Source organism: Oncorhynchus tshawytscha, linkage group LG04 (assembly GCF_018296145.1).
Source record: "Oncorhynchus tshawytscha isolate Ot180627B linkage group LG04, Otsh_v2.0, whole genome shotgun sequence".
Lineage (NCBI taxonomy): Eukaryota > Metazoa > Chordata > Actinopteri > Salmoniformes > Salmonidae > Oncorhynchus > Oncorhynchus tshawytscha.
In genome coordinates, this window is record NC_056432.1 from 31,468,200 (window position 1) to 31,612,378 (window position 144,179).

The 144,179-nt window shown below is 40.9% G+C and overlaps 2 protein-coding genes across 4 annotated transcripts; one reads left to right on the forward strand and one right to left on the reverse strand.

Moving 5' to 3' along the window:
• Window positions 1–18,167: 18,167 nt before the first annotated feature.
• Window positions 18,168–51,277, reverse strand: LOC112248520 (LIM domain kinase 2). 2 transcript variants are annotated; one of them, XM_024417621.2, is made up of 17 exons: window positions 50,974–51,277; window positions 42,409–42,430; window positions 40,821–40,917; window positions 34,737–34,872; window positions 29,540–29,649; window positions 28,879–29,067; window positions 28,345–28,450; window positions 27,570–27,784; window positions 27,244–27,430; window positions 24,435–24,521; window positions 23,439–23,570; window positions 22,615–22,671; window positions 20,324–20,389; window positions 19,380–19,557; window positions 19,206–19,261; window positions 18,844–19,001; window positions 18,168–18,587 (listed from the first exon to the last, which is right to left on the reverse strand). In XM_024417621.2, exons 1-17 carry the CDS (start codon window positions 51,052–51,054, stop codon window positions 18,383–18,385), a joined length of 2,082 nt encoding a protein of 693 aa, XP_024273389.1. In that variant the 5' UTR covers window positions 51,055–51,277; the 3' UTR covers window positions 18,168–18,382. The 2 variants fall into 2 exon arrangements, with proteins under 2 accessions (XP_024273389.1, XP_024273390.1); XM_024417622.2 differs by lacking the exon at window positions 42,409–42,430 and having other exon boundaries at window positions 50,974–51,276.
• Window positions 51,278–55,037: 3,760 nt separating this feature from the next.
• si:ch211-225b11.1 (uncharacterized protein LOC561694 homolog) lies at window positions 55,038–111,242 on the forward strand. Of its 2 annotated transcripts, none has more exons than XM_024417633.2 (13): window positions 55,038–55,144; window positions 60,123–60,257; window positions 88,294–88,504; window positions 90,641–90,773; window positions 95,500–95,634; window positions 96,116–96,219; window positions 98,347–98,471; window positions 102,721–102,833; window positions 103,208–103,348; window positions 107,160–107,259; window positions 108,520–108,620; window positions 108,833–109,003; window positions 110,575–111,242. In XM_024417633.2, the coding sequence occupies exons 1-13, from the start codon at window positions 55,141–55,143 to the stop codon at window positions 110,689–110,691; spliced, it is 1,590 nt and encodes a 529-aa protein (XP_024273401.1). In that variant the 5' UTR covers window positions 55,038–55,140; the 3' UTR covers window positions 110,692–111,242. The 2 variants fall into 2 exon arrangements, with proteins under 2 accessions (XP_024273401.1, XP_024273399.1); XM_024417631.2 differs by lacking the exon at window positions 55,038–55,144 and adding an exon at window positions 56,253–57,026.
• Window positions 111,243–144,179: the final 32,937 nt, after the last annotated feature.

The window sequence follows — 144,179 nt, forward strand, 5'->3', positions numbered from 1 at the left end:
CCCCCATAGTCATTTTCTTCACCTACAGTATAAATGGTAATACTGTAGCAGAGTGACGTTTTTGAAACCGCTGATCTGTAGGGTGACTTCAGACTAAGTGGGACACCTTGCTCTTCAGACATGCAACACATGATACATTTCTGAAATCCTCAAGATGTTTCCTGATCACAAACAACTAATATCGATATCGTATTCCCAGGAGTCATAAAAATACGTCAACCATATTTTCAGTTTGCATTTGGTAGACTGGGACAGCAGGTTAGATGAACTGGTACATCATTATTATAGTCCTAATAGTAATCAAATGACGAATCATGTGAAAGAAGATATTTCAGAAATGTATTGTTGGGCTAATTATGTTGGATAGATGTCTGAAGAGGTTACAGACGACGGCAATGCAGTGTTGTAGTACTCGAGACTACATACAGTGTATTCAGACCCTTTGACTTCTACATTTGACATCACAGCCTTATTCTAAAATGGATGAAATGTTTTCCCCCTCAATCTACACACAATACCTCAACAAGCAAAAACGGGTTTAGAAATGTTTGCTACATTTAAAAAAAACTGAAATATCACATTGACATAAGTATTCAGACCCTTTACTCAATACTTTCCTTAAGTATTTTTTAAATCTATTATAGACATGTTTGCGCATTGGCAAACCAATAGGCCTTCAGTGTGACAGGTTCGTGATTCTGAACCGTTATAGCAGCGCACTCGTAGTTGTGCACTTTTGTGAAACACAAAGGGCAAGTGATGTAGTGGAGTGTATGCGCAAGTATAAACCGTATACCCACTTTTTTTGGTCGGTGGGCATTGTGTATATTCTACTCCTTAATCCCTACTGATGCGTATCAAAGTAGTGTAGTGGAGGTATATGATGTATCAATTATATGGTACAATAGTGTCACGACTTCCGCCGAAGTCGGTCTCTCTCCTTGTTCGGGCGGCGTTCGCTGGTCGACGTCTCCCGCCTTCTCGCCATCGCCGATCCACTTTTCATTTTCCATTTGTTTTGTCTTACACACCTGGTTTCGATTCCCCAATTACTTGTTCATTATTTAACCCTCTGTTCCCCCATGTTTGTTTGTGAGTAATTGTTTGTATGTAGTACGGTCATTTTATGTGGGCGCTCTTTTTTGTATTGCATTTGTTGAGTAAAGTACGTTTATTTACTCATATCTGCTGTCCTGCGCCTGACTTCTCTACACCAGCTACACACAGACCTCATTACAAATAGAGAGATCATGCACAAAGTAGCCTATGCAAGCACGTGAAACATATTCACACGCACGCCGAACACCGCCAAGTTTAAACGGAATGTTATCTGCTGGCGGCAAGTGTGCAACTCAACTGGTTTAGGCACGAAGCAGCTCACCTAAGACTGACCGTACACAGACGAATTGGTAGCCGGTAGGGTAGGAAAGACGTTTCAACATATCTACCAGCAAATGTTAACTAAGGCAACAATGGGTATGCAACCCAGGTCTTGAAAAGGTTTAGTCCGAAGTGTTGGTTAGTAGGCTATTTCTAATGCGCAATTGTCATGTTCTGTTTGCATCAGGGGCGCAGGCCTGGGATTACAGAGGTGCACCCACTGGGGAGCCAGGCCCTAAACTGTCCACTGCAATAAAAAACAAAGTTTCACCAAAAGTAGGCATATCATTCCAATCCCGATGAAAAAACAATGGTTGTTTACCGTAATGGATGGCTTTAGGAGCATTGCTTGGAGAGCAACTGCCAGACCGTGCGCCTTTTCTGTCAATTTTAGAAAGCAGAGTGCCATTTGCTTTGCCGGTCAGTTGTATAGGCAGTGCGCGGAATGCTTTGAATTTGATGTCGGTATTTGATATTTGGCTTGTAAACCTTGTAATATGATAGCCAGCGGTTAATTTAATGACCATTCGAAACCAAAAGCTGTTTTATTGTTATTAAAATATTGGTTGTGATAGCTGTAAACCAAGTTGATATTTTCATTTATTCGTCCAATAGGCTAGTGCAATTATGTAGGCCTAATGGTATGAAAACAAACAACTTGCTATTTAGAGCATTTCCACAAAATACATGTCTTGTTTTTGGCTTCAAATACAATACCAATTGTAGGCTGTAACACACGTGACAGAATGATAATTGAGATAATGCAAATAATGAATGATTACCTAGTTGGGTTAAAAAAAAGTGCTTCTTGCTGTAGGCCTAAATCATCCTCTGCCTGCATCCCTACCTGTAACCTACCTGCCTCTGCTATAATGCATGTCCACCTCTCACTCTATCAGTCTTGCTTGTCTATCTTCCTGAATTACAATTATATATATATATCAGACAGAGACAAGCTGGCCGGAGGATAAACTGTCGCTGGCCGCCTCTACGTTGGCTACTGTAGCAATATTAATATTATCGGAGCAGTCTTGTTGATACAAAAGGTTTCAATGTTCTCCGATCCGCCTCGTTCGTTAATACAACGTTTCATTATTCTCAGAAACACCTTGTTGATGAAATGCTTCAATATTCGCAGAACGTTTCCCTTCCCTGGCGAACATGCAAATACAAAAATGAGCTAGCTGGGCACACACATTACAAGGAACATTTCTGAATGCAGAGCAACAATTTTGGTGGTAAGCACACGAGACAATGACACTGTCATAGTACACTGTATGCGCGTTCCACAAGGGTGACTTCATATAGCCTATAGCAGGGGGTCTGCAGCCTTTTTCATATGTGCGACAATTTACAATTGATCCTACAATTTCTAAGGATCTGTGTGCCACTTATTATTTTCAAATAAACATTGTAGGCTTCTCAACTGTGCCCAGAAAATGTCTAACTGCCCACAAACTGAATAGCCTAATTCTACCTGGCTAATAGACAGAGACGCTGTCCATTCAGCCACACCCCACGGAGCCCCACTATGCCTACCTGTGAGGCGCTGTCCATTCAGCGGTGCTGAATAAAATAAAGATTTTTCTTTATTCCTTGGTTGAGTTTGTTTGTGTTTATTCATCCTTATCGATTGTAGGCCTAAGTAATTCCTTTGATGTGTGCCTTTTATGTCTATGCATGTGTAGGATTTACAGTATCTGGCATAGTTTTCATTCGCAGTCAGCTGTTTTATGCTCCAGTTACTTTCTCATTGATGTCGGTATTTGAATTCGGCCTTGATAGCGTGTATTACACATCTATTTCATGTTGCACTGTATGCACTGTCCACAAGTGGGCTAAATGAGTCAGTGTAGTTTATGCATAATTCGGTTGAGTAATACACTGTTCAAGCCATTCCACAGACCGTTAAACCTAATATAAACCTAATATTGAGGTGTTAATGTCTGGCAGACATTTTTGTTTGTTTTTGCTATTCTCCAAATAGCATTTGCCGGTACATAGTATGCACATTTACATCACAATTTGGCAGTGCACTATTTCTGACAGTTTTATAACCTTTATCAAAACGTTAAAAAGCTATGTCACTGATCTTACTGTGAGCTTCCTGATTGAAGCTTGCTCTGCCCCCCTTTATGACGTCCCACCAATGAAGTGATGTGATTTTTGATAATGTGACTTCTCTGCAAGGGCTTTATAGTTGAGATTTTCTCTTGTCAGACCAATAAATAAATGGTCAGGATTAAGCCGTCCTAGTTCATATGTTCCACTCTTTCTGAATTCCCCCTATAGATATTTTCCTAATATTTGAAACTTGTTTTATTGAGTTTTTACCAAAAATTGCATTTAATAGCCTGTTATATTCTGAAATTATCGCAGTATAGCTGCCGGCTGTGCTACGTAAAGCTTGGGGCCGTTTCCACAGACAGGGCTTAGATTAAACCAGGAGTAGGCCTTAATGTGTACTAGTTAAACTAGGACATTTAAGTAGCTTTCATGAACGTGGCTTAAATTTGGCTTAGTTAGTTGGAGACTATGGAGTCCTGGAGTAAGGTAAGTAAACCTAAATGAGAACCTAATCAGGTTTAACCCAGGTGTTAAGTGTGAGCACATGTTGTTGGTCTAATGGGGCTCATAAAAACCCAGAATGGAATAGAAAACACAATTACTGGTGTGAATTTTGAGACAAAACAGAGGCAAAAATAATTAGTTAAAAAAACTTTAGTGAGTATGAAAAAATGCTACTAAAACAAATTTTGTCAAACCATCCAGTTATTGAAAGTAAAAACCATACTACTGCTACTGAGAAAAAGAAAAAGAGTGGTTGGGCTGCAATTTGCAGTGAATTCAATACAAATGAAAATGTAACCACAAGAAGAGTACAACAACTTCAGGTAAGAAATCTTCATTATTATCAGTATTTCACATTTTTCATATTCATATTTTTGTGACATCACTTATATTGAATGATATCTGCCTTTATAGACTCCATGGAAGAACCTTAAACTGGCTTTAAAAAGAGAGAATGCAGAGATCAGAAGAGAGTGATTTACTACTGGTGGTGGACCACCAAAAAAAGGCAAGACTAATGAATTGAGTGACTTCCTGTCTGGAATAATAAAGCGCCAGCAACCTCTGGATGGTATACCAGACGATGACCAACCTCTGGATGGTATACCAGACCATGACCAACCTCTGGATGGTATATCAGACCATGACCAACCTCTGGCTGGTATACCAGATGATGACCAACCTCTGGATGGTATACCAGACCATGACCAACCTCTGGATGGTATACCAGACCATGACCAACCTCTGGCTGGTATACCAGATGATGACCAACCTCTGGATGGTATACCAGACGATGACCAACCTCTGGCTGGTATACCAGACCATGACCAACCTCTGGCTGGTATACCAGACCATGACCAACCTCTGGCTGGTATACCAGACGATGACCAACCTCTGGCTGGTATACCAGACCATGACCAACCTCTGGCTGGTATACCAGACCATGACCAACCTCTGGCTGGTATACCAGACCATGACCAACCTCTGGCTGGTATACCAGACCATGACCAACCTCTGGCTGGTATACCAGACCATGACCAACCTCTGGCTGGTATACCAGACCATGACCATTTGGACAGTTCAGATGAAGAACTGAGCACAAATGGTACATATACCAAAGAAAGTAAATTGGTTACTTGCTTTGGTAAATATATTCCACTGTCTGTGTCAATCATTATTCTTCTTTCATTCTAAGGACCATATGAGTTTATTTGTGCTTCTAACAGTGTTATTTTTCCAGAGGAAAGGAATCTGAACAGGGTGGAAGAGCTAGTGCACAGTGAGTGTGTACCCTCCACATCTGCTATAACATCCCTGAGAGAAGATGCTGCCACCACCTTTCAGCGGAGAACAAACAAGATGACCATGCATGAAAAGTTAGCCAGAGAATTTCATGAGCATAAAATAAAAATAAAATTAGAAATATCTGAAGGAAGAACATGAAATAAAAATGAGAATTCTACAGGTTGAATTGGATATGAAGTTGGAAGAGAAAGGTATAATCCCCAAAAAGATACAGAAATGAGACAATAGTGATGTCCAGCCATGGTGATCAATATGATATGTTAAAATTAAATGTTTTGTCATTTGGATATTCACGGGTGAGAGTATTTTAATCATTTTAAACCAGCCTTGGTTTATTCAATCAAATTTGCTGCACACTATTTGCATTTTGTACAGAACAAACATTATCAAAGCAAAAATAAGCCATAATGAATTCATTCCACATTTAAATGCATCTCATCTAGTTGTGCTGCAATGTGAAAGCAACTTTGTGTGCAAGTCCTCATTGGCCATTGCCATTGCCTCCCCCACCCATGGCCACATCTGCTTGATCCTGATCTTCCATGGGAGGAGTAGTTGTGCAGCACAGCTGTAGCAATGATCACCTTGCAGCATCTTCTTGGCTTGAAGCTAAGTGTATTGCATAAACACTGGAATTGATTTTTCCATACTCCAAACATATAGTGCCTTGCGAAAGTATTCGGCCCTCTTGAACTTTGCGACCTTTTGCCACATTTCAGGCTTCAAACATAATGATATAAAACTGTATTTTTTTGTGAAGAATCAACAACAAGTGGGACACAATCACAATCATCACAATCAATAATTTTGCATGCCCAATTTTTCAGTTTTTGATTTGTTAAAAAAGTTTGAAATATCCAATAAATGTCGTTCCACTTCATGATTGTGTCCCACTCGTTGTTGATTCTTCACAAAAAAATACAGTTTTATATCTTTATGTTTGAAGCCTGAAATGTGGCAAAAGGTCGCAAAGTTCAAGGGGGCCGAATACTTTCGCAAGGCACTGTATGCTCGACCATCCCTCTCGTGCGGATATGAGCTCGGTTGTATCTTTGCTGCTTAGCTGTTGTGGGATTTATGTATGGAGTAAATAAAAAGTTACTCTGACCATATCCAGTGTCACCAAGTAATAGTAGACTATGTTGTCCTCTCCGAAACTGAGCACACAATGACGAGTTGAGAAAAATCCTTGAAATCATGAGTTGCACCTTTCCAACGGGCAACAATGTTTGAAAACTTTAAATTAGGAGTGCATACACCCTGAACATTGATGGAAAAGCAGTTCTTACGGTTCCTGTACACCTCAGCATCAGGAGTTGTTGGACACTTGATGGGAACATGATATCCATCTATACAGCCAATCACTCCTGGGATGTGCCCATATTCATAGAATTGCACTCTATAGTGGGCTTGGCCAGCAGCAGCAGGAAACTTGATGTAAAGATTCCTCAGTTCACAAATGGCCCTGCAGACCTTGGAAACTATTCTACACACAGTTGCTTCACTGGCACCACACAAATCACCAGTTTCACAATGAAAGATTCCAGATGCCAAAAACCTAAAGGTGATCAGAACTTGGAGAGATTTGGGTAAAGGCCTTCCTCTTTGAGAGAGAGGAAAGTCTAGGCTGAAGCAAAGATATTATCCCCAATGCATTTTCTTTGTACATACGAAAGCGGTCTCGAAAAGCTATTTCATCAAATTAATTCAATCGATTACTCCTATCCACAAGTACTCATCTGGCTGGCCTCTGTAGAGCATGTTGGACTTCATTTAGATATTCCAAATAGTTCATGCTCCCTCACAAACAGTACTAAGCAAAAGTTAAATCTGCCTCTTTGAAGGATTCATTTAAGCTTCAATTCAGTCTTAGAGTAGCTCTAATCCTCCCTCTTGCAATCGGCTTTGTTTAATCCAGAACAGGCTAAATCTACCACTATTTTAAGATAAATCTGTGCAAGTCACTTTGAGTTAAGCCAGCTCAAACATGCATTTTAGTCTGGGACTAGGCTTAAACCTTGTCTGTGAAAAGGTTCAGAACAGAAAAACGGAAAGGTGGTGCCGAAAAAATTAGAGACCAAAAAAAGTGCTTGACACCGCCGCTGCTAAATGTGTGAAAATAATCGACTTATTTGCTAAAAATTCTGGTTCTGCTGGTCCGAGTGGTGTGTCTGTGAGAAATTACAGGTCAGATGCTGTGGTGCAGCTCAGGTAGGAAGAAAACAGACACGCACACTGACACAGATCATGTATTTTGGCCGTATATTGTATGAAATATATTTCATACTTATTATAGTAGGCTAATTAGGAAGGGAGATTCAGTGGAACATTTAGACACTAGGCTACTTGCAATATAGCCTAACAAGTTGTTAGATTGGCTTTTATAACACATAGGTCAGGCAATAGCCATCTACTAGACATTTAATCAGTGCCTTTTACTTAACATAAGTCAATATGTTTTACAATAAAGGGGACTGTCAATTTAGGGCCTGTCTGTGTATTTGACTTGTTTTATCAAATTTTTTATTTGCTTCTGTATCCCAGTGTAACGGTTCTCTTGTGGTGAAGGAGAGTCGGACCAAAATGCAGCGTGTAGATTGCGATCCATGTTTAATCAAACAAACGTAACACGAATACACACAAAACAATAAACGTAACGAAAACCGAAACAGCCTATACTTGTGTCAACTAACACAGCGACAGGAACAAAGACACTAAGGACAATCACCCACACCAAACTAAAAAAATATGGCTGCCTAAATATGGTTCCCAATCAGAGACAACGATAAACACCTGCCTCTGATTGAGAACCACTTCAGACAGCCATAGACTTATCTAGAACACCCCACTAGCTACAATCCCCCATATATACACACCACATACAAAAACCCATGCCACACCCTGGCCTGACCAAATAAATAAAGATAAACACAAAATACTTCGACCAGTGCGTGACACCCAGTCTATTCAGCCCAGCTAGTGGGTTTTTGAGCTGTAGAAACAAGTGACTTTGGTGTCAGATTACATTTACATAGTCCTGCCTATCTCCCGCTTATTTCATTCACTGATAGGCCCGTCACTACTTGGCAGGAAGATTCACATATGCACGCTACACTGTCAAACGAAGCACAACACTGGAAATCTATTCGCATCCCCATAAACTAGTCCAGGCATTGTTCTTTGACAAGCACAAAAAGTTGTATATGAATTCTATAGAAGAAAACAGAGAGGGTGAGAGAGAGACTGCCAGTTCCTAAACGTAGCCATTGGCTGTGTTATACAGCCAAAACATTAAGGAAGGGTCTGTCTCTTTCTCTCCTTCTCTCACTCTGTTTTCTTCTATTGAATTATATGTAAGCCTAATATGTAAACACTTAGCTAAGTGGGCAGGGGGGTGGGAACACTTGACATGCATTCATTTGAAATATGTATTTAGGCTGTTATAAGGTATTATAAAACTGGTTGTTTGGATCCTGGATGCTGATTGGACAAGCAGTGTTACAAGCTGTGTTGTATTGGCAGTCACAGACATACCTATGCCTGTTAACAGTTCCATCTGGTAGTGATCACTGCGTCTCCATAAGAATATCATGTTCATGTTGCTTCCAAATCATCTCTTATATTTATCTCAACTTGCACTTTATTTCCCCTTGCTTCCAGTCTAGCATTTAGTTTTGTACAGTGGGGGTTAATAAACTCAGCAAAAAAAGAAACGTCCTTTCACTGCCAACTGCATTTGTTTTCAGCAAACTTAACATGTGTAAATATTTCTATGAACATAAGATTCAACAACTGAGACATAAACGGAACAAGTTCCACAGACATGTGGCTAACATAAATGGAATAATATGTTCTTGAAATGGGGGGGGGTCAAAATCCAAAGTAACAGTATCTGGTGTGGCCACCAGCTGCATTAAGTACTGCAGGGCAACTCCTCCTCATGGAGGCACCTGCAAGTTCCCGGACATTTCTGGGGGAATGGCCCTAGCCCTCACCCTTGAGATCCGGGCTCTTCTCTGCCCATGGCAGAACACTGACATTCCTGTCTTGCAGGAAATCACGCACAGAACGAGGAGTATGGCTGGTGGAATTGTCATGCTGGAGTATTACATGAGGGAGGAGGATGTCTTCCCTGTAACGTACAGCTTTGAGATTGCTTGCAATGACAACAAGCTCAGTCCATTGATGCTGTGACACACCACCCCAGACCATGACGGACCCTACACCTCCAAGTCGATTCCGCTCCAGAGTACAGGCCTCGGTATAACGCTCATTCCTTCAACAATAAACGCAAATCTGACCATCACCCCTAGTGAGACAAAACCGCGACTCGCCAGTGAAAAGCACTTTTTGCCATTCCTGTCTGGTCCAGCGACTGTGGGTTTGTGCCCATAGGTGACGTTGTTGCCGGTGATGTCTGGTGAGGACCTGCCTTACAACAGGCCTGCAAGCCCTCGGTCCAGCCTCTCTCAGCCTATTGTGGACAGTCTGAGCACTGATGGTGGGATTGTGCGTTCCTGGTGAAACTCGGGCAGTTGTTGTTGCCTTCCTGTACCTGTCCCACAGGTGTGATGTTCAGATGTACCGATCCTGTGCAGGTGTTGTTACACGTGGTCTGCCACTGCGAGGGTGATCAGCTGTCCAACCTGTCTCCCTGTTGCGTGTCTAAGGCGTCTCACAGTACGGACTTTGCAATTTATTGCCCTGGCCACATCTGCATACCTCATGCCTCCTTGCAGCATGCCTTAGGAACATTCACGCAGATGAGCAGGGACCCTGGGCATCTTTCTTTTGGTGTTTTTCAGTCAGTAGAAAAGCCTCTTTAGTGTCTTAAGGTTTCATAATGTGACCTTAATTGCCTTCCGTCTGTAGGCTGTTACTGTCTTAACGACCGTTCCACAGGTGCATGTTCATTAATTGTTTATGGTTCATTGAACAAACATGGGAAACAGTGTTTAAACCCTTTCAATGAAGATCTGTGAAGTAATTTGGATTTTTACAAATTATCTTTGAAAGACAGGGTCCTGAAAAAGGGACATTTTTTGTTGTTGCTGAGTTTATATGTAAGAAAGCCTGTCCCATTAAGAACTCAGTGATAACGTCACATCTATCACAAGCTGGCACAGTGTTAAGTTCATTACCAAGTGCAGTTTGCGACCTATTGCTGTGAACACAAATCTCAGTTTTTGGACATAATTTCCTTTCTGACCAAAAACTGAAATATCTGTATGCCATTCTCCCATTCTTCTTTGCAGATCCTCTCAAGCTCTGTCAGATTGGATGGAGAGTGTCACTGCACAGCTATTTTCAGCTCTCTCCAGAGATGTTCGATCGGGTTTAAGTCCGGGCTCTGGCGGGGCCATTCAATGCCATTCAGACACTTGTCCCAAAGCCACTCCTGCGTTGTCTTGGCTGTGTGCTTAGGGTCGTTGTCCTGTTGAAAGGTGAACCTTCGCTTCATCAGACCACATAATCTTGTTTCTCATGGTCCTTCAGGTCCCTTTTGGCAAACTCCAAATGGGCTGTCATGTGCCTTTTACTGAGGGGTGGCTTCCATGTGGCCGCTCTACTATAAAGGCCTGATTGGTGGAGTGCTGCAGAAATGGTTGTCGATCTGAAAGGTTCTCCCATCTCCACAGAGGAACTCTGGAGAGTTTTCTCAGTTTGGCCGGGCGGCCAGCTTTCGGAAGAGTCTTGTTGGTTCCAAACTTCATCCATTTAAGAATAATGGAGACCACTGTGTTCTTGGGGACCTTCAATGCTGCAGCCATTCTTTGGTACACTTCCCCGCTCTACGGACAATTATGTCGACCTCGTGGCTTGGTTTTTTCTCCGACATGCACGATCAACTGTGGGACCTTATATAGACAGGTGTGTGCCTTTCCAAATCATGTCCAATCAATTGAATTTACCACAGGTGGACTCCAGTCAAGGTGTAGAAACCTCAAGGATTATCAATGGAAACAGGATGCACCGGAGCTCAATTTCAAGTCTCATAGCAAAGGGTCTGAATACTTATGTAAATAGTTGTTTTTATTTTTAATACATTTGCAAAAATGTCTAAAAACTTGATTTCGCTTTGTAGTTATGGGGTATTGTGTGTAGATTGCTGAGGAAAAAATATAATTATTTTAGAATAAGGCTGTAAATTAAATATTTTTAGAAAAAGTCAAGGGGCCGGAGTACTTTCCAAATGCACTGTATATACAAAAGTACAAAGTGAGGAACATACAGAAATGGTTTGTCGAGATCGGTGTGGGAGAACTTGACTGGCATGCACAAAACCCTGACCTCAACCCCATCAAACACCTTAGGGATGACTTGGAACACCGACTGCAAGCCAGGCCTAATCACCCAAAATCAGTGCCAAACCTCACTAACGCTCTTGTGGCTGAATGGAAGCAAGTGCCCTGCAGCAATGTTCCAACATCTAGTGGAAAGCTTTCCCAGAAGAGTGGAGGCTGTTATAGCAGCAAAGGGGGGACCACTTCATATTAATGCCCATGATTTTGGAATGAGATGTTCGATGAGCAGATGTCCAGATACTCTGGTCATGTAGTGTGTATGTATTTGTTTTAACATTAGGCTATAGCCTACAAAGAGCTATACCTCGTAGTCATAGGCCTATTAGTCTATAGGCCTACTGCAAATTGTTTTTTCCCCCTCAACTGGCCGAATGGCGGAGCTAACCTTCAGGAAGTTGGTTCATTTTCTTTAACATCATTGTGAGAGCAGCACAAAGTGCACTCAAATCTCTTAAAATGAGATCTCATCAATATCTGTTGCCTGTCCCTTATAGTCATACTCATCACTTATTATTGTTAATAACACCTCATTTCTAATGAGATTTTAGGATATTGATAAGGGAATTATGCTTAAAGGTAATGATTAAAGAATCCCACCCTGAAACGTAACTAATTAGTGATTATTAGTTTATGTAGCATGTATAATGAATGATTAAAGTACTAAACGTAAGTCCAATAAGGTTTGGTAGAGAAATGTGTGTGTGTGTGTGTCTAAGAAAATACAGAACAATTCAACGGTGTTTGACCCAATCTGGCTAGAACTCTGAGAAACTTATGGTAGGACATGGAGTCCTTTTCAAGGTTCCTCTAATTTCGGGGGAATGGAACTGTCGGCTTGGTAGTGATAAACAGTGGTGAGAACTCACTACTGTTTGTGTGTATGTATGTGTGTAGAATATCTACTGTTTGTGTGGAGGTATGTGCGTAAGTAGGGAGCAAGTTATAAAATGAATGTCTTTGTATCATGGACATCAGAGCGCTCTCATGAATAAACTACAACAAAGTCTTTGCCTAATTCTTATTAACCCTAGCTTACAACCTAGGGGGAATTGGTCAAAGCTTATTGATCGTTAGTTATCATTGGGATTGAAAATTCTCTTGACAGATGGTTAGCTGAAGCTTTTTTTGTGTGTGTCAAAACTCAACAGAGCGCGCCACGAGGCAGAATATACAGTATGCCTTGAATGAAACCAAAATACAAGAAAGGCCAATAGTTGGTTAACACCATCTGCTCTAATACACTCATGAAACAGTCATTCAAGAAGATCTAAATGCATGTTCCCATGAAATAGAACGTTCTATTTATACGATACGTTTGGGCATAGGCAGAGGTTGCATTATATGCATATTCTACACTGAACAAAAATATAATTGCAACATGCAACAATTTCAAAGATTTTACTGAGTTTACAGTTCATATAATGAAATCATTGCGACATGGGGACGTGCGTTATCATGCTGGAACATGAGGTGATGGCAGCGGATGAATGTCACGATAATGGGCTCAGATCTCGTAACAGTATCTCTGTGCATTCAAATTGTCATAGATAAAATGCAATTTTGATCGTTATACGTGGCTTATTTATTTTTAATTTCACCTTTATTTAACCAGGTAGGCCAGTTGAGAACAAGTTCTCATTTACAACTGCGACCTGGCCAAGATAAAGCAACACAGAGTTACACATGGGATAAACAAACGTACAATCAATAACAACAGAAAAATCTATATACAGTGTGTGCAAATGTAGTAAGATTAGGGAGGTAAGGCAATAAATAGGCCATAGTGATGAAATAATCACAATTTAGCATTAACACTGGAGTGATAGATGTGCAGAAGATGAATGTGCAAGTAGAGATACTGGGATGCAAAGGAGCGGAAAAAAAATAACAATATGGGGATGAAGTAGTTGGGTGGGCTATTTACAGATGGGCTGTGTACAGGTGCAATGATCGATAAGCTGCTCTGACAGCTGATGCTTAAAGTTAGTGAGGGAGATATAAGACTCCAGCTTCAGTGATTTTTGCAATTCGTTCCAGTCATTGGCAGCAGAGACCTGGAAGGAACAGCGGCCAAAGGAGGAGTTGACTTTGGGGATGACCAGTGAAATATACCTGTTGGAGTGCGTGCTACGGGTGTGTGCTGCTATGGGGACCAGTGAGCTGAGATAAGGCGGTGCTTTACCTAGCAAAGACTTATAGATGATGGTGCTTTACCTAGCAAAGACTTATAGATGACCTGGAGCCAGTGGGTTTGGCGACGAATTTGAAGCGAGAGCCAGCCAACGAGGGCATACAGGTCGAAGTGGTGTGTAATATATGGGGCTTTGGTGACAAAACGAATGGCACTGTGATAGACGACATCCAGTTTGCTGAGTAGAGTGATGGAGGCTATTTTGTAAATGACATCCCTGAAGTCAAGGATTGGTAGGATTGTCAGTTTTAGGGAATGTTTGGCAGCATGAGTGAAGGAGGCTTTGTTGCAAAATAGGAAGCCGATTCTAGGTTTAATTTTGGATTGGAGATGCTTACTGCGAGTCTGGAAGGAGAGTTTACAGTCTAACCAGACACCTAGGTATTTGTAGTTGTCCACATATTCTAAGTCAGAACCGAGTAGTGATGCTAGACGGGCGGGCGGGTAGCGATCAGTTGAAGAGCGTGCATTTAGTTTTACTTGCATTTAAGAGAAGTTGGAGGCCATGGAAGGAGTGTTGTATGGCATTGACGCTTGTCTGGAGGTTTGTTAACACAGTGTCCAAAGGGCCAGAAGTAAACAGAATGGTGTTGTCTGTGTAGAGGTGGATCAGAGAAACACCAGCAGCAAGAACAACATCATTGATGTATACAGAGAAAATAGTCAGCCCGAGAATTGAACCTTGTGGCACCCCCATAGAGACTGCCAGAGGTCCGGACAACAGGCCCTCCGATTTGACACACTGAACTCTGAGAAGTAGTTGGTGAACCAGGAGAGGCAGTCATTTGAGAAACCAAGGCTGTGAAGTCTGCCGATAAGAATGTGGTGATTGACAGTCGAAAGCCTTGGCCAGGTCGATGAAGACGGCTGCACAATATGGTCTTTGTCGATAGCGGTTATATTGTTTAGGACCTTGAGCGTGGCTGAGGCGCACCCATGACCAGCTCGGAAACCTGATTGCATAGCAGAGAAGGTACGGTGGGATTTGAAATGGTCGGTGTTCTGTTTGTTAACTTGGCTTTCGAAGACTTATGTCTGCCCACAACAAACCCCACCCCCACCACCATTGGGCACTCTGTTCACAACGTTGACATCAGCAAACCACTCGGCCACATGACGCCACTGCCTGAAACAGTTGAAACCAGGAATCATCCTGTGAAGAGCACATTTCTCCATTGTGCCAGTGACCATTCCCACTGATGTTTGTTACAAAGCTAAACTGCAGTCCGGTCAAGACACTGGTGAGAACAACGACAGTTTGTGCAGAAATTCTTGGGTTGTGCAAACCAGTTTCATTAGCTGTACGGGTGGCTGGTCTCAGACCATCCTACAAGTGAAGAAGCTGGAGGTCCTGGGCTGGTGTGGTTACATGTGATCTGTGGTTGTGAAGCCGGTTGGACGTACTGCCAAATTCTCCTAAAATGTTAATTTCTCTTATAGTAGAGAAATGAACATTCAATTCTCTGGCAAGTGTGGACATTTCTGCAGTCAGCATGCCAAATGCACGCTCCCTCAACTTGAGACATCTGTGGTATTGCGTTGTGTGACAAAACTGCACATTTTAGAGTGGCCTTTTGTCCCCCAGCACAAGGTGCACCTGTGTAATGATCATGCTGTTTAATCAGCTTCTTGATATGCCACACCTGTCAGATGGATGGATTATCTTGGCAAATGACAATGACATTATTTCACTAACAGGGATGTAAACAAATTTGTGCAAAAACATTTCAAGAAATAAGCTTTTTGTGCATATGAAACACTTCTGGGATCTTTTATTTCATCTCATGAAACATGGGACCAACACTTTACATGTTGCGTGTATATTTTTGTTCAGTATATAATGAAAGGCTTATTCAACTTTTCAACTGCCGTTCCTTCACCTAAAACAAAATTGCACTACACATTCTTGTACCACGGAAAATGTTAAACTTGTAAAAACTGTAGGTACAGATATTTTGTTTTGTCTCATGGGTTTCATAACCACGTCTAAAAACAATTCAATAATGATGAGACGGAAGACAGAAATGAAGTTCAAACATTTATATAGAACGTGATTATCTCAACACATACATCCCCAATGATGCTCTGCTGCACAATCCCAATTCACCACAATTCTCTCAATTTAAAACGTAATTTAGCTGAAACCTGCTATTCCTGTTAAGAGAATGAGTCATGCTCACTGGGAATTAAATTAGACTATTAGAGACGCAAAGTTACACAAAACCACCCTCTAGTGGTCATCTACCTCCATTTACAAGGGGAGGGGAGGATTTCAGTGTGTGCCACTGAAGTAAATAATGTTGTTTGTAAAGTTAGCACCATAGGCAAAAAAAAACTGCTTTCAAAATGGTATTGTTTAATTCATTAAATTAATTCAACACTATGGTGATATAAATGATAGTGGTTACAATTTGTACAAGTCAGTACCATAGAAAGATTATGCTATCAAACAAACCTCAAAGTTTATTAAATCTTCATATTGTACAAAATGTCTGAACAAAATATATAAACCCTTGATTCTCAGATAGATTCATATATATACATTTCTTACAGCAAACTTCACAAAAACAAATAAATCCAGTTTTTTTTATTTATACAAGTCACTTTTTAGTAAGTTGTACAATGCCTTTGAGAGCAGAGCTCCATTTACTACACATGTTCAGTGTCTAATCAGCAGCTGAGATTCTGACGCACATACAGAGCTGTGTTGAGTAGTCATTAAAGCCAAGTGCAGTCCAAATTCTGTTTTTCCTGTGTTCTGAATAATTGTCCTACAGCTGCTGAAATGAACACGTGATGAGTATCATTTCCTGATAGTTGCTGGTTGAAAATACAATCTACACAGAACCTTCTAATCAGCAGGTTTGCATGGGTGAGAGTTTCAGCTTTCCATGGTGACATCATGCAGTAAATTCGTTAAATGAGTTCCAAACCTCTGCCAATAACAGCTAGTTTTCCTCTCCCCACTCAGACCACTCCCAGACAGTTCTAGCAAAATTCTTGCTTGAGAAATAGTTTTGCTAAAAAGCTATTTTTGCCCATTTTTAATGGAATTATATTACAGTAAGGTACTTAATTGTTACCCAGAAATGATTTGATATTGATATAAAAACGGCTGCATTGGGCCTTTAACATCAAGCACCAGGTACCGGTCTGGTTCTGAAAGTGTGCTAGCTTAGCTACATGTGAAAACAACCGTATTAATTTCATTCTATAAACTCCAAATCAGTCAATAGCTCTAAAAATCCCCAAATCACAATTCAATTTAAAATCTGTCCATGACTGCAAATGAACAGATAAACAAAGTCATATGTAGTTAATAAAGTGGAATGAAAACATTTAGCGAATGGTAAGAAAATCTATACACAACCATTACCACACTCTACAGTAACTTGAAGTCAGTAGATGCCCCATAAACCCTCCACTGAGAAAGGCATCAGCATGCTTCAGCTTGGCTGGCTAGTCGAAGTTGGCTAGGTGAACCAAGTGTGCTCGCATACTCCCTTAAAAGACCTTCGCTTGAAAAACAAGAAAAAAAGCGGCAATAGTACCGTTTGTCCATTTTGAGACGCAGTAGCCAGTATACACTTCATCAAAGTAATCAGAATGAATCTAAGGTAACTCAAGAAATCTGTCATTCATTTGGATGTTTTTGCTTAGAGATCTTAGTTGCACAATTTTACATCTAACTAAGATGTTTGGAGCTGTATTTCTTAATGACAAAATTGTCATGAAAACGCGTTGTCTCTCATTGAATGACAACAAAGACTTTATTGAAGAATCCCTACCTTTGACCAATCACATCTGAACACCTGAAAAAAAAAAAAACTCACCGAATGTCACAAAATGTCAAAATATATATATGCACAAACTCTTCCGAAATGTTTTGGCTGGAAAGCATGTGGACGCCTTAAGACTAAAGGATGAGTGCACATGATTACACTTAACGGTTGTAGAGTGGATCTGATTCCATCCGTTTGAAAGTTCTCTCTAAGATCAAGGACCTCAGAGAGTCACACTTCAAGGTGAAGCACTGTTCAACAACTATTTTTCTGGTCGGTGAGCTCATAACATTCATTTGACACAGCTCCACATATTTCTCTGACTGATGTGACTTGGCCTCCTCAGAGAGTGTTTGTTTTGTCCTTAGACATGTCCTCCTGATGGTTAACAAACTTCACTCCAAACTCCCTGCCTTGCGTTAACTCTGAGCCAGTCATCAATCAAGCCAGTCTGTCACACATCTCTGTTTTCTCTGCTGCTGCCTGCCTGCTGAAGGAGTCTTCTCATGGGCTGGGTCTCATCTCTACATTCCACACTCAGCAAACTTCAACTTCAGACCAACCACAAAAAAACAACCCAGTGAAAAACACAACTATGGTGATATAAATGAACACAACAGCTTTCACGTGGGGATTAAATGCTGTGGAGAGATCACTCTCAATATGATTCCTCATTTTATAGAGACAGTGCACCACATAACATGTTCTGGTAGTATGGTAAAAATAGATGTGTACCCTGCATGTCCTGGTGTTTGGGTTTTTTGTCCAGCTAGCTCAGGGTATCCAGTTGGCACAAGTTAGGTCCGTCTTCCCCACTCCTCATCCAGTGCAGCAGTCCGGAAGGTGGGCTAGGTGCTGTTGTCAGCCAGGCTGGGATCCTCAGCAGGGGCTGGCGTTGGGGGTGTGGACTGGGACGGAGAGGAGCTGTCTTTGGGGGGGTGGAGTCGACACAGTCTCTGGTGCAGCTCTTCCAGTTCGGCTGGCAGAGGGATGCCCATCTCCTGGTTGAGGTACAGGGCTTCGAAACAGTCCTCCAGCTTCTGGGAGGCAGGCCTGGGGAGGGAGTGGGGGGAGACACGGGGGGGTTAGAGGTTACAACCAGGAATGTAGCTAGGCAGGCAGGTCAGGATGAGGGAGTGTCCCTGGGAAGGCAGCCTGAGCCTTTGAGCCTTCAATTACAGAATGTTTTGTAAACATGCCTACTATAGCTGTTGTCACTAGCATACAAATGTAATCTAGATAATACAACAGATTCAACTGTAATACATTACTCAGAGTGAAAAGCCATAAGATACTGTATAAAACGCACCGGTTTTCGGGGATGAGGTCACAACAAGCCACAGCCAATGCAAAGAAAGCTTGTGGGCAGTCATCAGGAAGGAACTTCTCCATGAACTTGTCTACATTGAGGCCAAAGTCATAGGTCCTTGGAAGGCACTCTGGGTCAGCATTCACCTGCCCAATAATCTACAACAGAGACAGAGTTAAGAATGGATCCACACTCCAGATTACAGTATCTGACTAACACTGGACAAATCAAACTGATGAAAATGATACTGAAGCTATATTAGCCTAACTTTGAAGCACAAAATGTATCCTTCAATTCAACATACAGCTCATAGCCTAATACTGTCAATATAAAAAGCAAGACTTTAAAAATGGCATTCTTACCTCACAAAGCACAATTCCAAAGGAGAAAATGTCCACCTTTTCATCATAGCGTTTACCTGAGGATGACAAAATAGAAAGTTAATTAACAGACCAGCATAGAGTGAATAAAGACGTGTTGAAGTGACTGATCCGTGTGATCCACAGCTCCACGCTGGGTCCTCCTACTCTGCTCACCGTTCAGCATCTCTGGAGCCATCCAGTAGGGGTTCCCCACCACTGTGTAGCGCTTCTTACGATCAATGCGCCTGAACACTCTTTTCTTATTGGCCAGTTTCTCTGGGGGAGGGTGCTTGACCTTCTCCTCCACCATGAGCCGGGATAGGCCGAAGTCTGCCACCACCACTGTGTTGTCCTGAGGGAGGACAGGGGTCAGAAGTCAGAGGCCAAGAGCATATGAAGTGGCAATGTAATAGTGGTAGGTGTTTTGTTCATACCTCAATCAATATGGGTCAACAATAAAATAAGATTGTTCAATGGATTTTGCTTGTTGGGTGTAAAGTCATTGACAAATAAAAAAAATAAATCACAATGCAATATGACCAGAAATGTGTATCAAATTTAAACAATGAGTTGTCTTCCTGTACATAACGTCACTGAACTGAGACAATTATACAGATGCCACCTCAATGGAAATAACAGACAAGACTCATTACACCTCATTGAGTGTTGCCATACAGTGAAAGATCTGTGAAGATCTATATAAGCCTGTACTTTACTACTTACACAACATGTTGTTGTAAATTGTGTTCGGCTGCTACAATAGAACCTAGCTCTACCGGACCCTGGCCTGTATCGACAAGACCGCACTGGCTCAGTAACAGACTCCTGTCACAACAACAAAACATGCTCTAGAACACCCTGCCCCCAGGCTCATCAGAAACAAGAACCTACGGTACGCCCAAATACGCCCAAGGTACATCTAGCTTTAACTGTTTAGGAACACTTTGGTATAAGAGAGAAACAATGACTTCATGATTCATTTGAGATAATGAGTCTGGATTAGTATCTTTATGGTGTCTCTGTAAATTAAAATCAGGAAAATTGAAAGGGATCACTGCTCCTCTATACATCTATTTCCGAGTTTGCATGCAATGTACAATTCAGGACAGATCACCTACCAGTTTCACCAGGCAGTTGTCAGAGTTAAGATCTCTATGGATGATGCTCATTGAATGCAAGTAGGCCTGAAATAAAGAAAAAATATGAGTCAAACAAACCAATCATCCACAAAGGGAAGCAAACACGCCATATTAGAGACAGAAACCTAATCATTTGACAATTCCTTAAGTGGGAAAATATAAATGTGTTTTTGTTGCCCCACATAGTTGTGTTTCTGTGGTGGAACTGTGGAAAAGGAAATAAAATTAGGATTACTGTCAGCATTGAGCTGGTCTCCAGGGAAACATGCAGGCCCATGCCTGCCACTGTTGGCTAAGACAGACCGTAAGGTCTCTGGAGCATATGATTGGTCACTGCCCAGCCCCAACCACTCCAGTATGACCCATGAGCAAGGGCAATCCCTGCCTCAAGTAGGCAGATTTTAAAATATTGATGTCACAAATGTATCATTTGCACAGTTCTTTATTAAAATATGTAATTATTTATCACCTTGTGTAAAGGTGGGATATACACTACCGTTCAAAAGTTTGGGGTCACTTAGAAATGTCCTTGTATTTCAAGGACAAGCTATTTTTTTTGTCCATTAAAAGAACATCAAATTGATCATAAATACAGTGTAGACATTGTTAATGTTGTAAATGACTATTGTTGCTGGAAACGGCTGATTTTTAATGGAATATCTACATAGGCGTACAAAGGCCCATTATCAGCAACCATCGCTCCTTTGTTCCAATGGCACGTTGTGTAAACTAATCCAGGTTTATCATTTTAAAAGGCTAATTGATCATTAGAAAACCCCTTTGCAATTATGTTAGCACAAATGGACAAAATGTTTAGCTTTTCATTCAAAAACAATGACATTTCGAATTGAACCCAAACCTTTGAACGGATATGTATAGTATTTTGCAACAAAACATGATTATTTGTCTCTGAAACGAAACCGTCAAAGGCTAGATTTCAAACAAATACAGTGCCTTCAGAAAATATTCACACCCCCTGACTTTTTGATGTGCTGCAGCTGCATTTAAATTGTATTAAATTAACGGGCCTCCTGGGTGGCGGTGGTTAAGGTGTGCCACCAGAGACTCTGGGTTCGCGCCCAGGCTCTGTCGTAACCGGCCACGACCGGAAGGTCCGTGGGGCGACGCACAATTGGCCTAGCGTCGCCCGGGTTAGGGTGGTTTTGGCCGGTAGGGATATCCTTGTCTCATCGCGAACCAGCGACTCGTGTGGCGGGCCGGGCACAGTGCACGCTAACCAAGGTTGCCAGGTGCACGGTGTTTCCTCCGACACATTGGTGCGGCTGGCTTCCGGGTTGGATTGTGTTGGGTTGTGTATCGGAGGACGCATGGCTTTCGACCTTCGTCTCTCCCGAGCCCGTACGGGAGTTGTAGCGATGAGACAAGATAGTAGCTACTAACAATTGGATACCACGAAATTGGGGAGAAAAAGGGGATCAAATTCAATTTTTTAAAATTAAAATAAATAAACAAATAAATAAATAAAAAGTATTAAATTGAAATGTTGCGTCATTGGCCTACACACGACACCTTAAGCCATATGGAATTATGTTAAGACATTCTTTTATAAAAAAAGAAATAGATTGTAATAGATTATATTATAATACATTTAAACTCCGTTACAGTTTAAAGACTGATCAGAGAAAACTGAGGCTGGATCAACAACATTGTAGTTACTCCACAATACTACCCTAAATGACAGAGTGAAAAGAAGGAAGCATGTAGGACAGGGATCATCAACTAGATTCAGCCACGGGACAATTTTTGTTCTTGAGCGGATGGTCAAGGGCGTGTGAATACTTATGTAAATGAGATATTTCTGTATTTAATTTACAATAAATTTGCCAAAATTCCTAAAACATGTTTACACTGTCATTATGGGGTGTTGTGGGGGGGAGGAAAGAAAATTAATTTAATACATTTTGAATTTAGGCTCTAACAACAACATGTGGAATAGGTCAAGGGGTATGAATACTTTCTGAAGGCACTGTACATGTCTGTTATTTAACAACCTCATTCCATGATTAGATGGGGGGGGACTACACTTTCATAACTTCTTTAAACATTAAAAGCTAGTTTACAAACATTTCTGTAAATGGATACATAGCATTTTGGAATTAAACACTTCAGGTACTGTACCTTTAAATGCATTGTGTTAAACTACCACCATACATATTGTAGGCTAGTCCAGCTGAACAAAAAGCAGCCAGTGTCTATATGGACAGTGTTTTACCGCCAATGGTAAATATCCCTGGAAGGCACCAACTCACCATTCCAGAAGCAATACCTTTAGCGAAGCTGACCCTCTGCTCCCATGGAAACTGGTCCTATAACAACCCAGAGAAGAAAGAGCTAAATGAATAGGTCTGCTGGTTGACATGCCAGCCAGCCCACCACTGAGCCAACAGCCTTTAGCTGAGGTCAGTGAGTCCCAGTCCCACACAGCACAGGCCCATAAAAGGAAAAGTTTGAATTTTTAACAACCAAATCAATTTTTTTATGTAAATGGCATTTTAGGGTCCAAACATCTTTTTTTTGCAATATCACTTGTTTTTGAGAAACTTACCCCAAACAGTGACTCACTTCCTCACCCTCGTTGTGCAGTATAGGGGCCCTGAAATACGTCCTACAAGAAACAGCAAAACTCTCAGTATAGTGATGCAGGTCTTGAATATAATGTTGCGGATAAAGTTAGGAATGACACAATTTCATGTGTATAACATCTAAAAGACCCGTATCAATATACTGAGAGCTTTGCTGTTTCCAAAAGGACGTATTTGGGTGTTTTTGGAGCCCATATACACATTTTTTACAGGCCCCTATACCGCACAACAAGAATGAGGAAGTGATTCGCTGTTTGGGGTAAGTAAATAAAAAATAAAAAGGTCACCAAATCACCAAAATCACCAAAAAGGTGTCTTAACCCGTCTATAACATACCATTTACATAAATTTAGATTTATTTAGATTTGTTGTAAAAAATTACTTCTCCTTTGGAAAACACTAACAGCAGACCCAAGGCCAACATTAATGCTATTTTGGAGGAGTGGGAGAGCATAAAGAGAGTGAAGTGAATTTAACTAGTTGAAACACACCATGTCTCTAATGAAATCCTTCAGTGTGCCTCCCTCGATAAACTCGGTTATTAAATTAAGCCTCTTGTCCTTGTATAGCACGCCGATGAACTTCAACACGTGGGGATGTTCCAGACTCCTCATCACTTTAACCTGGGGAGAGAGAAAGAAAGAGGTATGTTTTCAAGATATGTAACTTTCAAAAATACAGAAATCATCCCCATATGACACATTTTGCATGATGCAAAATGCATCATACTGGGAGGATTTCTGTATTTTGAAAGTTACATATCTTGAAAACTTGATTGCTGACAAGCAAAACATTTTGGGACCATGTCAACAATGGACTAATGAAACAAATACCAAAATATAGTTTTTGGGTGGAGTTTTCCTTTAAAGCCCCCACCATGCAGTCTTTGTCATTTTATTTTCACTGTATGTCTATTAAATTCACTGGGTGTGTTTATTTAACGAATAACCTCCGAAATATATTTTTTTCATTTATTTCCCTGAGCCTCCTTTGGCCCTTGAAATGCTCAGTCGGATCATGTGGGCAACAGGAAAGAAATGTCAAGATATTTACATACACATCTCTGATTGGCTGATAGGATGGTCTAGAGCCCACCCCCTTACCCATATGTACAGGCATTGGTCTATTATAAGCAGATCAAATTGTGACGACATGTGGGTCAAAAGTTCCATCCCACCAGATCATAATGAAACTGCAATTTTTTTCTTCTTCCAAACAGCTCTTACACAAGGGCATTATCATAATTTTCACAATTACATTGTGTTTATCACCACAGTTATCAGTTTCCACATTGGAGATATTTTATCTTTGCAAAAAAAAAATCAAGCTTATTTTTTCCCTCTGAGAACTGGAGCAAATGCATACAAAAATAATAAGGTTGGCCTAAAGGAATCCATCTATGAAGCAAATACAGGGACATTTGGCAAGCTCTCATTTGTGGGTATAATAAATCACGGCCCAATGTATAACCAGATTAGTCTACTGACCTCCTTTAGAAAGGTCTTCTGGGTCTCCTCATCACAGCGAATCAGCTCCTTCATCACCATCACCTCACCAGTGGCTTTGTGGGTCACCTGTTAAAATGGAGAAAAACAAAACACTGACATCTGTGTAGATGTGAGAGAGTCATTTGTTTACTTGGATCCCTATTAGGTTTTGTGGAAGCAGTAGCTACTCCTAGGGTCCACAAAAATGAAACATGACAATAAATCACATACACTGACAGACATGGACATTCACACAAATTTAAAATACAAACAAAGCAACAAAACAAAACAAAAAAAACAAATGTGTGTGTTAGAGTGTGTGTGTAGAATAAGGCTTTAATGTAACAAAATGTGGAAAAAGTCAAGGGGTCTGAATACTTTCTAAATGCACTGTATCTTCTGTTAGAGGAGCTTCCAATGGAGAACACTCTGGGTTCTATTAGAGAACTCTCCAACCATGCTATGGCTTTCCCTGCCATCCCAAGTGAGTTTCTTCAATAACAATTTATGATCATTAACATCAAAGGCTGCACTGAAATCTAACAACAGAGCTCCAACTATACATTTCTTTTAACTAGGGCCAACTATCAATAACTTTTAACTACATTTATTTTAACTAGACCCCATTTAGTCGACTGGCCGATTGTTTGGTCGATAGGCTGTTGATTGAGATTTGTTTAGTCGAGCAGTCACAAAAAGACAAAATCATGGCATACCTGTCTCAGTGGATGAATCCATTGCGGAGGCCACGGGAATGGAACATCACTTAAGACAGGCATGCGTGCCGCGAGGGTATTTATTTGCCTTGGCACACCAAGCAAATTTAGAAAATAAGTGAAATTGCATTGGTTTTCCATAATTGGCTACTCCTTTGAACCTGACACCGTTTGTGAGAGTATTCCTTAGGCCTAGAGTATGTGTGAAGATAATGTGTAGGCCTATAATTTAAAATGTTGAGTCAAGAAGGGGAGTGTGGCTTCCAGATTGAACTATCCTGCCAATTCATGTACATTCAATGTTTCATAACATGTTTGCGTCTATCAATTCACGAAGGCCTACAGGCTACCTAGCCTGCGCGTAAAATGTATAAAATGTACCCATTTGGGTATTTCTGATTCTCAGCTGTATGTAAAGTATGTTTTTCTACACCTCAAAACAGCAAGTAAACAAAGTCTATTTTACATCAATTTAGAATGACAATAGTTCCTCAATTTATTTGAAAAATCTTTCCAGCTCTCTCCCTTTCAATCACAGACAAGCCTCAGCGTGAAAGGGAGAAATGTCATACCCAGTGTAAACTTCATAAAATACCTGATTACTTCTTATACGTTGTGCAAATACTGCTCTCTGTCCAGAGGTCACTGGCATGGGAAACTGAGTGCCCAGAATAGTTTATACAATGTTGCAAGTTTGCTAGCGCGAGTTGCCGGTACCCAGGTGCTAGTTATTATTTTATTTATTTTTTGTGAATTTTACCCCCTTTTCTCCCCAATTTCATGGTATCCAATTGTTTTAGTAGCTACTATCTTGTCTCATCGCTACAACTCCCGTACGGGCTCGGGAGAGACGAAGGTTGATAGTCATGCGTCCTCCGATACACAACCCAACCAAGCCACACTGCTTCTTAACACAGCACCATCCAACCCGGAAGCCAGCCGCACCAATGTGTCGGAGGAAACACCATGCACCTGGCAACCTTGGATAGCGCGCACCAGCCACAGGAGTGGTGCGCCATGAGACAAGGATTTCCCTACTGGCCAAACCCTCCCTAACCCGGACAACACTAGGTAAATTGTGCGTGTCGCCCCACGGACCTCCCAGTCGGGTTCGCGCCCAGACAGAGCCTGGGCGCAAACCCAGTCTCTGGTGGCGCAGCTGGCACTGCAGCACCCTGGCACTGCAGCACCCTTAACTACTGCGCCACGCGGGAGGCCCTACCCAGGTGATAGTTGATAGTTGTTTCACTTTCATTGCAGACAGGCAGGCTGAGTAGAGAGATTAATGTGATTGAAGAACATGAACAAACCTGCATGCGTAGCCAATTTGATTAAGTGGCTATTTATTTATTTCTATGAGGATATTTTATACCTGCAATATTTGTATTGTTTTTTAAATTGGTTTCACCTCATTGTCAAAATAACAAAAACACGTTATTATAACTGAAATTAAACGGTCCACAAAAACTTGCATATGAAAATCATAACTGGCACGCAGATCAGAGACAATTGTGAGGGGGGGCTCTTGATCTCTGGCTCCCTCAAGTCATTTGTGTCTTAATCATTTCATCAAACAGTGTGCTTAAAGCATCAGACAAGCGCAGTGCATAGTTGATTTTATTAAAACACACAGGGTGTGAATGTATGGAAAAATGCACATTTCAAAATGTAGACCAATCGATTGAGTCGAAAGAACAGATGACTCAATTGACAAATACTTTTTTTAGGTTGAGACAGCTTTATGTTTAACCAATCAGCTGTTATCAGAGTCAGTGCAGTACACGTTGAGTGCCCTTCTCTATAAGCATGCTGAAATTCAGTAGTTAACTTGTTCTCTGAAAAATAGCATTGTATTTGGTCAAACAATTCTCTCCATCAGTTTACTAAGAACAGGCATCCAACTGATTGGGCGGCTGTTAGAGGCAGCAAAGGGTGCTTTACTATTTTTAGGCAGTGGAATTACTTTAGCTTCCTTCTACACCTGTGGACACATGCACTCCTTTAGGCTTTGGTTAAAGTTATAGCAAATAGGTATGGAAATACAGATTGAGATGTGTGTGGAAAAGATGTTGATTTTTGAGTGAAAAGCTGACCTTGATAGCCTGGCCAAAGAAGCCCTTGCCCAGCACCTCTCCATGGATGAGGTCACAGGGGCGGAAGATGCGATGAGAGCAGCTGCTGGAGGAGCGCAGGGATTCAGAGCGCCCGATGTCCCGGGTCAAGATAGGGTGTTCCTTAGGGGAGGCTGGCCCAGGGGACTTACAGATGCTGTTGCTACGCCTTCCATTAACAGAGAGGAACAAAGGTCAGTAAGACATTGATCAGGTTCTACTGGAACAAATAAATAACTTTGTATCTCTCAATTTTTGCCCCAATGCTTAGACTCCCTCTCTCCCAAGGTTGGCTGGTTAAGCTGTACCTTAGAGACCTCCTCTTTAGGGTGGCATCATCCACCAGATCTGTCCTCTCCAGGACACTGTCAGAGGGCGAAGACAGGCGCAAACGGGAGGTGGCGGGGACCCCCAAGCGGTTGTGCGAGGACCCCAGTCTGAGCCTTTCCAACCGCTGCCTGACTGGATCATACTCTATGAGCAGATGCAGCGTCTGACTGGTCCGATGAATGAGGTCCTCCACCTGAAATATAAATCAATCAGAATACATAATCTGCTAGGCCAAAGTACTCTCTGACATAGTAACATGAACAAGCAACACTAATGAGAGAGGTATTGGTATAAGGCCTATACAGAACACAGGATAGAATTAGAACTAGGCAGGGTTCCAATGAGAAAAGGATCCTGATTCCTGACGACGCGAAGAGCTATCAAATTGACTTAAACTACATGACTTGAATGAAGCCAAATAATTTAAATTGGAATGCAAACAGGAATGGTGGGAACTAAAATGTAATTAGTGAATGCACCATTGGAATGAACATGGTTGAGTGAGGTGTGTTGTGAGATTGTGTGTTGGAGTCCTTTCAGATGCCATCCTCTCCCAGCTAAAGAATGTTTAAATGAAGGCAGAATGAATGGAATGCAAAGATCACATGTTCCGAAATCTATTTTAGAGTAACAGTAACAAATACTTATGTAATAGTCACATTTTATACACCACTGGGTCACAACTGAATAGTCTGAATAGTTTCAATGTTTTATTATTCAGTGTACTGTCAAAAGCTGGATCCTGCAACTCACCTCTTCCTCCATCAGTGTTCCCACTGGAAGACCGTTGATCTCCAGGATCCGGTCACCAACATGGATGGCATTCCGAACCTCCGGGCTGATATGCATTCCTCTGACCCTGAGAGAAATACAGCACATAGCCATGTCAGTCTGGAGCACCAGTATCAGAATGAAATATGACTCCATATAGGACTGTCAACGGAGAGCTGGTTCTGTTGACCAATCAGCAGTGAGCACCTGGACAATACAGAGGTGGGTGTGTCCGTCTGTCCACAACATCTCGTACATCTATCAGCTAATGAGAGACTCCTTTGCCTGACCTAGATCAAAACTATAATAAACACCAAAGTAAAGAGATGCGGGGTTTAACTATTAAATCCAGATTACATAATCGTATTAGTAATGTACACACATCAGGACTAATGCCCTGTTATTTCAGCAAACCTATAATCCGTTTCAGAACACGACTCACCCTGCCCCACTCAGGCCTAGATAGTGACGGGTGTACAGATTCACTAGTTGTGTGTGACAGTTAAATCCACTCACTCTTTGACTTGAACGCTAGTGGAGCCGCTGGCAACGTCTCTTAGGACAGAGACAGAGAAGCCCCTCTTGCTGTTGGTGGCAGAGGGCATGGAGATGAGGGTGACCGTGTGGGGCAGAGAGTCCAGGGCCGAGTCGGCCGAACGCTTCTCCAACACGGGTGCCAGGACTACCTGCTTATAGCACTTCCCACTACACCGAGAGGAGGAGAGAGGAGAGAAGAAACAAGGAATAAGGGGTATTGTTGTGGATAATTATGTTTTTTAAGTTCTTACCAGTGCTTAAAAGTATTCAAAAGTGTTCATCAGTGTTTAAACATCAAATTATTCTACTTTCTTCCAACTTCCATCTGAGGTCTTTTCTGCAAAATAATTTCCCTTTGGGGAACAATAATGTTTTATTGGATAAAAATATGAAGAGAAGGAGAGAGCAGGAAGGAGGGGTATGCAGAGAGTCAGACTATAGAGGGGACTCTACAGTGTGACAGACGCACCAGATTCCTAAAAGATCAATCAGAAAGAGTGATGTTGACGGTTTGCAATAACAAACATCACATTCCCTAGTTGCCTCTATCAACATCTGACTTAACACCATACTTACAAACAGAATCTAAACAAATAAAACCGACAACTCTGTGAGCAGTAGATAGTAAAACAACCCTCACCAGTACAGCTTGGATCGCTCCACCAAGGCGTAGGTGTCTCTGTCCTCAATGACCACCTTGCAGCTCAGACATACAAAGCATTCTGGGTGATACTTGTATTCTCCAGCCACCTGGAAGAACAGATAAAGGTGAGTTTGTCTCCTGGCTTTGATCTTTCCCATGGTGTTCCAGGTCCAAGCAGAGAATTCTTCAGGGTGATCCTGCTGTACTGAGCTGTGTTGTACACTGTGTGGTGTTCTGTATTGTCCCGTGTTGTGTGCTAGATGGTGTTGTGTGTGTGTTGTCCTCTCTTTGTGGCAGTAACAGCTGCTCCACTCTCAGCCTGTCTGGAATCTGCTATGATGTCATCTACCTCCCAGCTCCCAAGCCCTGCCTTTTCCAATCACAGCACACCTCTTGCTGACACTCTCACCCTCGCTAACTTTCCTCACACCCTCGCTTACTCATTCCCTTTTTATCTACAACTTACACACTCCCAATCTGTTGGTCCTGCACTCATGCTAAATTAAACAACTTATCCACTATAGCTGTGAATTTCCAGGGACCACACGATACGATATGCATTGTGCTTATATACATTTCACAATTTTCATGATTCAAAATGTATTGCGATTCAATGTTCCAAACATATTGCTCACTATGTCTCTGCTGCAGAGGGACAATCGAGAGTCATAATAAAAGCGAGTTTTGATAAGTCATGGGGTAAAAAAAAGTGCTGAAAACATGTTACCTCAGCATTTAAGAAGAATGAGGCCAAGCTATAGGAGAAATACTGAAGTTTTAGCACAGGTACAGCCGACTAGCTAACGTCAACTACCTAGCAAAAACTACCTTTGAGGGGAGAATCAATATAATATCGTCAAAAACAAAATTTAAAAATGGCAAAACTCTACTGTATTGATTTTTTTTTTTTATACCCGATCCCCAGTATCCACCCTCTAAAGCAAGGGGCAAGTACAAACAGGGCCTGTGCCATAGCAGAGGTTCCTGAGGTTATACAGTGCATTCGGAAAGTATTCAGACCCCTTTATTTTTTCCACATTTTGCTACGTTGCGGCCTAAAATGGATTAAATAAATAAAACATCCTCATCAATCTACACACAACCCCCCATAATGACGAAGCACAAACAGGTTTTTAGAAATCTTTGCAAATGTATGACAAATAACAAACAGAAATACCTTATTTACATAAGTATTCAGACCCTTTGCTATGAGACTCGAAATTGAGCTCTGGTGCATCCTGTTTCCATTGATCATCCTTGAGATGTTTCTACAACTTGATTGGAGTCCACCTGTGGTAAATTCAATTGATTGGACATGATTTGGAAAGGCAAAGTCCCTGTCTATTTAAGGTCCCACAGTTGACAGTGCATGTCAGAGCAAAAACCAAACTATGAGGTGGAAGGAATTGTCCATAGCGCTCCGAGACAAGAATGTGTCGAGGCACAGATCTGGGAAGGGTACCAAAACATTTCTGCAGCATTGAAGGTCCAAGAACACAGTGGCCTCCATCATTCTTAAATGGAAGAAGTTTGGAACAACCAAGACTCTTCCTAGATGTGGCTACCGGCCAAACTGAGCAATTGGGGGAGAAGGTCCTTGGTCAGGGAGGTGCCAAAGAACCCGATGGTCACTCTGTCAGAGCTCCAGAGTTCCTCTGTGGAGATGGGAGAACCTTCCAGAAGGACAACCATCTCTGCAGCACTCCACCTATCAGGCCTTTATGGTAGAATGGCCAGACGGAAGCCACTCCTCAGTAAAAGGCACATGAAAGCCCGCTTGGAGTTTGCCAAAAGGTGGTGGTGGCAGCATCCTGCTGTGGAGATGTTTTTTGGAGGCAGGGACTGGGAGACTAGTCAGGATCGAGGGAAGGATGAACGGTGCAAAATACAGAGAGATCCTTGATGAAGTCCTGAGCACTCCGGAGCAGCTTCTCAGAAAGGTGCGAAGGTTCACCTTCCAACAGGACAATGACCCAAAACACACAGCCAAGACAATGCAGGAGTTGCTTCGGGACAAGTCTCTGAATATCCATGAGTGGCCAGCCAGAGCGCGGACTTGTCTCTCCAGAGATGTTCGATGGGGTTCCTGAAAATAGCTGTGCAGCAACTCTCCTCATCCAACCTAAGTGCTTGAGAGGATCTGCAGAAGAATGGGAGAAACTCCCCAAATACAGGTGTGCCAAGCATGTAGTGTCATACCCAAGAAGACTTGGGGCTGTAAACGCTGCCAAAGGTGCTTCAATGAAGTACTGAGTAAAGGGTCTGAATACTTATGTAAATATGATCCGTTTTTACATTTTTAATACGTTTACAAACATTTCTAAAAACCTGTTTTTGCTTTGTCATTATAGCATATTTTGTGTAGATTGGGGGGGGACAATTGAATCCATATTAGAATAAGCCTGTAACATAACAAAAAACGTGGAAAAAGTCAAGGGGTCTGAATATTTCCCAAATGCACTGTAGCGTTTGGCCAGTGACTGAAAGATCGCTCGTTCGAATACCCAAGTCGACAAGGTGAAAAATCTGTTGATGTGCCCTTATACAAGGCACTTATCCCTAATTTGCTCCAGGGGCACTGTGCTACTATGGCTGACCCTGTAAAATAACATTTCACTGCAATTTTCTGGTGTATGTGACAATAAAACCTCAACCGCTCCCCCAATTCTTTCTTTTTAAGGCTGGGCAGGCAGCTGGAAAACCTAAATATGAGGCCTGGAGAGTGTGGGGAGATAATCTACAGTATTAAGACTTCCATGGGAGTCTTACGACTGTTGTGCCAAGACGCAAGCTCTTCCCCAGATGAATTCAAACAGGGAATAACGTATAAGGAATGTGAAGATATTAATGAAAACCTGTAGTCTTTGAAGTAGGATAACCTTTTCCATTACCCCCCTGCTGTTCATTGTATGCTGCTATGAGTAAGACTGTTGGGAAAGGATATTGTTGCCGTTGCAGGCAGCAGTGAGATTAGGCTGGGTGATGTAAGCCATGTGTGCATCTGTGGCTGTGCCTCCCACCCTCCAGGCTGGAGCATTACCACACTGACCCCAGTCAGAAACAGCCTTAAGGAGCCACAGCTAGACACACATGGCTGTGTCATAGTCCATAGGTGGCTGTGTGTGTGCAGGCTCTCTCAGAGGGGAGGCTAGGCTAGTGTGCGTTTGTGTGTGTGTTTGACCAACATGACTCCAGAGGAAATGTCTCTTACACAACACACTTGAGTTCATTTTCCCATCTCATCCAAATAAAAGGGAACAAAAACGGATCTTACAACATGTCAGATTTACAACGTGTCAGAACTGTGAAACGTGTTTTACAGTAAGCAAAACTGAAGAAAACAAATGTCATGCCACGATCTCCTAATTAGGAGAACTGAATGCAGTTTTGTGCCGTAACCTGCCCATCAAACACACAACGGTCATAAGTAGCTGCCTGCTCCATACTGCTCTCCTCTCCTGAAAGACCCAACATCCATACGATTTTACGCCGTGTTGGTTCGGCTGCTATCTAAGAGAAGCCTGCCAATTCAACTCTGCCAGAAATACTTGGCACCTCGCTTTCAGAGCCAATGTGGCCAAGAACAAATAGAAAGGCCCATTGTGTGTTTTGCTTACTGGCAAACTTCTTGCTCTAAAAAAAGAATAATTTTGGGACCCCCCTTTAATCCAGTTGAAGAGAAAGCATCCTTATGTGACCAGCAATTGTTTGTGCCAGCAGCAGTTTAATTTAGACCTGATTTAAATTGGGCCAATAACACTGTTAAAATGAAGTTCCACAGCACTCTAACCCCATGCATGAGGCATGGGCATTCCATAGCACTGATGAAACAACAAGAAAGCTAACCAATATCCAGCCTTCAGTGACTCTTCCATATCATAACCATGAGCTCATGGTCTAATCCTGGAAGATAAACATAGATTTGACAAACGCAGTCGACCATAACCATTCTAACCTTCCCTTAATAACAGATAGTCGATCTTTCAAAAACCATCCCCAATAAACAGTGTGGTGGTCTGGTGGTGCAGTGTGCGTAGTATCCATTGCCTTTCCACCGCAGTGGACCGAATCAGGTGATGGACTGGCTCCAAAATCACTCCATGTTCTCAGTTTTCACCCCAAAGATTGTGCTGGAGGAAGTGAACTGTGGAGACTGTACAGAGACCAGAGCAGGGCCATGATGGGAGACCTAACTAATACACACATTGTGATGGGGAACCTAACTTCCAGATTCAGAAAGAAGGTTCAGGTCCAGTCGGCTATCTTTCAAAGCAACCAGGGTGCAAAGTATGGCTGCTCTGTGTGGGTGATTACTTGTTGAGCCATAGCCCAGCCCCCATGACCTCTTCTGTACATAAGTATTGACCTCAATCACCAAGGAGATGTTTGTTACAACACAGATGAGGGTACAGGGGTAAAGCTGACAGTTCCATCATGTGTGTACATAGAGGAAAAACAGATCCTATTAGTCCACAACCCCCTGAACTCACATCAAAAGAACAGTGATTCACTGTGAACTGGTGTTATTTGAGTATGGCCCTACACATCTAACCTCTGAATATAATGGTAACCTTGACAGTGAATTATTATTCAAATATTATATTAAAATGTACAGCTTTGTCATTGCCTGGACACAACCCTTAGCCGTGGTATATTGGCCATATACCACAAACCCCAGAGGTGCCTTATTGCTATTATAAACTGGTTACCAACGTAATTAGAGCAGTAAAAATAAAAGCTGTGTCATACCCGTGGTATACGGTCTGATATACCACGGCTGTCAGCCAAATCAGCATTCAGGGCTCGAACCACCCAGTTTATAATTAAGCAATAAGGCACAAGGGGGTGTGGCATATGGCCAATATACCACGGCTAAGGGCTGTTCTTAAGCACAACGCATTGCGGAGTGCCTGGATACAGCCCTTAGCCATGGTACATTGGCCATATACCACACCCCCTTGTGCCTTATTGCTATTATAAACTGGTTACCAACGTAATAAAATGTTTTGTCATACCCGGGGTATATGGTCTGACATACCAGGGCTGGAACCACACAGTTAATAACGGTTCTTTGCCAACACTGTCCTCTTCATGTTCCATGAGATCCAAGTGAACCAAGCTAGAAGCCTACTACATCATAATACCTGATACTCTGGATCCTGGGCCAATCTTGATTTTCCACAGGGCAACTTACCATGGCAGGTCCAATCATGAGCAGAGAACAGCCGTGACACAGCTCCCCAAACTTCTCCCAGTAGTGTTTACGGCAGTACAGCTTGCCATTCTTCTCATAGTACCAGTTGGTCAGGTGGTCACAGCATTCCGAGCACCTGTGGATGGGAAAACACACTTCATGACCTCTGCAGGAAATGAAGGGAGTAGAGTGGACAGACAAATCCTTTCAGTGGAGACCATATCAAGCGTAAAGCAATCTGTTTCAAGGCCATTCAAAGGAGACTCACTACAAAGCCTGGGTGCATCATTTCAAAGACAAGTTGACAATCTCAAAGGCTTGTGTTAGATTCCTGAAAGATTCCAATTGAGCAGAGAGTCCTCTCTCAAACAATGAAGGAGTCTGTGAGCGTTCACGTATTGACTGAGCTGAGAGATTTGACATACACATATAGAAACAAATAAACAAGACAAAGCTAGAGCAGAAATACCTTGCAAAAGACCCTGAAAGAAAACAGCATTTGACAAAGACAAATATGCTTAGTGTGCGATCGAAGTCAGGTAACATTGGAAATAGTTTAACCAAAGCCCAAACAGTTAACCAGACTTGTCTGTAAACTTTCCCTCAACCAACAAAGTGAGTGTGGAGGTGAAAGTATGCATTAAAGTATGCTTTAATGAGAGGAACTGGCACATTAGACACAGTGCAGCAGAAGCCATTCATCGTGTGAGAAATTACACTGGTGAACATAATACTTTCCACTCCCATGTTGCACTGGAGTGCAGCGGTTGCTTCAGGCCTTTCTTTAGAAGGACGGTATGTACTCGTCTCTGATCGTTAGGTACGATGAAGAAGTAGGCTACCTTGTTCCTGAGACATGTCACGTCTCATTGGTGTGCTCCAGCACAAGGTGGACAACACTGAGAACAGGGTGACTAGTGACTACACACAGTGTCTACCGGAGGGATGTGGTTTCAGAGAAGAATGAAGCGATAAGCAGTAGACGGTGGGAAACAATGGTCATTAACCTGGTACTAAATACCAGCAACCAACATCAAACACTGCCCTCAGCCACATTCCAGCATCTTAATGTGTTCCAGATGTTTCTGGAGAGGCTGCAGCACCTTTCTGACAGAAACCCTGACAACCATCTACAGCCCGGTGAAGGGGTATCAACTTAAATTGTGGTTAATACAATGATTAGACCAATTATCCTGCCATGCCACTAGTCAAGAGCGGATTGATCCACATCCTTGACTGGAGTGAAACTTGGCAAATCAAGCAGAAAACTATGGCTCGGACTTGGTCACGAAACGTTCAGAGTTAGGAATGCTGAAGTTGCAGAGAGAGCACCTTCAGGCTATCAGCGCACCTTCCGAAAGTTTCACGGGTTATGCAAAATGGTGGCACCAGGTTAAGCTGTGTCAGGCACACAATCAATTCTACACCTCTGTCAAAGAGATGAAGCCACTAAACTGGCAACCCACTTACACAGACAGCTCCCTGTGAAGAAGAGGTTGCCAGTTCTGCATACTGACTGATATTCATATGGCAACAGACAAACACTGAGGTAACAGTCTTAACAAATATGCCAACCACCTGCCGGTCTGGGGATTTGCTGTAGTTTTGCCCACTGCTGGCCTGGGTCTGTGGATCATAGTGATCTCTGAACCCTGCAGTAGAGCTAATCCCAATTGATCAGCCTTTGGAGAGACAATCCACTCCTGGAGATTAGGTAAATCAATTCCCTTTTACAATGGTTCATTCTTTAACACAATGTTTATTACTGGGTAAACCTTACAGAGGTGGTTAATAGCTTCTGGTACATTGTGTGAGGAAATGCAGCCCACACACAGAAATGAAAGCAATAATAGGTAAGCAGGAAAAGAGTGAAAAGGAGGTTTCCGGGCCTTCCTGTGCACAGAGGGATTATGTGGAAAAGCAGAGGTGGTCTGAAAGGCTGTCCAGATAAAGATCAACATTCTGACAGAATGTTGACGAGACAATACGCCCCGGTTACAAAACGAGACTAAACAAGTGACAAAAAAAGGAACTGCATTTTAAAAACACTAGTCTTTTTCCTCCTCTATACTCTCCTCTGTGAGCAACAGTTTAGTCTGCTAGCCAATCTGTGGTCAGTAGTAGTGTCCTACCTGCATATTGCCTGTGTACTCATGGCTGTCTGTTTGCTAGGCATGCACTGTATGTGAGTATGTGAGCAGCCCCTCTGCAATCATTGTGAGTGTTTTTAGAACAGTCACGGAAACAAACAGAAACAGAAGGCAACGCCGAACTACACTGACAAACACGCACGCGACAAGTGTGAAGAATGTGGTGCCTTGACAGACGAGTCTCACAGGGGCTCCAGGTATGCTGCAGGGAAAACAACTTTCACTGTAAAACTGAACAAAGTAACCTTGGCTGGTCCCTGTTGAGTCACTGTGTCCTCCCTCCCTGTCATTCCAAAACAACCCAATACCTCATGACAAACATTGGTTTTGTCAATCCCAGTGTAGGGGATGACAGATAACTGAAGATTACACAGTCATGTCCCTGAAGAAATAATCGTTGTTTTGGTCTTTAGACTATCTGACCATACAAACACCTCAATCTGCAGAGTAAACAACACGGGTGCCATTTCTTATCCAAAAAGGGGAAAAAAAGAAGAGAAAAATCTGTCTCAGGTGAGAGGAAGGACTGGTCCTCCAACAATGCTATGAACAAACACCAATGGGCAAACATTACTTATTCCATTTCCTCAATTCCACTATACCTGTGGAAGGCCAACTTTAATGCCTTTTGTCATAGTGTACTAGAGTCCATACTTAAGTTTTCTATGATGAAAACTGACACTAAGCACTAGGCCTATGGGGAAGCAGTGTCGTAGTAATGCAAACAAGAAACACTAGTTCAAGATGCCATAACACGGAACTTAACCCGAAACCTCTCAAACTTTATCATATGTATTAATGGACTGCATGTACAACTTTCAATGTTAGCCAACTAAGATCCGATTTAATAACAGCATATCAAGAACACAATAGCACACATTGCAATCATGGTTGGTATTGGTCAATGCAGGTCTGGCTGTTATCAAGGGACTCATGAGTAACCAAACCAAAGCAAACCAGCCAGAGCAGTGGCCACCAGATCATTGGCTAAGTGAAAGCACATTTTCATTTCAGAAGGCAACCAATGTGAACAGAGAGTAAAAGTTCAAGTCAAACACATCAACGTTACATTATTGGACCCCACAGACAATTAACAAGGGGAAAGTACTATCATTATGACTTGAGCCAGAAGGCTTCAACTCTTTTAGAGGACTAACATCGACTCATAAAGGACAGTCCTTTGGGACAACCCAAAATCCAGTTTTCCCTGGGAAAAACAAAGGACTCTGTGCAGTGTCGGGAGCAGCTGGCCCACGACTCTGAATCGCTGTCTAGGAATGCGGCAGCGGGGCACACACACTGTCTAGTCTAGTCTTTACCTATACATTCGTCTGGATGTCAGCTTTACTGGAACAGGGATAACGTCAGCCTTTCACAATGCTGCACAACTTGGGGGAGGTGCAGGACTGTGTGCACAATAGAACGGAGCAGGGGGTAACATGGAAAAGGAAACTACTGTAGTTGCTTTAAAGTTAGACAATGTCCCACACAGAGAGTGAAAGGAATTGTGTACTCCATGGACAAAATTTGTGTACAACATTTTACAAAAACAGGACTTTTGTCATCTCAAAGTACCAGAAAATGGGCAGAGTTGGGGCCAGGGGGTCTGACTGCTGAGGGCTAAACTCCAGCACACTTGGCTGGGCGTCAGTACGGTAGTCTGGCTCGATGGCGGTTTTTCCCAAAGCAGATGCTCCATCTAAAGTGTTAATTTCATAGAAAATGACTGAGGTGGTCTTGGGCAGGAACAGAGAAGGAGGAGGGGGAGAGAGAGACAAAGGGGCAATTCCACGGTAACAGAATGACGCAGAGACTGATTTTTCTATTTAAAAGGTTTGGACATCACAGCACAGCAGAGTACATAACAGTAGAGTAAAGTATCGTTCAGTACAGTAAAATATACAGTACTCTAGTGTGCTCTACTGTACTAAACTCTACAGTATTGTACTGACCGATACGCCACTCTTCACTGTACAGTACTATACTCTACTTTTCTTTACAAACTTGGGAAACAGTAGTCTATGCCTGGTTAAAATTTGGACCGACCAAATTTCAACTTCTCAACGTCCATGGACGTCTGGTGTCGGTCAGAGCTCAGCAGGTGAGAGGGCTGGTTACAGTAAATGGAAAGAGAGGAGGCTCATGGGTAGGTGTCAGTGATATTAACGAGAGAGAGGGCAGAGGGAGAGAGAGTTACCGATTTAGTAACAGAACGACTCATTTTAAATCATAAACCAAATTGTATCAGTAAAATCAATAACTAATTAGTAGGTCTACCTTGTTACTTCTGTGAACTTCCATTATCCTCCCTTTTCATGAAGGAGAGAAATGTGAAATTTGACTTTCTGCTAGATGTTCTCTTAGACCCCTTTTCCATATGTTAGACCAGAAATCAAATTCTTTACATAATCAAGATTTTTAGTATGGAAAATGGTTGAACAATGTATATGCCTTAGAGTCTTAGCTTTTATTATTCACCAAATTGGATGAACTTCGCATGTTAAGTTCTCATGGGGCTTTTTACATGGAAATGCCCAGACACAGACTGACAGCGAGAGAGTGAGAATTGCACAGCTGTATCAAGGACTTGGCTTTTGAACTGACACAAGGTTCCGTGGTTCTATAAAAGAGCCATTATAGAAATAGAGAAAGAGACCCAAATCCTGGGTTATGTAAGGACACTGTTGCTGAAAAGCTTTGTTTGAAATTTGAGTGCTTGGGCTAAGGAACACTCACAGATTTCAAGCCCCTTCTACCCAAGGGAGACTACTGAAATGATATGACGTGAATTTGGCGTCCTCTTAGGCTTTATTCCTAATTAATGTATTATATTCAGGGGGAATTCAGAGCTCTAGAAAAACAGCTCTACTTTATTCAGTTCCATTCAACTATTCATCAGTTCTATTCTTTCATTCGTGTTACGTCACGTTGTGTGCTGGATGGGCACAGTGAGTGTCAGAAATATAATCAGGAGAGGGAGTGTATGAACAGAGCTACTGTGACTCTGCCCTCAATCCCAACTTTCCATTCCACAAAAACGCTGTGGGGCGAATCATCATCTAGACCATGACTCTTGGACTGCTTATCTAACTGAAGCACCATCATCATATCTATACATTCTCTTCTGGGAAAACAAAACCTGAGTGATTCTATTTCACAAAGAGAGCTTTGGGAGCTAAAAATTGTTTTTATTTGAGCGTCTGTACATAGGTCCTACCATATTGACCTCTGTTCAGCCCAAGCCTAGAGGGTTATCACTGGGGGCCAGTGACCGGAGAATGCCAGACAGTCTCAATCCTGACAATGACTAAGCCACAGGACGAAGAGAAACTGCCAGGGCCAAAGTCCACAAGGTCAGAGAGAGAGGTGGTGGGATCCTCTGTGTCCCTGTGACTCATGCAAATTCATGTGCGAGTAATGCCTCATGTCTATTATTTTCCACCTTTAAAAAGGCAAAAGGATAACAAATATCTACCACCTTAAAGTTGTTAACTTGTTGTACTAACTTCTAATTACAATGGTTTGAAGAAAAAAAAGTAGAATGGTGGTATCAGCAAATGGGATTTGAGTGATTAGATTTTCAATAAGTACTGTAATGGAGTTCTGCGTTACTGTAGAATAGTTTGAACACTGAACAGAGACATTCCTGCCGAAAATGATGATGAAACATTTCACAGGACAGGTAGAATTCTGTAGGACTACCCACAAGTCCATTTCTAAACATGTGCATACAGTTTCACCCCAAAGAATCCCTGAAATTGTCAAAAGCTGTATGTTGACCAGCAAAACAGTCCATTGTTGACGTCAATGCTGCTTATTTAATGTCAAAACAGTTCTAATGCATAGTGCAAACAGCACGTGATTCCTACAATAAATTGTCAATGAAATAAAACAGTGAATATAACTGAAATCCACATTTAAAAGTATGACTTACTGAAAACAGGTATTGTGCCAAGTTCCTTGCAGAACCTTCACATTGAATGCATCTTGAATCACTCCTCCGCAACCCGCACAGTGGCGTCCATGTGTACCTGTAGGGTTCAAGGATTTCATTAAAGGAAAAGCATACTCCATCCATTCATAAAAGTCATATCACAGTAGCAACGAATTTCTGAATATGTTTTGTTGACTGAACAAAGGTGTGGCTCATACATGTGAGTCATGATGTTGATGTTAGCCATTTCCCCTCAGGGAAATAATTGTCAGGGGCCCTTAGATCCTCAAAAAGTTCTACAGCTGCACCATTGAGAGCATCTTGACTGGCTGCATCACCGCTTGGTATGGCAACTGCTGCAAGGCACTACAGAGGGTACTGCGTACGGCACAGTACATCACTGGGGCAGCGCTCCCTGCCATCCAGGACCTCTATACCAGGTGGTTTCAGAGGAAGGCCTTTAAAAATTGTCAAAGACTCTAGCCAACCAAGTCATAGACTGTTTTGCTACTACACAGCAAGCGGTACTGATGAAGTCTGGAACCAAAAGGACCCCTGAACCCCCAAGCAATAAAACTTAAATAGTTAGCCAAATAGTCCGTGTAGCTATCCGCATTGACCATTTTAGCACTATTTTGACTCATCACATACGCTGCTGCTACTGTTAATTATCTATCCTGTTGCCTAGTCACTTCACCCCTACCTACGCTACATGGCCAAAAGTATGTGGACACCTGCTTGTCGAACATCTCATTCCAAAATCATGGACATTAATATGGAGTTGATCTCCCATTTGCTGCTATAACAGCTACCACTCTTCTGGGAAGGCTTGACACTAGATGTTGGAACATTGCTGCGGGTACTTGTTTGAATTCAGCCAAAATACCATTAATGAGGTCGGGCACTTATGTCAGGCGATTAGGCCTGGCTCGCAGTCGGCATTCTAATTCATCCCAAAGGTGTTCGATGGGGTTGAGGTCAGGGCTTTGTGCAGGCCAGTCAAGGCCAGAAATTGGACAAACTGACTAGTTGGAAAGGTGACATTCTATGAAGGTGCCACGTTTAAAGTTACTGAGCTCTTCATTTACGGCCATTCTACTGCCAGTGTTTGTCTATTGAGATTGCATGGGTGTGTGCTTGATTTCATACACCTGTCAGCAACGGGTGTGGCTGAAATAGCCAAATTCACTAATTTGAAGGTTGGTCCACATACTTTTGACCACGTAGTATATATATGTACAGTTGAAGTCAGAAGTTTACATACACTTAGGTTGGAGTCATTAAAACTCATTTTTCAACCACTCCACAATTTCTTGTTCACAAACTACATTTTTGGCAAGTCATTTAGGACATCTACTTTGTGCATGACAAGTAATTTTCCCAACAGACAATTTTGTTTACAGACATGTTATTTCACTGTATCACAATTCCAGTGGGTCAGAAGTTTACGTGCACTAAGTTGACTGTGCCTTTAAACAGCTTGGAAAATTCCAGAAAATTATGTCATGGCTTTAGAAGCTTCTGATAGGCTAATTGACATAATTTGTGTCAGTTGGAGGTGTACCCGTGGATGTATTTCAAGGCCTACCTTCAAACTCAGTGCCTCTTTGCTTGACATCATGGGAAAATCGAGAAGAAAAATCAGCCAAGACCTCAGAAAAAAAAGGTAGACCTCAACAAGTCTGGTTCATCATTGGGAGCAATTTCCAAATGCCTGAAGTTACCACGTTCATCTGTACAAACAATAGTATGCAAGTATAAACACCATGTGACCACCCAGCAGTCATACCGCTCAGGAAGGAGACGTGTCACCTAGAGATGAACATACTGTGGTGCAAAAAGTGTAAATCAATCCCAGAACAACAGCAAAGGACATTGTGAAGATGCTGGAAGAAACAGGTACAAAAGTATCTACAGTGGGGCAAAAAAGTATTTGGTCAGCCACCAATTGTGCAAGTTCTCCCACTTAAAAAGATGAGGCCTGTAATTTTCATCATAGATACACTTCAACTATGACAGACAAAATGAGAAGAAAAATCCAGAAAAACACATTGTATGATTTTTAATGAATTTATTTGCAAATTATGGTGGAAAATAAGTATTTGGTCACCTACAAACAAGCAAGATTTCTGGCTCTCACAGACCTGTAACTTCTTCTTTAAGAGGCTCCTCTGTCCTCCACTTGTTACCTGTATTAATGGCACCTATTAGAACTTGTTATCAGTATAAAAGACACCTGTCCACAACCTCAAACAGTCACACTCCAAACTCCACTATGGCCAAGACCAAAGAGCTGTCAAAGGACACCAGAAACAAAATTGTAGACCTGCACCAGGCTGGGAAGACAATCTGCAATAGGTAAGCAGCTTGGTTTGAAGAAATCAACTGTGGGAGCAATTATTAGGAAATGGAAGACATACAAGACCACTGATATTCTCCCTCGATCTGATGCTCCAAGCAAGATCTCACCCCGTGGGGTCAAAATGATCACAAGAACGGTGAGCAAAAATCCCAGAACCACACGGGGGGACCTAGTGAATGACCTGCAGAGAGCTGGGACCAAAGCAACAAAGCCTAACACCAGTAACACACTAAGCCGCCAGGGACTCAAATCCTGCAGTGCCAGACGTGTCCCCCTGCTTAAGCCAGTACATGTCCAGGCCCGTCTGAAGTTTGCTAGAGAGCATTTGGATGATCCAGAAGAAGATTTGGGAGAATGTCATATGGTCAGATGAAAACAAAATATAACTTTTTGGTAAAAAAATCAACTCGTTGTGTTTGGAGGACAAAGAATGCTGAGTTGCATCCAAAGAACACCATACCTACTGTGAAGCATGGGGGTGGAAACATCATGCTTTGGGGCTGTTTTTCTGCAAAGGGACCAGGACGACTGATCCGTGTAAAGGAAAGAATGGGGCCATGTATGGTGAGATTTTGAGTGAAAACCTCCTTCCATCAGCAAGGGCATTGAAGATGAAACGTGGCTGGGTCTTTCAGCATGACAATGATCCCAAACACACCGCCCGGGCAACGAAGGAGTGGCTTCGTAAGAAGCATTTCAAGGTCCTGGAGTGGCCTAGCCAGTTTCCAGATCTCAACCCCATAGAAAATCTTTGGAGGGAGTTGAAAGTCCGTGTTGCCCAGCAACAGCCCCAAAACATCACTGCTCTAGAGGAGATCTGCATGGAGGAATGGGCCAAAATACCAGCAACAGTGTGTGAAAACCTTGTGAAGACTTACAGAAAACATTTGACCTCTGTCATTGCCAACAAAGGGTATATAACAAAGTATTGAGAAACTTTTGTTATTGACCAAATACTTATTTTCCACCATAATTTGCAAATAAATTCATTAAAAATCCTACAATTATTATTTTTTTCATTTTGTCTGTCATAGTTGAAGTGTGCCTATAATGAAAATTACAGGCCTCTCATCTTTTTAAGTGGGAGAACTTGCACAATTGGTGGCTGACTAAATACTTTTTTGCCCCACTGTATATCCACAGTAAAATGAGTCCTATATCGACATAACCTGAAAGGCCGCTCAGCAAGGAAGAAGCCACTGCTCCAAAATCACCATAAAAAAAGCCAGACTACGGATTGCGGCAGGGTAGCCTAGTGGTTAGAGCGTTGGGCCAGTAACCGGAAGGTTGCAAGTTCAAATCCTCCGAGCTGACAAGGTACAAATCTGTCATTCTGCCCCTGAACAGGCAGTTAAACCCACTGTTCCTTGGCCGTCAATGAAAATAAGAATGTGTTAACTGACTTGCCTAGTTAAATAAAAGGTATAAAAATAAATAAAACTGCAAAAATCGGCAACCAAAAATACCAATTTCCGATTGTTATGAAAACTTGAAAATCGGCCCTAATTAAAAATCGGCCATTCCGATTAATTCGGTCTAACTCTAATCCTAACTGACATAAGACAGGGAATTTTTACTAGGATTAAAATGGCAGGAATTGTGAAAAACTGAGTTTAAATGTATTTGGCTAAGGTGTATGTAAACTTCAGACTTCAACTGCACATACCACCCTCAATAACCTCGTACCCTTGCACATCGACTCGTACTGGTACCCGTGTTTATAGCCAAGCTATCGGTACTCATTGTGTATTTATTTATCATGCTATTATTTCTCTCTGCATTGTTGGGAAGGGCCTGTAAGTAAGCATCTCACTTAGTCCACACCTGTTGTTTACGAAGCATGTGACAAATAAAATTGTATCTACTCTTTTTGCATAGTCACATTTTTCTTAAGGAAATAAGAAGATAGGGAAATACCTGCAATTCTGAGTGATTGCAAATACCATGGTTATAGGGGTACTGTTTTTTTTTTTTTTGCTGTGTTATTCTAATCCACTATGTACAGTGCCTCCAGAAAGTATTCACAGCACTTGACTCTTTCCACATTTTGTTGTGTTAGACTGAATTTAAAATTGATTAAATGTTAGTTTTGTGTCAATGGCCTGCCTACACACACACACACACACACACACACACACACACATAACGTCAAAGTGGAATGATTATTTTAGATTTTTTTTACAAAGCTGAAATGTCGAGTCAATAAGGATTCAACTCCTTTGCTATGGCAAGCCTAAATAAGTTCAGGAGTAAACATTTGCTTAACAAGTCATAAAAAGTTGCCTGGACTCACTCTTTGTGCAATAATAGTGTTTAACATGATTTTTTGTATGACTACCTCATCTCTGTACCCCACGCATACAATTAATCTGTATGGTCCCTCATTCAAGCAGTGAATTTCAATAAAAGGCCAGGGAGGTTTTCCAATGCCTTGCAAAGAAGGGCCCCTATTGGTAAAAATAAAAATGCATACATTGAATATCCCTTTGAGCATGGTGAACTTATTAATTACACTTTGGATAGTGTATCAATACACCCAGTTACTACGAAGATACAGGTGTCCTTCCCAACTCAGTTGCCGGAGAGGAAGGAAACAGTTCAGGGATTTCACCATGAGGCCAATGGTGACTTTAAAACATTTAAAATAGTTTAATGGCTGTGATATGAGAAAACTGATAATGGATCAACAACATTGTAGTTACTCCACAATACTAACCTAAATGACAGAGTGAAAAGAAGGAAGCATGTAGAGCAGGGATCATCAACTAGATTCAACCGTGTGCCTATTTTCTTCTTGAGCGGATGGTCAGGGGGCTGGAACATATTTACAAATCATTTGTAGACTGGAAATTGACTGCAAGAAGTCCAAACATTTATAATATGACATTTATTTTAAAATTTCTTACATTTGTTTACGATCACGTCTCTCTCTTATGCGTGGGAATACTTGGGAACAGAATCCCTAAATTAAAATCACTTGGAGCTGATTTCCTGGTGTTTTTACAGTCTTATGTTCATTTTGGGGAGATAAACGCCGAAAATAAGGTCTGTGGTAAACACAGGCTTAGGAGATCTTATAAGTTTTGTTCTAGGAGATAATCATCATCAGCTGAAGTAAAATGTTCATAATTTTGAAGCATTTATGTAAACAAAACAAGCACATAAAGGCTTCATAAAGGTAATGTTAGGCTTAGGAGATCTCTTCAGTAAGTTGTGTTAACATCAGACCTCATTAATTTCCCCCATAGGATTGGCTGAACGAACCAGGGGTAACACGTTTCTGGTTTTTAGGACAAGCTTGGATGAAATCATTACACTTATTCTGTTGCAAAGCTTCATCCGTTGCAAAAACCGTTTACGCATTAAAACTCATTGCTGCAATCCCGATATCGGGATAAGTGTCATCAACAACTGCTGAATAGCATAGCGCTACATACAATAAATATTTATATTCATGAAATCACAAGTGCAATATAGGAAAACACAGCTTGGCCTTTTGTTAATCCACCTGTCGTGTAAATATGCTTTACAGCGAAAGCAATCCAAGCGTTTGTGTAAGTTTATTGATCGCACGATAAAACATAAAGTACACTTAGCATCAGGTAGCTCGGTCACGAAAATCAGAAAAGCAATCAAATTAATTGTTTACCTTTGATGATCTTCGGATGTTTTCACTCACGAGACTCCCAGTTACACAACAAAGGTTCCTTTTGTTCCATAAATATTATTTTTAGATCCAAAATACCTCCGTTTGTTTGTCACGTTATGTTCAGAAATCCACAGGAAAGTGGTCACGACAACGCAGACAAATTCCAAATAGTTTCCATAATGTCCACAGAAACATGTCAAACGTTTTTTATAATCAATCCTCAGGTTGTTTTTAAAATATATAAAATCGATAATACACTGCTCAAAAAAAAGGGAACACTTAAACAACACAATGTAACTCCAAGTCAATCACACTTCTGTGAAATCAAACTGTCCACTTAGGAAGTAACACTGATTGACAATACATTTCACATACTGTTGTGCAAATGGGATAGACAACAGGTGGAAATTATAGGCAATTAGCAAGACACCCCCAATAAAGGAGTGATTCTGCAGGTGGTGACCACAGACCACTTCTCAGTTCCTATGCTTCCTGGCTGATGTTTTGGTCACTTTTGAATGCTGGCGGTGCTTTCACTCTAGTGGTAGCATGAGACGGAGTCTACAACCCACACAAGTGGCTCAGGTAGTGCAGCTCATCCAGGATGGAACATCAATGCGAGCTGTGGCAAGAAGGTTTGCCGTGTCTGGCAGCGTAGTGTCCCGAGCATGGAGGCACTACCAGGAGACAGGCCAGTACATCAGGAGGCGTGGAGGCCGTAGGAGGCCAACAACCCCGCAGCAGGACCGCTACCTCCGCCTTTGTGCATGGAGGAGCAGGAGGAGCACTGCCAGAGCCCTGCAAAATGACCTCCAGCAGGCCACAAATGTGCATGTGTCTGCTCAAACGGTCAGAAACAGACTCCATGAGGGTGGTATGAGGGCCCGACGTCCACAGGTGGGGGTTGTGCTTACAGCCCAACAACGTGCAGGACGTTTTGCATTTGCCAGAGAACACCAAGATTGGCAAATTCGCCACTGGCGCCCTGTGCTCTTCACAGATGAAAGCAGGTTGACACTGAGCACGTGACAGACGTGACAGTCTGGAGACGCCGTGGAGAACGTTCTGCTGCCTGCAACATCCTCCAGCATGAGCGGTTTGGCGGTGGGTCAGTCATGGTGTGGGGTGGCATTTCTTTGGGGGGCCGCACAGCCCTCCATGTGCTCGCCAGAGGTAGCCTGACTGCCATTAGGTACCGAGATGAGATCCTCAGACCCCTTGAGAGCATATGCTGGTGCAGTTGGCCCTGGGTTCCTCCTAATGCGAGACAATGCTAGACCTCATGTGGCTGGAGTGTGTCAGCAGTTCCTGCAAGAGGAAGGCATTGATGCTATGGACTGGCCCGCCCGTTCCCCAGACCTGAATCCAATTGAGCACATCTGGGACATCATGTCTCGCTCCATCCCCCAACACCATGTTGCACCACAGACTGTCCAGGACTCATCAGGAGCATGCCCAGGCGTTGTAGGGAGGTCATACAGGCACGTGGAGGCCACACACACTACTGAGCCTCATTTTGACTTGTTTTAAGGACATTACATCAAAGTTGTATCAGCCTGTAGTGTGGTTTTCCACTTTCATTTTGAGTGTCACTCCAAATCCAGACCTCCATGGGTTGATACATTTGATTTCCATTGATAATTTGTGTGATTTTGTTGTCAGGACATTCAACTATGTAAAGAAAAAAAGTATTTAATAAGAATATTTCATTCATTCAGATCTAGGATGTGTTATTTTAGTGTTCCCTTTATTTTTTTGAGCAGTGTATATCAACTGCAAATGTCTTTCACAGTAGGAGAGTGAAAAGCAATACCTATCCAAACGCTGTTGCGCAAGCAAAACTCACGTGACGTGATGTTATCGGTCTGGCTCATTTTTCAAAATAAAAGCCTGAAACTATGTCTGAAGACTATTGACACCTTGAGGAAGTGATAGGAAAAGGAACCTGGTTCATATGCCTTTAAATGGAGCAATGGGAGGCTATGGAGCATGGAGTTTTCAAAATAGAAGCCACTTCCTGCTTTGATTTTCCTCAGGGTTTCGCCTGCAATATCAGTTCTGTTATACTCACAGACAATATTTTGACAGTTTTGGAAACTTCAGAGTGTTTTCTATCCAATACTAATAATAATATGCATATATTAGCAACTGAGACTGAGGAGCTGGCCGTTTACAATGGGCACCTTTTCATCCAAGCTACTCAATACTGCCCCTGCAGCCACAAAAAGTTTTTAAAAATGTTTTAAATCGAATTTAGCAGATGCTCTTATCCAGAGCGACTTACCATGGCGCTTGCAATGCCAGGGTTGTGAGTGGATACATTGTCATACTTTTTCATACTGGTCCCCCATGGGAATCAAACCCACCACCCTGGCGTTGCAAGTGCCATGCTCTACCAACCGAGCCACACGGGACCTACTCCAAATGTAAAACGCAAACAAGAGTTTCTATTGGACAAATTCAGGTAGGTCCCTCCCTGTTTCCTCTGTTTGCTTCTTAAAAATGTTTCTGTAATGAATACACCCCTAGCAAGCTCTATGCAATGAATATGGTGTGAAAACTGGGGGATTTAGAATTGAGTGGGCATGTTCGAGCAGCTCACTTTTGTCAAGTCGGTGACCTTTAAAAGTATGTTGCATTATGGGGATGAAAATTGTCTGACTTGCGCCTAAATGTCGACTGCATGAACTTTACAACAACCATGTGATCAATGGTCATGAAGCCGACTGCAATTTTCTGCAGTTGCCCCTCACCAGCTGCAACTTGCAGCCATCACCTGCATTGTGGGAGGCAATAACTGTCAACCAATCATTAAAGTGTTTTTGTTTGACCCACGCGAACAGGACGTTACTGAAACAGGAAACAACTTTGCCGCAATGTATACGTACAAATGATTGATATTTGAGTCCCTCTCTCCCTAATTGACAGTACAATGTACACACATATTTATAGTGTGTGATATGGGGTTTGGAGACATGTTTATTTCAACATTACAAAGAAAAGATTAATCAACAATGGCAACACTGCCATGTTGCACTGAGCCTTGCTGTTGATAAACCAATCAGTGTCCGACTTTCGGCTGTCACAGATCTACATACCTCAACTCCAATCCTCGACTTTCATCTGAAGTAGGTTGCTTCCAATTAGGTATATAAAACATGTATTGGCCATTGAGATACTTTGAAGCCACCGGTTGGCAATTATGGCACTCCCCAGTAGGAGCAGTACTCCATAGGAATTATACAGTATTTCAATGAAATGCTTCAAGGACAAATGACATTAATTTAAGTTGTTGTTGACAGTAACATTAGTAATCTCAAAAAAATATTATTTAAGTAAAATGTTTACATATTTTGTATTTTTAGCTCACATAATATCATTTAAAAGTATGCATTATGGTGTCTAATAGAATAAATGTGGCAAAAACAAATGTAGATATTAATAAATGGATTTCTATAGATTCCAAAATATTTTTTACAATGGTGGGGGAGTGCCAAGGTGGAGGCAAGGTGGCTTCAACACAGCACCCCCATCATTAATTCTAGTGTATATGTAAATTCTAGGTTGCTTCAGCTTTACCACTCAAACAAGCCCAATGAATCCAAGAAGCTAAATTCAAGTTTGAGTAAAATCTTATTTCTTCATATTTCAACAGTTTACAGCAGGTATAAAACGTGCAGCAAAATTCTAGCTCCCTCAATGCAGTAGCCTACATTAATCAATAACAGTAAAGTACAAAATAACAAGTAATAGGGGTAGTATGCACAGTAATAGTTGACTATATTTACAAATATAAAGTGGGTAGTGAATTGGACTCGCAGTAGAATACATAGTATAAGTCAACATAATCAGCTGAACTTTGATGGCAGAGTCATTGCCGTAGTTAGAAAGTAACTATGTATGTCACAATGATCAGATACATTGCAGCAAGTTCTCATTTGACATAAACACTATCTGCTCGAAAATTGACCAAGTCCAGAAAATTGTGCGTCCCCCCTACTGGATGTAACTTGGGCTTCCCTTTACACACCAAATATTTTTGATATATTACAGCAATATATATTTTTTAATCCACATTGCTATCCACATGTAGGCTAAGCAAATTAACAATTTAATGGGGAAAAAAAGTTTAGACCGCTCACCTTCCAGTTCCTCCATATAGCTAATTTCTGTGTGTCGTCGATTTTTCTTCTTCTCAGAAAGTTCTCATCGTGATCCAGCATGAGTTACAATGGGGTGTTTTCATTCTACACATCCAAAAATCTTAAAATCCAGTTCTAGGGAAATTGTCCGCTAAATCCCGTCACATTTTCCAAGGAAGGTTAATATCCCAGCTCAGTTTTGCAGTAGCCTAACTTTGTTAGCAGGATAAATGACGTCATGCAGTTGAAATTCCTGTACGGAGACCGGAAGGAATCAAACAGCAACACCTGGAACAGGAGAAAATAATTGGAGAGCCCACAGGCCAATATCCACTACTGCACTGAAACGGGAGCACCATCTACTGTCAAAAAGTAGGGATCTCACTTTATTTCTCCACACAGGATAACTACTATTCTACGGTTTGGTGGAGTGGATACCTGTCAAAAGTTTTAGAACACCTACTCATTCAAGGGGTTTTCTTTATTTTTACTATTTTCTACATTGTAGAAATGATAGTGAAGATATCACAACTATGAAATAACACATATGGAATTATGTAGTAACCAAAAAAAGTGTTAAATCAAAATATATTTATATTCTTCAAATAGACACACTTTGCTTTGATGACAGCTTTGCACACTCTTGGCATTCTCTCAATCCAAGCAAGTCTCTACATGATTCCATATGTGTTATTTCATACAATGTCGGAAATAGTACAAACACAGAAAACCCCTTGAAATAGTAGGTGTTCTAAAACTTTTGACCGGCAGTATACCTGCACCCAGCTTTTCATAAATTATTTTAAGTTAGGCCCTAATCTATGGATTTCATGACAGAGCAAGGGCGCAGCCATAGGTGGGCCTAGTCCCACACACTTGGGAACCAGGCCCAGCCAATCAGAATTAGTTTTCTTCCCCACAAAAGAGCTTTATTACAGACAGAAATATGCCTCAGCTCCCCCTCAGACGATCCCGGAGGTGAAGAAGCTGGATGTGGTGGTCCTGGGGCTGCGGTTGAGAGGCAGGTTTGATGCACTGCCAAATTCTCTAAAACGACATAGAGAAACAAACATTCAATTCTTTGGCAACAGCTCTGGTGGACATTCCTGCAGTCAGCATGCCAATTGCACACTCCCTCAAAACTTGAGATATCTGTGGTATTGTGTTGTGTGACAAACTGCACATTTTAAAGTGGTCTTTTATTATCCCCGGCATAAGGTGCAACTGTGTAATGATCATGCTGTTTAATCAGCTTCTTGATATGCCACACCTGTCCGGTGGATGGATTATCCTGGCAAAGGAGAAATGCTCACTAAGAGGGATGTAAAAATTTTAGAAAAATAAACTTTTTATGCATAAAGAACATTTCTGGGATATTTTATTTCAGTTCATGAAACATGGGACCAACACTTTACATGTTGCATTTATATTTTTGTTCAGTATATCTGGATTTCGCCTATCAGATAGGATTAAAGGCATAGAAATAGAATGAATAGAACAGGAGTCCCCATTCAAGTAAATTCTTTGTTTGTTCTGTTCATCATTTTTTTATGCATTTATTCCTCTAGATAGACATAACTTTTGAAAAACTGTGCCAAAACACGACTGACACTAGTCAACCAAAATGGTTTCAACCATCACACTGAATACCTTGTAACTCCAAACCAAGCCACTAGAAGAAGCCATTGTGAGTCTGTGGCACTTTTTGGTAGATCGCTATATGACAATAAAAATCAATCTACCGCTACCCAAGTGATGTTTGTTTCAATTAATTAAGGTCTTATCAACATTTTTATTATGAAACTAGTTAATTTATTATTCAAATCAAAGTTTTGGTCACATACAGTGCACAGATTTGCAGATGCTATTTCAGGTGCAGCGAATTGCTTGCGTTTCTAATTGTGTTGTATTACTGAATGAAACTAAGGAGATGCACTCAAACTTTGATTTAACTTATGTTAAAGTAACTTACGTTACTTTAGTTGACTGCTTTGAGCAAAACTTGAATATAATCTAACCTATTCTAGAAGCCTATTGTTCGTGTATGATTTTTATTTATTGTTCACTTGTTTTTCAACAATGTCAGGTACAGGCAGGGATGAATGGGGTAAGACACAGGGTAAGAAATAATTTAAACATCACAAGTATACATTTCCACTGGGACCATGATAAAATGCAATGTGAATTGTAATGTGCTACTGAATGAAACTGAGGAGATGCACTCAGACCAGCCTTTGTGATTTAACTTACGTTACCTACATTACTTTAGTTGGCTGCTTTGAGCAAAACCTGTATCTAATATAACCTATTCTGGGAGCCTAGTGTCTGTATGAACTATGTGGAATAATTTTGGACCATTGGCCACCCTGAAAACAGGTACTGACAAGAGGAGCAATACGAGTCTGTCAGAGGTCGTCCTGCTGATGTTGGCTTTGGTGGTCCACACAATGAAGAAGCAGGTGTCCCGTCCAGTGATGTGGAACTGACCTTCGACCAGTAAAAATCAACTTCACGGAGGCTGTAAGACCCTTTCTCCTTGAAATAGAAATTCTTCGACTTGACTGCCTCTTCAAATGGTAAGGTCCCTTACAACATAGGGATTCTTGACCTCCACCACGGCTGTGGTGCCCACCAGACCGTCCAGTGAGGCACCCAGGATCCCAGATCTCGTGACCCAAAGCCCTAACTCCTGCACACCCATCCCTGTAGCCATTTGCCTTGATGCCTCACTGGATGGTCTGGTGCCCTCCTCGTCATTATCTGTGCCCCACTATACAGACACCCCATCCAACGACTGATCTGAGGACCCTTTTTAGCAACGAAGGAGTAACACGCTTGGTCCTAACCACTGCTCCATAATTGCTGGCCGTCAACCTCCCTCTTCTCATGGTGTGCCAGTTGGGGGTTGGTGCGCGGTCCAACTGTTGCCTGCCGTATAGCCTTCTGCGCTCCACCAACAGCGCTATCCCAGCCAGGATGCCTGCATACTCCAGGTGCCCTTGTTTTTTAACAATGTCTGGTACAGACAGTGATGACAGAGAGGGTAGCGTTTTTTCTGGTTCAGGTTCAAAGATAATTTGAAGTGTTTGTAAAATGCTTTGTGAAAAATGAATGGTGGAAAGACGATTGGAACCATTTCCATGTTTGACCACTAGGTTTTCAAAGCACATCAAATTTGATTTGTCACATACACATGGTTAGCAGATGTTAATGCGAGTGTAGTGAAATGCTTGTGCTTCTAGTTCCGACCATGCAGTAATATCTAACAAGTAATCGAACAATTTCGCAACACCTACCTTATGCACAAGTGTAAAGGAATTAATAAGAATATGTACATACAAATATATGAATGAGCGATGGCCAAACGACATAGGCAAAATGCAGTAGATGGTATAGAGTACAGTATATACATAGGAGATGAGTAATGTAGGGTATGTAAACATGATATAAAGTGGCATTGTTTAAAGTGGCTAGTGATACATTTATTACATCCAATTTTTAATTATTAAAGTGGCTAGATATTTGAGTCAGTATGTTTGCAGCAGCCACTCAATGTTAGTGGTGGCTGTTAAACAGTCTGATGGCCTTGAGATATAAGCTGTTTTTCAGACTCTCGGTCCCAGCTTTGATGCACCTGTACTGACCTCGCCTTCTGGATGATAGCGGAGTGAACAGGCAGTGGCTCGGGTGGTTGTTGTCCTTGATGATCTTTTTGGCCTTTCTGTGACACCGGGTAGTGTAGGTGTCCAGGAGGGCAGGTCGTTTGCCCCCGGTGATGCGTTGTGCAGACCTCACTATCCTCTGGAGAGCCTACGGTTGTGGGCGGAGCAGTTGCCGTACCAGGCGGCGATACAGCCTGACAGGATGCTCTCGATTGCGGATCTGTAAAAGTTTTATAGGTATTAGTCCGCTGTGGCGGACTTTAATATTGCTCAGCAGCGACTCAAACTTTGCAGATGTTTCTGATTAATAAACAAAGCCATGCTGGTGGGTGGTACCAATCAAATAAAACCCAGCCTTCAATTAAACATAGGCGAAAAAAATGTTATACGTAATTTCATAAGACACGTCATTGGCACAATTTTGCATGAAGCAGGTAGTTCGGTTTTGCCATATCATACTTTGACTAAAACGCTAATTTATTGACTTACATCATTGTGCAACATCATGGGTAAGCTCTGGCCATCTTTCAACTCGAAAAAGTAGATTTCTAATGTTGTGGGCGTTTAAACTCTCCCAGTTTATATGTCCCACTCTTTCTGAATTCACCCTATATTGAAATCTAAAACCACAAGATCTCTTTGTTTCTGGGTACTACTGATAATTGATTTCCTTAGATAGTGAGGCTTTTTCCTCCAAATAAAATGATTAAGAATCGCATCTAAATCCTTTACAAGTCAAGTGATAATGAAAGATAATCAACTGAAAAGGTTTGATTTGAGTGTTTACACAGGCAGCCCAATTCTGATATTTTTTTCACTAATTGGTCTTTTGACCAAACACATGCAATCTTTTCACGTCTGCGCTTTTCAGAGATTATCTTATTTGTTGAAAGACCAATTAGTGAAAAAAATGGGTCTGCCTGTATGAACGCAGCCTTTAAAACAGTGACGTCAGACATCGCACCAATGGTTTATATTTACACTTGATGATTTATAAGGGGCACTGTTTTGAAGCCCCTGCGCCTCCATCTTGGCACTCCCTCACTGTCGTAAAACACATTTTGGAGCTATAGAAATGCATGTATTAATGTCTCAATTCGTTTCTGCCACGTATTAAAGACCCCTTAATGCATACTTTTAAATTATATAATGTGAGCTAAACATAAAAATAAAACCTGAAAAAATATATAAAAACCTTTTCCCTAAAGTATAATTATTAGAGACTACTAATGTTACGGTGGTCCCCACTACAACAAAATAAAAACTTAATGTAATTTTGTAAATACATGTGACACTTAATTGAAATACTGTGGAATTTCATTCATTCTTAGGAGGACTGCGCCTACAGGGTAGAGCCAATATGGCCGACCGGTGGCCTCAGAGCCTGTCAATGGCCAATACATAGCATCGGCAATCCAGGGATTATATACATAATTGCATCACACTCGACTCTAACCAAATATGAACCTTAACCACATTGCTAACCTTATGCCTAACCCTAACCTTAAATTAAGACCATTTTTGTGTTCATTCATTTTGACTGCCAATTTGTAGTTTGTGGCTGTGGTAACTAGTGGAAACCCCACAACAAGGGCATCGCTAGGAAACTACGGCACGTAGGGGCGGGTTCCCGATTTTTTTTTATGACAGTACATAAGCAGGTAGAATGAACAGTTTTAGGTCAATGTTTCGGTGGGTTCATTGAGAAATAATAAGAACTGGTAGGTTACCGGGAGTTTAGTGCATATTATCCTGCATGTGAATTGATGGTAAATCGGGGCATTAGTTGGGATATGTCAGGCAGTCGTCGAATGAGGTATCATCTGATGCCTACAGTAAAATAGCGCACGTTATAGGCTAAAGCTAGTATACCAATATAATTGTGTTTAATAAGGGAATTGAGTTGTCCAGTTGTCTGTAGCCTATTTGGTTTAGACATTTTACTCGTGCGCCTATTATATATTTCCTGCTATAGGCTTTGTTCATAATATTCAGTATTATCCTACTGATTTATTATATTATAAAGGTTCTCGTCACATTTAGCCTATTGATTAAGCTGAAACTTCGACTGTTATCTGTTAGTAAGTGGCATAGTAGCCCATGACTTAATTGAAATTGTTGGTGAGAGTCAAGACTATTACACTTTTACAATGGGAGTGGGGTCCGAAAAGACATCATCCACCACCAAGGGAGTCTACAAAGAGGAGACTGATATTGCTTTGAAAGCACCTTTAAACGTGAATGCTATGTTATCAAAGAAAGTGGGGCACGCGACAGCAGAAAGAGCCACCTGGGGTCGCCGCCTTGAGTTCGTCCTCGCGTCAGTGGGGTACGCGGTGGGACTTGGGAACGTGTGGCGCTTTCCATACCTCTGCTACAGGAGCGGTGGAGGTAAGCATGTATATGTGGAAGTATACATCCAGAAAGATTTTTCGGTTTGTTTAATTTAGAAACGAGTGTAATTACTGAGCACAGTCACATGAAGTTTGCAATCCTGTTTGTTGCATTTTTTTTATTGCAACATACACATGATAAGTGCAGTAAAATGTGTTGTTTTACGGTGTCAGCCATAGTAGTATAGAACCCCTGGAGCAAATTACGGTTAAGTGCCTTGCTCAAGGGCACATCAACAGACTTTTCACTTTGTAGGCTCGGGGCTTTCAAACTGGCGACCTTTCGGTTACTGGACCAACATTCTAACTGCTAGTCTACCTGCCAACAGTTATGATCAATCTGTGATGTAGCCTACATAAACTTTACTTGTGGTGTATGTGCCTTTTGGTTGAACAATAGCCTTACTAATTAAAAAAGGAGAAGCCTTTTCACTCTGCAATAACAAGGTTGCTTTCAGAATAAAGATAATGTGTTCATTTATGTTGGATGTTTGTTTCTTGAAGATGTATGACATTTTGCTTACTTGCTGATTTTAATCTTACTTGCATGCCTTTTATAGAATATAGGATTGAGCCAAATGATGCCATTTGGATTCTGTTTTTAATAAAATGTTGAAACTTGGATCTCAGGGATTCTGTCTGCCACATCCTCTGAAATGCACCACAAAGGAAGACTTTCAGGTTGAGATTAACGTCAAGATGTTATGAATATAAACTGAACTTCTTGAAGGAGCCAGGAGCCACACCACTAGTTTTGCTGGGACTGTCTTGGAGTGGGCTAAGTGGGGAGGGGAAAACTGGCAGAGGTTTTGAACTCTTGTTTGTATTGTTCTATTAAGGAATTATCATGAGGAAGGCAAAAACTCTATCCCAAACTCTATCTTTAAAAACAGCTCTTACACTAAAATTATATGATAATTTTCACAGTGTTATTCAAACCACATAGGTGGAAATATATATATATCATAGGAAAATGACATTTTTGACTGCACTGGTCCTTTATTGTTGCATCATCATGACTTTGCATTGCCTTGGCTTACAGCACAGCTGAGATCTAGGCATGTGTGAGTCGGAAAAACATCAGACCTTCCCAAACAACAGACACGGATGATTATGTGTTCTGTTGTATTTCCTCGTTAGACTTGCCTAGTTAAATACAGGTTAAATAAAATAAATACAAATAGTTTACTTCTTCTCCTGCTTTGCCACGGACCTCACTGTATAACAGAAATGTGCTACCTTGACAGATACCATCACACTGGTTTGCTCAGGCACTTAGAAGGCACTAAATTAATCTGGCATACATTCACATCCCTGGTTTATGTAGCAGACATAAATTGGATTTATAATCTCGTGGGGGAATTGCCTCTTGGTCTAATGGTCAAGATGTATGTTTCTCCTGTGAGGAACCAGGGTTCAAATCCTGTCTGTGACAACTACAATAAGGGGTCTGCATCTCATTCCCTCACCCGAGAGCTTAAAACAAGTAAAAGGACATTTCTAGTTGTAGTTTAGGGAATTAAGACTGTCTTGATTTTATTACAGTAAGACACACCATGTGTTGCCTATTCATCCTCCTTGGTGTTAAGCTATCTGTCATGGTAATTACCATATATGACCGTTTCCTGGGCTAGCAGTCCAGACCTCTATCCAGTTACTGAGATAGGGTGGATCTGCTCTGTAAATGGAGATGCTGTATTGGTGGTAGTAGTAGACAATAGTTGATGGTGCACTGCCTGGGTCGAGTTTCAATTGAATTGAACCAACATTGAGAGTTCATTGTTTCTTGGGCCTCAGGCCTTGAAAAATACAAAATTCAACTGATTGAAAGTATAAGGGGATATCGGTGAGAAATGCCGTGGTCAAGGCTTCGACGGCGCCAGTGCAATGAGTGGAGCTTACTCAGGTGTTCAAAAACGCATATCATGGGCCTCCTTTGCTCTGACATGCACTGCCAACTGTGGGACCTTATATAGACTGATGGGTGCCTTTCCAAATCATGTCCAATCAATTGAATTTACCACAGGTGGATTCCAAGTTGTAGAAACATCTCAAGGATGATCAATGGAAACAGGATGTACCTGAGCTCAATTTTGAGATTCATAGCAAAGGGTCTGAATACTTAAATAAGGTATTTGTTTTTATTTTTGTATAAATTTGCAAAAATGTCTAAACCTGTTGTCATTATGGGGTACTGTGTGTAGATTGATGAGGGGGAAAAAAAGAATTGAATCCATTTTAGAATAAGGCTGTAAGGTAACAATGTGGATAAAGAGAAGGGTTTTTTATACTTTCCAAAGCCGCTGTATCTTGGCACGCATCATTCAAGACTAAGTTTAAGTTGTGTGCAGCGCAATTGACCTACAGGCCGTAGTGAAAACATTTGCACACAAAAAAGGAGGACTTCAGGAGACCGGGGAGTCTCTCTTGTTGGATTTAATTTGATTTAATTGAATTTACCTTGAATATTGCAGCCCATTTGTGTAGGCTATTAGCCAGACAAAATCCGCCGAGTTCAACAATAAATAATGGCTGAATTTATCCTCAAGCCGACTACTTTTTTTTTTCTTGTTTTTTGGTTATGTGTTTCATGTGTCATTTTAAAACAAGTGTATAAATAGCAGCCAAATACAGTATATAGCTATAGATTGTACACTGCAGAATGAAACAATCCCCACTAAGCTAGTGATTTGAGGGTGGACTGACTGTATTATTTGGCATTAATAGACTGGTTTCACGCATAACAACTTCCTATACAAGCTGGGAGGTAGCGTGAGGACGGCTCATGTCATGCAGGTTCAAGTAGCCTATACAGGACAGTTGTATATTAAAATTAAAATATATATTGGTAGCTGATTAGTATGTTGCATCAGACATTTATTTTACAATCAGCAATGTTTGAATTTCCAACATATGTTATTGCCACCAGCCAGCCATTTGTGACACTGTGTATAGCTTTGTGAAATGTTAGGCTTAACAAACTCCGGCCTTGCGGGGGTCTAGAAAAACTGCAAATTAAACAAGACATTTACTGTTTATCTTGAACACTTCTTGTGTTACTAATCTATTTGGCTCCATATCTCCCTTCGTTTAGGTGCCTTTCTCATTCCTTACTTTCTCATGCTGTTTCTGTGTGGCATCCCCCTTCTCTTCATGGAGTTTGCTATTGGGCAGTACACCCGTCTGGGACCGGTGCATGCTCTAGCCACAATCTGCCCCTTGTTCAAAGGTGAGTATTATCCACAGGCCTATGGTTCCCAAGCCTCACATGTTTAGCCTTTATCCACCATTTTCTGTTGGTTTTAGCCAACCTGGAAGAGTCCAGCAAAGAGACAATGATATTTTAATGAGCGCATATGTACAGTAGGCCTACTTGGAACGGGTAAAGGGATTAACATGTGGAGGTTCAGGTTGCTCCTTTGTTCAAAAGGGGAAGGGTTTAATAAACTGTTATCAGGTTCCGGTGTTACTCGACAATGTCATATGACTCAAAATTGGCTTTAAACAATAGTCTACATCTTTGTTGACATGTTATTAATTATTTAGACATTACACATGAATAGCCTATTGGGTTTATACTAGGTATTTGCAGAATAAAATAATAATAGAAGGATTTATGCAATTAACTGCCACTCATAAGTATTTACACTATACCACCCATGCAATCATTTTGCACCATTACTTTCACCCTTAAGTGTTCTTCACTAATTCACTTTTTTTTCAAAAACAAGGTGCACCCTGTTGTTTAGCTTTAATTTAAGCTCTCCTTCCCACGTTAGAGACTCCTGCCCATGTGCTACAAGTTATAAAAGGAATGGCCTTTGTACAAACAGTCCTTTATAAATAAGATTGTTTCTTAAAAGCTGTGCTTGTTTTTTTTCCATCTGTCACATGTTCAGTTTCATACCTACTGTTCATGGGTAACACTTCATGTGTCATACATAAGCTTTCCAGTACACGTAGTGCCTGATGGATTATTTTTAAATGAACTATTTCCAAATATCATTATTAGTATGGACAAAGCCTAAATCATTGTTGTAACTTGTTATGGAGGTTTTATCACACATCATAATGTTATACGTTTTTTTGTTTGTTAACGTTGATCTGAAAGGTTTATTGATGCCACTAGAAATTAAACGTTACCAATAATGTACAAAGTAATATGTAACAGACCCATCCTTAGACCAACTAAGGAGAAATGTGTTGAATTGTATCAAGTAATTCTTTAAAGTTTCAGTTTATTTTGGTTAGATGGGTTTGCACCTGTTATTTTCTGGAGTGAATAACATCATATTCCTTCTTAACCTCATGTTCAATGTTTTATGTCTCAGGCCCGTCTGAAAAGAACAGGTGCAAATGTGACGCAATACAGAGGAAAATCCACATTTGTCCGATTTTTTTTATTTTTTATCCGTGACAATTAACTGTTGGCCAGTCTTCTTTCCATCTAGTTAAATAGTACACTGACATGATGTTTGCCCCATTTTGGCTTCACTTCACAGTGAAAGGAGTGATCCTACAATGTGGGCCTAATTAGTTCAAAAGGAAACCTGTCGTGTGTGTGTACTTATGCCCAGTTTGGTTTGGTATTATAAGGTGATGTGCTGATAAACAGGAATCCAAGTGCACAGGTTAAAAAATATATAATTAACCTTCCCACTGGGCACAAACTGCCCAAACTATACGTTGACAAACTTAGATTGAACATCACTATACGTTGACAAATTAAGTGGAAAATAAATTGGATTTGAAAAAAGTAATCAACTGTTTTGAGGGTGACATTTTAACCACAGGATTATGTCATCATGGTAATCAAGTTTCTACAAAGACAAACCTTTTATAAAATATGTTGACTCTGTACCTTAAAACAATGTACTGGAGAATTGATTTGTCTACAGGTATCCTCTGGTCTCCTATCAAGGGTTTTAACCAAGCCTAGCCCTGCTTAGCTATGATATTTTTCACTGACTATTACCAATGTGCTATTTTTACAAGGAGTAGGTCTAACAGAGCAAATTAATCATCAATGATGCCATTTAGGCTTATATAACCTTTGCAAAGTCATCAACAGCTATTGTTTGAATTCAACGCAGAATTCAACAAACAAAAGGCCTAGCGAAATGTAATGATATTTAGGGCTCGATTCAATCTAAATATCAGGTATCACTGAAGCATTACAGATTTCCCAATTTTCAATTTCAAATGGAGCCTACTTACAGTGTCTTCAGAAAGTATTCATACCCCTTGACTTATTCCACATTTTTTCTTACAGACAAATTCTTCATGCTCTGTCAAATTGATTATTGATCATAGCTAGACAACCATTTTCAGGTCTTGCTGTAGATTTAAGTCAGAACTGTAACTCAGCCACTCAGGAACATTCACTGTCTTCTTGGTAAGCAACTCCTGTGTAGATTTTGCCTTGTATTTTGGGTTTCCAGTGTCTGGTGGAAAGCAGACGGAACCAGGTATTTGGTTTCTTTTTTTTATCCTGAAAAATTATTACAAGCATGCCCATAACGTGATGCAACCACCACTATGCTTGAAAATATGGAGAGTGGTCCTCAGTAATGTGTTGTATTGGATTTGCCCCCAAACATAACACTTTGTATTCAGGACAAAAAGTCAATTGCTTTGCCACATTTTTTTGCAGTATTACAGTATTGCCTTGTTGCAAACAGGATGCTTGTTTTTGAATATTTTTATTCTGTACAGGAGTACCTACAATGTTTATCCATCCTCAGTTTTCTCCCTCATGGTGAAATCCCTGAGCGGTTTCCTTTCTCTCCGGCAATTGAGTTAGGAAGGATGCCTGTATCTTTTGTAGTGACTGGGTGTAATGATACGCCATCCAAAATGTAATGAATAACTTCACCATCCTCAAAGGGATATTCATTGTCTGCTTTTTAATTAAAAAAATTAAAAACATCTACCAATAGGTGCCCTTCTCTGCAAGGAATTTGATAACCTCTGTGGTCTTTATGATTGAATCAGTTTTTGACATTCACTGCTTGACTGAGGGACCTTACAATTATCTGTATGTGTGAGGTACAGAGATGAGGTAGTCATTCAGAAATCATGTTAAACACTATTGCACACAGAGTCCATACAACTTATTACGTGACTTGTTAAGCACATTTTTACTCCTGAACTTTATGCTTTCCATAATAAAGTGATTGAAAACTTATTGACTCAGGACATTTCAGCTTTTAATTTTTAATTAATTTGTATACATTTTGAAAAACATTATTCCGCTTTGACATTATGAGGTATCGTATGTAGGCCAGTGACACCCAAAAATCTAAATGTAATCAATTTTAAATTCAGGCTGTAACTCATCAAAATGTGGATAAAGAAAAGGGATGTGAATACTTCCTGAAGACCCTGAATGCAGCGTTTACTGTGAATGTGGTCTCCGCTAACGAGGGAACATAGCCTTTCAATTCCAATCAAATGAAGTTCAGCATTACAGCGTGATGATGCGTTGGTTGAGATTTTTGGTTGAGATGGAGACGTGAATCCAACATATCAGTTATTAATTTGTAGACTAACTGGAATTAAAGCCAGACTAAGTCAGTGACACTATCCAAGCAGAAGATATTAAAGCCAGATTAAGTCATTAAGTCAATGGAACTATCCAAGCAGAAAATAAATCTCCTTCAAATGTTGATATTTGGTTGCGTTGACGACCAAACCCAATTCAATATCACTTTTAAAATACAATAAATAGCCCATATCAAGTTAGATATGTTAGATTCACGTCTCCAACTCAACCAAAAATACAAGTTAAAGAATGGGATTCAGCCAGTGACTCGTTAATATTTGGTTGCGTTGTCAACCAAACACAGTTCAATATTACATTTGTAATACAGTACATACCCTAAAGTTAATCTTAATGTAACGTTCAACCTTTTAAAATGAGTAACACATCCACGGCCACATTTTGAGTTTACTGTAACTGTATACATTTCTTATGTAATCATAAAGCATGCATGTTCAAGATAGCATGCAAAAGTCTAGGGAGATGGTAGCACCATATACTTTTAATGTAGACCAGTGATAACACAATCTGTTATATAAATAAACAAAATATTCTAATTTTAACCTGGTTGTGCTTTTAAATGGTTGAAAGCGCATTGATAGGGTGACAACTAAACCAAAAATCTGACATTGTTTTTCCATTGGAATTTGGTTGTGCTTTTTAGATTGTTAAAAGCATAGTGATAACACATTGGAAATTCAACTGACTTTTGGTTGTCTTTTTGAGTGGGTGAATATACACTACCGTTCAAAAGTTTGGGATCACTTAGAAATGTCCTTGTTTTTGAAAGAAAATACAATTTTTTTGTCCTTTTAAAATAACATCAAATTGATCATAAATACAGTGTAAACATTGTGAATGTTGTAAATGACTATTGTAGCTGGAACCAGCTGATTTAAAAAAATATATATTTAATGGAATATCTACATAGGCGTACAGACGCCCATTATCAGCAACCATCACTCCTGTGTTCCAATGGCACGTTGATAAACCTGGATTAGCTTAAACATATTAAAATGCTAATTGATCATTAGAAAATCCCTTTGCAATTATGTTAGCACAGCTTTAAACTGCTGTGCTGATATAAAAAAGTTGAGTATCTGGAGCATCAGCATTTGTGGGATCGAGTACAGGCTCAAAATGGGAAGAAACAGAGACCTTTATTCTGAAACTCAGTCTATTCTTGTTCTGAGAAATGAAGGCAATTCCATGTGAGAAATTGCCAAGAAACTAAAGGTCTCGTACAATGCTGTGTACTTCTCCCTTCCCGTCTCAATGTCAACAGTGAATAGGTGACTCCGGGATGCTGGCCTTCTAGGCAGAGTTGAAAAGAAAAAGCCATCTCAGACTCGCCAATAAAAATAAAACATTAAGATGGGCAAAAGAACACAGACACTGGACAGAGGAACTCTGTGGACAATTTTTTAAATTTTCTTTCAAAAATAAGGACATTTCTAAGTGACCCCAAACTTTTGAACGGTAATCTAGGTTGCAATCTCATTGATCAACGTCTCAACCAAATATTACCCAATTATCCACTTTGAAATGACATATTGTGCCCAATGGATTGTCCTTAAATTCAGGTTAAGAAGTTGGGATGGAAGTTCATGTTTGATATATCAACAGTACATTTTATGGCATTGGCATCAGTATCATCACTTATTAAAACAATGTTAATAGAAGTAACAACAATGCAGTGGTTTTCTTAGAGGGGTAAGTCATTTAAACATGTTGCACAAAAGACCGCTCAAAAGCAGTTTCCTGTTTAGGGTGACAATGTACAAACAAATAAGACCAACCACAAATTGTTTCAGATTAATAAACACAATTTTATTAATAGTGAATAATAATTAAGCACTACATTTTCAGGTTATACTGTAGTTCCATTTCACTTTGAACTATTTGTCATGATATACATTTCATGGTGCATTTTCTGACCATTTAGAATTGTTCATGCAAGTTTGTGGCAAATTACATTTTTCTGTTTCCTTGACACATCCACGCTATGTTATCCAACCTAATCGCTGAATGTGTATTAACATTATTTTATTATTTTATTATTTTATGAGCTGACAAACTGTTATTAATGATAATTACACGTGCCATGTTTTCCATATTTCTTACACTTGCTTCATAGCAGATAATTGAAGTGAAGTGTTTGTATGTGTTCATAGTAGTTATAGTAGGTTGGCTTCTGTCAAACTATCTTTCATATCTCTTTGATTGATTGAATAGGGGGGTGGGACTTCCGCCATGATTTGAGGGGTCCGTGTCCAGTTGTAATTAAATGAGACGCAAGTAGTTTCACCCATGATTTGGGAGGTTGGTAATTAGGTTTTGTTATGTTTAATTAAGACTCTATAATTAGGTTTGTGTGGGTGTTGTCTGTGATTTAATGTCTGTTTATATCATCTGACGTAATGTTAGGTAGAACTTGACCTGGGAGTCATGATTTATGACTCCAGATGTCAAATCTGGGATTAGGGACTAATTTCTATAGAAGGATGTTTGTACTCACAAAAAGATAGTTACATATATTAACATATGTAACATTTAAAATATTATTACATTTGTAAGATCATTGAAGATCTCATGCCCATATGAATATAATTCTATCCACTGACGCTGCAGACAACAGTTTTCAACAAGTTACGTTGGTGATGGAAAATGTCTGATGTTCAAAGATCTACATCATCACACAGGATACAGTAGATCACCCGCATAAGCCTTTGCGAGGGTTAAATCTGCGTAAACATAGTTGATTCTGGGTGGTAGATGTAGATGAGTCTGGGTGGTAGATGTAAGTAGGGAGAAACGGGGTGACAGGTTAAAGAGGATATTGTCTGATAGCACCAATTTGATAACCTTAAAGTCTGGTTTCACAGAATTGATTGATGTACTATGAACATATTACATTTAAAATATTATTTGATCAGATTTTTAAGATGACAAAGGATCTCTCACACACACAATTATATCCACTGATGTTGCATACATCCATTTTCTAGAATTATGGTTTACATTTTTACATCCCATACACTAATACTAGTAGAGGGGGGTAGATCAGCTTTAATTTTGCAGATTGTTGTTACGTCCGTCGTCGGAATGAGACCAATGCGCAGCGTGGAAAGTGTACATCTTACTTTATTTTAGATGAACACCCAAAACCAACAAAAGATCAATGAACGTAAACTTCTGCAGGGCTATACAGCAACTGTGCAAAAAAAACAAGATCCCACAAACTCAGGTGGAAAACAGGCTGCCTAAATATGATTCCCAATCAGAGACAACGATAGACAGCTGACTCTGATTGGGAACCAAACCCGGCCAACAAAGAAATAGAAAACTAGAATGTCTACCCATATCACACCCTGACCTAACCAAATAGAGAAATAAACAGGCTCTCTAAGATCAGGGCGTGACAATTGTGGCTATACACACACACACACACACACACACACACTTAGGTTGTCATTAACTAGTTTTTCAACCACTCCACAAATTTCTTAGGACATCTACTTTGTGCACGACACTTAATTTGTCATGACAAACAATTGTTTGCAGACAGATTATTTCACTTATAACTCACTGTATCACAATTCCAGTAGGTCAGACGTTTACATACACTAAATTGACTGTGCCTTTAAACAGCTTGGGAAATTATGTCATGGCTTTAGAAGCTTCTGATAGGCTAATTGACATCATTTGAGTCAATTGGAGGTGTACCTGTGAATGTATTTCAAGGCCTACCTTCAAACTCATTGCCTCTTTGCTTGACATCATGGGAAAATGAAAAGAAATCAGCCAAGAAATCAGCCAAAATTGTAGGCCTCCACATGTCTGGTTCATCCTTGGGAGCAATTTCCAAATGCCTGAAGGTACCACGTTCATCTGTACAAACAATAGTACGCAAGTATAAACACCATGTGACCACCCAGCCATCATACCACTCAGGAAAAAGACGCATTCTGTCTCCTAGAGATGAACGTGCAAAAAGTGCAAATCAATCCCAGAACAACAAGGACATTGTGAAGATGCTGGAGGAAATGGGTACAAAAGTATCTATATCCACAGTAAAACGAGTCCTATATCGCCATAACCTGAAAGGCCCCTCAGCAAGGAAGAAGCCACTGCTCCAAAACCACCATAAAATGCCAGGTTACAGTTTGCAACTGCATATGGAGACAAAAATTGTACTTTTTGGAGAAATGTCCTCTGGTCTGATGAAACAAAAATAGAACTGCTTGGCCATAATGACCATTGTTATGTTTGGAGGAAAAGGGGGAGGCTTGCAAGCCGTAGAACACCATCCCAACCGTGAAGGAAGGGGGTGGCAGCATCATGTTGTGGGGGTGCTTTGCTGCAGGAGGGACTGGTGCACTTCACAAAATAGATGGCATCATGAGGAAAGAAAATTATGTGTATATGTTGAAGCAACATCTCAAGACATCAGTCAGGAAGTTAAACCTTGGTCGCAAATGGGTCTTCTAAATGGACAATGACCCCAAGCATACTTCCAAAGTTGGCTTTAGGCTTAAGGACAACAAAATCAAGGTATTGGAGTGGCCATCACAAAGCCCTGACCTCAATCCCATATAAAATGTGTGGGCAGAACTGAAAATGTGTGTGTGAGCAAGGAGGCCTACAAACCTGACTCAGTTACACCAGCTCTGTCAGGAGGAATGGGCCAAAATTCACCCAACTTATTGTGGGAAGCTTGTGGAAGGCTACCCAAAATGTTTGACCCAAGTTAAACAATTTAAAGGCAATGCTACCAAATACTAATTGAGTGTATGTAAACTTCTGACCCATTGGGAATGTGATGAAAGCAATAAAAGCTGAAATAAATCATCCTCTCTACTATTATTCTGACATTTCACATTCTTAAAATAAAGTGGTGAACCTAACTGACCTAAGCGGGGAATTTTTACTACGATTAAATATCAGGAATTGTGAAGGATTTTAGCCAAATACATTTAAACTCAGTTTATGTAAACTTCCGACTTCAACTATATACATTTGATGTATATATATATATATTTATTTTAAATAGCTAACACTTCGATAGTCATAATAAATAGATTTGCTGACAGTGGACATCCTTGTTTTACTCCACTAGACAGTTGTTAATACTTTCTGTATTACTATTTTACACCTAGGGTTATTATACAAAACTTTAACCCATTGTATAAGAGATTGTCCAGGCGTTTATTTATAAATTTCAGTCGTACTTTATCAAAGGCCTTGTCAAGGTCGACTATGAATACCAGACCTGGTTTCTCAAATGTGTTCTATTGTTTCTAGTACTTGTCTTATATTATCTCCAATGTATCATCCATGTTAAAAGCTGTCTGATTAGGATAAATAATATCTGACAATACCTTTTTTAATTCTTTGCGCTATGCATTTTGCTAGAATTTTGGCATCACAACACTTAAGTGTAAGGGGTCCCCAGTTTTTAGGTGGACTGAATCTTTATATTTAGAACCTGGGTCATGTTTCAGTAATAGTACAATCAGACCTTCTTGCTGAGTATCTGATAATCTACCATTTTTATTGGAGTAGTAATAACATCTTAATAATGGTAGTTTGAGTACATCGAAAAATATTGGTTATGCCTCAACTGGTATACCATCAAGCCCTGGAGTTTTCCCGGACTATAAGACTTTAATTGCATCTAGAAGTTCCTCCTCTGTAATTAGGCCTTCACATGAGTCTTTACCTTAAGTCCAATATATGTTCTAACACTGTATCCAAACCGGCCACGCACCATTGTGCCCAAATTGATTTTTGTCCCCACACACCAAAAACGATCACGACACGCAGGTAGAAATATCAAAACAAACTCTGAACCAATTGTTATTTTGGGGAAGGGTCGAAAAGCATTAAACATTTATGGCAATTTAGTTGGCTATCTTGCAGTTGCTAGCTAATTTGTCCTATTAAGATAGCATGCTGTTTCTAGATAATTAGTTCTGGGATATAAATGTTGAGTTGTTATTTTACATGAAATGCACAAGGTCCTCTACTCCGACAATTAATCCACACATGAAACGGTCAACCGAATCGTTTCAAGTCAACTCTCCTCCTTCCAGGCTTTTCTTCTTTGGACTTTATATGGCAATTGGCATCTAACTTTCATAGTTACCATGACGACTGACCGAACTCAGTTCATCTTTCAATCACCCACGTGGGTATAACCAATGAGGAGATGGCATGTGGGTATCTGCTTCTATTAACAAATGAGGAGATGGAAGAGGCAGGACTTCCACCGCCTTCAGCGTCACAAATAGAACTGACTTCTACTTAAGCGCTTGGCAACGCAGACGCTCGTTGGCGCGTGTGAGCAGTGTTGATTCAATAATTGAATAACATGTAACATGCGATGGGAGCGGTATGGTCAGCATGTTAAGGTAAGCTTTAGTGTAGCTTAACTTCTTCCAGCATGAAGTACAGTACCAGTCAAAAGTTTGGACACACCTACTCATTCAATGGTTTTTCTTTATTTTTACTATTTTCTACATTGTAGAATAATAGTGCCGACATCAAAACTATGAAATAACACATATGGAATCAAGTAGTAACCCAAAAAGTGTCAAACAAATCTAAATGTATTTTATATTTGTACTTTATATATTTATTCAAATTGCCACCCTTTGCCTTAATGACAGCTTTGCACACTCTTGGAATTCTCAGCTTCACGAGGAATGCTTTTCCAACAGTCTTGAAGGAGTTCCCACATATAGTGGGGCAAAAAAATATTTAGTCAGCCACCAATTGTGCAAGTTCTCTCACTTAAAAAGATGAGAGAGGCCTGTAATTTTCATCATAGGTACACTTCAACTATGACAGACAAAATGAGAAAACAAATTCCAGAAAATCACATTGTAGGATTTTTAATGAATTTATTTGCAAATTATGGTGGAAAATAAGTATTTGGTCACCTACAAACACGCAAGATTTCTGGCTCTCACAGACCTGTAACTTCTTCTTTAAGAGGCTCCTCTGTCCCCCACTCGTTACCTGTATTAATGGCACCTGTTTGAACTTGTTATCAGTATAAAAGACACCTGTCCACAACCTCAAACAGTCACACTCCAAACTCCACTATGGCCAAGAGCAAAGAGCTGTCAAAGGACACCAGAAACAAAATTGTAGACCTGCACCAGGCTGGAAAGACTGAATCTGCAATAGGTAAGCATCTTGGTTAGAAGAAATCCACTGTGGGAGCAATTATTAGGAAATGGAAGACATACAAGACCACTGATAATCTCCCTCGATCTGGGGCTCCACGCAAGATCTCACCCCGTGGGGTCAAAATGATCACAAGAACGGTGAGCAAAAATCCCAGAACCACACGGGGGGACCTAGTGAATGACCTGCAGAGAGCTGGGACCAAAGTAACAAAGCCTACCATCAGTAACACACTACGCCGCCAGGGACTCAAATCCTACAGTGCCAGACGTGTTCCCCTGCTTAAGCAAGTACAAGTCCCAGACCCGTCTGAAGTTTGCAAGAGAGCATTTGGATGATCCAGAAGAAGATTTGGGAGGATGTCATATGGTCAGATGGAACCAAAATATAACTTTTTGGTAAAAACTCAACTCGTCGTGTTTGGAGGACAAAGAATGCTGAGTTGCATCCAAAGAACACCATACCTACTGTGAAGCATGGGGGTGGAAACATCATGCTTTGGGGCTGTCCCTTTCTGCAAAGGGACCAGGACGACTGATCCGTGTAAAGGAAAGAATGAATGGGGCCATGTATCGTGAGATTTTGAGTGAAAACCTCCTTCCATCAGCAAGGGCATTGAAGATGAAACGTGGCTGGGTCTTTCAGCATGACAATGATCCCAAACACACCGCCCGGGCAACGAAGGAGTGGCTTCGTAAGAAGCATTTCAAGGTCCTGGAGTGGCCTAGCCAGTCTCCAGATCTCAACCCCATAGAAAATCTTTGGAGGGAGTTGAAAGTCCGTGTTGCCCAGCAACAGCCCCAAAACATCACTGCTCTAGAGGAGATCTGCATGGAGGAATGGGCCAAAATACCAGCAACAGTGTGTGAAGAACTTACAGAAAACGTTTGACCTCTGTCATTGCCAACAAAAGGTATATAACAAAGTATTGAGATAAAGGTTTGTTATGGACCAAATACTTATTTTCCACCATAATTTGCAAATTCATTCATTAAAAATCCTACAATGTGATTTTCTGGGAAAAAAAAATCTAATTTTGTCTGTCATAGTTGAAGATGAAAATTACAGGCCTCTCTCATCTTTTTAAGTGGGAGAACTTGCACAATTGGAGGCTGATTAAATACTTTTTTGCCCCACTGTATGCTGAGCACTAGTTGTCTGCTTTTCCTTCACTCTGCGGTCCAACTCATCCCTAACCATCTCAATTGGGTTGAGGTCGAGAAATCGTGGAGGCCAGGTCATCTGATGCATCACTTCATCACTCTCCTTCTTGGTCAAATAGCCCTTACACAGCCAGGAGTTGGTCATTGTCCTGTTGAAAAACAAATGATAGTCCCACTAATCGCAAACCAGATGGGATGGTGTATCGCTGCAGAATGCTGTGGTAGCTGTCAAACCCTGAGCTGTTTCACCTGTCTTCTGTTTGTCTCCACCCCCCTCCAGGTGTCGCCCATGTTCCTCATTATCCCTTGTGCATTTATACCTGTGTTTTCTTTTTGTCTGTTGCCAGTTTGTCTTGTCTCATCAAGCCTACCAGCTGTTTTTTCCCCGTACTCCTGTTTCTTGTTAGTTCCTGTTTTCTAGTTCTCCCAGTTTTTGACTATTCTGCCTGCCCTGACCCTGACCCTGAGCCTGCCTGAGATGTGTCTGTTACTTAAACTCTGAATAATTAATTTGGGCTGCAATTTATGAGGCTGATAACTCTTATGAACTTATGCTCTGGGTCTTCCTTTCCTGTGACGGTCCTCATGAGAGTCAGTTTCATCATAGCGCTTGATGTTTTTTGTGACTGCACTTGAAAAACTTTCAAAGTTCTTGAAATGTTCCATATTGACTGACCTTCAGGTCTTAAAGTAAAGATGGATTGTTGTTTCTCTTTGCTTATTTGAGCTGTTCTTGCCATAATATGGACTTGGTCTTTTACCAAATAGGGCTATCTTCTGTATACCACCCCTACCTTGTCACAACACAACTGATTGGCTCAAATGCATTAAGGAGGAAAGAAATTCCACAAATTAACTTAACAAGGCACACCTGTTCATTGAAATGCATTCCAGTTGACTACCTCATGAAGCTAGTTGAGAGAATGCCAAGAGTGTGCAAAGCTGTCATCAAGATTCTACTTTGAAGAATCTCAAATATAAAATATATTTTGATTTGTTTAACACTTTTTTTTTGGTTACTACTTGATTCCATATGTGTTATTTCATAGTTTTGATGTCCTCACTATTATTTTACAATGTAGAAAATAGTAAAAATAAAGAGGAAAAACCTTGAATGAGTAGGTGTGTCCAAACTTTTGACTGGTACTGTAATTGGTAGCTTGGTAAAATATATGTTCAGAGTACTTTTCTCCTAACACTGACTATATACAGTATATAACATGATTATCTTACAGACCTTCTCAAAGGCCCTCAACTTAGCATACTTACCTACATACCTAATTGTCTGCTGATGGTTGATGGGCCCCCAAATTGTATTCAAACTGGTTGGGTATATTTAAGCCCTAGGGCATTCACACTTAGCCCGTTGGGCAATCAACAAGCAGTTGTCTGAATTTCACAGAGCCTTTGAAGTTAACAGAAAAGGAACACTGACGCAATGTTATTTATGTAACTTATTTATAAAACTGATAAGATATCCACATCGTATCAAAACATTTTTTACATATCAATATAGATTTTCCATCCCCATCACTAGTAAATTTAAATCTTCACACAAATGGTTGTTGCTAATGTGGTAAAAAAGTAACGTGTTCATGATGTCATTATGTCTTGTGGTAAAAACTACTGCCATTTAAAGGGGTGGTACACCAACATTTTTACATTTACTTAATTTTATTAACAAAGTGATTCATCCATTGATCCCGAGAGACTATGACCAAAAATATGGCTGTTTTCATTATTTACTTACCTTTGGCCAGCATTAGCATCGCTGCTAGTGAAACAATAAGCGTGGTAGGGCCAATGGCAGGATGCTTCAAAAAGCATGCTCAAATCCTCAATGTCACTTCAGGTCAAATGTTATAGCAACCCAAATACCATATCAAGTTGCACATATAGAATATTGGAGGATATTATAGGAAGTCTGGTAATATATATTTTTTTCTGAGAGTACACACCAATATGTGTACATTCAGAGAATTGTTTCTCTGTATTACCATTCTAACGTATTCATAGCACTAACAGACTTTTATGAGCTGGTTTGACTGGAACTAAATGTATATGTAAAGTAATTTTTTGTTGTTGTACACGGTCATATGATACATGGTATAGAAAAGTACAATCTTAGAAGAGTCACTGATAAAGGTCCCCCTCTACTTCTGGTGGTATGGATTATTCATGTATCATGTCTCCAGAAAATTATATTTTCTCAAATTACTATAAACAGAATTAGGTGTTTTTGGTTGGTGTCAAAATGACCCCAAATGACTTGATTTGATACAGAAACACTAAACAATGATTTATATTTGTTATGAACAAGCAAAAACTTGTTTTTGATTCATCATTATGGGGTATTGTAATTGACTTAACTAAATCTAGATTGAAAAGTTGTTCACTACATCCAAACTACTTTGACAAATTAAGACATCTAAGTCTGAAATGTCATAGACTACAAATAGCAAGAACGGATCACTCTGGAGTCCAGTGTAAATTAAGCAGCTCTGATGCCGAAAGATAAAGGACATTCTTTCCTACTTCACCTACTTCACACATTTTATTTTAGCGACAGAAAAAATAGCGACAGAAAAAACCGCTACGTGGGGGAAAAAGTCATTAACTACTGAAAACACTACCAAAATGTGAATTTAGTTCAACTACCACCAAGCTACTGCAAACTGTATTTAAATGACTAATATTAGTGTATGGGATGTAAAATAATCCTTAATTCATGAAAACAGATGTATGCAGCATCCAGTGGATACAGTTGTGTGAGAGAGATCCTTTGTGATCACAAATCTGATCTAATAATATTTTAAATGTAATATGTTAAATGTGTGTACACAGACCCTTATATCAATTCTATGTGAACCCAGAATTTGAGGTTATCAAATTAGTACCATCCGACAATATCCACTTTAACATGTCACCCACTTTCATCTACCACCCAGACTTACAACCAGGCTACAAGTCCAGACACACCACACCTTAATTATAAAGGGGTCTAGAGAGGGCCTGTCTTATTTTAAGGTAACAGTAAATCAACTATGTTTATGCAGATTTAACCCTTGCAAAGGTTTCTTGGGGTGAGCTACTGTATCCCGTGAGTGAAAAGACCATTCCAAAAAGTACCCCAACCTCCCTTATACCAATGTCTCTCCAATTTTTCACCCTACCTCTGTTGGGATAAGTGGTCTATTCACTTGAAGGTTAACAGGGAGCCCTGCGGGATTAAGACCTGTCAATTAATCACTGGCAGGACTGAGTTCCTAACATAAGCTTCACTAATGGCAATGTGAAAGATGTGATGGTCTTTGAATATCTGACATTTTCCATCACCAATGTAACTTCTTGAAAACTGTTGTCTGCAGCATCCGTGGATATATATATTCATATATATCCATATATATATAATATATTATATTCATATGTGCAAGAGATCTTCAATGATCTTACACATGTATTATAATAGTATTTTACATGTTACATATGATAATAGTACCTGACCTGGGAGTTGTGTGCAAATACCCTTCTATAAAAAATCTGTCCCTAAACCCAGATTTGACATTTGTGGTCATAAATCACGACTCCCGGGTCAGGTTCTACCTGACATTATGCCATATGATATGAAAAGACATCAAAAGACATCAATCACAGACAACACCCACACAAACCTAATTCACTCTAACTTATAGTCTTAATTAACATAACTAAACCTAATTACCAACCCCTTCCAAATCCGTCCCCCACAAACCGGATGTTTATACAATGGTTGAAACCCCTTGGTTATCTCATTTCATTTACCTAATTTGATTACCTCTGGACATGCCAGCCTCATAAATAATGGCGGAAGTCCTGCCTCCTCATCAATCAACAAGGTTTGAAAGATAGTTTGTCAGAAGCCACCCTACAATAACTACTGTTCATCATGGTAAAAAAAATGAATTACAGAGATTCCCTAGGTTCTGATTCTGTGAAAGCACTCATTTGGCATTTTGCTGGACTGTGATAGTAGGAACACACGTTATCCTGAGAAATGCCTGTGCCGTCTGCTTGTTTAATCAATTATGTGTATTGTATTGAATAAAACATCTGTCACAAAACCAAATGATTTCAGATGCTGTGTTGATGGCTGAGACCTTGTACAATTTACATTGTAGTGCCTGAATTAGTTTCTCAAATTCTTTGGCCCATGCTTTCTGGAAGAATTGTTTTGATCAAAATCTACTACGAAACAGTTGGGGCTACGTTTTTGAGTTGACACACGTTAAAATTACTAAAGGAGTGAAACGGTTTACATTCTGAACATATAAAAGTAGCAAATTCTAATCTTAATTTGGAATCAAATATGGGTGATTCAACATGTGTTCTTGATATTCACAGATTCACAACATATTGTTTTTATCAGAAAAAAACCTGACACATTTACTTTTGAAACATCAAATAAGCTTATAGGTTCAAAATCAGTGGCTCGAAACAAATCCCTTCAAAGTCCTCAGTGTTTTGAGAGAAGATGTCCAATTTCTAGTGTCAACTGCAGGGTACTACTTTCCATCTAAGTTAAAGATTTCAAACTTTCTGCCTGGATCTCGTTCTGCAGTCCAGTAGGGACACTGTTAGATAATACAACTTTCACTATTTAGAGAGTTGAATATGTTTCAAATCATACTGAAGAATTCTGATTGGTTAAATACAAATGCCTTTGAACACCAAATGGCCTCTGACTCTGGTAGTCTGGAAGATTGCACTATTTTTGACCATGTAATGTGTGGATCTTCAGGACACTAGCGGTCACCTAATGCTCCCTCAATGTACAAGGCCCAGCCATCAACAGCCATTGATTATCTTGGGTTTGAATCAATGAGGTATTCTGTCACCTGTTCTAACTTCAGACTTTTCTCCATAGTTTTTATCTCCTCAAAGACAGAGATAGTCTACCCGGTCAAAACTTTTGGGTCCGTCCCTTGATTTATCGCTCATTTCAGCCTGGTAATGGCTCTGTGCTAAGCGAAGGCCAAAAGCAGGTAGTTCTTTCTGTATATATCTTTTTAATTTATATTACTATGCCACACATAGTAACTGTGATATTTCTGTCATCAGTTCTCCCAATCAATTCCCCACAAACTTCTCCTCTGCTCAACCAACACAATTTTCACTCTGGACTAATGCCTACAGTATACTTACTCAGTAGTATATGAATGTATCATTGTAAAATCCTCTACCCCATCCCTCTCCTGACCCACCATTGTACCTTTTGTCTGTGGGTTGTGTTTGTAATGTAATTTTGTAATTCCATAGAGGAATATACAATTTGTCACTTTTGTGGTTGAGCTTGGATACAGAATGCAGCATATTCCTGTTGACCCCTAATGTGATTCTTTTCCACATCCTATTCCACATCCTATTCCACATGGCCTTATGGATTTTATCACACACCAAACTCATATTCTCACATTCTATACAACTACGTCTCTCCAGTTTCACAGCAGCTCAAACTGAGCTGACAGTTCTTCCTTTGCTAAATGCTTTCCTACGTCTAAAAATCCACTGGTTTGGGCACACATGTTGTATTTTATTTGTTAGACCAAGATTCGCTTTGTTTTATTTATACTTTGAGCGGCCTCACGTGTACTGTATGTTTTGGCTGATTGTCTCCTTGGTATCCTGGTGTCCCTGAGATGTGTCTTGTAATTCCTCAGAGAGTTTGTCTAAGAAGGCATGACCAAAATTAGATTAATAGTAATACATAGATGAATCTGAAGGTATAATTTCTTTGAGAATTAATTTGAGTTCTTTCCCAGAATAACAAGACAAACACAAGTTCTTTATACATTCTAGATACTTTTGTGTATATAGTGTATGTGTACACCCGTTCAAATGAGTGGATTCGGCAGTTTCAGCCACACCAGTTGCTGATAGATGTATACTATTGATCACACTGCCATGCAATCTCCATAGACAAACTTTGGCAGTAGAATGCCTTTACTAAAGAGCTCAGTGACTTTCAACGTGCACCATCATATGATGCCACCTTTCCAACAAGTCCGTTTGTCAAATTTCTGTCCTACTGCAGCTGCCCTGGTCAACTGTTAGTGCTGTTATTGTGAAGTGGAAATGTCTAGAAGAAACAACGGCTCAGCCATGAAGTTGTAGGCCACACAAACTCACAGAATGGGACCGCCGAGTGCTGAGGCGTGTAAAAATCGTCTGTCCTCTGTTGCAACACTCACTACAGAGTTTCAAACTGTCTCTTGAAGCAATGTCAGCACAATAACTTGTTTGTTAGGAGCTTCATGAAATGAGTTTCCATGGCCGAGCAGCTGCACAAAAGCCTAAAATCACCATACGCAATGCCAAGCGTCGGCTGAAGTGGTGTAAAGCTCACCGTCATTGTACTCTGGTGCAGTAGAAGCGCGTTCTCTGGAGTGATGAATCACACCACCATCTGGCAGTCTGACCCCAATGCATAGTGCCAACTGTGAAGTTTAGTGGAGGAGGAATAATGGTCTGGTGCTGTTATTAGTTTCAGTGAAGGGAAATCTAAACTTTACAGCATACAATGACATTCTAGACAATTCTGTGCTTCCAACTTTTTGGCAACAGTTTGGGGAATGCCCTTTCCTGTTTCAGCATGACAATGAGGTCCATACAGAAATGGGTTGTTGAGATCGATGTGAAAGAACTTGACTGGCCTGCATAGAGCCCTGACCTCAACCCCATCGAACACCTTTGGGATGAATTGGAACACCGACTGTGAGCCAGGCCTAATCAGCCAACATCAATGCCCCGACCTTAATAATGCTCTTGTGGCTGAATGGAAACAAGTCCCCGCAGAAATGCTCCAACATCTAGTGGAAAGCCTTCCCAGAAGAGTGGAGGCTGTTATAGTACAAAAGGGGGGACCAACTCCATATTAATGCCCATGATTTTAGAATGGGATGTTCGATGAGCAGCTGTCCACATACTTTTGGTCTGCTAACCATGTGTATGTGACAAATAAGATTTGATTTGATTTGATGTAGTGTATAATAACTCTAATCAAGATATTTACAATCATAATGAGAGGGATCATGAAAAGGTTGGAAATATATTGAGGTCTCTTGTCTTTCATTCTATCTTAATATTTAAAGATGTGATAGTCTGTTGTCCTTGGCTCTGGTTAGGCCATATGGAGGTTAACAAAGGAAAGATGGCAGTGTGTCCTCATTTGTCCTGAGTTGAGGGGTTCCTTGGTGGTGGTTTCTTGCTCCTTACCTCTGAGTTTGGATGGTCCCTCATGGACTGCTCTTTGGGTTTTGTCCCTGCTTGTTCTACCTGATGGCTCTTCCTTTGAGTTGCAGAGGCTGTGCTCTAAATGGTCTTCTCCTTCTTTCTTTGAAGAAGGTTAGCTTAAATGAAAACTCCATCTGAGACTGTTTAGTGCATGGGCTGTTCCATCCCAATTTCTATAAATGTACTTTTCCTAACTTATCAGTTTACCAGTTCTTGCCATTTTAAGGCGAAGGTCCTTCCTTGTGGTCAGCCTACTGAAGATGAAGGTCCAGCAGGATAAGAGGCTAAAAGGGGGAGACAGCAGTGTCTTTTTTGTAGTCCTGTGAGGTCACATGGTATTTACCTAGGTGTGAAGGGCCACTTTTCTGACCCTTGTCTTAGACAGAGAGTGCGCTTGGAGGAAGGAACTCAGTAGTCCATAACAGTTCAACATTCTAGACAGACAGTAAAAGTATGTTTAGGGCTCCCGAGTGGTACAGCGGTCTAAGGCACTGCATCTCAGGTCTAGAAGCGTCACTACAGACACCCTGGTTCGTATCCAGGCTGTATCACAACCAGCCGTGATTGGGAGTTCCATAGGGCAGCGCACAATTGGCCCAGCATCGTCTGGGTTTGACCGGTGTAGTCCGTCATTGTAATTAAGAATTTGGTCTTAACTGACTTGCCTAGTTAAATAAAATGTTCATCATTGTTCAACATATGACATTAAAATGACATGTCGCTACAATGGCATGTAAATGCACATTTAAGAAATGCACTCTTAATTCAATCTGGTGGAACCTGTTCTTCTTCAACACAATCAGATGACCTATGTGCCTATTTTGTTGTTGGGCATGTCAGGTGAAATCACCAAGACAGTTTTGCAGGTGCAGTAGCAGAATCTACACAGGGAGACTTGGGTCATGAAAAGGTTAACATTAACACAAAGGGTTAACATTTGAATAATAGGTGTACAAGTAGCATTGCATCAGAAGAGCCTTTGTGTTTCTCAAATCGTAAACTCAGCCAATTGGTTTTCCTTGCTGGCAATATCATCCCACAATATGTTGCAATCTTGCTGTCGTGAAAGATAGAGATCGGCTACTGGACTAAAGAATGTGTTGGCTTTTGAGGTTCCCTAGCTTTAGATGAGTAAACTGAGAATGTATTTGACCTGATTTTACTTCCTGGTCTGCAGTATAGCGGCGCTGGGTTGTTATTGAACACTGTAGATGAAACTCCTTTTGACAGGGAGAACGCAAACACCATTACGCCACTCTGGGTGTGTTAGGATGAGCCAATAAATTAGCGTGAAGGGAAAGAGCAAACTCGGGGACGGATGACAAAAGAAGAGGCTTATGGTGTATCACGTGTAGTAGTTCCAACTGATCCGGGAGATCAGTGGGGTTAGATTGGGCTCCATCATTGTGTTGATATAGGTGTTTTCCAGCCCACCCCTCCATATTGTCAGCAGCATTCCATAATTCTTTCTCTGCTAACAATGCCAAAATATTTTGTTTTCTTTTGTGAGGCACCAAACATGACCTGACCTTACTCAAGATGGCGCCGTACTGGCCTTTTTGCAAGCTCCGACCCAAATTTGACTTTATTTTCACTAAATGTATCCACTATCATTTCTTTCAATAACTTTGAACATCAAATCGGCAGTTACATACCTCAATTCCAGCTTCAACTTTGACTTCGACTCATCTGCCCTGGGCTCTTTCTGTAATTCCAACACAATGCTCGGGTTACCCAAGAGGAAATGCTGGCATTACAGAGGCAAGAGACATCCTGGAGAGATTAAGGCGAAGGGGAAACCGGCCACCTCTTCCCTGCATTTTTTTTTACTGGCCTAAAATGGATGACCTCAGATCGCGGATTAGCAACCAATGGGACTCGAGAAACTGCAATATTCTCTGCTTTTCTGAAACGTGGCTCTCGGACAAGATGCTATCCAACTCAATGGATTCTCCATTAACCGTGCGGACAGGACAGTGGAGTAAGGGAAATCAAGAGGGGGAGGGGTTTGCCTCTTCATCAACAACAACTGGTTTGCTGACTCGAGCGCGGTAGAAAAGTCGACCCATTGTTCACCTGTCATGGAATATCAGATGGTCAAATGCCAACCCTTCTACCTCCCAGGGGATTTTCTGCTGTTATTGTGACTGTTGTATACATTCCACTTCAGGACAAGAAAATAACAAGCTGGCACTTAACAAACTGTATGAGGCTACAAGCAGGAAAACGTACCTCCATAGGCTGCTTTTCTGGTTGCCGGTGATATTAATTATGCGCCATTAAGACACATGATACCCAACATCCATTAACACGTCTCCTTCACCACTAGGGGAGATAAAGACTTAGACCACTGTTATTCTACCCACAAGCAAGCATACAAGGCCCTTCCTCATCCGCAATTTGGAAAATCAGATCATGTATCCGTACTGTTTCCTGTTTACAAGCATTATCTCAAACAGGAAGTACTCGTGACTCGTTCCATTGAGAAATTATCACCCAGAATCAGAGGTTATGCTACAGTACTGATTTGTTAGGGCTGATTGGAATATGTTTTGAGACTCCGCAGATAGCATCAACAAGCTAACCACCTCCGTCAAGGCAGTTAACCCACTGTTCCTAGGCCGTCATTGAAAATAAGAATTTGTTCTTAACTGACTTGCCTAGTTAAATAAAGGAAAAATAAAGGACAGGGCTATCGCAGACAACCCTGAGGCTACGGCTGAGGACCGGAATAAGTACAAGAAGAACCGCTATGACCTCCGCAGATTCATCAAACGAGCGAAAGGACAATATAGGGAAAGTGGAATCATAGTACACAGGCTCTGATGCCCGCCACGTGGCAGGGGCTACATTACGGATTACAAAGGAAGACCCAGCCTTGACCTGCCCAAATATGCCTCTCCACCAGACGAACTCAATGCATTTTATGTACGCTTTGACAATGACAACATCTGGTGTGAGGGCCATCACCGTCCCAATGGACCAGGTGATCTCGCCGACGTGAGAAAGGTCTTTAATCTGGTCAACACCCGTTTAGGCCGTGGAGCCCAACGGTACCCCAGTGTGGGTCCTCAGAGCATGTTCAGAACAGCTGGCAGACATATTCACTGTAATTTTTTAACTCTCCTTGTCCCAGTTTGTAATCCCCACATGTTTTAAGATGACCACCATCATTCCTGTTCCCAAGAACTCTTCAGGCTTCATGCCACAATGATTACTTCCCAGTAGCACTCAAATCTGTAATCATGAAGTGCTTTGAGAGGCTGGTTATGTCACACATCAACTCCATCTCAGACACCCTAGATCCTCTCCAATGTTCATACCGCCCCAACAGATCCATAGATGATGTAATCTCAACTGCACTTCACACGGCCTTCACCCACCATATAATAGGAATAATGTACCTATGTGAGAATGCTGTTCATTGACTACAGCTCAGCGTTCCAACACCATTGTCCCCTCCAAACTCGTCACCAAGTTTAGGACCCTGGGACTGGACACTTCCCTCTGCAACATGGATCCTGGACTTCCTGACGGTGGTAGTGTAGGCCTGATCACCAGCGATGAGACAGCCTACAGGGAAGAGGTCAGTGACCTGGCAGTGGTGTGCCGGAACAACAACCTTTCCCTCAACGTTTGTAAAACCATGGAGCTGATCATGGTCTACAGGAAACGATGGGGTGAGCATGCCCCCATCCATATCGATGGGGCTGAGGTGGAGTGGGTCGAGGGCTTCAAGTTCCTCTGTGTCCAAATCCCTGAGGACTTAATGGTCCACACACATCCGCACAGTCATGAAGATTGTGCGACAGCGCCTCTTCCCCCTCAGGAGGTTGAAGAAGTTTGGCATGGGCCCTCAAATCGTCAAGTTCTACAGCTATATCATTGAGAGCATCTTGGCTGGCTACATTGCTACTTGGAATGGCAATAGCAGCGCCCTCGATTGCATGGTACTACAGAGGGTGGTGTGGACAGCCCACTACATCCAGGACCTCTATATCAGTAGTTGTGAAAGGAAGGCCTGGGGAAATCGTTAAATAGACCAGCCACCGCACGGCAGCGATACCGGTGCATCAAGTCTGACACCAACAGGCTCCTGAACAGTTCCTATCTCCAAGCCATAAGACTGCTAAAAAAGCTAGCCAGATGTCTACATGGACTATCAGAGTTGACCCTTGTGTTTTTTATTTGATTTATGTTTTTGCACTGTCTCTATGCACACTCACAGGACCCTACATACACTCACAGAGTCCTACGCACACTGACACTCCAACACAAACACACTCACTTCATAATTTGCTCACACACAAACACACACACATAATATGCACATACATTTATACTGACTCTACACCAGGGGTTCCCAAACTTTTTGGGCCCACGACCCCATGTTGATATCTGAAAATTCTCGGAACCCCAACAATGTGAAAAAAAATATGAAATTAACAGCCAATGTTTACTTTTTTATTCAATTGAAAAACATTCTAACAATATTTCTGGTTGTCTTCTCAACTCACCATCACATCCATTAAAAGTAAGTAGTTGACCGTTAATTGCAAATTAGTCTGACATAATGTATCTTATCTCACCACCACTAATGAGATGGGTGTGCTTGATGCATGTCACGTCGGAGCTTCTCAAAGTCAGGGGGCGTGGTCGACAGTGTGCGCCTCATCTCTGCTGTCACATCCAACCTGGATCGATATTTGGTTTTAATGCAGACGAGAGCTCTGAATCCAGCTTCACACAGATATGAGCTGACAAAGGCTACCATGGGTTTTATGGTGCTTTCAAGACAACTGGGAAAAATACGAGGTCAAATCATGACGTCCGTGATCTTCAGGTCGGAAAGTCTGAGCTTTAAAAAGAGGCCCGAGTCTGAATTCTGAGTTGGATGACCTTTTCAAAACGTTTTTTTTCCCACTCGGAGCTTGCATTTGTTTTTAGTTTGGCAGGGTATTATTCCCTTTGAGTCAGGAATCAAAACTCCTCTTTAGTGACCTGTGAATGCATTCAGTCACATCACTTACTGGCATGTCAACTGAGCCAGGATCACAGTCAAACGGAATGGGAAGTAGGTCCCAAAGTGCTCCTCCAAGCGATGGGACAGTTACTGATGCTGTTTTCTGTTAGAAATGTGTGAGGGAAGCGGGCATGATTTGCTTTTGAAAGACTCTCCAATAAGAATGATTTCCTCTGAATCCACTGATTCAGTCACTCCTCTGTAGAATGTCTTTGTATTTCCACTGCAAACATCCGTTCAGTTTTCCAAATATGTCTGTTACATTTTCTGTGTAGTCCATGATAATGTATTCATTACACACAGTCAACCAAGTCTTTAATTTTTTTTTACATCCATTGTGAATGACAACAGTTCCCCTCTCAATGCGAAAAATCTTTCCAACACTCTCCCCTCGATAACCACCAAGCCTCGATATTAAATAGAACATTGTCATGCTCTAGATCCCCATCTGTGCCACCATTCCATCCCATGGAATCTGTTTTTTCGTCAATACAGCCACAGCACACTGAACATCCTCCGTGCCCTTTAATTCTCGTGAAACGGAACAGGATGTCTTCAGGAATAGCATCCCCCGACATGTATAGCAAACAAAAGCAATAGATGGGCATCTTAGCCCTCAAAGCTAACATCCGTTTGGAGAGCATAAGCTAGGGGAGTTTGAGTCATTTCAGTCCGTTTCCTCTGTATTGCTAGCAATAGCAATTCTCATTTAACAGTGATATCTGACAAAGGTATTGATGGGAGTTTCTGTGCACCTGCTTCCCCACACTTTGTTTTCGCCATATCAATTGTGGCCGGTAATATCAAAGTCTCTGAAATAATGTGTGGTTTCATAGCGTAGCGGACCTAGTCATTCACCGTGGGAATGATTTAAGTGCAATGGTCAAGTGTTGCCCTTTCCCACATTACAATGATTTTCAGATACAAAGACAATATTATATTTAAAAAAATATATTCTTCAGGATTTTTGAAAATTCTTACCCCTATACATATATAGTCGCCTTACCCCTATACATATCTACCGCTATCACTCCAGTATCCTTGCACATTTTTCTTATTTTTATTTGTGCTTTTTTGTTATACCTTATGTTATTTTTAGTATTACATTGTTATTGATTACTGCATTGTTGGGGTTAGAACATTTCACTGTACTGGTCCACATGACATTAAAACTTGAAACCTCACAGATTGGTTTGTAAAGATTCAGTTCTTCTTGGAGTACATTTATGTATATTCTGTAATGCAGAGTCCCAGTGGAAAGATTTATGAACAGTATACACAGTCATTAAGACACTACTGCTAAAGTGTTGTCTCCACATATTTTAGGCGATAAGGACTTTTTAAAATCAAAACTATTCAGAGAAGAGAAACTCAACACAGTTTCTGACAGTTAAAAGCCCAGCTTTCGGTGATGTCTTATGAACAATTGCACAATGTTTGGTTATTCAGTGTTCAACTGAGAGACACTTGACCCAGCACAGCAGGGGACCCAGGTCAAGTCCGGGTAGTGAACCTGAACTGCTTTAATCATTAGGTCTGAAGAGCTCAGTGACTTTCAACGTGGCACTGTCATAGGATGCCACATTTCCAACAAGTCAGTCACATTTCTGCCCTTCTAGAGCTGCCCCAGTCGTCTGTAAGTGCTGTTATTGTGAAGTGGAATTGTCTAAGAGCAGCAACGACTCAGCCACGAAGTGGCGGGCCACAAATGCTCACAGAACAGGACCTACGAGTACTGAAGCGCGTAACGTGTAAAACCGTCTGTCCTCTGTTGCAACACTCACTACCGAGTTCCAAACGGCCTCTGGAAGCAACTTCAGCACAAGCACTGTTCGTTGGGAGCTTCATGAAATGGGTTTCCATGGCCGTGCAGCCTCACACAATGTAGTGTGTGTATGTACAGTTGAAGTCGGACGTTTGCATACACCTTAGCCAAATACATTTAAACTCAGATTTTCACAATTCCTGACATTTAATCCTAGTAAAAATTCCCTGTCTTAGGTCAGTTAGCATCACCACTTTATTTTAAGAATGTGAAATGCCAGAATAATAGTAGAGTGATTTTTTTCAGCTTTTATTTCTTTCATCACATTCCCAATGGATCAGAAGTTTACATACACTCAATTAGTATTTGGTAGTATTGCCTTTAAATTGTTTAACTTGGGCCAAATGTTTCGGGTAGCCTTCCACAAGCTTCCCACAATAAGTTGGGTGAATTTTGGCCCATTCCTCCTGACAGAGCTGGTGTAACTGAGTCAGGTTTGTAGGCCTCCTTGCTCGCTCACGCTTTTTTTCAGTTCTGCCCACACATTTTCTATGGGATTGAGGTCAGGGCTTTGTGATGGCCACTCCAATACCTTAAACGTTCTTCTCCTGGCCATTTTGCCACAACTTTGGAAGTATGCTTGGGGTTCTTTGTCCATTTGGAAGACCCATTTGCGACCAGGCTTTAACGACGTCTTGAGATGTTGCTTCAATATATCCATATAATTTTCCTACCTCATGTTGCCATCAATTTTGTGAAGTGCACCAGTCCCTCCTGCAGCAAAGCACAACATGATGCTGCCACCCCGTGCTTCATGCTTGGGATGGTGTTCTTCAACTTGCAAGCCTCCCCCTTTTTCCTCCAAACAAAACAATGGTCATTATGGCCAAACAGTTCTATTTTTGTTTCATCGGACCAGAGGACATTTCTCCAAAAAGTACGATCTTTGTCCCCATGTGCAGTTGCAAACCGTAGACTGGCTTTATTATGGCGGTTTTGGAGCTGTGGCTTCTTCCTTGCTGAGGGGCCTTTCAGGTTATGTCAATGTAGGACTCGTTTTACTGTGAATATAGATACTGTTGTACCTGTTTCCACCAGCATCTTCACAAGGTCCTTTGCTGTTGTTCTGGGATTGACTTGCACTTCTCGCACCAAAGTACATTCACCTCTAGGAGACAGAACATGTCTTCTTCCTGAGCGGTATGATGGCTGCGTAGTCCCATGGTGTTTATACTTGCGTACTATTGTTTATTTATATAGATATATCTCTATTGTGTTTTAAATGTGTATATATATATGTTGTCCTGTTGTTGAAGCACTGTGTCGCAAATGAAATCCCAACTCAATATATCCACAGATGCCAAAAGGCCTGGAACAGGATGTCAATATATGACTCTTCTTTAGTTCCCACAAAATACTGGAATTATTCGAAGTTAGGAACTGCTGGCCTGCAGTATTTAGTTGTGACCCGGTTATGGCCAATGTTGCGTTCTCTTCCCACCTCTGGTTTTCATGGTTTGCATGGTTTTGAATGGGTCCTGTTACGAAACCTTTTTTTTTAGATTAGAGAAAGCTGGGATGGGCTGTCAAATTCATTCCATGTAGGGCCTAGTGTCAGCTTTTTTTCTTTTTTTTTTCTCTCCCTTTCATTTAAGACTTAGACCTCCAGGTGAGTGGAGTTCTTTACTAATTAGTGACCTCAATCAATCAAGTACAAGGGCTTTGGCTTTCCTGGAATGTGTTTGTCGGATTGCACACTCAGCAGGTTGGTAATAACCGGATGCATCCAGTTTTCAGGGGAAATGGAAAGAGAGCCTGTGACGCGATCTGCTTTTGGACGCGAATTCCGCTTTTGGGCAACATTGCATCTGAACGACTCCTCGACATTTAATGTATTGGTTGAACAGTGCAGAAGAGATCCTTCCCCCAACCAGAAAGATAGAAACACCGCTCAGGCATTTATTTTACGCATGCTACGCTAGTTTAGTTGGATTGTAGCAACATGCATGTCTAAAATCCTATCATAGCAGCTATTAATCTTTCTTGGAACCTCACATTACCTGGAAGTGTACCACCTTTGTACAGTATCTTTAAAAAAAAACTTTGTCCACAGCTAATTGTTAATGGGAGCACTACCATTGTTGTTTACCCAGGCCTACCTTTACAGATCCACATACAGTTCAGTACACTGCCGAAGGAGGTCCATACACAAGAGACACCAGAGGAGAAAGTAGCTACTGCTGCTTGGCCATCACCACTGTAGGACAGGTATCTGACGTTGTCCTCTTTGCCCTCCCTGTCGCTCTACAGGTGTGGGCATTGCAACAGTCGTGATCTCCTTTGTGCTCTGCACCTACTACAACGTTCTTATGAGCTGGGCACTCTACTACTTCTTCAACTCATTCCGAGCCATCTTCCCCTGGCAGTCCTGCAACAACACCTGGAATGCCGTGGGTAACTGCTCCAGCGGTTTCCCTGGAAACGCCACCCACCTGCAATCAGCCAGTCAGCAGTACTTTGAGTAAGCACTGACCAACTGGGCACAAACTGGTTGAATTGACGTTGTTTCATTGTAATTTGTCAACGTATTGCCATGGAATCTGTTTTAAAATACATTGGATTTTAAAAAGTAATTAACGTTAACTGTTGTTTTGAGGGTAAAATTTAAACCACAGGATTATGTCCTAATGGTAACCCATTTTCAACATTGACAAACCTTTGTATTAAATATGTTGAATTTGTCCCTTTGAAACAACGTCAGATCTTCAAACCTTATATCCACTAGGGCAGCACCTCCTACTGAAGAGTTGATCTACAGCTATTCATTTGGTCTCCCATCCAGGGTTTTAACCCAGCCCAGCCATGCTTATCTTTTATATCTGTCACTGACTACCACCAATGTGCTATTGTGAGAAGGATTATTGAGTGACCTCTTAGCAACAGTGAATACATTTAATTATTATCAGTCATTCCATAAGGGTAGGTTTAACCGAGCAAATGAAATGGAACCATAGTTTATAAGTCATATCAACAATGATACTATTTAAGCCTATATAGCATTTGCAAAGTCATCAGCAGCTATTGTTAAACAAAGAAAAAACAAATATGGCCTACGGTTTCAAGCTTTTCTTGACGTCAAATGTAATCTTCAAGTGAATCATTAATATGATGGATTCACGTCTCAACCAACAGCATAAGTTAAAGAATAGGACTAAATCCAATCGAACTTTATTTAAAGTGCATTTAAAGTTTGATTAGATTTAGTCCTATTCTTAAACTTCAATGTTTTTTGTTGTTGTTGAGATGGAGATGGGAATCCAACAAAGAAATGATTAATTTGTAGACAAACTGGATATTGGTTTGTGTTTGGTTGTCAACACAACCAAATATCAACATTTGAAGGAGATGTATTTTCTGCTTGGATAGTTCCATCTGTGCCACTGACTTAGTCTGTCTTTTTAATTCCAGTTTGTCTATAAATAAATAATTGATATGTTGGATTCATGTCACCATTTCAACCCCCAAAAAATCTAAGTTAAAGAATAGTACTAAATATAACTTTAAATGCACTTTAAATAAAGTTTGATGTAATTTAGTCCTATTCTTTAACTTTGATTATTGTTTGAGATGGAGATATGAATCCAACATATAAATTATCAAATTCCAGTTTGACTATAAATTAATATCACCTTTGCAATACAGTTAATTGCCTATTAACTTTACGTCTCCAACTAAACCAAAATGAAAAGTTAAAGAATAAGATTAAACCAGTGACTGAGAACTTTTCAAGCATTAGATGTTCTTTAAATGTTAACATTTGGATTCATTGTCAACCAAACACAATTCAATCATATTTTTGTAATGCAGTAAATAGTGTAAAGTTAGGGCTATCTTACAAACTAATGTAACAGTAGTTATTCAACCTGAGTAACACATCCATGGCCACATTTTGAGGTTAGCCTAATGTAACTATACATTTATTTTTATGTGATCATAGAAAGCGTGCATGTTCAAGATAGCATGCAAAGATAGCAGAATCTTGAACAGCATTGATTACTTGCACTATGTACTTTGTCATGTGGTTGTGATATTAGATGAAGCACAGTGATAACACTAAGTTATTGTGTTAATTCAAAATATCTGACATTGTATTCCCATTTGATCATTGTTGTTGCTTTTTAATGGTTGAAAGCACAGCCATAACACAGTTAGATGATCACTAAACCAAAAATCAGACATTGTTTTTCCATTGGAATTTGGTTGTACTTTTAGATGGTTGAAAGCACATTGGGAATTCAACAAACTTCTGGCTGTCTTTTTGAGTTGGTTAATAAAGGTTGAAATCTCATTGGGAATCTTAATTTAATGTTGTTTTTTATTGACGTAGTGGTAGGACCTGAAAGTCGCAGACATGGGTAGGGCTCAGGACTCTTGTGGTTATTGTTATAGCTTGTTTTTATCGCAGCGGGTTTGTACTCTCTTTGGGTAATCATATGGTGAGAAAAGTAATGAAAACCCTAAATTGGATGTGAATTGGAGCAGGAGGACAGATTACTGTAAAGTCAGGGATTTTCTGTTATTGAATGATAACAGTATGATAAGCTATGAAGGTTTCTTTAGCTTTGTTTCCCATCCTGACCCTTCCTTCCTCTCTCAGTCACAGGGTTCTGGAGATAACCAATGGTATTGAGGATGCAGGAGGACTACGCTGGGAGCTGTTTGGCATCCTCATCCTGGCCTGGGTCATAGTCTACTTGTGCATCTTCAAAGGCGTCAAATCAACTGGCAAGGTCAGAGTGCATTCTCTTCCCTCACAACAGAAGCTGTTTATTGTTAGTCTTCCTCAGAGTAGTACACTCTTTGAAAAAAGTTGCTATCTAGAACCTAAAAGTGTTATTTGTTTGTTTCCATAGGATAACCCTTGTTGGTTCCATGTAGAACCCTTTTGGGTTCCATATAGAACCCTTTCCACAGAGGGTTCTACATGGAATCCAAAATGGTTCTACCTGGTACCCAAAAGGATTTTACCCGGAACCAAGAAGGGTTCTCCTATTGGGACAGCCGAATAACCTTTTTGGAACCCTTTTTTCTAAGAGTGTAGATTATTTCGTGTTAGTAATTTGTGGTATAGGTTAACTGAAGTGTATAGCTGTTGGTTCATTTGAAATGGTTGCACACACCAGTGATACTCTTAGTCCTTAAATGTATATGTTTAGAACACTCTCTCAGGCTGTCTCGTTAGTGTGGAATCATTACACATGTTTAAGGGTTTTCCATTACCTTGGGTGGCCTACATTGTGGTGGGAGTGGGAGGAGCACTGATGGTTGTCAAATATCATGTTTCTCCTCCTGGAGTTTAGAGGAGACAGAATCTGTTCCACCTCTGTTGTTTCATACATTTTCTTTTACATTTTGATCAAAAATATTAATGTGTTAACTCCAAACTGTCTATTCGATCAACTAACATATAAACTACATGACCAAAAGTATGTGGAACTTCTTATTCCAAAATTAAGGGCATTACTATGGAGTTGGTCCCCCCTTTGCTGCTATAACTGCCTACACTCTTCTGGGAAGGCATTCCATGAGACATTGGAACATTGCTGCAGGGACTTGCTTCCATTCAGAGTCAGCATTCCAATTCATCCCAACGGTGTTCGATTGGGGTTTAGGTCAGGGCTCTGTGCAGGCCAGTCAAGTTCTTCCACACTGCTCTCGACAAGCCATTTCTGGACCTTGCTTGTCATTGCTGAAATAGGAAAGGGCCTTCCCCAAACTGTTGCCACAAAGTTGGAAGCACAGAATCGACTAGAATGTCATTGAATGCAGTAGCATTAAGATTTCCCTTCACTGGAACTAAGGGGCCTAGCATGAACCATGAAAAACAGCCCCCAGACCACTATTCCTCCTCCACCAAACTTTGCAGTTGGCACTATGCATTGGGGCATGTAGCATTCTCCTGGCATCCGCCAAACCCAGATTCGTCAGTCGGACTGCCAGATGGTGAAGCGTGATTCATCACTCCAGAGAACGCCTTTCCACTGCTCCAGAGTCCAATGGTGGCGAGCTTTACACCACTCCAGCCAACGCTTGGCATCGCGCACGGTGATCTTAGGCTTGTGTGCGGCTGCTCTGCCATTGAAACCCATTTCGTGAAGCTCCCGACTAACAGTTTTTGTGCTGACGTTGCTTCCAGAAGCAGTTTGCAACTGGATAGTGAGGGTTGCAACCGAGGACAGACGATTTTTACGCACCTAAGCACTCGCCGGTCCCGTTCTGTGAGCTTGTGTAGCCTACCACTTTGCGGCTGAGTCGTTGTTGCTCCTAGACGTTTCCACTTCACAATAACAGCACTTAAAGTTGACCGGGTCAGCTCTAGCAGGGCAGAAATTTAAGAAACTGATTTGTTGGAAAGGTAGCACCATCATAGGATGCCACGTTGAAAGTTACTGAGCTCTTCAGTAAGGCCATTCTATTGCCAATGTTTGTCTAAAATGTTGTGCAACTGGTGTGCCCGAAATAGCCGAATCCACAAATTTGATGGGGTGTCCACATACTTTTGTGTATATATATATATATATATATATAGTGTAGCTCTGACAGACATTCATATTCCACAAGGCATGCAACTAAAGGTCTCTTCATAGCCCCTAAAGCCAAAATTAATTCAAGGCAAAGCATGGAACTCCTTGCCATCTCAAATCTGAGTAAGCAAGTTGCAAAAGTAGCTTTAAAAAAACAAATAAAACACCACATCACAACACCTCTGACCTAAATAGCTGTAGCATCTCCCTCCCGAGCACAGCTGGTGTTTGGGTTAAAGATAAGATATGCCCTTGGCATCAGGATATCAGGGCCTACTCAGAGAAAGCAATTGTAAGCAAAGCCTCAGAGTAAGGGCGTCCTGCTCCATATTATCAGATTACTGATGTTAGTCAGTAGAGCAAAGTTTTAATGAAGTGTATTCTTATTTTGTGTGTGACTGGTGGGTTCTGCTGGGTGTGAGTGTGGTGCGGGGGTTGAAAATGGAAATGCAAAACACGTTTATGAGAACTGGAGGAAACTCCATAAGATAACCGGAGGAAACTCCATAAGATAACCGGAGGAAACTCCATAACATAACCAGAGGAAACTCCATATCGAGGAGACTTTATTCATTTTATGAAGAAATCCAAAGGCTAAGCACTATACCGTAGCTACCTCTTTACGGGCAGTAGACTGAAAACCATTACACTTTACCTCAATGAACCCTTTATGGGTGGTAGACTGTAGCACAGTAAATGTTTCGTTCATGTCTATGCACAAGACAGGGCGAAGGACGTGAGTGAACCCCATCTGATGATATGATGACTCTGGTCAATTTATTGAACGGAGTGGAGTGATGGATCTCTAAAAAGGGAACTTATGTAGCTAAAGAGAAGGATTCAATTGAAAGTTAAGCTGCAGAAAACTCTAACACGGTTGCTGAGGTGAAGGATTAGATTTGTTTTATTTATTTTTTTATTTCACCTTTATTTAACCAGGTAGGCTAGTTGAGAACAAGTTCTCATTTGCAACTGTGACCTGGCCAAGATAAAGCATAGCAGTGTGAACAGACAACACAGAGTTACACATGGAGTAAACAATTAACAAGTCAATAACACAGTAGAAAACAAAGGGGAGTCTATAAACATAGTGTGCAAAAGGCATGAGGAGGTAGGCGAATAATTACAATTTTGCAGATTAATAACACTGGAGTGATAAATGATCAGATGGTCATGTACAGGTAGAGATATTGGTGTGCAAAAGAGCAGAAAGTAAATAAATAAAAACAGTATGGGGATGAGGTAGGTAAAAATGGGTGGGCTATTTACCGATAGACTATGTACAGCTGCAGCGATCGGTTAACTGCTCAGATAGCAGATGTTTGAAGTTGGTGAGGGAGATAAAAGTCTCCAACTTCAGCGATTTTTGCAATTCGTTCCAGTCACGGGCAGCAGAGAACTGGAACGAAAGGTGACCAAATGAGGTGTTGGCTTTAGGGATGATCAGTGAGATACACCTGCTGGAGCGCGTGCTACGGATGGGTGTTGCCATTGTGACCAGTGAACTGAGATAAGGCGGAGCTTTACCTAGCATGGACTTGTAGATGACCTGGAGCCAGTGGGTCTGGCGACGAATATGTAGCGAGGGCCAGCCGACTAGAGCATACAAGTCGCAGTGGTGGGTGGTATAAGGTGCTTTAGTGACAAAACGGATGGCACTGTGATAAACTGCATCCAGTTTGCTGAGTAGAGTGTTGGAAGCAATTTTGTAGATGACATCGTCGAGGATCGGTAGGATAGTCAGTTTTACTAGGGTAAGTTTGGTGGCGTGAGTGAAGGAGGCTTTGTTGCGGAATAGAAAGCCGATTCTTGATTTGATTTTTGATTTGATTTTTGGAGATGTTTGATATGAGTCTGGAAGGAGAGTTTACAGTCTAGCCAGACACCTAGGTACTTATAGATGTCCACATATTCAAGGTCGGAACCATCCAGGGTGGTGATGCTGGTCAGGCGTGCGGGTGCAGGCAGCGAACGGTTGAAAAGCATGCATTTGGTTTTACTAGCTTTTAAGAGCAGTTGGAGGCCACGGAAGGAGTGTTGTATGGCATTGAAGCTCGTTTGGAGGTTAGATAGCACAGTGTCCAAGGACGGGCCGGAAGTATATAGAATGGTGTCGTCTGCGTAGAGGTGGATCAGGGAATCGCCCGCAGCAAGAGCAACATCATTGATATATACAGAGAAAAGAGTCGGCCCGAGGATTGAACCCTGTGACACCCCCATAGAGACTGCCAGAGGACCGGACAGCATGCCCTCCGATTTGACACACTGAACTCTGTCTGCAAAGTAATTGGTGAACCAGGCAAGGCAGTCATCCGAAAAACCGAGGCTACTGAGTCTGCCGATAAGAATATGGTGATTGAAGCCTTAGGGGGGAGGAAACTCCACCTGTTGCTCGTTTATGAACTGAATGGAACGGTTGCTAGGGTGAAAACTGTGGTTAAAGCCTTAGCTGGAGGAATTAGTATATTTGACATTGTTGTTTTATTACTCCTGTACAAGAAGACCTAAATAGTCGTCAGTGACATTCATAGCCACGGGAAGTAGGAGTGCTGAGGGTGCTGCAGCACCCCCTGATAAATCAGAATTGATATATTTAGTATTTATTTTTTCCACAAATTGAGTGCACTGGGGCTTTATTATTCCGGTATGATAAGGCAATAATAGTCGTAAGTAGCACATGGAGAATAAATTATCTATTACCTGTATATTAATGTTATGTATTGTCATTTTATGTAGTTCTGTCCTTCAGCTGTAATTCTCTATTAATGTTTTGTATTTTGTCATGTTATATGTTTTGTGTGGAGCCCAGGAAGAGTAGCTGCAGCTTGGTTGTAGCTAATGTGCATCCTAATAAAATAAGAAATAAATACAATGCATTTAATCTAATATTATACTTAATGAATATTTTTTCTTCTCACTCTCTGTGCTTTAGGTTGTTTATTTCACAGCCACGTTCCCATACTTTATTCTGTTCGCCTTGCTCATCAACAATGTCCAGCTTCCCGGGGCCAAGGATGGGATGCTCTACTTCCTGAAGCCTAAGTGGAGCAAGCTGCTTGAAGTTCAGGTCTGACATACTGTAGGAGAGGATCAATGAGGATTAAGGGGTGGTTTCCCGGACACACATTAATTAAGCCTACTACACAAAAAGTGCTATCTAGAACCTAAAAGGGTTCTTCGGCTGTCCCCATAGGAGAACCTTTTTATGTTCCATGTCAAAACCTCTGTGGAAACAAAAAGGGTTCTTCGGCTGTCCCCATAGGAGAACCTATTTATGTTCCATGTCAAAACCTCTGTGGAAACAAAAAGGGTTCTTCAAAGGGTTCTCCTATGGGGACAGCTGAAGAACCCTTTTAGGTTCTAGATAGCACTTTTTTTTCTAAGACAACATTGTCTTGGACAACATTGAACAATTATTTTAGTCCAGGATTAGGCTTAATCTGTTACTGGGAAACCACCTAGAAGTGTATGTGTTCTTGTTTTACAGTATGAGTAAAGAAATTGTGTCCCTCTCTCACCTTTATCCACTCACCTCTGCCGTTCTGCAGGTGTGGGTTAACGCTGCAGCCCAGGTATTCAACTCCATTGGAATTGGATTTGGCTCCATGATCTCCATGGCCAGTTACAACAAGTTCAACAATAACATCCTTAGGTTAGACATGCAGTCTCCTATACCAACCACTACAGTACCACTTTGTCTTTACCATGATTGTCTGCAGATCCACAGTGTAATTCTATAGTTAAAAAATAATAACTGCCTCTCAGTAGTGGTGCGTGGGTAAAATCACTGGGGAAGCCAATTTTAGGAATAAAAGCCATATTACAACCTATGTGTTTTGATAATTGCGTTGTTTGCTCTATAACATGTTAGTTCATATGCCTTGACAATGTGATATTTTGGCCGAGGCCGAAACAATAAGAAGACACATTGGCAGAATAAATTTAACCACACCTTTGTTTCATCACAAAACCGGAGAGCAACATCTGTACCGGTGAAGTCCACAAAACATATTGCAAACAGTTACATAACCTACAACATGGTCAATCAACTTAATGTTTCTGACATTTTTGGACTACTAAACAACTATTGATTTAGAACATTGGAGAGCTACCGCAAGTCACAAAGAAAACAGGAGCGGCCTCCACTATTCCAGCACCATTTCAATATCATTAAATCACCTATGCTTAGTCTAATAAATACAGTGACAACTAAAAGATTCCAAAAAAGATTTAGTCCATTCAACGTAAGCTAAATATCATGTGGCTGTCCATGGTACTGATTTGTGTGTGTGTGTGTGTGCATGCGTAAGTAGAAAAAACATGTTGACTCAACCTACTTGTAGAGAAACGCCAATGCCATCCTCCTCTCTCATGTTGCTGAAACGTTTTTTTGACGCTGTCATACAGTACACACTTTTAGTTTGTGTTTTCCTAAGGTACCTGGCTAAAATACTTGCTAGTTAACATTAGCCTACTACATCTAGCTACATATTGAACTTCCATCCTCTCAAGCCAGAGGCACAATGTATGAATTTATGGTTGGATCAGAATCATTGTTATAATTATTGGCCAGTACGGAGAATTACGTAATTAAAACCACAAGTCCAAATCTCCGTTCATGGCTAATTTAGTAAAAGGACAATTTTACCTAGCTAGCTAGCCACCAGAGGACAACAACACAACGTAAAGCATCAATTAATTTTTTTTTTTTTGTCAAATTACATTTGGCGCGAAGCCAAATCCTTCCCTTGATACTTTTTTTTTTGTGCACCAGGACTATTCACAGTTGATCTCACTTAGTTTGGCTCAACGCTGAATGGCTATTGTATAAAGAAAAATATCAACGGAAACGGAGGCCAAATGCTCGCTGGCTTCCCTTGAATTCAATGCTATGGCGGCATCAATATCATACGAATTTTGACCAGATGGCATCAGAAAGATGCGCTACACATACAGAGACCGAGGGAAGCTGTTTCGCTCGCTCGGATGCTTTCTCCGGTGAGATACATTCAGCCTCTTGTGAATTGAGAGAAAATGATGAAACACAGAGACGAAATATACATTTATTTTATTTTTCATTAAAAAAAAGTCAATTTTTGGGGGAAGCCTGATTTTCCCTTGGCAACCACGAAGACGTCCCACTGCTGCCTCTCATGGTGACTAAGAGTAGTTAACTGTGTCTTCTCAATAAGTCCCACCATATTTTGTACATCCACAGATCCGTTAATACATTCCCGAATTGTGACCTTAAAAATGTGCCATTGTACACTGTAGTGCTGTTTCCCATGATTGGTATCAATAAAAAATGTAAACACAAAAGATCCCTGTGTGAGCATGTGATGTTATCAATGTCTAAAACCCCTCCATACATTCTTCTAAGGGAGGCACTGCTGCTCCTCCTTTTAAAGTCATATCTAGTTCAAATCAGTGTTATTCTATCTTAGTTCTGTGAGAATAGCTAAATAGACGTAGCATGTGCGATGAGGATGTTGTTTTGCAGACTAAAATGGTATTTCAGAAGTGAGAACACTATTAGCTTTGACGAAGGCGTAAAGCCTCAGTGGAACTGGTTGTTACACAAGTGCTTGGTTACTCCTCAGAAGCAACCAACCATGTTGCTTGTCCCTGGCCAGTTACTGTAGTTACTCACCACAGACTGTTCTTCAAACCAAACGGCTAGTTTTAGCCCTCAGAGCTAAGTGTTCTCCTTAGAGATCCACTTGACTCTGAGAAATCCCATCAGTCTGACTGTTGTGTTTGTTTTCTTGTCCTCCCATAGGGACACATTGATTGTCTCTTTAGCTAACTCGGCCACCAGTATCCTGGCTGGCTTTGTGATATTCTCAGCAATCGGCTACATGGCTCATGTCCACAACCTCCCAGTGGACAACATCGCCACAGATGGTAAGTACTTCCTGTTTAAGTGGGACTTCTTTGATTGCTGTTCATCCATCTACTTCAGTGGAGGCTCCTCAGAGGAGGAAGGGGAGGACCGTACTCCACAGTGAATTTCATTAAAAAAATATATTTTTAAAACATTTTTAAAAGTTATCCTTTTTAGATAAAACTGTACTAAATATAATCACGTCACCAAATAATTGACTAAAACACACTATTTTGCAAATAAGGTTGACAGTAGCCTCCACAGCACTCTGTAGGGTAGCACCATGGTGTAGCCAGAGGACAGCTAGCTTCCATCCTCTGGGTACATTGACTTCAATACAAAACCTAAGAGGCTCATGGTTCTCACCCCCTTCCATAGACTTGCACAGTAATTATGACAACCTCCAGAGGACATTCTCCAACCTATCAGAGCTCTTGCAGCATGAACTGACATGTTGTCCACCCAATCAAAGGATCAGAGAATTAATCTAGTACTGAAAGCATACATTACAGCTAGCACTGCAGTGCAGTGCATAAAATGTGGTGTGTATTTGACTCAAAGAGAGAGCAAGACAATAGTAGAACATTCATAGGCTAGGTTGTAGCATCCTCATGATGGGTATAGGGAAAATGTTTGTATCATGTGGTAGCCTAAACCTATCGTTGTTACATTGAACTGGGTTAATGGAATATGAATGGCAATCATCCAAATGCTGTAATAGAAATAAAGCCATGCTTATTAAAAAAAAGTCCTCCCTCATGTAAAACTGCACTGACTGCCACTGATCAACTTATAATACTTTTATTTCCAGAGTAGCTATTAAATGTCTAATTGATGGGTTATCTCCTAAAACTTCCTCTCATGGTCCAGGGCATCATGATTCATCACATTTATTTCAGCACTAAGTTTGTAAATACCTTGAATAGTGTTAATTTGTAATAGTCAATAGGTATTGATTGACCAAACAACTCCTCCCATCATTGACAGATGTTTAGTGGGTATGTATGGAAGGAGGTCAAACATGACCCATGTCACTTTTAAGTATACATATATTGTGAACTCCTGGGAATGATACCCATAGAAGTCAAATTGAGTTCAGAACCAACACCATCCGTTCACCTACTCTGCGTCTCACAAAGACAGGTTGGAAACAAAAATGTCACATTTGGACTCATCAGACTAAAGGACAGAATTCCACTGGTCTAAAGTACATTGTTTCTTGGCCCAAGAAAGTCTCTTCTTCTTATTGGTGTTCTTTAGTAGTGTTTTTTTGCAGCAATTCGACCAAGAAGGCCTGATTCAAGTCTCCTCTGAATAGTTGATGTTGAGATGTCTGTTACTTGAACTCTGAAGCATTTATTTGGGCTGCAATTTCTGAGGCTGGTAACTCTAATGAACTTATCCTCTGCAGCAGAGGTAACTCTGGGTCTTCCTTTCCTGTGGCGGTCCTCATGAGAGTCAGTTTCATCATAGTGCTTGATGGTTTTTGCGACTGCACTTGAAGAAACTTCAACATTTCCAAATTGACTGTCTTAAAGTAACAATGGACTGTCGTTTCACTTTGCTTATTTGAGCTATTCTTGCCATAATATGGACTTGGACTTTTACCAAATAGGGCTATCTTCTGTATACCACCCCTACCTTGTCACAACACAACTGATTGGCTCAAACGCATTAAGAAGGAAAGAAATTCCACAAATGAACTTTTAACAAGGCACACCTGTTAACTGAAATGCGTTCCAGGTGACTACCTCATGAAGCCAATTGAGAGATTGCCAAGTGTGCAAAGCTGTCATCAAAGCAAAGGGTGGCTATTTGAAGACTCTAAAATATAAAATATAATTTCATTTAACACTTTTATGGTTACTACATGATATATTGACTACAATATGTGTTATCAAATAGTTTTGACGTCTTCACTATTATTCTACAATGTAGAAAATAGTAAAAATAAAGAAAAACCCTTGAATGAGTAGGTGTTCTAAAACTTTTGACCGGTAGAGAGTGTGTATATATATATATATATATGTGTGTAGAGAGTGTGTGTATGTATATATATATATATATATATATATATATATATATATTTTTACACACACAATACTCCATAAAGACAAAGCCAAATCAAATTGACGGTGCCATGCTGAAAGTATCTGTTTATTAAAAATAAAACATTTACCTAAGTATTCAGACCCTTTACTCATGACTTTGTTGTCAGCGATTACTACCTTGAGTCTTCTTGGGTATGACGCCAAAAGCTTGGCACACCTGTACTTGGGGAGTTTGTCCAATTCTTCTCTGCAGATCCTCTCAAGCTCTGTCAGGTTGGATGGGGAGTGTAGCTGCACAGACATTTTCATGTCTCTCCAGCGATCAGGTTCAAGTCCGGGCTCTGGCTGGGCCACTCAAGGACATTCAGAGACTTGTCCTGAAGCCACCACTGCATTGTCTTGGCTGTGTTCTTACGGTCGTTGTCCTGTTAGAAGGTGAACCTTCACCCCAGTCTGAGGTCCTGAGCACTCTGGAGCAGGTTTTCATCAAGGATCTCTCTGTACTTTGCACCGTTCATCTTTCTCAGTCTTTCCTAGTCTCCCAGTCCCTGTCGCTGAAAAACATCACCACAGTATTGAGCTGTCACCACCATGCTTCACCGTAGGTGTGGGTTCAGGTTTCCTCCAGGCGTGAACCTTGGCATTCAGGCCAAAGAGTTCAATCTTGGTTTCATCAAACCAGAGAATCTTGTAGAGAATCTTATTTCTCATGGTCTTAGAGTCTTTAGGTGCCTTTTGGCAAACAAGCAGGCTGTCATGGCTTCCGTCTGCCTACTCTACCATAAAGGCCTGATTTGTGGAGTGCTGCAAAGATTGTTGTCTTTCTGGAAGGTTCTCCCATCTTCACAGAGGAACTCTGGAGCTCTGTCAGAGTGGTCACCACCCTGACCAAGGCCCTTCTCCCCCGATTGCTCAGTTTTGGGCCAGGCGGCCAGCTCTAGGAAGAATCTTGGTGGTTCCAAACTGACATGCATTTTCAACTGTGGGATATTAAATAGAGAGGTGTGTGCCTTTCCAAATGATGTCCAATCAATTGAATTTACCACAGGTGGAGTCCAATCAAGTTGTAGAAACATCTCAAGGAGGATAAATTGAAACAGGATGCACCTGAGCTCAATTTAGAGTCTCATAACAAAGGGTCTGAATACTTATGTAAATAATTTATTTCTGTTATTTTCAATCAATTTGCAAACATTTCTAAAAATCTGTTTTCACTTTGTCATTATGGGGTATTGTGTGTAGGTTGAGGACATGTTTTTATATAATACATTTTTAGAATAAGGCTGTAACGTAATAAAGTGAAGGTGTCTGAATATTTTCCGAATTCACTGTAGATAGATCTATCTAATTGAAATGAATGGTGAATTAAACTTGGGTTATCTTAAGGTGAACTTCAGGTGAAACAGCAAAACGTGTAATTGTTCACACGGTGAATTAGGACCTTTTGGAGAAAGTAAAGTAGGGATTAACCAGTGTGCCTGCCAGGCACTGCTTATGAGCACCTGCTCAGGCTTGGCTCAGTCCCACATATGGTCTCAGATACCGGCTTTGAAACACACAATTGTCTCACTGCTGACTGACAATTCTACACCGACTGACATCTGGTGTATGGAAATTCAAGAGCTTGGGACTCTTTAAGGTTCTATTTGCAAAAAGAGGATTTTGAGATAATTGGCTTTAAAGTTCCAAACCCTCACTAGTTTGAGTGATGTCAGCCATTTTTGATCATGTATTCGTTTGAACGTAACAACATAAATTGGGCTATTTAGAGTACTAAATAGGTAAAGAACATTGAATAGAACAAGGCTATGTCAACAACTAAATTTTGACAAAAATGCAGAGAACCTTAGTCCCTAGCTCTCAAATTATTGACTAGATAGTTTGTTCTGTGACTGTGAAGTAATGGATGTATACAGTCAGGTGATTGTGAGGTGTTCAGGACGTTCTATATGATCTGGCTCGGTTTCATTCCCTTCATGATTGTATGAAGAGCACTTCTGTGCTCTAATGTTTTTTGTTAGGTCAAGTTACGGATGTCGTCAACTGCATGAATTATTGAAGTGTTTTGAAGGTGGAAAAGGTGACCCATGTACCTTGTTTTATTATTGAATGCTTTGACTTCCTTGTTTAAGTTGAGAATAACCACTGGTGTCATTTATCTCTAAAATGTTCTCAACAAAGTACCATTCTATGGTATGTTTGTGTTTTCGTGCCACAGGTCCTGGCTTGGTGTTTGTGGTGTATCCAGAGGTCTTCTCCACTATGCCTCTGCCACAGTTGTGGGCTCCTCTGTTCTTCTTCATGCTTCTGTGCCTGGGACTGGACAGCCAGGTTAGACACAACATTTTAGCTCATGAACAATTACAATACCTTTTTAAAATTTTGATTCATGGTAGGAGAGAGCGAGACAGAGGAGGGAAGAAAGGAAGTGTAGAAATGCCTGACCAGGGAATTTAACCCTGACCGCGCATGTACTCTGGAGTTGGCAGTGTTACCACTCAACCAAATTCTGGTACAGGCGGTGCTTGTGCAGTTTTTATTTATTTTTTAATAGCAAATAGAGAACAGGAACCAATTCTACCTCTAAACTGAGTGAGAGCGCGATCAACATTTGCTGTATTTACATCACACTACCCAAAAACAGTCCCCAGTCTCAAACCCAGATCTCCGTGTAAATGTCCACTGTGCTGTACTGTGCCCTGCAGTTTGCCATGGTGGAGGTGGCGGTGACGTCCATAATAGATGGCTTCGGCCCTAAGGTGCTGCGTGTCCTGAAGAGACAGGAGGTCATCGTTCTGGCCGTCTGTGTTATGGGCTTCCTTCTAGGCATTCCTCACATCACTAAGGTAAGGTAATCCTGTCAGATATAATTACTATTCATGGGGTAATCCCCACCCCTCCTCCTCTCTCTTTCTGTGACGTAGACTGTATGAACATGATTGGACCTGTTAACAGTGCCTTCGGGAAGTATTCAGACCCCTTGACTTTTTCCACATTTTGCTACTTTACAGCCTTATTTTAAAATGGATTAAATGACCCACCCCCCTCATCAATCTGCACACAAGACCCCATAATGACAAAGCAAAAATAGGTTTTTAGAAATGTTTGCAAATGTATTACAAATAAAAAACTATCACATTTACATAAGTATTTTGTTGAAGCATCTTTGGCAGCGATTACATCCTCAAGTCTTCTTCGGTATAATGCTGCAAGCTTGGCACACCTATATTTGGGTAGATTCTCCTATTCATCTCTGCAGATCCTCTCAAGCTCTCCGGTTGGAAGGGAAGCGCCACTGCACAGATATTTTCAGGTCTCTCCAGAGATGTTCCATTGGGTTCAAGTCCGGGCTCTGGCTGGGCCACTCAAGGACATTCAGAGACTTGTCCTGAAGCGACTCCTGCGTTGGCTGTGCACATAGGGTTGTTGTCCTGTTGGAAGGTGAACCTTCGCCCCAATCTGACGCCCTGAGCAGGTTTTCATTAAGGATCAAATCAAATCAAATGTATTTATATAGCCCTTCGTACATCAGCTGATATCTCAAAGTGCTGTACAGAAACCCAGCCTAAAACCCCAAACAGCAAGCAATGCAGGTGTAGAAGCACGGTGGCTAGGAAAAACTCCCTAGAAAGGCCAAAACCTAGGAAGAAACCTAGAGAGGAACCAGGCTATGTGGGGTGGCCAGTCCTCTTCTGGCTGTGCCAGGTGGAGATTATAACAGAACATGGGCAAGATGTTCAAATGTTCATAAATGACCAGCATGGTCGAATAATAATAAGGCAGAACAGTTGAAACTGGAGCAGCAGCACAGCCAGGTGGACTGGGGACAGCAAGGAGTCATCATGTCAGGTAGTCCTGGGACATGGTCCTAGGGCTCAGGTCCTCCGAGAGAGAGAAAGAAAGAGAGAAGGAGAGAATTAGAGAATGCACACTTAGATTCACACAGGACACCGAATAGGACAGGAGAAGTACTCCAGATATAACAAACTGACCCTAGCCCCCCGACACAAACTACTGCAGCATAAATACTGGAGGCTGAGACAGGAGGGGTCAGGAGACCTCAGGATCTCTCTGTACTTTGCTTTGTTCATCTTTCCCTCGATCCTGACTAGTCTCCCAGTCCCTGCCGCTGAAAAACATCCCCACAGCATGAGGCTGCCACCACCATGCTTCACCGTAGGGATGGTGCCAGGTTTCCTCCAAACGTGACGCTTTGCATTCAGGCCAAAGAGTTCAAACTTGGCTTCATCAGACCAGAGAATCTTGTTTCTCATGGTCTGAGAGTCTTTAGGTGGCTTTTGGCAAACTCCAAGTGGGCCGACATGTGCCTTTTACTGAGGAGTAGTTTCCGTCTGGCCACTCTACCATAAAGGCCTGATTGGTGGAGTGCTGCAGAGATGTTTGTCCTTTTGGAAGGTTCTCCCATCTTCACAGAGGAACTCTGAAGCTCTGTCAGAGTGACCACCGGGTTCTTGGTCACCTCCCTGACCAAGGCCCTTCTCCCCTGATTGCTCAGTTTGGCCGAGCGGCCAGCACTAGGAAGAGTCTTGGGGGTTCCAAACTTCTTCCATTTAAGAATGATGGGAGGCCACTTTGTTCTTGGGACCCTTCCCCGGATCTGTGCCTCAACACAATCCTGTCTCTGAGCTCTACAGACAATTCCTTCGACCTCATTGCTTGGTTTTTGCTCTGACGTGCACTGTCAACTGTGGGATCTTTATATAGACAGGTCAAATCATGCCCAATCAATTGAATTTACCACAGGTGGACTCCAATCAAGTTGTAGGAACATCTCAAGGATGATCAATGAAAACAGGATGCAAACCTTAGTAAACATTTGGAAAAAATTGTGTTTGACCAGATACAATGCTATTTCACAGTAAACAAATTGACAACAGAATTTCAGCATGCTATAGGGAAGGACACTCAACAAGCACAGCAATTACACAAATGACTGATGATAAAATTATTGGGGGCTTGTTAGACTTCAGTGCAGCTTTTGACATTATCGATCATAGTCTGCTGCTGTAAAAACGTATGTGTTATGGCTTTACACCCCTTGCTATAATGTGGATAATGAGTTACTTGTCTAACAGAACACACAGGGTGTTCTTGAATGGAAGCCTCTCAGATATAATCCAGTTAGAATCAGGAATTCCCCAGGGTAGCTGTTTAGGCCCCTTGCTTTTTTCAATTTTTACTAACGGCATGCCACTGACACTGGCTTTACTCAAAGTATGTATGCGGATGACTCAACACTATACACGTCAGCTACTACAGCGACTGAAATGACTGCAACACTCAACAAAGAGCTGCAGTTAGTTTCAGAGTGGGTGGCAAGGAATAAGTTATCCCTAAATATTTCTAAAACTAAAAGCATTGTATTTAGAGCAAAACACTCACTAAACCCTAAACCTCAACTAAATCTTGTAATAAATAATGTGGAAAATGAGCAAGTTGAGATGGCTTAACTGCTTGGAGTAACCCTAGATTGTTAACTATCATGGTCAAAACATATTAATGCAGTAGTAGCTAAGATGGGGAGAAGTCTGTCTATAAAGCGATGCTCTACCTTCTTAACACTATCAACACGGCAGGTTCTACAGGCCCTGGTTTTGTCGCACCTTGACTACTATTCAGTCATGTGGTCAGGTGCCACTTTTTTGGCTCAGATTGGCAATTGGCCCAGAACAGGGCAGCACAGCTGGCCCTTGGATGTACACAGAGAGCTAATATTAATAATATGCATGTCAATGTCTCCTGGCTGAAAGTGGAGGAGAGATTGACTTCATCACTACTTTTATTTATGAGAGGTATTGACATGTTGAATGCACTGAGCTGTCTGTCTAAACAACTGGCACACAGCTTGGACACCCATGCATACCCCACAAGACATGTCACGAGGTCTCTTCACAGTTCCCAAGTCCAGAACAGACTATGGAGGCACACAGTACTACATAGAGCCATGACTACATGGAACTCTATTCCACATCAAGAAACTGACGCAAACAGCAAAATAAGATTTAAAAAAACAGATTAAAAAAACACCTTATGGAACAGCGGGGACTGTGAAGTAACGCTGGCGCACACACACACACACACACACACACACACACACACACACACACACACACACACACACAAACAATAACATACGCACTATACATACACATGGATTTAGTACTGAAGATATGTGGTAGTGGTGGAGTAGGGGCCTTTGGGCACACGGTGTGTTGTGAAATCTGTGAATGTATTGTAATGTTTTTAAAAATGGTATAAATTGCCTTAATTTTGCTGGAACCCAGGAGGAGTTGCTGCTGCTTTGGCAGCAGCTAATGGGGATCCATAATAAATACAAATACAAATACCTGAGCTCAATTTCAGGTCTTATAGCAAAGGGTCTGAATACTTAATAAACAGAAATACCTTATTTACTTATGTTTCATACATTTGCAAAAATGTCTAAAAATCTGTTTTCGCGTTGTCATTATGGGGTATTGTGTCTAGATTGCTGAGGAAATGTTTTTATTTAATCCATTTTAGAATAAGGCTGTAATGTAACAAAGTGTGGAAAAAGTCAAGGGGTCTGAATAATTTCCGAAGGCACTGTATTTAGGTTTTTATCCGTACACGACTAAAACGACTCTGTCTCCACAGGGGGGCATGTATGTGTTCCAGCTGATGGACCACTACACTGCTGTGGTGTCGCTCATGTTCCTGTCCTTCTTTGAAGTCATCGCTGTCTGCTGGGTTTTCGGTAATACCCAGCCCCTTCTCTACCCTTATTGATGACATTCAACAGCCTCGAAAGGATTTTGGTCTTACAGTATTTGATTACACGTAACATCCTGATTAAGAGTTAGATATTACAGGACTTTATTTATACAAGAAAAATACACTATATATACAAAGGTATGTGGATACCCCTTCAAATGTGTGGATTCTGCTATTTCAGCCACACCTGTTGCTGACCGGTGTATCAAATATTGGCAGTAGAATGGCCTTATTGAAGAGCTCAGTGACTTTCAATGTGGTACCATCATAGGATGCCAACTTTCCAACAAGTCAGTTCGTCAACGTCTCAGCCACGAAATGGGAAAACACACATGCTCACAGAACTAGACCGCCGAGTGCTGAAGTGCGTAAAAACCGTCTGTCTTCGGTTGCGACACTCACTACCGAGTTCCAAACTGCCTCTGTAAGCAACGTTAGCACAAGAACTGTTCGTTGGGAGCTTCATGAAATGGGTTTCCATGGCCGAGCAGCCGCACACAAGCCTAAGATCACCATACGCAATGCCAAGTGTTGGAGCAGTGGATACGCATTCTCTGGAGAGATGAATCACGCTTCACCATCTGGCAGGCCGATGGATGAATCCGGGTTTGACGGATGCCAGGAGAATGCTACCTGCCCCAATGCATAGTGCCAACGGTAAAGTTTGGTGGAGGAGGAATAATGGTCTGGGCTGTCTTTCATGGTTCGGGCATGGCCCCTTAGTTCCAGTGAAGGGAAATCTTAACGCTACAGCATACAATGACATTCTAGACAATTCCGTGCTTCCAATTTTGTGGTAACAGTTTGGGGAAGGCCCTTTCCTGTTTCAGCATGACAATACCCCCGTGCAAAAAGTGAGGTCCATAAAAAAAGGTTTGTCGAGATCAGTGTAGAAGAACTTGACCTGCCTGCACAGGGCCCTGACCTCAACTCCATCGAACACCTTTGGGATGAATTGGAATGCCGATTGCAAGCAAGGCCGAATCGCCCGACATCAGTGCCCGACCTCACTAATGGTCTTGTGACTGAATGGAAGCAAGTAGCAATGTTCCAACAACTAGTGGAAAGCCTTCCCAGAAGAGTGTAAGCTGTTATAGCAGCAAAGGGGATACCCATATTAATGCCCATGATTTTGGAATGAGATGTTCAACAAGCATGTGTCCACATACACTTTGCTCTATATACAGTATGTACTGTATGTCTCGAAGTTAATTTAAGTATTTAATGCAATGTGTTTTTACAGGACTGCGTCGGATGACCATCATGATCAAGAGAATGTTGGGAAAGGCTCCCAACATCTATTTCCGCTCCTGCTGGATGGTCTTCTCCCCTGTGCTGGTCCTGGTGAGTGCTTTGGCTGGCTTATGATGAGGAGGAGTACAATTAGCATAATTATGATGGTGATGAGGATTTAATGTATTTTCTATTTGTGGTGTTTTACTTTTTGTAGTCGTTATAGTAGTGATTGTCATAAGGCTTAGAGGTTTCATCCAAGTCTAACCTGCTCCATGTGAGTTAAAGTGAGATTGTTTGCCTCTCCTATCCTCCCCTTGCAGTGCATTCTGATCTCCAGCATCATCCAGTACACGCCAGCTCGCTATGGGAAGTCATACACATACCCTGTCTGGGCAGAGGTGGTGGGCTGGGGAATCTCCCTGGTCTCCATCGTGTGGATCCCACTGGGAGCCCTGCAAGAGATCTGCAGAAATAAGGGCTCACTGCTGCAGGTGAGCATTCTTTCAGTAAACCAAAACAAACACACATACTGATACTTACATAAATATAGCTCACAGATACTGTTGTAGCATCATGCATACATACTCTGCTTATATACTAGTATGTATGTATGTATGTATGTATGTATGTATGTATAATACAAATTGTATTCGTATTAGAATTGTATTCGTATTATATATACATGCATTGTATTCGTATTATACATACATGCATTGTATTCGTATTATACATACATGCATTGTATTCGTATTACACACAAACACCCCATCCTGGTCTCAGACCATTTCTTATTATTCTGTACGAAAATCCGAGACACACCATTTAGTATGATATATTACGTTTCGTATGGTATGTATTAATTTGTCGATGTCCAAAGCTCATTTCGTATAATATGTTACAAATTACAATTCGTATTATATGTTACAAATTTGCAAAACGGACAATATGTTACAAACCAAGACAGTTGTGAAGAGGGCACAACAAAACCTTTCCCCCTCGGGAGACTGAAAAGATTTGGCATGGGTCCCCAGATCCTCAAAAGGTTCCACAGCTGCACCATCGAGAGCATCCTGACCGGTTGCATCACCGCCTGGTATGGCAACTGCTCGCCATCTGACTGTAAGGCACTACAGAGGGTAGAGCGAACGGCCCAGTACATCACTGGGGCCAAGCTTCCTGCCATCCAGGACCTATATAATAGGCGGTGTCAGAGGAAAGCCCATGAAATTGTCAGAGACTCCAGTCACCCAAGTTATAGACTGTTTTCTCTGCTACCGCACGGCAAGCGCACGGCAAGTGGTACCGGTACAAATGACCTCAACTAACCTGTACCACCGCACACTGACTCGGTACCGGTGCCCCCGGTATATAGCCTCGTTATTCTTATTGTGTTACTTTTTATTATTACTTTTTATTTTAGTCTACTTGGTAAATATTTTCTTAACTCTTCTTGAACTGCACTGTTGGTTAAGGGCTTATAAGTAAGCATTTCACGGTAAAGTCGACACTTGTATTCGGCGCATGTGACAAATAAAGTTTGATTTGAAATTCAAGCTAGGTGGCTAACGTAGCTAGCTGGCTAAAGTTAGCTAGGCTAGGGGTAGGTTTAAGTTTAGGAGTTAGGATAAAAGGTAGGGGTTAGGGTTAGCTAACATGCTAATCAGTTGAAAAGTCCCAAATTATCCAAAATGCTAAAGTTGTCCATGATGAAACTCGAACTTGCAACCTTTGGGTTGCTAGATGTTTGCATTATTTGCCAACCTGTCCTCCCAATTAACCACACTACTTTAGTTTTTGCATTAAGTAACCATCTGTCTAATGTAACCATGCCAAGCATAACATATCATACTCATTTGAATGCCCTGGATTTACTATTTCTATGTTACGTTTAGTATACGAGACCAGACTGCGCACACACACTGTACTGATACTGTACGTTTTATCCCACATGACAGTCATATGAATAACAAAAGTGCAGTCCGGGCATCAGCAGACACCATAAGAAATTAAATTATTTATGTGATTCTTAACCTGTTCTTCTATATGTTCTATGTGCCCCCAGAGAGTAAAAACAGCTGTGACTCCTACAATAGAGTTGGATCCTGTCAACCCTCTGCCAGAGGAGCAGAGCGAAGACACACCAGAGTCTGTTTTCTTGTCTATCATCACTCCTCTGTAACCACAGCCAGTATGTCTAAGTGCTTGCGTGTGTGAGTCAGTGTGACTGTGAGTGCTCTATTGGTATGGGGAGGTGTGGGTTGTTAGGTAGTTTACAGTTTATGTAAATAGCATATTTACGTGTTTTACCCTTGTCCCTCTGGTAATCTCTTCAACCAACACCTCTCCCCATGGACATAACATATTTTGTCTCCCAATTTGATTTTGAATTCCATGACCTCAATGGTCCAGATAGATCTTTGGCTGAGTAATTCTTTGAACCAACATTGCTATCTTGTGCCTGTTTCAAAGTTTTTATTCACACCGTGAGGTTCATTTGAGGCTCATGTGAATAGTGAACTCAGCAATTGACTGAACAAACACTAGGCTGGTCTAATATAGGAACATGCATATGATATTTATTCCTCTCCTAGAAAGATAATATGCAATTAGATGTATGGCGGTTATATGGTGTGCCTTTTACTGATAACTGTAAGGAGGGGAACCACTGCAGTGTTGCCATGACCAGTAGTGTAAAGTACTTAAGTAAAAATACTTATGGTGTTTTTTGGGTATCTGTGCTTTGCGTTACTTTGACAACTTTTACTTTTACTTCACTTCATTCCTAAAGAAAATGATGTACTTTTTACTCCATATATTTTCCCTGACACCCAAAAGTTCTCGTTACATTTTGAATACAGTACATAGCAAGACAGGGAAATGGTCTAGTTCCCACACTTATCAAGAGAACATCCCTGGTAATCCTTACTGCCTCTGATCTGGCGGACTCACTAAACACATGCTTCATTTGCAAATGATGTGTTGATGCGTGCCCCTGGCTATCCATAAATTTAAAAAATTATAATAATTGGTGCCATCTGGTTTGCTTAATATAAGGAATTTTAAATTATTTATACTTTTAGTTTAAATGTTGATACTTAAGCATATTTTAACAATTACATTTACTTTTCATACTTAAGTATATTTAAAACCAAACACTTTTAGATGTTTACTCAAGTAGGATTTCACTAGGTGACTTTTCCTTGAGTCAATTTCTATTAAGGTATCTTTACTTTTACTCAAGTATGACAATTGTGTGCCTTTTCCACTAGTGGCCATGACATCTGTTAGTGGGGAAAGTCCAGGGTTCTGTCATTATTCCTCTGCTTTATTACACTTTATTACACATGGTATCATTGAAGTCTTAAGGGTTCTGGTTGAAGTTTTCTGTCGTATGTCATGTTTGTTTGCAACAATGACAATTGGAGCTCAGCATTGCCAGGAGTGCCTTTTGTCATTAAAAGATCCATATACGACTGCATTTACAATGGGGTGTCTTTTGAGGGGTCACAGAAATATATAGACGGGTGGGTTGTTTAGCAACAAAACCAATGCATGCGCAACAGTGGAGCAAAACAGTCAGGTTGACTTAGAATCAAAGGATTGTTGACAACATGTAACTATATTTCCTCTCCAAATCTTTATTGAAAACCGAAATACATTTGCACAATGAGCACTTGTTGTCTCTCAAATACATTGTTACATTTGTCATTTTAGCCATATTAGCATAGATGTGACAAGAGTAAAACACCTCAAAACAAGACATGGTATCAATACACAATGATCTAAAACAAGCTTCTTGTCATTGTTGCTAGCTATCTGACCGTCCAGAATCATAACAACACACAGACTTCTGCCCCATCGACACGGGTGCGTAATTTGTGACGTTGTCAGCTAACCCATCTATAAGATCAATTTGGTATAGTGACTAAGTGTAGATAACTTTGCCACTGGCCTTGTGCCCTGTATCAACATTTTTTCATTTTTTTGCATGATCAATATTTGATGAAGATACCCCCCAAAAATATCATAGAGAATATCACCGAACCAGGTTGAGTATAATTTACAAACGCACAAAATATATATTTTAGAGGTGTGTTTACTCTCTTTTGATATAAAACAAGATCCTATTCACATTTAGTGAGCTATTAAGAGTATATTTTGTGCCTGTTTGTTTGACAAACAGCATTTTGTTTTCACAGATTACAATTAGTAAATTATGTTTATGATGACAAGCATATATTTTTCTACAATTACACAAACCACAATAGCAGATTAAAAAGATAATCATAGCTCTGATCATGCCTTATACAATGTTGTTAAGATATAACAAGTTGTATGGTTTGTTTTATCATTTTGAGTATGCAGTAAAAAATATGAACATGTCACATTGCTTCTCTGTTGCCCTAGCAATGGGAGGATGGCTCTCATGTAACATGTTAACACTCAATGCAAATTATTTTAGCCTCTGTAGAATTTCACACAACAGTGGTGAACAGTACTCTTAGTAGTCTGGTATTGTTACAGGCTTTGTTTTTTCCATTTATGTTTTGAGGTTGGACTTAAGCACGTAGGGCGTGCCGATTGGTGTCACCTCATTAGTCAGTATGTGTTGCACCTGTGCTGGTTGCCATCTTGTTAGTGGGAAGGTGTTTCACCTGTGCTGGCCCAGGTGCTATATAAGAGTGGGTGGCTCAGTGCACCAGTGGTCTTGAAAGAGGTAAAGGTTTAACACCTCTAATTTGGACTCCTTAGTTGAGTTCTAGACGAACAATACTTTATCTTACCTGTTTTTTTGTTTTGCTCTACTTTGTTGGTTTGCGGCCTGTCTTTAAGTTTGGGGTTGGTTTTTCTTCTTAGGCAAATTTAGTGGGCACTCATGGTGGATGTCTTTTAGGTTCCAGTTGTTGCTAGTCAACTCTCAGTGGACACCCCCATGAGTTTCTTTTATATCCGACTCCTAAAATCCCACCTGTTTCATTTTGATTGTAGTCAGTGACTCTGTTAGTTCCCTTTCTCTTTGAGCGACATTTAGTTTTTCTTGCTGGGGAAAGTAACAGAGGGGGCTCATCCGGGATCTTGTTTCCTATGAGTATGGTAGTCGCTTTAGTCACCTACTCTGAAGCTCTGCTGTGCCCAGACATTTGAGTGTTCAAAATACACTTTTGTGGTAGAGTTGTCTGTCACTGACATCCACCTGACGATAAAGTTGCATGAACACACAGGCTTATAAAATTAAAGCCATTGACTTTAAGTTGGAAGCATTTTTGGAAAACCCTACATGGGAGATGCTAAATAAATGTACGAAGGCGAATCTGCTCATCATTGTAAATGTTTTCTTCCGTTGAAGGAGAGGACCAAAGCGCAGCGTGGTTAGTGTTCATCTTATTTAATAATAATCCAAACTGAACACTTCAAATTACAAAAACAACAAATGTGAAACCAGTCCTATCTGGTGCATAGAGACAGAAGACAACCACCCACAAAACCCAACACAAAACAGGCTACCTAAATATGGTTCCCAATCAGAGACAATGACTAACACCTGCCTCTGATTGAGAACCATATCAGGCCAAACATAGAAATAGACAAACTAGACATACAACATAGAATGCCCACTCAGCTCACGTCCTGACCAACACTAAAACAAAGAAAACACAAAAGAACTATGGTCAGAACGTGACAGAACCCCCCCCCCAAGGTGCGGACTCCAACCGCAAAACCTGAACCTATAGGGGAGGGTCTGGGTGGGCATCTGTCCGTGGTGGCGGCTCTGGCGCAGGACGTGGACCCCACTCCACCATAGTCTTTGTCCGCTTTATAGTGTCCTCCTAGGAACGGCGACCCTCACCGCCAACCTAGGACTGGCAACCCTACTAAAGGGCCCCACTCCACTAAACAAACTCCTCCGGACTGAGGGTTAGCTCAGGACTGAGGGGCAGCTCAGGACCAAAAGTATGTGGATACCTTCTCATTGAACATCTCATTACAAATTGTTGGGCAAATGCTCCACGTTTTTGGTTTGCATCCTGTCTTTAAGTTTGATGTGGGTTTTTCTTTTAGTTTTCCTTTTCTTGGGCAAATTTAGTGGGCACTGATGGTGGGTGTCTTTTAGGTTCCAGTTGTTGCTAGTCAACTCTCAGTGGACACCCCCATGAGTGTCTTTCAGAAACGACTCCTGAAATCCCACCTGTTTCGTTTTGATTGTTGTCAGTGACTCTTTGTAAGTCCCCCCTTCTGTTTGAGTGACTTTATTTGGTTTTCTTTCTGGGGAATGTAAAAGTATACTTTCTCTCTGGTGGTTTTCTTTTATAGATAAGGATTTCACCTGGATTCTATGTTCCTTATACTCTAGCAATGGTGTCGCATCAGAGATTAGTAGACATAATATTAAAAAACTGTTGAATCTTTGTTATTTTGGCATCTCAAAATATTTTAGTTTTAGGTTACTGCTGCTTATTCTTTTCAATTGTTCTCATGTACCTTACATTTAGACCAAATATTTACATTTATTTTACAATTTAGTTGTTTTTGTATCAAGCTAAATGGTTTATTGAATAACAAACACTATTTCTGCATTAACTCTGGGTGATGCCTTTTAATCTAATGGTATAAATGTTTATGCTCATTATGCTTTTGAGACATTTGCTGTCTCTCCTTTTGAAATTTTACACAAGTTTGATTTGTTTCTTTCTTACTGTCTTAAAAAAATCTGAAAAGTGTTTATTGCACAGTGGTATGTGTCAATAAAGAACATTATTGCCAAATAGGCTTGGTTTTCATGAGCCCTGTCAATTCATCAATAATGCGTCCGTTATGAAGAACATAACACTAGATGGCAGCACAGTGCAGACAGTAACATGCAGCTCAGGTCAGTGGTTTGTTGCCACCAAGGCCAGTACAAATGTCTATGATTCGTCATTACAAGCTAGTTAACTTATGTTATTGAAATTTGGAAAATGTATAAATTTGAAGCTTTTTTTTAGCTGTGGTGTCCTGCAAAACTCACTCAACCACTTTGTCTCTTGTATACAGGTGATAACTACCAGCTAGTGTTTATACTCATAACAAATGTCTAGCTGTAAATCTATAGTATAGCGTACCTCGGAAGCTAGTGGAAAATTCTTCCACACTTTAGACCAATACTGTATACTATAGTTATGATTGGGAATGCAGAACAATGTATCTGGCTAACTGCTTAGAGTTATGCACCCACAAAATCTTAATTTCTCTGATTGGTCAAATATTTTTTTTGACAATTAAGCACAAATCGGTTTTTATTCTTCTTTTGAGACATTTTTATTGCACTCTGCAGGAATTCCGCAGGGACAGAGCTGTGCATGCATGGGAGAGCAGAGAAGAGTGGTAGTCAGAGTCTAGTTAAATGCAGTACCTTTGGAGAGTGTTAAGTTAATTAGCCTCACAATGGAGCAGTACAGTTCTCTGAGCATTCAGCAGGGTCTGTGCCATAGGCCTGTACTGTGATCAATATCCACCTTCCTGCCCCCTTCATAACAGAAATGTATCGCGGTCACTACTGCTGGCGGGGATGCTAGATCAATAGCTGGAACACCAGTTGTGTGCAATGAATTATCAGGTAGAATAGAAAACGGCAGTGGTCTGGACCTTGTAGGTCCTTGTAGGGCACACACAAACTCATTCCATGGAGGGCCGAGTGTCTACGGGTTCCAGTTGGTTGGAAAATGGTTGTCTAGCCATGACGAACAACCAATTTAACAGAGCGTGAAGAATTTTGAAAATAATAATGGTCAAATGATGCACAATCCAGGTGTGGAAAGTCAGTAGTGGTGCGTGGGTAAAATCACTGATGAAGACATGCCAGAAAGAAAAGCCATATTACAACTTGTTGTGATAATTGCGTTGTTTGATCTTCAACCTGATAGTTCATATGCCTTGCAACTGTGATATATAGACCTAAGGCCGAGACAATAAGAACATGCAGTGGCAGAAAATATTCAACCACACCTTTGTTTATTCACAAAACCGAAGCGCAACCTCTGTCCGGTGAAGTTACAAGACCTACAGCTTGGTCAAGCAAGTTAATGTTTCAGAAATGTTCATACTACTAAACAACTATTGATTTAGAACCACGAAGAGTTACCAGGTGCAAGTCACAAAGAAATGTGAAGTTTTGTCACACAACACAATGCTACAGATGTCTCAAGTTTTGAGGGAGCATGCAATTGGCATGCAGACTACAGGAATGTCCATCAGAGCTGTTGCCAGATAATTTAATGTTTCTCTACCATAAGCCACCTCCAAGGTCGTTTTAGAGAATTTGGCAGTATGTCTAACCGGTCTCACAACCACAGACCATGTGTAACCATGCCCGCCCAGGACGTCCATATCAGGCTTCTTCACATGCGTTTTGGTTTGAGACCAGCCAACGGGAGGAACAGCTGATGAAACTGGGTTTGCACAACCAAAGAATTTCTGCATAAACTGTCAGAAACCGTCTCAGAGAAGGTCATCTGCATGCTCGTCGTCATCACCAGGATCTTGACCTGATTGCAGTTTGGCGTCGTAACCGACTTCAGTGGGCAAATTCTCTCCATTGATGGCCACTGGCACACTAGAGAAGTGTGCTCTTCACGGATGAATCCGCTTTCAACTCTTCTGGGCAGATGGCAGAAACCGTGTATGGTGTTATGTGGGTGAGCGGTTTGCTGATGTTAACGTTGTGAACAGTGACCCATGGTGGCTTTGGGGTTATGATATGGGCAAGCATAAGCTACGGAAAACAAACACAATTGCAATTTGAATGCACAGAGATACCGTGACGAGAGCCTGAGGCCCATTGTCATACTATTCATCCGCAACCATCACTTCGTGTTTCAGCATGATAATGCATGGCCCCATGTTGCAAGGATATGTATACAATTCCTGGAAGCTGAAAATGCCCCAGTTCTTCCATGGTCTGCATACTCAGCAGATATGTCACCCATTGAGCATGTTTGGGATGTTCTGGATCGACGTGTGCGATAGCATGTACCAGTCCCGCCAATATACGGAAACTTTGCACAGCCATTGAAGAGGAGTGGGATAACATTCCACAGGCCACAATCAACAGCCTGGTCAACTTTATGTGAAGGAGATGTCACGCAGATGTCATGCATGAGGCAAATGGTGGTCACACCAGATACTGCATGTGTGTGTGTGTGTGTGTGCAATTTTTTTTTACTCACCCTACTTGTAGAGAAACGCCAATGACATCCTCCTCTCTTTCATAGAGTACACACTTTTATTTTCTACCTGGAAAGAATGCTTGCTCACTAGCCTAACTTCCTTTCATGTGCAACGTTGGCTAGTTAACATTAGCCTTCTACATCTAGCTACATATTGAACTTCCATCCTCTATGACTTTATGGTTGGGTCAGAATCGCCAATATAATCATTGGCCAGCATGGAGAATTAAGTAAAACTACAAGTCCAAATCCCTGTCTCCATCCATGGAAAATGTTGGAAAAAGACAACTTTCGAAAGCTGGCTAGCCATCGGTGATGCTACAATTCCAGTTGTTTCTGTCAATGACGTATTGCTCTCGATGTGATGTAATTGGAGTGAAGCGAAATCAAAACTGAATTCCATTGACACTTTTTATTTTTGGTGCGCCATTACCATTCACAGTTGCGCTCACTCAGTTTAGCTCAATGCTGATTGATTATTATGAAAATATATCATGTGATGCCAAATGCTTGCTGGCTTCCCTTGCATACAATGCTTTTTTAAAAACAAACAAACGTATAATAATCTGCACAACTGGACCATTTTTGTGTTTTGGCAAGATACTGTATCTTTTGTGATGACCCTACAATGTTCCCACCAGACTGTTCCCACAACCAATGTTCCCTCAACAAAATCTACACACAATACCCCAAAATGTTTAGCAAATTTATTTTAAAAAATCTAATTAAATATCACATTTACATAAGTATTGAGACCCTTTACTCAGTACTTTGTTGAAACACCTTTGGCAGCAATTACAGCCTCAGCCTTGGGTATGACGTTACAAGCTTGGCAAACCTGTATTTGGGGAGTTTCTCCCATTCTTCTCAGCAGATCCTCTCAAGCTCTGTCAGGTTGGATGGGGAGCGTCACTGCACAGCTATTTTCAGGTCTCTCCAGAGATGTTCGATTGGGTTCAAGTCTGGATTCTGGCTGGGCCACTCAAGGACAATCAGAGACTTGTCACGAAGCTACTCCTGTGTTGTCTTGGCTGTGTGCTTAGGGTTGTTGTCCTGTTGGAAGGTGAACCTTCGCCCCAGTCTGATGTCATGCGTGCTCCGGAGCAGGTTTTCATCAAGGATCTCTCTGTACTTTGCTCCGTTCATCTTTGCCTCGATCCTGACTAGTCTCCCAGTCCCTGCTGCTGAGAAACATCCAGCATGATGTTGCCACCACCATGCTTCACCGTAGGGATGGTATTGGTCAGGTGATGAGTGGTGCTTGGTTTTCTCCAGACGTGACGCTTGGCATTCAGGCCAAAAAGTTCAATCTTGGTTTTATCAGACCAGAGAATCTCCTGGTCTGAGAGTCCTTTAGGGAACATTGCCCACCACATAATAAAACTCTCTGAGAACAGACTAAATGTGTTCTGGGAATGTTCTTGCTACGTCAGGCAAAAGTTTTGTAGAAACATTGTACAATCATCAGCACAAATGGACAGTTTTTGTTTGCTGGGTCTGCTATTTTCTATAACCTGCAGGGAACACAATATATTATCTATTCTTGGCATGTACAGTAGGTTTATCACTTATGGGTGTCATAAATTGAGATTTGGGGAGGGGAATGTGCAGGGTATATGCAAATTAAATAGTGTAGTATTACTATAGTTTAAAAAACGTTAAACATTTAAAAAATGTTTTTTGTGTTTTTGCAGACATTACTGTAGTTTTATTACAATGTTTTTGTTGTTGCTGATAATACTGTGGTATTTACTATAGTATTCTATAGTATAGTACACAAATCTATAGTAAGTACTATACATGATTGATGGATACTACATTGTGTAATATAGTACTCTAGAGTATACTACAGTTTACTGAAGAATGTTATAGTAACTATTGTTACTAGTTATAGTTATAGTATTCTAACGTAAACTGTAGTATTTATTCACCTGGGTCCTTCCATCCAATCTAAGGCTCACAGCAACACTACAGGTATTTGAGAAGTACTGTGTTTGTGTGCAATCACAGGGTTCACTCCCGGTGGAAAACTAGATCAGCAAAAATGAAATTAAAACTTATCTTTCCCAGTGACAGACAGACACAGGGAGGGCAGCACTGCTATATCCTGCCACTCACTGTATGTTTGCCATTATGGTGAATGAGTATCTTCAAACAGTGTTTCTGCAAAGGAATGCAGAACAATACATGTCAGTTAAGATGTGAATTTGGGGGTGGCTGAGGATCATCATGACCTTCATATCCACAATGTGATAAGCCAAAAGGTTTGCTGAGCAAGTGTGGCTGAACTGATTAACTGTTAATGATAATAATGAGGCATTGGTCTGTGTTGACAATGATGTGTCATTGTGTGGGTTGTGTTTTAAAGAGCCTATTGGAGCTAAACTATAAAGATAAGAATATGAAATGTGTCTGCCCAGCACTCCTTTCTCTCAGAAGCACTGTCTGTAATAGAGTCTTCCTTTTATCCTCTGTTACAATAAATCTCAATTTATTTTCTTGTCCTTCAAAGCAGCAAATCATTTGCTGGGCTAAAATAAATGTCAGGGACATTCTTGCCCCCCAAGCATCTTCATGTGGCTATGTGCAGAGTGAGTGAGGCTGCTGATGTGGCTCTGACAGATGAATTAATGTTCTGGTGTTACATTTAAGCCCTCCACCCTGTGGAACCAAATACAGTGCCTTGCGAAAGTATTCGGCCCCCTTGAACTTTGCGACCTTTTGCCACATTTCAGGCTTCAAACATAAAGATATAAAACTGTCTTTTTTTGTGAAGAATCAACAACAAGTGGGACACAATCATGAAGTGGAACAACATTTATTGGATATTTCAAACTTTTTTAACAAATCAAAAACTGAAAAATTGGGCGTGCAAAATTATTCAGCCCCTTTACTTTCAGTGCAGCAAACTCTCTCCAGAAAGTTCAGTGAGGATCTCTGAATGATCCAATGTTGACCTAAATGACTAATGATGATAAATACAATCCACCTGTGTGTAATCAAGTCTCCATATAAATGCACCTGCACTGTGATAGTCTCAGAGGTCCGTTAAAAGCGCAGAGAGCATCATGAAGAACAAGGAACACACCAGGCAGGTCCGAGATACTGTTGTGAAGAAGTTTAAAGCCGGATTTGGATACAAAAAGTTTTTTTTCAGTTTTTGATTTGTTAAAAAAGTTTGAAATATCCAATAAATGTCGTTCCACTTCATGATTGTGTCCCACTTGTTGTTGATTCTTCACAAAAAAATACAGTTTTATATCTTTATGTTTGAAGCCTGAAATGTGGCAAAAGGTCGCAAAGTTCAAGGGGGCCGAATACTTTCGCAAGGCACTGTACATCTGGACATGGAGGGGGTGGTAAAGTGATGTCATCATCTGACCTTCCATGTACTGCATTACCATCACTTCCCGTTATGTTTCTACGGGAAAACATTGCTTGGGTTTGAGCAGTTTCTATTTGTGTATCATACAGTAGATGTTGTAAAAAGTACCATGTACATGTCAAAGTACATGGCTTACCTCAGCTAGTTAATATTTTCTTATTCCTGATAATGATGCTTTAACCACCATCCTTTTCATGTGCAATTAACTGTACATTTCTTGGTAAGGAATGTTGTAATGTAATTTGTGAATGCAACAACCTTTGAAAAAGTACATGTTGCAATGCAAATATCTAAGAAAAAATCCAGACCAAAGGCTTGGTGCTCACTCATCAGAGACCTGGGTTGACAAAGTGGAGGAGGAGAGGAGAGGTGCTGGATTGAGTATTGGTGCTTTACTATTTGTAGTATCAAGTAGTGGCTGAATTCAGTAGACCAGCAGCATATGCTCAACCTATTTTAAAAGAATCCTGGGTATCCCTTATGCTCACAGCTTTAATATATCATTTTTAAATAAGCATATTTAGTTTATTTATATGAACAACTATCCACATGCAGATATGAGCTTTAGAAGGCCAGATTCTACAGAGCGCTACTGCGGAATGTTTGTTTGTTCCCTTTTAGACTTTTGGGACGTGTATACAGTGCATTCGGAAAGTATACAGACCCCTTGACTTTTTCCACATTTTGTTATGTTACAGCCTTAATCTAAAATGGATTAAATGTTTTTTTTTCTCATCAATCTACACCCATTACCCCATAATGACAAGCGATTAAAAATTAAAAACAGATACCTTATTTACATAAGTATTCAGACCCTTTAGACTTATGCACGAAATTGAGCTGAGGTGCATCCTGTTTCCATTGATCATCCTTGAGATGTTTCTACAAATTGATTGGAGTCCACCTGTGGTAAAATTCAGTTGATTGGACATGATTTGGAAAGGCACACACCTGTCTATATAAGGTCCCACAGTTGACAGTGCGTGTTAGAGCAAAAAACAAGCCATGAGGTCGAAGGAATTGTCCAAAGAGCTCCGAGACAGGATTGTGTCGAGGCACAGATCTGAGGAATGGTACCAAAACATTTCTGCAGCATTGAAGGTCCCCAAGAACACAGTGGCATCTATCATTCTTAAATGGAAGAAGTTTGGAACCACAAAGACTCTTTGTATAGCTGGCAGCCCAGCCAAACTGAGCAACGGGGGGAGAAGAGCCTTGGTCAGGAAGGTGACCAAGAACCCGATGGTCACTCTGACAGAGCTCTAGAGTTCCTATGTGGATATGGGAGAACCTTCCAGAAGGATAACCATCTCTGCAGCACTCCACCAATCAGGCCTTTATGGTAGATTGGCCAGACGGAAGCTACTACTCAGAAAAAAACACATGATAGTCCGCTTGGGGTTTGCCAAAAGGCACCTAAAGACTGTCAAACCATGAAACAAGATTCTCTGGTCTGATGAAACCAAGATTGATCTCTTTGGCCTGAATGCCAAGCTTTACGTCTGGAGGAAAACTGGCACCATCCCTATGGTGAGGCATTGTGGTGGCAACATCATGCTGTGGGGATGTTTTTCTGCAGCAGGGACTGGAGACTAGTAAGGATCGAGGCAAAGATGACTGGAGCAAAGTACAGAGAGATCCTTGATGAAATCTGCTCCAGAGTGCTCAGGACCTCAGACTGAGGCGAAGGTTCCCCTTCCAACAGGACAATGACCCTAAGCACACAGCAAAGACAATGCAGGAGTGGCTTCGGGACAAGTCTCTTGAATGTCCTTGAGTGGCCCAGCCAGAGCCTGAACTTGAACCTGTTCGAACATCTCTGGAGAGACCTGAAAATGGCTGTGTAGCAATGCTCCTCATCCAATCTGACAGAGCATGAGAGGATCTGCAGAGAGGAATGGGAGATACTTCCCAAATACACGTGTGCCAAGCTTGTACAGTGCCTTGAAAAAGTATTCACCCCCCTTGGCATTTTTAAATATTTTTTGGCATTACAACCTGTAATTTAAATGGATTTTTATTTAGATTACATGTAATGGACATAACACAAAATAGTCCAAATTGGTGAAGTGAAATGAAAAAATTACTTGTTACAATGACCCTATGACACTGAGCATACTTCTAAAGCAACACTTGAGTGGTTTAAGGGGAAACATTTAATTGTCTTGGAATGGCCTAGTCAAAGCCCAGACCTCAATCCAATTGAGAATCTGTGGTATGACTTACAGATTGCTGTACACCAGCGGAACCCATCCAACTTGAAGGAGCTGGAGCAGTTTTGCCTTGAAGAATGGGCAAAAATCCCAGTGGCTAGATGTGTCAAGCTTATAGAGACATACCCCAAGAGACTTGCAGCTGTAATTGCTCCAAAAGGTGGCTCTGCTGCAAAAGGTGTCTCTACAAAGTATTGACAGTTTTCTGTTTGTTTTTTACTAGTTTGTTTCACAATAAGAAATATTTTGCATCTTCAAAGTGGTATGGATGTTGTGTAAATCAAATGATACAAACCCCCCAAACATCCATTTTAATTCCAGGGCGTAAAGCAAAAAAATAGGAAAAATACCAAGGGGAGTGAATACATTCGCAAGCCACTGTATCATCATGCCCAAGAAGACTCGAGGCAGCAATCGCTGCCAAAGGTGCTTCAACAAAGTACAGAGTAAAGGATCTGAATACTTATGTAAATGTAATATTTGAGTATAATTTTTTATATAAATGCGCAAAAATGTCTTAAAAACAGTTTTTGCTTTGTTATTATGGGGTATTGTGTGTAGATTGATGAGGGGGAAAAACAATGGAATCAATTTTAGAATAATGTTGTAACGTAACAAAATGTGGAAAAAGTCAACGGGTCTGAATACTTTCCGAATGCACTGTACATAACGAGCCGGGCCTAAAGTAGAGCTCACTTCCTGATGATGAGGCCACAGCTCAACGCTTCACTAGGGCTTCCTTCCTTTTACAAGAAATACATGGTCTTCAGGTTATTTTGTACTCTGAATTTCCATGACTCCCTGCTGAGGATGCTGTTGTGTGTATGCCCAAGTAAATTCTGAGAACTGTGGACTGTATGTGAGAGATACAAAAAGTAAGGTAACTACTCTCATTTCAGTGTATGGCTAAGCCCAATTTACATGTGCATATATCAACGTTTTACATGGGCTTTTACAGACTGAAGTTCTCCTTATCTGAAAATCAATGTTGCATTTAACATTTCAAGCTTGTTCACCCAGAGTACCCATATTTTCCTATTTGCTATGTGGTGATGGGAGGTGTCCTCTCCAGTCCTCTCCATGCATCCTTGAGATGGCAAATTGTCTGTTTGCTGCTAACAGTCCTTAGTGACTGAGTGCTCTTAGGGCCATTAGATTAATGTGTTTTTCATGTTCCCCCTAATTGAGTGGGAAGCAGGGGTTCTATCTGAAGCCTGGAGGCAGGCGGCAGCAGCGGAATATGCCTGAACTCTGGAGGAGCCCGATTGATTGATCTCCAAATAATGAGAACTTTGGTGAAGTGGGGGCGTGAATCTACCAGCCATCCTCAAAGGACCACTCAAAGAAGGTTGGTTTGTTCACAAGAAAACAGAGAAAATGATGTGGGGGTGTAGGATGATGGAATAACATAATGATGACATAGTTGTGTGGTGTTTGGTAGGTGTGAGTAGACATAGCTGTTATGTGTTTGGCTGGTGTGGGTAGACATAGCTGTGTGATGTGTTTGGTTGGTGTGGGTAGACATAGCTGTGGTGATGTGTTTGGTTGGTGTGGGTAGGTTGATTACTACTACCCTTTCTACTTTATGACACTTTCTACTTTGTTTCATCTAGGCTTCCTTGTGATTGGGTAGTTTGGTCAGGTGAACTCCAGTGGCCTTTTGCCTTCTTCTTCACAGGATGACAGATATGAATGTAGCAGGAGGAGACGGGAGGTGACATGAGCCAGCTCACCCCTGTTTCATAGGGCTCTGGTCAAAGGTAGTGCACTATGTAGAGAATAGGGTGCCATTTGGGACACACTAGACAGGACAAGAGTGACCAATCAGAGAACTGTTTTCCCACATGAAAAAATACTATAGTGTATACTTTGGTAGGAATACTATTGTATTCCCTTTGTTTTTTTATTAGCAGACTTTTCTGTAGTATTAATTGTAGTATACAGTCAAAAACTGTAGTATTTACAGTTTACTATAGTATAAATACTGAGGTAAAAATCAAGTAGTGTATATACTATAGTAATTACTGTAGTGTTTTTGAGGATTGTAGTATTTACAGTACTGTAGGACTGTAGTATTTACTGTAGTTTTTTTGCTGACTGTAGTATATTATAGTATTTACTGTAGTGTTTTTGCTGACTGTTGTATATTATAGTTTTTACTGTAGTGTTTTTGCTGACTGTACACTGTAGTACACTGTAGTAAATACACTGTAGTATTTACTGTTGTGTTTTTGGGGACATTACTGTAGTATTATCTAATGTGTTTTTGTTTTATTATCTTTGACATTGAAGTTGTGGGAAAGAATCAGAATTCTTTGAATTTGACTGATACTGCATCAGATACTGAAGAGTGAAAATGTTTTCCACTCAGCTGATACTATTGCAGAGCTATGAGGGGGGAAGTGTAACTTCTAACGTGGTCAGGTCAGTCGGAAGCAATTCAGTGTTAATCCGCAGTGCTTCTGAGCCAGAAGGAAGAGATGTGTGGTTGTTTACATTACACAGCAGCATTAGGAGATGCCTCTTGGATTTCCACAGAATTCTTAGCATCAAATAAATTCACCAGTGTCCCAGACAATGCTAAACAAACTGACAGAGTGCAATTTCCTGTAGGGAAACAAACCCCAACTAGCAGGATGGGTTTCAGTTACACTGCAGGAGCCAAAACAAAGACACAAGTGTCCTGTGTTTCAGTAGGTCAAGACACAAGTGTCATGTGTTTAGGTCATGATTCTACTGTAGGACGTACATGTAGAGCCACAATGAATTCCCACAGTGTTATCCAGTCAGTTAACATTTCCTAAAGGTGACACTGGATGTTAAGATAGAGAGTGAATATTGAATGCATCAGTTAAGATTGATTGTCTAAAATGACAGGAGTCAGATCTTTAAAAAAACATTTTTTTATACTATATCTTACTACACTAATTACAAAGCTGAGCAAGGTAAACCTTGAAACCTCAAGAGGAACCAGACTCAGGAGGGGAAGCCTCCCTTTCTGATTTTTTGGGTAAGTTTGACCTATACTGACCCTGATCTAAATCATTGTGGTGTATTTATTTTGATCTAAAAAAAAAGGTTGTTTATATCAAGGCTATGTTTTATATTCATGTTATTGTTTATTGTTGTTGTTTTTAAAGTCTTGATTTTCAAAAAGTTTACTTCGATCAAGGTTTTGGTTCCTTAGTGTAAATTCCTTTAATTTAATGTAGATTTATTTATTCTTAATCATTTTCAGTGACAGGTAGGTTCTGTATAGATTTATTTGAGAAAGAAAATGCAAGATAGCTTGGGAATATGAACAAAATATTTTGAGAAAGTAAGACGCTTCTAAATTCAAAGAACAAAACAGACAGAGAACAGAAGCTGAATGTTGCCTCATTTAGACATATTTGTCACCTTCCCTGTTTCTGACGGAGTGAGCCATGGACTATTTGACACCTTTCTGTTTCCTCAGTGACATTCAAATCAGCATTGAAAAAAGTTGAAAGTGTTAAGTTTATTCCGCCTGTGTGAGTCTGACTGTCACGCCCTGGTCTTAGTATTTTGTGTTTTCTATAATATTATTTGGTCAGGCCAGGGTGTGACATGGGTTTAGTTTGTGTTGTGTTTATGTATGGGTTTTTTTTCGTAGGTTTTGGGATTGTGGCTAGTAGGGGTGTCTAGCATAGTCTATGGCTGCCTGAGGCGTTCTCAATCAGAGTCAGGTGATTCTCGTTGTCTCTGATTGGGAACCATATTTAGGTAGCCTGGGTTTCACTGTGTGTTTGTATTTTCACCAGATAGGCTGTTTTGGTTTTCATGTTACGTTTATTGTTTTGTATTGTTCGTGTCATCATTCATTAAAGATGTATCGAATTAACCACGCTGCATTTTGGTCCGACTCTCCTTCGACGGAAGAAAGCGTAACACTGACCACAAGTCAGAGACCACTATGATGACGCACCAACTGAATTTGATGGATTGCGGTAAAAGAGGAGGAACAGCCTTTTGTAGGCTACAGTTCAAGCTGTCTTCCAATGGTGCAACTGCTGTCGGCATCCAAAGATGATCCAATTTCAATGAACACTTGGCAGTAAGGATTACAGCAGTGGTGTAGCCTCCCACTGGAACAAACAAACATGTTGAATCAACATTGTTTCAACGTAATTTGTCAACATATTGTGACGTGAAATCTATATGGAAAATACTTTGGATTTGAAAAAAGTAATCAAGTGTTGTTTTGAGGGTGAAATTTCAACCACAGGATTATGTCATCATGGTAACCATTTTCCAACAGGCAAACCTTGAAACAATGTCAGATCTTCAATGTTATATCTACAATCAGAAAAAAAACTATAGGCTGGGCAGCACCTCCTACTGGAGAGTTACTCTATCTACAGCTTTCCATTTGGTCTCCCATCCAGGGTTTTAACGAAGCCCAGCCCTACTTGGCTCTGATATTTGTCACTGACAAATCGTGAGAACTATCGTGAGAATGATCGTGAGAATGATTACTGAGAGATCTCTTAATAACTAAATAGATTCACTGTTGCTATCGAAGTCATTCCAAAGTGTAGGTTTAACAGAGCAAATTAAATATAACCATACTTTATCCATCAATAGTACTATTTACACCTTTGTAGCAGTTGCGAAGTCATCAAGAGCTATTGTTTTAAATTCAACCTAGGTTTCAACAAGAAATAGACAATATATGCAGTATACATATTCTCAATGAGTGATCATTTGAAACATGGCTCAGTTTGGTGAGTCGAAAGAAAAATAATTAAGGGTTACAGAACAAGATCTTCTTTATGCTATACGGCAGGTAGAGTAGTGGTTAGAGTGTTGGACTAGTAACCAAAAGGTTGCAAGATCAAATCCCTAAGCTGACAAGGTAAATATCAGTTGCTCTGCCCCTGAACAAGGCTGTTAACCCACTTTCCCTAGACTGTCATTGAAAATAAGAATTTGTCCTTGACTGACTTTCCTAGTTAAATGAATACAGATGTTCTTTGTAATTTTCTAAATGGATGAACAATTCCACATTGAACACTGCATGGTAATGAATTAGTTTGGTGAACATCAGTTTGGGGAGTAGGTTTAGTCTGTATCAAATGTTTATTGCATATTTTCAGTGTGGAACCTGTCTATGTTTAGGAGGGTTATAGCCGAGGCTAACACATTCTAAATGGCACTAGCAGTTTGCAAAGTATCCTGAGCAGGAAAATAGACGTGGCACAATTATTCCAAAACTGCAGCTCGAACACATATTTCCCTACTTCAGTCCATTTTGAATTTGTGATAAAACTGAAGTCATTTGGCAAGGAATGTAACTACTGTCTGTTTTTATAGGCATTTATTTCTGTAGGTCTAATGGGAGCGTGTGTGCGCACTCAGCACCTGTGTGTAGAGGGAGCGGTCAGAAAGCAATTGAGTGAGTGAAACATGGAGGGGAAAGTGAATTTAGGGAGAAGAACTGTCTGATGCTTAGCTTGATTTATTTTTTGTTGTGCCCCCACTGGGGAAACAGGGTCCATATTAGGGGATATCTTTAGATTACATGTTTCTATATATTCTAGAGAGTACAGTGCATATTTCCAATGTATATTTAGAGTTTTGTGGATATGCACAATATCCTGAGAAATTCTGAATCCAGATGTGTCTTTTAGAAATATACAGTGCCTTTAGAAGGTATTCACACCCCTTGACTTTTTCCACCTTTTGTTGTTACAGTTTGAATATAAAATTGATTAAATTTAGATTTTTTTGCCACTGGCCTACACACAATACCCCAAAATGTCAAAGTGGAATGATGTTGTTTTTATTTTATTTTTTTATTTTTTGTACAAATTTTAAAAAATGAAAAGTTGAAATGTCTTGAGTCAATATTGTATTTGTCACATGCACTGAATACAACAGGTGTTGTTCACAACCGTGAAATGCTTACTTAAAAGCCCTTAACCAACAATGCAGTTGTAAGAAAATAAGAATTAAGAAAATATTGACTAAATAAATAACCTAAAGTAAATAAAAGTAACACACTAATATAACAATAACGAGGCTACAGTGCATGCAGAAAGATTTCAGACCCCTTGACTTTATCCACATTTTGTTGCAAAAACAGTTTAAAAAAATGTTTTATAACTGAAAAATAACATTTACATATGTATTCAGAGCCTTTACTCAATACTTTGTTAAAGCACTGTTGTGGAAATTTTCACCAGCAACACCTGAAGTCAATCTTAAATGAATCACTCTTCATTGACAGCAAGCTGGAAAGGTCACAGTCAAACTTAGATGCATAAAGCACCGGTCTGACGTGAGCTCTGCCAGGACAGTCCCGTTAGTTCTCTTATACACCTCTTACACAGACAAGCTACATAGGCCTGGTTCATAAGGTTGTTACCTATATGTGTCTGGCCCCATCTCCTATCTTAATTTATAGAACATATTCTGGGCGCTCTGCCAAAAGGTCTGAGGAGGGTGTCATGACCGTCTCTCCCTCATATCTCTACCCAGCACCTACAGGAACCAATGACTGTATGAGACAATATGTACAATTCAAGGCTGTCTCCAGACTACATTTTTCCTCCACATTGCCTACTTTTATTACTTCTGTGATAATAATCATTACATTTTTTATGAGATAGACACATCCAAACCCTTCTTTCTGGGTTATACAGTCTAATTGTGATGGGGCTGAATAATTTTGCACGTCCAATTTTTCAGTTTTTGATTTGTTAAAAAGTTTGAAATATCCAATAAATGTCGTTCCACTTCATGATTGTGTCCCACTCGTTGTTGATTCTTCACAAAAAATACAGTTTTATATCTTTATGTTTGAAGCCTGAAATGTGGCAAAAGGTCGCAAAGTTCACGGGGGCCGAATACTTTCGCAAGGCACTGTAAATGTATCATCATAATAAAGGCTTGACCTATATTAGCGGGAGTGAATTTATTTTAAAAATCACACACATACACATGTTAATAACACAATTAGAGAAACTAAGCAAAAAACACACGCTGCAGCCCATTTGGCTATTTGGGATCCCCAACTTCTAAACAGGGATTCCAACCAAGTTGCAAGTGCCCACTTTGGTTGGGGGAATTATTTTTAGCAACAGTGGCAATGTATTTGGTGAGATCAGTCGTATTAGAAGAGTGATCTGGGACAAAAGTATAACGTTCATCGCCAATGATTGCACAAGTGTCCCATTGATCTGCCAAAACAGTCTGTTTTGCAGAGCCAAAATATGCAATTATTTTAGTTCCTCATTCAATTATTCCAGGGCATTTTGAGTAGCATTGCCATTTTTCTCTACGTGTCTAGAGTTTGGCCTAGGACACATTCAACTCCATACCCAGGGAAAAACACACCAAAGAACCTGGAGACAAGTGCCTGTGTTTGAGTGATGTCAGTCAGAGACCTCTTATCTCCTCATTCCAGGAGGATTGTAGTCTTTTAAACAGAGCCTTCAAATCTTTCTTATTGTTTGGAACGGTTCTCATAGCTGTCACCACAAACCCAATAGTGCAAGCATTTGATCCATAAGATTCATAGTACATTGTTGGTCATAGTCTTAATAAAAGGCATTTTTCCTGCCAATGCAATAGTAAAGTTCACCACCCTAACTTCTGGGCCACTCCAGGCCTGCAATGGTCCCTTTGGCTCATGACTCTTTCTACGATTACCATCTTCTGTGCCACTACTCCAGGCCTGTGTTGGTCCCTTTGGCTCGGGACTTACCTCAGTGCTCTCTCTCTCTCCTTCTCATAGTCTGAATCACACATAGGACTATTGATAAATTATAAACTTCTTCCTAAATATCAGTGTTTACATATTACATTTAAATCTCACCCAATGTCTCAAACCAGAAAGTCAGAACAGAGGTCAGAGGTCATTCCATTCCATTAAGTGAGTGTTTCTTTCCCTGTACCTCATACTCATTATTTAACGATATTTCAACCATTTCAACCATTTTGTGTATTAGGTTTATATTGGGTTTTTACAGGACATTTCTTATCAAGATAATTTACATGTGTGCAACCAAAACTCAGACAATAGATACTTCAGAAAATGTAGTTTGTGTGCCCTTTAAGATGCATCCTTTCCAAGCCGTGGAAAAACCCACTACAACACCCCAAAAAGACTCCACACAATAAATCAAACACTGTATTAACACCACTAACAAATATTCATAAAAAGTGGGTTGTGTGTGGGTGCTGGCGTGTGTGGTAAAACGTATGGTAAAAACAAACAAAATGGCCAGGCCTTACTTAATTTGAGAGCTACCTTAACAGCCGGATTTGGGTACCTTTATACTGTACAGTACACATTCTTAATAACTGCTCTTCCAAGTCACCTGCCTCTGGATGCCTTTCAAAGGGAGAGCTACAGAATCATTGGTAAACATGTAAAAAACAACTTGGTAGCGGACATTCCATCAGTCCTGGAAGAAAGAAAATAAACATGTACTTAGTTATCACTATGCTACACTTGAATCAGTCCTAAAAAATGCACTACTGGTTTGCGCGCGTGACTGTGTGCGTGCTCTTCGTTCTTTTTCCTTTCTATTGAATACGCTATTGTCCGGTTGAAATATTATTGATTATTTAGATAATTGACAACCTGAGGATTAACTATAAACATCGTTTGACATGTTTCAACAAACTTTACCAGTACTATTAGGATGTATTCGTCTGCATGTTTTGACCGCCTTTGAGCCAGTGGATTAATGAACAAAACAACAAACAGAGTTTTTGGGATATAAAGAGGGACTTTATCAAACAAAACAACCATTTATTGTGTAGCTGGGTCCCTTTGGATTGCCAACAGAGGAAGATCTTCAAAGGTAAGTGATATATTTTATCGCTATTTCTGGCTTTCGTGACGCCTCTGCTTGGTTGGAAAATGTTTGTATGTTTTTGTATGCGCTGTCCTCAGATAATCGTATGGTGTGCTTTCACCGTAAAGCCTTTTTGAAATCTGACAAAGCGGCTGGATTAACAAGAAGTTAATCTTTTAACCGATGTATAACACTTGTATTTTCATTAATGTTTATTGTTACTATTTTGTAATTTGAATTTTGCGCTCTGCAATTTCACCGGATGTTGTCGAGGTGGGATGCTAGCGTCCCAATGAGCCCAAAGAAGATATTTTACACTTCACGGAGTCGTGGCTGAATGATGACACTATCAACATACACGCTGTACTGGCAAGATGGAACAGCGGCGTCTGGTAAGACAAGGTATGGCAGACTATGTGTTTTTGTAAATAACAGCTGGTGAACGATATCTAAGAAAGTCTTGAGCTATTGCTCGCCTGAGGTAGAGTATCTCATGACAAGCTGTAGACCACACTATCTACCTAGAGAGTTTTCATCTGTATTTTTCTTAGCTGTTTACATACCACCACAGACTGAGGCTGGCACTAAGCATTAAATTAGCTGTATTCTGCCATAAGCAAACAAGAAAATGCTCACCCAGAGGCGGCAGTCCTTGTAGCCGGGAACTTTAATGCAGGGAAACTTAAATCCGTTTTACCACATTTCTATCAGCATGTTAAATGTGCAATCAGAGGGAAAAAACTCAAGACCACCTTTTCTCCACACACAGAGATGCATACAAACCCCACCCTTCATTTGGCAAATCTGACCATAATTCTATCCTCCTGATTCCTGCTTACAAGCAAAAATTAAAGCAGGAAGCACCAGTGACTAGATCAATAAAAAAGTGGTCAAAGGAAGCAGATGCTAAGCTACAGGACTGTTTTGCTAGCACTGACTGGAATATGGATTCCTCCGATGGCATTGAGGACTACACCACATCTGTCATTGGCTTCATCAATAAGCAGGTCAACATTCACAAGGCCGCTGGGCCAGACGGATTACCAGGATGTGGACTGCGAGCATGTGCTTACCAACTGGCAAGTGCCGTCACTGACATTTTCGACCTCCCCCTGTCCGAGTCTGTAATACCAACATGTTTTAAGCACACCACCATAGTGTTTGTGTCCAAGAACATGAAGGTAACCTGCCTAAATGACTACCGACCTGTAGCACTCAAGTCTGTAGTCATGAAGTGCTTTGAAAGGCTGGTCATGGCTCACATCTACACCATTATCCCAGAAACCCTAGACCCACTCCAATGTGCATCCCGCCCCAACAGATTCACAGATGATGCAATCTCTATTGCACTCCACACTGCCCTTTCCCTCAATCTCTATATGAGAATGATATTCATTGACTATTCATTGAGCGTAGTCAGTACATCACTGAGACCAAGCTTCCTGCCATCCAGGACCTCAATACCAGGCGGTGTCAGAGGAAGGCCCCAAAAGTTGTCAAAGACTCCAGCCACCCTAGTCATAGACTGTTCTCTCTGCTACCGCACGACAAGCGGTACCGGAGCTCCAAGTCTAGTTCCAAGAGGCTTCTAAACAGCTTCTACCCCCAAGCCTTAAGACTCCTGAACATCTAATCAAATGGCTACCCAGACTATTTGCATTACCCCCCCCCCTCTTTCATACCGCTGCTATTCTCTGTTGTCACCATCTATGCATAGTCACTTTAATAACTACCTACATCTACATATTACCTGAACTAACCGGTGACCCCTCACATTGACTCAGTACCAGTACCCCCTGTATATAGTCTCGCTATTGTTATTTTACTGCTGCTCTTTAATTACTTGTTACTTTTATTTCTTATTCTTATCCATACTTTTTAAACTGCATTGTTGGTCAGGTGCTCATAAGTAAGAATTTTACTGTAGGGTTGTATTCGGCGCATGTGAAATTGGATTTGATTTGCGTTTACTGCATCTTGGGCAGGAAGATTTGATAAAACCATGTGTATACAGAATTACACTTTAGACACATCAGATGATAGTGTCCCGTCAAGCGGAATAGGCACATTCTAAAGTAAACAATTCCAGAACCCCTTTCTTGTAATCTTATCATTTTGACCTGTTGCATTGACATATGTCCCTGTGACATCAACTAGTCAAAATATTAAACTTGTTGTTTAACAAATCTAATAGGTCCTTCAAAAAGTTGGTGCTGACTTATCAGCTCAATATTCAGAACGAAAAACATTTACTTGGATCTACTTCAGTTCTGGACACAGTTCCACGTAATGGAACCAGATTATTGTTTTAGATGAAATTACCTTCTTACTTACTTAAATCACTGGTATATTCAAACTACTGAATTGAGAAATAATAATGGAAATGGTCAAAAACATATCTTATTCAATTACTCATAACAAATTTTCCCACTGTATCCCTTACACCCTATTTGAGTTCAGTGAGTAAAAGGGATCTTATTTCTAACCCAAACAACAGATGCTTCTAATTTAATATCAGTCCCAATTCTCAATCCCTCTGTTCGTCATGTGACCTTGTATTGAAACATTTACATCTTCAAGTTACTAAGACATTGCATTATTAGAGTGCAATCTGAATGCTGCTGATATTACCATTCATTGTGCTACTTTCACTAGTCTCCATATCTGTTTCCTTCAACTAGGACTCTCAAGACCTTCCCAATCACTACTCCTAATACAAATGGATCACTCTCAAATGTTCTGCTTTTACCCCTATTGTAAGGTTTAAAAAACAAAACAAGCATTATAACTTTCTCCCTATTGGAAGGCATTGTTCTACTTTTAGTTTACCCTAACAATGTTACTCTATATATTTTTTTTACCAATTTCTGTTGGATATTCGCTTTCTGCTTCACACTTATTAAATGTCTATTATTTTAAGATTGACATGTAATGTGATGAATTTATAAAATACATCAGCCAATTCAAATGGAAGAGAAACTTTGGAGGAAGCTTCCTTTTTTAAGGTAGCTCTCGAGACTAGAGTCTCTTTCTGGGATCAACTTGAACTATAACAGGTCTGGCACTGTCTATCAGTCCCCCATAGATGGCGTGCTATGTCCATAATAAGTCTATACCTAGCAAGTTAAACATTTGAGTAGGTGAATACAGAAAATCATGTTCAACATTCATTGTTTGCTTTCAACAGGGCATGGGTTTTATTTGAAAATGTATTACAGGGGTGGAGGAAATCCCATAATCGTTTATAGTTTTATTGGTTAGGGGTAAGTCAGGTCCCATACCTTTACCAAAAGTGGATATGCCCCAATCTTTGTCTGAGACGTTATTTCCCAAACCCTTTAGACTGGCTGGGCTCTGGCTGGGCCACTCAAGGACATTTAGAGACATGTCCCAAAGCCACTCCTGCGTTGTCTTGGCTGTGTGCTTAGGGTCGTTGTCCTGTTGGAAGGTGAACCTTCGCTCCAGTCTGAGGTCCTGAGCGCTCTGGAGCAGGTTTCCATCAATGATCTCTCTGTACTTTGCTCCGTTCATCTTTCCCTCAATCCTGACTTGTCTCACAGTCCCTGCTGCTGAAAAACATCTCCACAGCATGATGCTGCCACGCTAATGCTTCCCTGTAGGGATGGTGCCAGGTTTCCTCCAGACATGATGCTGCCACGCTAATGCTTCACCGTCGGGATGGTGCCAGGTTTCCTCCAGACATGATGCTGCCACGCTAATGCTTCCCTGTAGGGATGGTGCCAGGTTTCCTCCAGACATGATGCTGCCACGCTAATGCTTCACTGTCGGGATGGTGCCAGGTTTCCTCCAGACATGATGCTTGGCATTCAGGCCAAAGAGTTCAATCTTGTTTTCATCAGACCAGAGAATCTAGTTTCTCTGAGAATTTCTTAGGTGCCTTTAGGCAAACTCCAAGTGGGCTGTCATGTGACTTTTACCGAGGAGTGACATCCAGCAGGCCACTCTACCATAAAGGCCTGATTGGTCTTTCTGGAAGGTTCTCCCATCTCCACAGAGAAACTCTGGAGCTCTGTCAGAGTGACCATCGGGTTCTTGGTCACCTCCCTGACCAAGGCCCTTCTCCCCTGATTGCTCAGTTTGGCCAGGCGGCCAGCTCTAGGAATAGTCTTGGTGCTTCCAAACTTGTTCCTTTATAAAAGAAATGTAGATATTTTTTTACCTTAATTTAACTAGGCAAGTCAGTTAAGAACAAATTCTTATTTTCAATGACGGCCTAGGAACAGCGGGTTAACTGCCTTGTTCAGAGGCAGAACAACAGATTTTTACCTTGTCAGCTCGGGGATTGGATCTTGCAACCTTTCGGTTACTAGTCCATCACTCTAACCACTAGGCTACCTGCGCCTCATCTGCCGCCCCATTTAAGAATGATACAGTCAACTGCATTCTTGGGGACCTTCAATGCTGCAGAAATGTTTTGGTACCATTCCTCAGATCTGTTTCTCGACACAATCCTGTCTCGGAGCACTACGGACAATTCCTTCAACCTCATGGCTTGTTTTTTGCTCTGTTTTTTGCTCTGATGTGCACTTTCAACTGTGGGACCTTAAATAGACAGGTGTGTGCCTTTCCAAATCATGTTCAATCAATTGAATTTACCACATGTTGACCCCAATCAAGAAACATCCCAAGGATGATCAATGGAAACAGGATGCACCTGAGCTGGTCTGAATACTTATGTGTCACGCCCTGATCTGTTTCACCTGTTCCTGTGATTGTCTCCACCCCTTCCAGGTATCGCTTATTTTCACAGTGTATTTATCCCTGTGTTTCCTTTCACTTTGTGCCAGTTCGTCTTGTATGTTCGTCAAGTCAACCAGGGTGTTTTTCCCGTTTTCCTTTTGCTGTTCTATTTTTGATTGTCTTCCCGGTTTTGACCCCTGCCTGACTCTGGACTACTTTCCCGCCTGCCTGATCATCCTGCCTGCCCTGACCTTGATTCTGCCTTCGGTACCTTTTGGACTCTGAACTGGTTTTGACCCTTTTTCCTGTCCACGACCACTCTCTTTCCTTACTATATTGGATTAATAAATATTTTAAGACTCCAACCATCTGCCTCCTGTGTCTGCATCTGGGTCTCGCCTTGTGCCTTGAAACTTATCTAAAAATAAGGTATTTCTATTTTTGTATTTTTCATACATTTGCCCCACAAAATCTAAAAACCTGTTTTCGCTTTGTCATTATTGGGTATTGTGTGTTGATTGATGAGGGGATATAGATATCCATAAAAAGTGTTGTTTAAAGTTTGCCACAAGCCACCTAGGAGACACACCAAACATGTGGAAGAAGGTGCTCTGGTCAGATGAAACCAAAATTGAACTTTTTGGCCACAATGCAAAACGTTATGTTTGGCGTAAAAGCAACACAGCTCATCACCCTGAACACACCATCCCCACTGTCAAACATGGTGGTGGCAGCATCATCTACAATGGAATGGTTCAAAAATAAACATATCCAGGTGTTAGAATGGCCAAGCCAAAGTCCAGACCTGAATCCAATCGAGAATCTGTGGAAAGAACTGAAAACTGCTGTTCACAAATGCTCTCCATCCAACCTCACTGAGCTCGAGCTGTTTTGCAAGGAGGAATGGGAAAAAATTCAGTCTCTCGATGTGCAAAGCTGATAGAGACATACCCCAAGTGACTTACAGCTGTAATCGCAGCAAAAGGTGACGCTACAAAGTATTAACTTAAGGGGGCTGAATAATTTTCAGTGCAGGTGCATTTATATGGAGACTTGATTACACACAGGTGGATTGTATTTATCATCATTAGTCATTTAGGTCAACATTGGATCATTCAGAGATCCTCACTGAACTTTCTGGAGAGAGTTTGCTGCACTGAAAGTAAAGGGGCTGAATAATTTTGCACGCCCAATTTTTCAGTTTTTGATTTGTTAAAAAAGTTTGAAATATCCAATAAATGTCATTCCACTTCATGATTGTGTCCCACTTGTTGTTGATTCTTCACAAAAAAATACAGTTTTATATCGTTATGTTTGAAGCCTGAAATGTGGCAAAAGGTCGCAAAGTTCAAGGGGGCCGAATACTTTCGCAAGGCACTGTATAATTGGCGTCTCATATGTACACATAACAATAGAAATCATTTGAGACTTAATTTGTTCAAACAAAACCATTAGGAGCTTAAAACATTCATAGACTAAATAAAAATCATTGTGGCTGCCATTTTGTCTCACAGAATTGTATACACAACTATCTAGCTATACTCGCTTCATTATCTTTGAATGGAAAAATCCTTTCAATATTCATGCAGTCATAACAATTGAACAATACGTCTAAATGACACCCAAACTCATCAAAGTTATGTTGAACATGTTATCTGAAGATTTCAAAGATGAAAATATTCTTCTATATATTACAAATCTTTAAAATGGGATGAATGAATGACACGGGACAGTTAGCTTGCTCTTTTGGAAATTACGTTGCTGCGATGTGTTGAGGAGGTAAGGAAGATGACCAAATGCAGTTGTTAAGATATTACCTTCAGATTACTTTGCCACCAGTGGCGGTCGGTGACGTTTAACCTGGATTGGCCCTTTTTTTTCTCCAATTTTCACCTAAAATGACATACCCAAATCTAACTGCCTGTAGCTCAGGCCCTAGCTCAGGTACCATTTGAAAGGAAACACTTTGAAGTTTGTGGAAATGCAAAAGGAATGTAAGAGAATATAACACATTAGCTCTGATAAAAGATAATACAAAGAATAAAACAACCATTGTTTTGTATTTGTTTTGTACCATCTTTGAAATGCAAGAGAAAGGCCATAATGTATTATTCCAGCCCAGGTGCACTTCAGATTTTGGCAGTGTATGTGCAACATTTTAGACTGATCCAATGAACCATTCTATTTATGTTCAAAATGTTGTGTCAAGACTGCGCATATGTGCTAATTTGTTTATTAATAACTTTTCATGTTCAAAACTGTGCACTCTCCTCAAACTGTAATAGCTGTAATAGCTACTGTAAATTGGACAATGCAGTTAGATGAACAAGAATTTAAGCTTTTTACCAATTTCAAATGTTTATTGCATTCAAAGTCTTGACATAACCTGCGGGGAGCAGAGAGCATTAAATGATGTTTGTCTGAATACCCGTTCTCCCTCACTCTTTTATCCTTACATTTTTCCATCCTATGTTGTGATAGGCTGACCTAAAGGTTATTACAGTGGCAATGGCGGATCAATATTTAGAGTCAGGGTTATGAGGGGAGGGCAGATGAGAAGGGTTGAAACAGGGAGCTCTAAATGCAGTTATCATGTCCTTCTCCTTAAATTCCTCCATCTTCTTAACTGGCTTGGTCTTAGTCACTTTAACGATACCTACATGTACATACTACCTCAATAAGCCTGACTAACAGGTGTATATAGCCTTGCTACTCTTTTTTCAAATGTCTTTTTACTGTTGTTTTATTTTTTTACTTACCTTATATACACACACACACACACACACACACACATACCTTTTTTTTCTTTTCGCACCATTGGTTAGAGCCTGTAAGTAAGCATTTCACTGTAAGGTCTACTACACCTGTTGTATTCGGCGAACGTGACAAATAAACTTTGATTTGATTTGATTTAAAGAACACATCATTGCAGGAAAATGTTTAAACATTGGTACTGTAGATAGAAACTGATCTGAGAAATTATGGCTCCCTCCAAGGCTGATGCTTATGGCTGATACAATCTTCCTAGGGTGCTCTCTGCTCAAGTGTTGTTGTCTTACTGTGGGACATTATGCATTCACCATGTGAGCTGAACCTCTGAGTCCTGGATTGAGTCCCAAATGGCACTCTATTCCCTATACTGAAGTGCACTATTTCTGACCAGGGCCCAGCACTATGTGCACTGTGAAGGGAATAGGGTGCATTTGGGACACGGACCCTGCTCCCATCTTGAGCAGCCTGAACAGCAAGACTCATCTGGACTTCAATAGACAGCCAGTCCTTCTCAGGTTCATACATCAGACACAAAAGCTAGCAGCACTCATAGAACAATGATGATGAAATTAGACAACGTCATGCTGTACACTGCCTGTGCCCCCTCCCATGAGAGTGAACCCAATGAGTGTAAATTTAGCAGCGAGGGCTACAGGACAATGGGGTGGCAGGGTAGCCTAGTGGTAAGAGCATTGGACTAGTAACCAGAAGGTTGCAAGTTCAAACTGACAAGGTACAAATCTGTCGTTCTGCCCCTGAACAGGCAGTTAACCCACTGTTCCTAGGCCGTCATTGAAAATAAGAATTTGTTCTTAACTGACTTGCCTGGTTAAATAAAGGTTTTAAAAAAAAGAATGTCTACAATGCCTAGGAAATGGGGCTACTGACCGATGTTAGACAATGTGGACGAGATACCAAAGAAAAGGAGATGAAAAAGCAAATATTAATTTAACTACAATAATTATAATTTTTCCGTGATCTTCACACGACCTAGATGTACAGTATTGTTAGCTCAGGTTGCATTCCCGAGAGACACTCCCTGAATGAGAACACAAACAGCCCTACTTTACTCTTCATACTGCATCAACCCTTTTTCACCAAGTAAAATCAATGCCTGATCTTTGGTCTGTTGATTTCCCGAGTGTTATAGCTAGCGATTATAGTTGAGCACTTAGGATAATCTCATTATTCATTCATAACCCTGCTAATTAAATCTGCATGTCCCTTTAATAATGCAGGGTCTATTTTTCATGGTTTTCAGATAGAGGCTTGTGAATTATTGATGTTAACAGCCTTCACCAGGTCTAATAAATGTAGATTGCTATTTCAGTTTAGCCCCGGCCTTCTCCTCCTGCGCCAGTCATGACATACTCACTGTCAACTGCCTAGCTTCAAATCAAATTAAATCAAATGTATTTGTCACATACACATGGTTATCAGATGTTAATGTGAGTGTAGCGAAATGCTTGTGCTTCTAGTTCTGACCATACAGTAATATCTAACAAGTAATCTAACCTAACAATTTCACAACAACTACCTTATACACACAAGTGTAAAGGAATGAATACGAATATGTACATAAAAATATATGAATGAGTGATGGCCGAATGGCATAGGCAAGTTGCAGTAGATGGTATAGAGTACTGTCACGAACGTCGTCAGGGAAATGACCAGACCAAGGTTGAGCGTGGTTAGCGTACATTTCTTTTTATTAAAAACATCGCCATCAAAAACAAGAAACAACAAAAAACGACCATGAAGCTTACTAGGGTTATACAGGCAACTAACAAAGTCAACTACCCACAACTAAGGTGGCAAAACAGGCTGCCTAAGTATGATTCCCAATCATAGACAACAATAGACAGCTGTCCCTGATTGAGAACCATACCAGGCCAAAACATAGAAACAGAAACATAGAAGTAAAGAAACTAGAATGCCCACCCTAGTCACACCCTGGCCGAACCAAAATAGAGAATAAAAGCCTCTCTATGGTCAGGGCGTGACAAATACAGTGTATACATATGAGATGAGTAATGTAGGGTATGTAAACATTATATAAAGTGGCATTGTTTAAAGTGGCTAGTGGTACATTTATTACATCCAATTTTTTATTTCAAATCAAATCAAATCTTATTTGTCACATGCACATGGTTAGCAGATGTTAATGCGAGTGTAGCGAAATGCTTGTGCTTCTAGTTCCAACAATGCAGTAATAACCAACGAGTAATCTAGCTAACAATTCCAAAACTACTACCTTATACACACAAGTGTAAAGGGATAAAGAATATGTACATAAAGATATATGAATGAGTGATGGTACAGAGCGGCATAGGCAAGATGCAGTAGATGGTATCGAGTACAGTATATACATATGAGATGAGTATGTAAACAAAGTGGCATAGTTTAAAGTGGCTAGTGATACATGTATTACATAAACATGCAGTAGATGATATAGAGTACAGTATATACGTATACATATGAGATGAATAATGTAGGGTATGTAAACATTATATTAAGTAGCATTGTTTAAAGTGGCTAGTGATATATTTTACATCAATTCCCATCAATTCCCATTATTAAAGTGGCTGGAGTTGAGTCAGTGTGTTGGCAGCAGCCACTCAATGTTAGTGGTGGCTGTTTAACAGTCTGATGGCCTTGAGATAGAAGCTGTTTTTCAGTCTCTCGGTCCCAGCTTTGATGCACCTGTACTGATCTCGCCTTCTGGATGATAGCGGGGTGAACAGGCAGTGGCTCGGGTGGTTGTTGTCCTTGATGATCTTTATGGCCTTCCTGTAACATCGGGTGGTGTAGGTGTCCTGGAGGGCAGGTAGTTTGCCCCCGGTGATGCGTTGTGCAGACCTCACTACCCTCTGGAGAGCCTTGGGCGGAGCAATTGCCGTACCAGACGGTGATACAGCCCAACGGGATGCTCTCGATTGTGCATCTGTAAAGGTTTGTGAGTGTTTTTGGTGACAAGCCGAATTTCTTCAGCCTCCTGTTTGCTTCTAGATTAGGTTTAGCAATAACAGGATGCTTGATTGACTGTCATTTCAATTTCAATTTTGATATTGGCTAGAAAGCCGATGACGTCGACCGCAAAACGCCGCCCGAACAAGGAGAGGACAACATCAGGACAAGTCGTGACTGATGCGGAAATGCGATACCCTAGGAAGGAGACGGACTGTTGAAAGAACAGGCATTTCTCAGCCTTCACGTACAGGTCATGCTCCAACAGTCGTCCATGTACCTTGCACACCAAGGACACATGCTCGGGGCGTGTAGCGGAGTATATCAGAATGTCATCGATATACACCACTATACCCTGCCCGTGCAAGTCCCTGTAAATCTTGTCTACGAAGGATTGGAAGACTGATGGAGCATTAATCAACCCGTACGGCATGACAAGGTACTCATAATGCCCTGAGGTGGTATTAAACGCCGTCTTCCACTCGTCTCCCTCTCGGATACACACCAGATTGTACGCACTCCTGAGATCCAGTTTAGTGAAGAAGCGGGCCCGTGCATTGACTCAATCGCCCTGGCGATAAGAGGTAGCGGGTAACTGTACCTCATCGTGATTTGATTGAGACCTCTATAATCAATGCACGGGTGCAGACCTCCATCCTTCATCTTCACAAAAAAGAAACTCGAGGAGGCGGGTGAAGTGGCATCCCTGATGCAGGGATTCTGAGACATATGTCTCTATAGCCACCGTCTCTGCTTGCGACAGGGGATACACGTGACTCCTGGGAAGTGCAGCGTCTACCAGGAGATTTATTGCACAATCCCCCCGTCAAAGGAGTGGTAATTGAGTCGCCTTCTTCTTACAGAAGGCGAGAGCCAAATCTGAATATTCTGGGGGAATGCGTGTGGTGAAGAACTGGTCTAGACTTTCCACCGTGGTAGCACCAACGGAAACCCCTACACACTCTCGCTACCACCCCATGAGAGCCCTCTGTTGCCAGGAAATGGTTGGGTTATGACGAGCCAACCAGGGAAGGCCTAGTACCACAGGAAATGCAGGAGAGTCAATGAGAAAGAGACTGATTCTCTTATCGTGACCCCCCCCTGTGTCTCCATGGCCAGGGAGATGGTGGCCTCACTGATTAGCCCGGACACTAATGGTCGACTATCCAGAGCATGAACCGGAAAAGGTCTATCAACAGGAATAATGGGGATCCCTAAACTAAGTGCTAACGCTCTGTCGATAAAATCGACGAGTGCCTTATGCTGGGAATGCGGGGAGAACTCAGGGAAACAAACAGGTACAAACAGGAGGACAACAGAGGACTCTGGATGAGAGTGGTGCATACTCACCTGGGGTGACGACAGAGTGCCCTGCCTGCTGCCTTGACTCCCAGAGGGACCAACCCGGCACAGACCGGGTTACGTCCTCACGTAAGCTGCATCGATAGTGGTCGATGAGGGCCCTGTCGTTCCATCCTGCTCTGGCGGCCAAGGTCCGGAACTCCAGCGCAAAATCCTGTGCGCTCCTCGTCCCCTGCCTTAAGTGGAAGAGTCGTTGACCCGCCGCTTTACCTTCGGGCGGATGGTCATAGACGGCC

Bases quoted from the DNA above. Each gene is read 5' to 3' on its own strand.
- LOC112248520 (XM_024417621.2), bottom strand. From the start codon at position 51,054: ATGCTGGATCACGATGAGAACTTTCTGAGAAGAAGAAAAATCGACGAC. The intron at 28,451-28,878 runs GTGAGTGGATTT...TATTTCTCTCAG, and splicing joins ACTAGCGTTCAAGTCAAAGA to GGTCAGAGGAATGCATATCA. The intron at 19,262-19,379 runs GTGAGCAGAGTA...TGTCATCCTCAG, and splicing joins GGCTCCAGAGATGCTGAACG to GTAAACGCTATGATGAAAAG.
- si:ch211-225b11.1 (XM_024417631.2), top strand. From the start codon at position 56,786: ATGGGAGTGGGGTCCGAAAAGACATCATCCACCACCAAGGGAGTCTAC. The intron at 90,774-95,499 runs GTCAGAGTGCAT...TCTGTGCTTTAG, and splicing joins GCGTCAAATCAACTGGCAAG to GTTGTTTATTTCACAGCCAC. The intron at 98,472-102,720 runs GTAAGTACTTCC...TTCGTGCCACAG, and splicing joins GGACAACATCGCCACAGATG to GTCCTGGCTTGGTGTTTGTG.